The sequence below is a fragment of the Rosa chinensis genome, chromosome 7 (assembly GCF_002994745.2).
Source record: "Rosa chinensis cultivar Old Blush chromosome 7, RchiOBHm-V2, whole genome shotgun sequence".
NCBI classification, from domain to species: domain Eukaryota; kingdom Viridiplantae; phylum Streptophyta; class Magnoliopsida; order Rosales; family Rosaceae; genus Rosa; species Rosa chinensis.
The window spans coordinates 5,115,251-5,235,845 of record NC_037094.1 but is presented as its reverse complement, the minus strand read 5'-3'; the positions used below and the strand labels follow the sequence as shown (position 1 = coordinate 5,235,845).

Below are 120,595 nucleotides of genomic sequence, written 5' to 3'. Positions count from 1 at the left end.
TGGAAGCAAGTAAATAGGGAAAGGGTAAACCCCATTATGATAGTAATTGCGTCGACCAATCCATGAGGGCTCCCAGTAAGACAATAACAGGTGGGAACTGGGAAATGAACCCTATATTTACAACGACCCTACTTGGAAAGAAAACCATATCTATACTGTAATATACATAATGAGAAACTAAAATCAACATATTTTGTTGACGAAAAACCAACTTTTCTAACAAACAAAGCATATACAACATATAAGACACGGAGTCCGCTGGACTAAGAAACAAAAAGCGAGCAAGAGAATATCTCAAGAAACTAAAAGCACATATTAGGATGAAGATAGCGAGATATATATCACCTTCTTGGATCCTCTAGATGCTACTTTTTCAAGACTGTAGTCCTGAACATGGCATTATCAGCTTTTGTCCTTTCCAGTTCCACTGTTAGAGCTCCTATCTTTTCCTTCAACTGTCTAATTTCCTAGTACATACAATAACAGTCGGGAAAACTAATTAATTGAACTTTTAATCCAGCCATATGGAAAGGGCAGATTAAAAAAACAAAAGCAATATGAGTTTTTGAAAATAAAAGACTAACTTCTTCTGCCTCTCTCAAGCATGCCCTGAATCGATCTAGCTGATTGCAGATAACCTTAAGCATTGAGCTTTGGTCTTGGTCTGAGGAAACATGCTTTTGTTCTGCATTCTGATTCAGAAAGGCTATTATGAACAAACTATATAATCTGGAACCAAATGATTGCTTAACCAAAAAGAAGAAGAAGGCATGATAGCCTAAAACTGTCACTTAAAATAACTTAACACAAAATGTGTACGTACATGTGTAGAAAAGATTATTCTTATATTATCATTAATTGTTAAAGACTCAAAATCCCAAATGAGCAGCCAGAAATTGCATCATTGCAGCCACAAATTATAGACTGATATAACTGTTCGGCTCTTATGTCCAACAATGATTATTTAAAGAAACAGAAATTTGTGATGGCAAAAATGAAAGATAGATATACTGTGACAGGGAGAGATGGAGAGAGAGAGGGTGAGAGAGGAGGGGTACCTCTGATAGGTCTGTGCTCCTAGCCTCTGATAGATCCTGGTCATCAAATAAAATTTCCCTTTTTATCCTTGGAGCTACATCCCTGCAATAGAAGATGGAATTCAAATTTAAAGAAGAATGGGGGGTGAACCAAGAATTTTGGTTGTCTATGCCAGACGTCCTTGGGATGCTGATTTGTATGTTTATGAAATCCAAGGTAACTTCACTTATCAAAATTACAAGTGCTAAATATATAGTTTAACATTCACAATGCAGGCTAATTAAATCAATATGCTTCATAGTTAATATTGCGGAAGGCAAAAGTAATATACACTCATTTTTGAGTCACCATGAGTCCACTGATGCTCACCTTCAGTATATCATCCTCCAACTTCTGCATTACTTTTTTATTTTTCATTAACCTTTTCTGCAAGTTCTGTTATTTCTCCTTCAGTCTTTTCCAACAGAAATGATTTTTCCGAAAGTTGCACCTGAAAGCAGCAAAAGCAAATACACAACAGATCCATGACAGATCTCAATGAAATATTCAATAACCTAATCAAAACCTCACACAAAGAAGTTAAAAAGTTCAATTCCAAATCTGTATCTGAAGAGCCAGATTTGCTCATCTCTTCCCCACACAAAGAAGAGACTCCAGTTTGCTCATCTCTTCCCCACTTGTAGCAACTTCCCAATCTTCATCCTCAGTTGAATTATAACCCACTGCATGCAAATTCATCAAAAAGTTTAGATCGTAGATTTTGAAGATGGGCAGAAGGTGTTGACTAGTGATGGGAACAAAGGTGTAGTTGTGAGACAATGGTGTCCAGATGCTTGTACAGAAGCTTGTGTTGTGATGATAGTTCTCGACGAACTACCATTTAGTCAAGTAGAAAAGGCTGGGTTTCAGTACTTTTGTTCTGTTGCCATCCCTTGATGGGAAATTCCTAGCAGAAGGCTAATTGTACGGAGATTTTTGGAGATGTATGATGCTAAGAAAGAGGAGCTTAGGGGTGAGTTGGCCAAACACAGAGTGTGTTTGACTACCGACACTTGGACTTCGATGCAGAATGTCACTTACATGGTGGTGACAACGCATTTCATCGATATGGGCTGGAATTTGCACAAGAGGATATTGAACTTTTGTGTGATTCCCAATCATAACGGCACCACCATTGGGAAGATTTTAGAAACATGCTTGGTGCAATGGAAGATTGATAAAGTGATGACTGTTTCGGTTGATAATGTTGCTGCCAACAAGCATGCAGTGGAGTATCTTAGGAAGAAGATGATGAATTGGTCAGTTCCCCCAGTTTTGGATGGACATTATATGCATGTGAGGTGCTTGGCTCACATTTTAAACCTTATTGTTAGATCCGGCTTGCATATTTTGGACAAGTCGGTTGCAACTATTAGAAATGCAGTGAGGTATGTGAGGTCTTCTACTTCAAGGTTGGATGAGTTTAAGATGTGTGTTGAGAAGGAGAAGTTGGACGTTAACAAAATATGCATTCTTGATGTTCCAACTCGGTGGAACTCTACATTTCTAATGTTAGATACAGCGATGCAGTTGAGAAAGGGGTTTGATCGGTTAGCTGAAGAGGAAGACAGCAAATACTCGGGTTATTTCGGTGAAGGTGAGGATTTGATAGAGGAGGATTTAGAAGTGATAGAGATTCAAGAGGATGCTAAGTCAAAAACTCGTAGGAAGAGGGTCGGACCACCTACAGATGAAGATTGGGAAAAGGTTGCTGTTTTTATTAGGTTTCTACGAGTTTTTTTACGAGGTTACATTAAGGATCAGCGCAACAACGAAGTCTACTGCAGCTTCAGCTTTCCATGACATTGTGTCGATAGAGTGTGAGATTAACGCGCTGTTTTTGAAGCCGGAAATAAACTATAAAAGTGAAACAGAAGCTTTAATGGCTCGGATGGCGGTGAGGATGAGAAATAAGTTTAAGAAATATTTTGGCAACGTTGATGATGTCAATAAACTTCTTCTAGTTGCTTTAGTTCTTGATCCTAGGTATAAACTTCGCAATATCGGCCATGTTATAAGGGAGATGTTGAAGATGGATGAGTATTTGGTTAGACAAAAAGAAGCAAAAGTGAAAGATCTGCTTGTTTCTTTGACTGATATCTATGCACAATCATCTACGGTGAGTTCAACTAAAAAACAAAACTGTGACAAGAGTAAAAAGCCACATGCTACGAAAGGAAGAAGTGGAAAAATGGCCGAGATGATGGATAATTGGGCCAAGGCGCTTGAGGACTCGAACGAAATTGTTGTGGAGACTGAAGTTGATCGATACATTCTTGATCCATTTGAAAAGCCAAAAGAAGGGGATGACTTCGATATCTTAACTTGGTGGCAGCTCAATGGATTAAAATATCCTAACTTGCAAGCTGTGGCAAGGGATGTGATAGCTATTCAAGTTTCCACAATAGCTTCGGAGTCATGCTTTAGCACAAGCAAGCTAGTAATTGATCATCATAGATGTTCCTTAACTCCTAGAAGTGTTGAAGCCCTTATATGCTTGCAAAACTGGCTTAAGGGTGATGAAATAATGGGTCTAGAGTATGTTCCAACCATCGAGGAGATGAACATGTATGAAGATATTGAGAAATAATTATTTTGGGAATTCAAAGTGAAGCTAATTAAATGCTTTTAAGGCACGCACACACTCTGTGTAGATAGGAATCGAGGCACTGTCACACTTGAAGGAGTTTGACGGTCCTTTTAAGCGGATTTGCTTTAGTTCGTGGAAGCGGGGTCGGCCTAAAAAAACAGCTGGTTACATCCGGATCAATTTGCTTGCTTTCTCCAGGAGGTTTGATGAAGATATCCATTATGCTAATATGGACTTACCCTTAGACGTAAAGAAAGCTGCTCTCAAAGTGGCTCCCTCTGTTGTCAGTCTGGTATCCTATCAAGGTAAGTAATTCCTCTTCAATCAGGTGGTATTTCTTTATTTTTGCTTCAGAAGAATTATGATATGCGTGTATGCCCGTATGCCATATATATATGTATGATGATACACACTCTTAATCTTTTTCTTTAGGCGATAAACCCTTTTTCTGTGGTTCTGGGACTATATTTGACTCCAAAGTATCAATGCTGGCTATGGTGGCTATCGTAGCACAATCTTAACTTCCGCAAGTCTCCTGAGGTCAAAAGACGGAGCACCTGCATTGCAGGACAATATCACAAAGGTTATAAATCCTGAACCCTAAAACCCTTCTTCTGTTCACTCACCTCCAAAAAAAAATTAACTTAATTTTGCATTTATTGCAAGTATGAATCAATGTCTTTTCTTTTTCTATTCACGTTTTAACAAAAATTAACTTTTGCATTTATTGCAGATCAAGGTACATCTCTCAGACAACTCTTTGTTTGAGGGGAAAGCATCTTTCTATGATTGGCACTACAATGTCGCTGCTATTGAGATTATATCCTCTTCTGCCCTTCCCATATGCAATATTAGCTTGCTGGATGATTCAATCTCAATTAAATCAACTCAAGTTAACAAGGAGAAGGAGAAGGTTCTCACTAACTAACTAACTAGTGTTAGTTGATATACCTCCAAAACTCCGCTAACTGGGAATCCGTCGCACTGAAATATGATGTCATCCTCCACTACTACACAAATAACCTTTATTTTAATGAAGTTTTTAGGTTGAAATGTCATGAATAATTTGATAGTAAAAGATTTGTGACACTTTTGAAACGCCATAAAAAAATTTTAAAAACATGACGTTCCATAAACGACATAAGAAAAATAATACACAGTTGTTAGACCCTTTTATCACCTAGTTGATATAATCAAGAGAACTCATAAAATAAAATAAAAAATGTAACATCTTATATTAGTATGAAGTGACCAATTAGTAGAAATTATCTCTTCAACAAGAACGTCACTGACCATAGTAGGAAACTTTTTTTTCATTGTTTCCAACCTGTCGAAAGATGCAACATATAGATTAGTAAATAACATTCCAAGCTCAAAAGTTGGCAACATTTTCTATGCCACAATAAAGATCATTACAACCTCCACAGAGAAGAAATGAGTATAAGAAAAAGTACAAAACATGTGTGTACAATTAACAGTTTTAGAGTATACCTATATTCATTGAAATAAGCCAAGCATATGATAACAACGTTGATGGGGTAAAATGGGGTATACAATTCATATAGAAATTCATTCCTATAACTTCTCCATCACGGATGATCAATGGTCAGCCAATACCACACTGAGGATAAAAAAATATTGTTGAAAATAAACATTTGTTGATAGACAAAATCCTAAAGGAGACAAAAAAGAAATGAAAAAGTCGTACTATGGTGATCTTGCAATCTGCCATGAAGAGCTCTTTGCAAACCAAATGGCATGCATCAAGGCTGCACAAAGAAACATAAACACATGTAATTATTAATCATCATGCTATGTATGATTAAAGAGAATCAATAACTTAACTATTTTGTGTACTTGAATTTCCCAGGAGCCGCCATGATTGTATGATCATACAATTATCTGCCTAAATTAAGCAACAATCATTTCTCTAGGAGAGAGATGAAATAAGTCGTCAGTTGGATGTGCTTTCCCAAATTCAGTTGGACTAATCGAAACATAGTCATCGATAGACCTTATCTTGCATTTAGAAAGTAGTGTTGGAGAATAAATCTTCACAAGAGCTATATTGTAAGGATAATCACAAAAAATCACTTTACCCTCTATACAGCACCATCATTTAGATGTACATCAATGTCTAGAAACTGAGCAAAAATCACATGCTGAGCTACCCAGTCTTATAAATTACAATGTCCAGAACTTAGCAAAAGTTACATGTTGTTAAGAAAATACACACCTTTAAAAAAAAAATACACAAAGTAAACCAGTGGTGACTACTAACTGACTAACTAACTAGTGTTAGTTGATATACCTCCAAAACTCCGCTAACTGAGAATCCGTCGCACTGAAATATGATGTCATCCTCAAGTATTCCAACTTGCTGAGCTTTAGATCCTTTTATGACTTGGATGATATAATCATGAGAACTCATAAAATTAAAAAACGAAATGCAACATCTTATGTTATTATGAAGTGAACAACTTGTAGAAATTACCTCTTCGACAAGAACACCACTGACAATAGAGGAAACTTTTGGATCATTGTTTCCAACTTGTCAAGAGATGCAACATATAGATTAGTAAATAACATTCCAAGCCTAGGTTGACAACATGTTATGTGCCACAATAAAGATCATTACAACCTACACATAGAAGAAATGAGTATAAGAAAAAATATAAGACATGTGTGTACAATTAACAGTTTTAGAATATACCTATATTCATTGAAATAAGCCAAACATATGATAACAACGTTGATGGGTAAGAATGGGGTATTTAATTCATCATAAAAATTCATTCTTATAACTTCTCCATCACGGATGATCAATGTTCCGTCAATACCACACTGAAGAGAAAAAAAAATGTTGAAAATAAACATTTATCCAGACAAAATCCTAAAGGAGACAAAAAGGAAAAAAAAAAAGTCATACTTGGTTGGTGACCTTGCAATCTGCCCTGAAGAACTCTTTGCAGTCCAAATGACATTCATCAACGTTGTACAAAGAAACAAAAAGACATGTAATTATTATTCATCTCACAAAAAAGTTTTTTGATTAATCTTATATCAATAAGCAAGCTTACAAAATATCTTAAATGTTTCTTCACCTTTTTTTTTTTTGACATGTGTTTTTTGCAGGACTTGGTTACGAAAAAATAATCTACTTGGGTAGAGAGCATAACGATCTCTATTATCTCACTCCAAATATAGCCACTAAACCTTCACACGTTCATCTGCCAATCATTCAGTCATTTCTTCCACCTTGTGGCATCGACGTCTTGGTCATCCTTCTCCAAATCGCTTGTGATTGTTAGCCAAAACAATATATTCCCTGTATTTCTTGTAGCATAGATAAAACATGCGATGTCTGTCCGTTAGCCAAGCAAACACGTCTTTCATTCAATTTGAGTATTATATCCACAACAAAACCATTTGCTCTCATGCATTTTGATATTTGGGGTCCTCACAAAATTGCATCTCATTCCAGTGCAAGGTATTTCTTGACAATTGTGGATGACTTTAATTAGTAGATGTACTTGGTTGTATCTTATGCATGCCAAATCTGAAACTCAAAATCTTTTGAAATATTTTCTTGCCTTTACTGAGACACAATTCAATCAAAAGGTATAAAAAATTCGTTTAGATAATAGAAGTGAGTTTTTATCTACGCACTCTTGTGTTTTCACATCCCAACGAAATGGAGTTGTGGAATGAAAACATCACCATATAATCATGATTGCCCATTCTTTTCTTTTCAAGCTAATCTTCCATTAGAGTTTTGAGCAGAATGTGTCATCACTGCAATTTATCTTATCAACCGTTTGCCTACACCACTTTTGTCGAGTAAATCTTTATTTGAAAAAAAAATTCGACGTGTTCCCCAATATTCTCATATTCGTGTTTTTGGTTGTCTTGCATACGCCATTAATGTTCATCCCAAACACAAATTTGATCCTCGTGCTCATAAATATATATTTGTTGGATATCATTTTGGTCAAAAGGCATATAAACTCTATGATGTAACGACCAGAAAGTACTTCACTAGCAGGGATGTTGTTTTTCATGAGGATATCTTTCTTTATAAGCAAGATTCTGCTCATCTTTCTATGTAGCCTCATGATGTTGTGTTTCCCAATATGATTCCTGATAATGATATCTCTTAAGAACCCTTATCTACATTTATGATTTCTCTCATTGAACACGTACACCTCTCCTCAAGCTGACAATTCTTTATCTCCAGATATTTTGTCTAACCATAAGACTCATCCCAATGATCAGACACCTCCATCAACATTTCACCTTATTCATCCCTCCACTTGGCAATTCTTCACTTTCATCACCATCTTCACATCCTTCTTCTCCTCCAGTACCAAATGAGGATATTGTCCATGTTCTTTGCCGCTCATAATGCGTTATAAAACCAAATATCAAACTAAAAGATTATGTTTGTTCTCATGTTGTGTTGCCTACCCAGGAGGATTCACGGTCTTTGTGGCCATTCCCTAATAAAGGTACGCGTAATCCTCTTTCTAATTACATTTCCTATCACCAATTTTCTTCATCTTACCGTTCTTTTATTGCCAATATTACTCGAAATGTGGAACCTAACACTTTTGCAAAAGCAAGAAGCAATGACATCTGAAATTCAAGCTTTAGAGGCTAACAACACCTGGAGCCTTACTCCTCTCCCTCCCAGCAAGGAACCCATTGGCGGCAAATAGGTGTACAACATCAAGTATAATTCAGATAGCACCATTGAACGTTACAAGACCCGCCTCTTTGCCAAGGGTTACACCCAAGTTGAAAGGGTGGATTATTGTGAGACTTTCTCATCTACTACCAAGCTCACCACATTTAGGTGTCTCCTCGCTATTGCTGTCTCCCATAATTGGAGTCTTCATCAAATGGATATACAAAATACCTTTCTTCATGGTGACCTTCATTCCTCCACTTGGATTCAGTCGACAAGGGAAGAATCTGGTATGTCAACTAAATAAGTCATTGTATGATCTCAAACAAGCTTCCTGAAATTGGTTCTCTAAATTTTTTAATGTTATTCAAAAGATTTGTTATAGGCAATCCAAGGCTGTTTATTCATTATTTACACATGTGGTTGGTAATTCTTTCACTGCTGTTCTCATTTATATTGACTATATTGTGCTCACTGAGTCACTGGAAATTATCCCAAAGTCATTGAATCATTAGATGCATTTCTTCGTAAGGAATTTCGCATAAAGGATCTTGGCAATCTTAGACATTTCTTAGGCATTGAAGTCTCACAATCCAAGGAAGGAATTTTCGGTTCTTAACAAAAATATGCATTAGATATTCTACTTGATGTAGGTCTTAAAGGAGCACATCCATGTCATTTTCATATGAAACAAAATCTAAATCTTACACCTATAAATGGGGAAATTCTTAAAGATCCCACACGTTATTGGAGATTGATTGAGAAATTCATTTATCTCACTGTGACAAGACAAGATATTGTGTATTCTGTTTGGATTCTTAGTCAATTCATGAATCAGCCAAGGAAACCTAATATAGAAGTTGGCATGGGAGTATTGTATTTTATTAAAGAAAATTCGAGTAGAGGCATTTTATTTCCATCATAAAATTATTTGGCTTTAAAAGCTTATTGTGAATCAGATTGGACAAGTTGTCCAGCTACAAGAAAGTCAAGAATTGGATATTGTGTTTTCTTAGGTAATTCATTGATTTCTATTTCCAAGAAGCAAGGTAATGTGATGTGTTCATCAACATAAGCCGAGTACCGTGCTATGGTTATGACTTGTAGAGAATTAACTTGGTTGAGGTACATTTTACAAGATTTTCAAGTTATTCATGATAAGCCTGCTTCTTTGTATTGTGACAACCAAGCTGCATTACATACTGTAGTCAACCCGGTTTTTCATTAAAGAACAAAACATATAGAGACTGATTGCCATGTGGTTCGAGAAAAGCTACAAGCCGATTGATTTCTACTAGATATGTTCCTTATTCTCTACAAATTGCAGACATGCATGTTCACAAAGTCCTTGGAAAGAGATAATTTTGAATATTTAGTTTTCAAGTTGGAACTTCATGACATTGACTCTCAAACTTAAGGGGGACTGTTGAGAATCACTCATGATATGAAAAGATTTAGGTGTAAATACTTATTGTTTCATTCCATATTTTGTCAATCGTTGTAATTTATTTTGTTGTATTAATACTTAGGATTTAGATTATTCCATATCATAGATGGTAGACTGGTTTCTTATATATCTTGTAATATTCTTAATTGTAATCATCATCAATACATCAATTATCATTTTTACATATTATCTACTTGTGTGGTGGCCTCTCCGTCGAAGTGGTCGGGCTGCGATGAAAAGGTGTGTAATGTGATCTCTTGTAATTGAAGACTCAATTTGCTCTAGTTGGCCTCGCCCTTGCCTTGTAATCTCGTGTAATCCGATGAAAAGTATTGTTTTTCTCAACATCCATCCTCCGTTACAACATAGATCCAGTAGTTAAGAGTTGATGAAGGAAATGTATGCAACAAGCATAATAATCACTTAATCCGACAGAATCCTCACCGTAACTTGGAGCAACTTTAGGGATAAATTGCAAGATCTGAAAAGATAAATATTAAATTGCGTTTACCTGGAAATAAAGGGGTAAAAACGTAATTTAACTCAAATCCTTCTATTTTTCTCAGTTTCAAGTCGCGAGCAGAGGTTTGATGAATTAAACATGAAGAAAGCTCAGCGCACACACCATAAATCTCCCAAATCAAAAGTTCAGATCCGTTTCTCATTCTCTGGTGCTCAATCTCAGTGAACGCCACCACCTACCGGTGGCTCCGATCGCAGAAACGACTTGCCGTCTTAGACTGAGAGAGAGAGAGATCCGATTTCGTGAACATGGAAGGTGGATCCGATAGAGACAAATCGAACTCCTCGTCGTCTCCCATTCCCGTCGTCTCCAATTTCTGGAAAGGTATGCCTGAAAAGCTCGATTTGTTTGCGGTTTTGCTCGAGAAAAACGAGTGTGATAGCTAAATTTGTATAAGGAATCGATAGCTTCTTACTTGTTCGTTGCATTTTGCCGTTGTTACTTTCACATTTTGATGCTGATTATTGGATTTGTATGTCGCTGGAAATTTTAGCTTGCGTAGTTTGATCATGTATAGACGTAGAAATATACGTATGCGCGCTTAATTTGTTGATGAAACTGCGAAACTGGTGTTGTGTAGATTGTTGAGTATTGAAGTAGAAGTTATTAGATGTAAACTAGTAGTGAGAGTGGAATTAATGGAATATCGGAGACGAAGCTGGAAAAGTATCCAGGATTTGTCTTGGTTTGTTGAACTGGAATTATGCCGAATTGTGTGAACAAGCAAATCAGGAAGATTATTGTGAATGTTTGTTTTATTAATGGCTTCTTTTGTTTTTTTGCTTACAGAGTTTGATTTGGAGAAGGAAAAAAGTGTACTGGATGAGCAAGGGCTTAGGATAGCTGAGAATCAGGAAAACAGCCAGAAAAATAGGCGGAAGCTTGCAGAGAGCACAAGAGGTATGCCATTTTATATTCTAACGATGAGGTTCTCCTTTTGTCAGCCAGATTTTCTACTTGAAAAGTGGAGATATTTGGTAGCTTTCGTGGAAGGCTTTTTAATTGTAACTTTAATTCCACATTGCATCATGAAGAACATGTTTCTTAATTTGGAATTTGGGTTGCTACCAGATTTCAAGAAAGCTTCACCGGAGGAAAAGCTAAATCTCTTCAATTCTTTACTTAAGGGTTACCAAGAAGAAGTTGATAATCTTACCAAGAGAGCAAAATTCGGAGAGAATGCTTTTCTTAACATCTATCAAAAGCTTTACGAGGCTCCAGATCCGTATCTTGCACTTGCTTCAATTGCTGTAAGTACCAGCATGCTTCGTTTAGTGTTCCGTGACATCAAATTTTAAATGTTTTTAGTAGATAGTAATTTGGCGTAATACATTAGGGGTCTAAGTATGTAATGATGAACTGAAAACAGAAAGCATCAAAGCATTGAAACATTATTTGTGAATTTGCATGTTGTATAGTTTGTGCTTGGCTTCTGTGCACTCGGCTTGTAGGTTGTATGCTGTGTCTATGTTTCAGTAATATAACTTTTCTTCATCTCCCACAGGAGCAAGATCTTAAATTGTCTGAGCTAGAATCTGAGAATAGGAAGATGAAAGTTGAGCTTGAGGAGTTCAGGACAGAAGCAACTCATCTAAAGAATCAGCAGGCAACAATAAGAAGACTTGAAGAGCGCAACCGTCAGTTAGAGCAACAGGTGAGCAGTGTGTAGTGTCTCTTTTAAATTAAGAAAAGAAACACTATACATTCTCATGTGGTTCGAAGTTTTTCAGTCTCAATATGGCACTGATTTATGTCTTCTTCCTAATGGGTGGACCTTTTCAATGTGGTTAGATGGAGGATAAAGTTAAAGAAATTGTGGAGATAAAGCAACGGAGTTTTGCAGAAGAGAACCAGAAAGTACTTGAGGTCCTGACAGAGAGGTATGTATTGCTCACATATTAAGTATGGAAATTTGTTTGGATGAAGCGTCGTTAGTTTTCTTAATGGATTTGTTTTGTGTCTGTTGAGAACATATTGAATGTATTTTATTTTCTTGTATAACGTGATTGATGATCTCTCCATTCTATACAGAGAGCAAATGTTGCAGGATCAATTACGACAAGCTAAAGACAGTGTTTTCAATATGCAGAAATTACATGAGCTTGCTCAAAGCCAATTGTTTGAGGTTCGTGCACAATCAGGTGGGTTCATGTCCCCAGTTTAGTTCTCTTAGAGCATCTTTAGTGTGTGTGTGTGTGTGTGTGACAAGGCCCTATGGTTTGAACATTATGCTTGTTTTTCTCTGCCACTTTTCGTGAGGCATCTCATATTTTCCTAATGATTTCAGAGGAAGAGAAGGCAACGAAGCAATCTGAGGTCAATCTTCTGATGGATGAAGTTGAACGGGCTCAGACACGGCTTCTTAGTCTTGAGATGGAGAAGGTGCGTTCAAACCTTTTAATACAAGATTTTTAGCTGTTCATAACTCCACCTTTTACGAAGGGGTATATTTCATTGAGTGGCACTAGTCTTTTGTGCAATTGGATCATACTTTCTAATTTTTCATTGTTTGTAAAGGTTCATGGTACTGCTATTATGGTTCTTCTGTGTTTCATTATTCATTCTTGTATTAGTTGGTTCTTCATTGTTTAGGCCCTTTTTTCATTGAATGTTTTTGCAGGGACATTTGCGGTCCAAGTTACAGTCAGCTAATGAAGAAACTGACAATAAGAAAAGGTGAGGGACTTCACTGTCTTACTTCATAGTGCATGTCCCTAGAAATTGTGGTTTCAATCTATTTTCCTTTTCTTTGAATTGGTAACTGCTTTATACTGTGAACCATCTATTAGGGGAAAACCTTGCTTGGGAAATTAGAGTCTTTAATATAAAGAACTAAGCAATTCACCCGAGTATTTTGCTCTCAGCTATGGCGTTTTGGAGTCGTAACTATATTCCATATATTGAATTCAAAACTCATCTAGAATTGGACAAGAACATCGTGAAAGTAACTGAGTGAATGAGTGTTCTGCTAGTCTTATTTGGAGTTTACCCGGGCTCTGTACCTGGGATTATATTCTTGTAATATACTTCATAATGTTCTTTTCCTCTATTGGAGCTCTATATAAATTAGTTTTGTGTTATCATAGGGATATAATTTTATTTTAAATTGTTTGCTCCGCACAGTGATAATTTAGATTCAAATAGCATCCTTGAGAATTCTTTAAGTGCCAAAGAGAAGATCATAGCTGAACTCAACATGGAACTTCACAATATTGAAACCACCTTATCAAATGAAAGAGAGGAGCACATGAATGAGATCAAGAAGTTGAATGCACAGCTCATTGAAAAGGTACATTTAGCTTCTTGCTCCAGGATACTTTCTTCTTATGCTGAAAGTACTGTTAGGGGTTGGGGGAATTGCATTGCTTAGTGTCTTTTTCCCTTAATAGGTAGGGTTTGTTTTTAGCAATGTGATGCCATAAACAAATAGAAAAAATAAAGAAAAACAGGAGTGATGGAATAGACATACTTGTCTCTTACGTTCAGTATCTTATATACCAAAGATTTTAACTTCTGTAGTTTCTTATCTTCTCTAACTATATTTCTGTCTTGTAAATTCAGGAAGCTTCTCTTGAGGAGATGAAGAAAGAGCTTCAAGCAAGGCCAACAACAAAACTGGTTGATGATTTGCGTAAAAAGGTGAAGATTTTGCAGGTAATACGACATTTTCTCTACATAATTAGCTCAGAAGTTGCATGCTATGATTTTTGTTCATTTTAGCTGCATGTTGATGATTTTCATTGAAAGTCCTGGAAATCTTTAGTTACTGTTTAGTTGATTTTGGACTTTGCCATTGATGCTGTTTAGAGATATTCATAACACATAATTACGTTCAGTGTGGACAATGTCCATGAATGAATTCACCACATATTTTTTATATTTGTTTTATTTTTTATTTTTATAGGAAGTGACTAATATTAACTTCAGCAGTGTGGTTTTGAGTATTCATCTATCATTTTACAACAAAGAACAATTAATGTGACTGGTCTCTAAACAGATGTCAGAAGGATTATGTCATGTTTGTTAATTTGAAATTGTAATTGCCATTATCAAAATGATATATATCGGATTGGAATTCAATCTTCTTTCGTTGATTAATCCAAATACCAACAATAGTGGCTCTATTATTTATTTGATTATTGCATGGTTCTACTTTTGACTTCCCATCCATATTGGTTGTATTATTTGTATCTTTCTGTTTATCTCTCGTCTTTTCTGCTGTTTTCTTGCATCTTGTTTGCTTTCATTGAACTAGGTTGTAAACATTGTCCTCCTTTTCTTGGTCCCAGACAATGTTCTGTCAATCTAACTTTTTGATGAATTTGTAGGCAGTGGGTTATAATTCAATTGAGGCTGAAGATTGGGAAGTTGCTACAAGTGGGGAAGAGATGAGCAAAATGGAGTCTCTTCTTCTTGACAAGAATCGGAAAATGGAACACCAACTCACACAATTGAAGGTATGAAGCTTGTTCACTTCCATGCACACACTTTTGACCAAATCAGTCTGGCTCTTCAGATACAGATTTGGAATTGAACTTTTTATAGAGATGATAATATCTTTTTGCGGGGTCTTTGATTAGGTTATTGAATATTTCATTGAGATCTGTCATGTATCTGTGTATTTTTGCTTTGTGCTGCTTTCAGGTGCAACTTTCAGAAAAATCATCTCTGTTGGAAAAGGCTGATGGAGAAATAACAGAACTTGCAGAAAAGGTTAATGAACACAAAAAATTAATACAGAAGTTGGAGGATGATATACTGAAGGTGAGCATCAATGGACTCATGCTGACCAAAATGAATGTGTTACTTTTGCCTTCTATGATATGAACTACGAACTTACGAAGCATATTGGATTTAACTAGCCTGCATTGTGAATATCGAACTATATATTTAGCATTTATAATTTTTACAAGTGGAGTTACCTTAGATTTCATAAACATACAAATCAGCATCCTAAGGACATCTAGGTTCATTCCCCTCCCCCCCCCCCCCCCCCCCAAAAATATATATATATATATATATATATATTTCTTCTTTAAATTTGAATTTCATCTCCCATTGCAGGGATATAGCTCCAAGGAGAAAAAAGGAAATTTATTTGATGACTGGGATCTATCAGAGGCTAGGAGCACAGAGCTATCAGAGGTACCCTTCCTCTCTTTCCTTCTCTCCCTGTCTCATTATATCCATCTTTCATTTTTGCCATCACATATTTCCGTTTCTTTAAATAATCATTGTTGGACATAAGAGCTGAACAGTTATATCAGTCAATAATTTGTGGCTGCAATGATACAATTTCTGGCTCTGCTCATTTGGGATATAAATGTGCAACACCTTTTGTCCAAGAAAGTATGAAGTCACATGTTAATGTTTGTCGTTCGTTTTTTCCTCAAGAAACTGGAAGTATATCATGCATTTCTGGAAACTACATGAAGTTTTGTCGTTACAGATTTAATAATATTGTGAATTCTTTGGGCTGTGGATCACTTCAACAACCTGACAGCACCATTGTTGATAGCCGGATTCTGTTCACACTAATTATACCACTGGCCTCTGTTGGTTTTGAGACTTTAACAATTAATCCTAACAAGATCTTTTTTGCAATTATGTACATACACATTTTGTGTTTAAGTTATTTTAAGTGATAGTTCTAGGCATACATTGTGCATGCCTTCTTGCTCTTTTTGGTTATGCAATCAATTGGTTCCAGATTATATGGTTTGTTCATAATAGCCTTTCTGAATCAGAATGCAGAACAAAAGCATGTTTCCTCGGACCAAGACCAAAGCTCAATGCTTAAGGTTATCTGCAATCAGCGAGATCGATTCAGGGCACGCTTGAGAGAGACAGAAGAAGTTCGTCCTTTATTTTCAAACACTCATAATTGCTTTGGTTGTTTAATCTGCCCTTTCCATATGGCTGGATTACAAGTCTAATCGAGTAATTTTGTCGACTGCTATTGTATATACTAGGAAATTAGACAGTTGAAGGAAAAGATAGGAGCTCTAACAGTGGAACTGGAAAGGACAAAAGCTGATAATGTCAAGCTGTATGGAAAGATTCGCTATGTTCAGGACTACAGTCTTGAAAAAGTAGTGTCTAGAGGATCAAAGAAGGTGATATATATGTCGCTATCTTCATCCTAATATTTGCTTTTAGTTTGTTAAGATATTCTCTTGCTAGCATTTTGTTTTTTAGTCTAGCGGACTCCTTGTCCTGTGTTGTATATGCTTTTTGTTAGAAAAGTTGGTTTCTCATTAACAAAATATGTGGGTTTTAGTTTTTCTAATACTTGTTTCTTTTTATTTGGTATATTTTAGCAAGCAGAGGATCTTGAAAGTGGTTTCTCCTCAGATGTTGAATCTAAGTACAAGAAGATCTATGAGGATGATATAAATCCTTTTGCAGCATTCTCGAAAAAGGTTTGGCAATGTTTACATTCTGGTGAAATTTTGAAGTTCCTTAGCTGAGATGCATTTCTGTAATATATTCCTTCTGCTTTCTTCTGTTTGTTAGCAATCATATAATAAACTTTTTTTGTACACAGGAAAGGGATCAAAGGTACAAGGAATTGGGTTTCAGGGACAGAATTACTCTTAGCAGTGGACGTTTTCTTCTTGGCAACAAGTAAGAATACATAATCTTAGCTTCAAGTACTCAGATTCGGCTCCTTTCTTCTGTAGTATGGTGTTCTGTTTTTATTTATTAATTTCATGGTGTGAATTCCTGTCCTGGATTCTTAAATCTTGGCTTGACAATGATTTTAGCTGTCAGGTTTTTATGTGCCTGTGTAATATATATATATATATATATATATATATATATAATACATTATATAAGGTGTAAAGGCTGAAAGTGTTTTTTTTGTCTAGTATCTACTCATTCCTTTCGGCATACTTTATAACTCTAATTCATGTTCAGACATAACATACCCTTCTTCAATTAATTTAAGAGTTATGGTTGCAGGTATGCTCGGACTTTTGCATTTTTCTACACCATTGGGTTGCATATACTGGTATTCACCTGTCTCTACCGAATGTCAGCTCTGAGTTATCTCAGGTATGTTATGTTCTGATGTATTTGCAGCGGTTTTACTGGTTAGTCTTTTTGATTATATTATTTTCTTTTTCTATTTGTGCAGCAATGGTCAGGAGGATATCCTTGTCGGGGACACAACTCAGAATCTCCCACATGGTCTCTAGGCTCTGCGACATTCTGAAGCTTTGCAGAATGTATATACAACATAAATGACTGTTATACTGCCTGTGTTTTGGCTTTTCTTTTCTTTTTCCCTTCACTAATTAGCTGTAAAGCATGTATGTAAAATTATAGATATAGGGACAAATCAAGTCGATCCCATTCGGATGGCCATATTTTCTGTTAGAATGGTTCGATGAGTTCAACGGTTCTGTTCAACCATATTTTGGGCTGTTATTTTCAGTCTTTGGAGCAATTTCCTGCTTCTGGCTTGCAGAACAGTTGCTCATTGCGAAAGTCACCCAAGAAAAAATGTTGGCAAAGTGAAGAAACAAATATGAAGGGAAGCAATAATGAATGAGACGAACAATTAAACCAACATGCATTTACCCAGTTGAACGCTCACTCCCATGTTTGGGGATTATCAATAAAACGTAGCTTTGTTTTTCCTTTTCCTTTCGGGGATTAAAAAGGAAATCTTTTGTACTGCTTTAAAGCTCCATTTTTTTTCAAGGTTATGTTCGGTTTTGCTTTCATTTAGGGTCACCCCTGATTTAAATCAAGCTTGAGTTGGGTTTAGCTCGACTCAATTGTGGAATAAGCTCGAGCTCAAATTATCTTCTTAAAAATTTGCTCCGTTCAAAATGTGTTTGGAAATTATAGTGACCGCACATTAGCATTATAGTTTTAGCAAAAGCATACCATTTAACAATCTCATCTTAACTTGTGAAAAATCGTAACGAACAGTTTCCGATAGAAGGAATGCACCTTTTTTTTTTTAGAAGAGAAGGAATGCACCTTTGTCGACCAAAGTTGTTGGCAAAAGCATCCCATAGAATTTCAGTACTCCACATGTATGTATGGTTTTGTTGTTTACCCCTTTTTGTGTCTCCATTGTTTCATTTGGATCAGCTAAGAGGGGATGTTTCTCGTGGTTTTGTATTTTCATTGTAATGTTTTTTCAATCAAAAAAATAAAAAAAAACATCCCATAGAAAATCTCACCGCAATGGCTCAACCAATGAAAATTCATCGGTAAGAATTTGAACTATCAAAATTTCGTCGACAAAAGCATCCCATAAAAAAACCTCAACTCAACCGATGAAAATTCATCGATAAGAAGTAGAACTAAAGAAATGTTGTCGACAAAAGCATGCCATCAAAAATCTAAACCTCAACCGACGAAAAGTCGTCGAGTAAAGGAAAGTTACACACTGTGTGGCAAACACCGGTCAATAGAGGGGTTTATGATAATGATAGACCCCATCTGAGAGGCTCTCCGTCTATCTTCCTCTATAGCCCACCTCTCTCCTAGGGTTTTATGTCCATACTTCTCCAACACTCAAACAATTATTTGCTTCATACAAATCACATCCAATCAAAAATGAGCGTCGCTGCTTCTATATCCTCCATCGCCACCGTTCGTTTCCCCAATTGCCGCCGTCACTGCTTTCGCGCCTCACCATCTCTCTCGCTTCGGATAATGGCCCAATTCTCATCCTCTGCCGCGTCTACTCCGCCTTCCCGCTCCGAAGCGGCCGCCGTGGAACCCAAGAAACCGCCCAAGCTGCCGTGGCTCATTGTCGGACTCGGAAACCCCGGCAAGAAGTACAGCAGCACCCGCCACAATGTCCGTACGACCACTCTTTCCCCCCCCCCCTCAAATTTCGAGATTTTGATTTGAAATCGGTATAATATTTATGGTGGCGTTTTGTTTTTTCAGGTGGGTTTCGAGATGGTGGATGCTATAGCCGAAGCTGAAGGGATAGCTTTGAGCAGTGTTTCTTTCAAAGCCCTTGTTGGGAAAGGTACACTTGCTTCAAATTTTATCATCACATTCGATTCAATGCTTCAATATTCTAGTTTCGAATATAATGTGATGATCAACAGGCTGTGAAATTGCCAGTTGCCTTTGTTCTCTTTCTAATTTGAGTCTACATTCTCTGGTTTAAGATGTTGTGTGATTGGTTTTAGATGTAGTTACTCCGAAAACAGCAACTGAATCACAGTTGATTCGATAGAGGATTATAATAGGCTTTGCATAGCATGCATAAGAGTTGGCAGCATTCTCATGTCTTTAGAATAAGAACTTTAGACAACTTATCATTCGAATACAAGCTATTATATTCAGTCTGGAGAATACATTGCACATATCTCTTTACACATGTGTCTGAAATATTAGACCATATGAAATACAGGCCCTTTACTACGTTTTTCCAAGATTCCCAACTGTGGAGAAAATACTGTATTAATTCATTATCCTGCTTGTTTCATATTGTAGGATTTATTGGGGATGCCCCGGTTATATTTGCCAAACCGCAAACTTACATGAATAAAAGCGGTGAGTCTGTAAGTAAGCCATCTCACGAGTTGTCTTGATTTGTGAACATGTTTCTGTGATGGTTTTTTGATGCTTGGATCCTTTTCTGAAGGTTGGAGCCATCGTCTCATATTACAAAATTCCATTGCAGCAAGTACTTGTGGTATAGCTTCTCTCCCTTGTTGACTTGATCTCTACATTACAGTATCTTCTCTCATTGTGCCTCATTTTCCTTCTTCTGAGCCAGAGTGCCCCCTCCTGTTTCTCTATAATGTTCAAAATTTTCATTTCTTTTTGTCAGATCTTTGACGATCTGGATCTGCCATTCACAAAATTGCGGCTGTTGCCAAAGGGTGGACATGGAGGACAAAATGGGTAAGTTTAACATATTCCTGATATAGTAATGTCTATTAAATTTGACTGGAGTATCTCAGGTAAAATCTAATTGAATTCGAGCAAATCCACCACTGTACCACTCAACTTAATGAATGATTACTTTGATCTACATGCAATTCTTATACGTCTCTTGGACACAATGGAGAATTTCCTAGACTGTGGTCATCCTTCTGCCAGGAATAAATGTGGTAGTGAATGTAAAAAACATGAAATTTATTGCTCCATTGTGACTTTTCCAACTAGGAAGAACCGGTAGTGTGGTTGTTGGATGTTCTTTCCCCATGTCATAATAACATTGCTGAGTTGCATGTATTTGTCTCTTTAGTTTGTGTCCATCAAGTTGATTGTCGAATTTTCTGGGTGCCTGAGGCTTGGAGATCCTCAGCAAATAATATTGTTTTTGTTATTTTCTGTATATCCACATTCAAAGAGTCAGAAGAAGCCCTTAAACAGTTTTAATTGATTTCCCTTATTTGCTTTATGTTGCAGGATGAGAAGTATAATTGATCATTTTAAAGGAAGCCGTGACTTTCCACGTTTGAGAATCGGTAATTTACCTAGAGCACCGGAAAGTCTTTCCAAAATACGTATATGCAAATTTTTATTGAAATTGAATTGGTGAAATTTCGTTATGAATGGTGAAATTTGTTTAGGCATTGGGCGGCCTCCTGGGAAAATGGACCCTGCCAACTTTGTTCTTCGTCCCTTTACTAAACAAGAACGTGAAGAGGTTTGTAAACTTTGTGATGCAATAATTTGGGAGAATTACATATGGCTTGACATTGGACTCTTAACAGTTCCCTGTGTATGATTTTCAGTTAGATTTTACACTTCAACATGGCATAGATGCGGTGCGGATTCTCTTGCTTGAAGGGTTCAATAAAGCGGCAACGTTTGTTAACACAGCCAAGCCCTTGGAGCAATGTAGTTAATTGCTCTTCAGGTTGCAAGCTTTGGTTACCCTGAGAAGCAGAATATTACATTTAGACTTCTCATTTGGGTAAATCATCATCCATTTCATCGTTCCCTCAAGGTTTTTTTATCTCACAGTGCTACACTGAAGACTTATACAGAAACCGTTCGGGAATTTGCAAGCATTTACATTCTTTGACAGAGAAGCTGCGGCTATACTTCATAATAACATTCTAGAACAACAGTAATCCAATGATGTGGTTCTCATTTTTCCCTTACATTTCTGGCTCCAGCAATTTATATCATCTGTATGAACGTTTTACTTTGTCATAATCTTTGTACAAATAAAGAGGTTCAAATCATGTTGTTAGCAATTTATATCATCTGTATTGCCAAATTGTTTATTGTTAAGTATATCATACGAAGTGATTGCTGAAAAAAAAAAAAAAGTAAAGAATATTACAACAAAGTGATTGCATTTTTTTTTGGCAGAAATATCACTTTGGTCATTAAACTATGGCTTGCTCGACACTTTGGTCATCCAACTTTTAAAAACTTCATTTTGGTCATCGAACTATATCATCACATATCACTTTGGTCATTCTGTTTGTTTTCTCTGTTAACTCCAAGGGTATTTTGGAGATTTAAAGGTTTACTCGCCATTTTTATAACTTAATCCAACTTTTCCAGCCTAAACATAAAACTTCATCCAATTTTACTAACTTTTCCCTCCTTTTATAATTCCTTAATTTATTAAATCAATATTTTTCTTCCTTTTATATTCCCTCACTTTGAATCATTCTCTGACTCGATTATTTTTCTTTGTTGCATGCTTTGATTATTGATGATGAATGCATGAATAAAAGGAGGAAAAAGTTGGCAAAATTGGATGAAGTTTTATGTTTAGGCGGGGAAAATTGGATTAAGTTATAAAAATGGCGGGTAAAACATTTCATCTCCAAAATACCTCTGGAGTTAACAGAGAAAACAAAGAAAATGACGGAATGACCAAAGTGATATACGGTGATATAGTTCGATGACCAAAATGAAGTTTTTAAAAGTTGGATGACCAAAGTGTCGAGCGAGCCATAGTTCGATGACCAAAGTGATATTTCTCCCTTTTTTTTTTTGGGCAAACGAAGTGATTGCATTGTACTATTGAACTATAGTAATCTTTTTTGTCTGAATCTGAACTAAATTGATTAATATGAGAGTGACATATTAGTCGGCTCATAATCGTTTGGTTCGTGTCTCATGCTTTGATTGATTGATTAGAAACAACAGCCCAAAAGTCCAATAATTCAAAAATGCACTTGGTGTACTGATGTTCCGTGTTAAATTCTACAACGTACTGTTCTGATGTTCTCTGTTCTCTCGAAATCTGACAAAACATGTTGGATTATATGAAAATTTGGTCGTCTTGTTGTTTCATCCCTCCTGTGCATTCTCTGTTATTCTTGACTCGCAAGTCGCAAGTTTACAGCACAGATACCAGATCATCGGCCTTGAAATGTGAAGTGGTCCAAGTAAGATCACTGGCCTTGAAATGTCAAGTGGTCAAAATACTCTTTAGAACCCTCGCCTGCCACTTGACCTTTATGAGATCTTATAGGTTGACCTATATATTTTCAGTGATTTAAACTAAAACAATACTACCGAGTAATTTCAATCAAAACTATGTCAAAAAAATCTTTTGAATCGTAAATGGTCTACAGTTTAGGTTTGGGGTTGGAGGATTTTATGTATATCAATTATTATACACTTAAAATGAAGGAACATAGACAGATGAATATTTCTGCATCGACTTTGGGACGCTATCATAACTACATATGGTAGTTCAAGTTTATGATTGGACCTAAATTTTATGGCATTCAACTGCATATGGTAGTTCAAGTTTATGATTGGACCTAAATTTTGTGGCATTCAAATGTTTCACGCACTAGTCCCTATCTTGTGTAGATGTGCTTACAATTGCGGTGATAGAGCGTTCACCCTCCCACCGCCACCAAAATCAAGACATTGACACTAGAGAAACCGGAGTTATATAAAAGGCTAATAATTATTTAGTACGAGGAGCTAATTTACAAACATTTCTATCATGTTCAATAAAATTGTGATGTGAGATCTACTAGTTAATTAAATCTAAAACTCGAAATATTTATATCTTTATCACATGCTCAGAAACATAATATAACTTTTTGGATCGCGAAATTTTTAAGTTGTTATCAAAAATACAAGATACCGAATCACAGATCAGCGAAAAATTTTATGAATAGAGGTTTAAAAAATGGGTCATCATAGATATATCAATACCCAAATATTATGATATATTGACAGATATATCAAAGAGATATCACTAATATAGTGCACTTGTTAGGAAAAAATGATATATCTACTATCGACATATACACTCACGTTCACTCTGACCAAATAAATTATGCTCAACCACCGTTGAATGTAAATCTAATAGTGAAAAAAATTATTTTTAAATTGAGTTATTTTATTTTCAACCGTTAGATATAAACCCAAGTGTGATTGATCATAATTTATTTCATCGATTACTGACCGGTTTTACCACCACTGTCGACATATACGTGGGTGTGAGTGAAGATATTTAGAACCCTGATATGAACATCAAAGCTGGGCTGGGAAGCAGACACCGTGTGGATCCGCATGCTAAAGCGAAAGGGCCCAATAAGGGCTAGTAGAAATCTGCCGACAATCACGGGACTCGGGCCCACAAGTCCAACTTTAGAAACCAAGGTCTTACCAACAAAGTGCGTGCTCATACTACTAATAAAACCCTTACGTTGTCGTCCACTCCCCAAAAGTGGGCCCTACGCTCCCCATGTGACCTCGTCCCCCACCAGATCGCACCGGACGAAAATGAGAGATAGCTGCTAATTCGTAATTTAGTGCCCAAAAGTTTGAAAATTTTCACATGCAAACATGTAACACCAATACCATGACACGAGCCACACATGCAACGTTGCAACCCCTTTTGTAACGTATCACTTATATTCGATGGCGTGACCCCCGCCTTCAAATTTGGACCGGAGTAATGCTATACGTGATCACAATAAGAGACTAGTGCTACATGACCAACCAGAAAATGGATAACATTTTAAGTTGAGCGGTCGTATCACCACGTAACACGTCCTTTTTTTTTTATGATCTAATTCATGTTCCTATGATTTATGAAGTTGCATATAGGGTGAGATTTATTAAAATGATTAGATAAATTTACTAAATTTAACTGCTTATAAATTATAAGCTCATGACCTAAAGGCTAAAACACTTGCTCAAGTCATGTTCTCATACAGAGAGCGAGATTTTATGGAACATCAGACAAATCTAGTTATCTGACTGCTTTATTTATAAGTTCATGACCCCTTCCTATAAAATTGTACTGAAAATTTATATAGCAGATGAGATGGGCCACACTGTCGTACAACTCCCACCTACATAATACACTAACATCAATATTGACATTTATACCTATAGTAATTGGTAAGCCTAGATACACAAATAATGCATTTAAAAAAGGGAAAATATCACAAATGGTGTATGAACTTTAAGTCATTCTACATTTTGGTGTACCAACTTTCAAAACTATCAGAATGGTGTATCAAGTTTGCTCCAATCTTTCATTTTGGTGTACGCCGTTAAATTTTCCGTTATCTTTACAAAAAAAAAAAACTGATAAAGCTAAAGGAAATATAACGGAATTTTTTCTTTTTTTTTGTAAAGATAACGGAAAATTTAACGGGTACACCAAAATGAAAGATTGGAGCAAACTTAATACACCATTCTGATAGTTTTGAAAGTTGGTACACCAAAATGTAGAATGGCCTAAAGTTCATATACCATTTGTGAAGATATCGCTTTAAAAAAATTGAAACCTTAGAATGCACCTTCTTCATTTAGATTTATGAGGAATGAATAGGTACAGTACACATATTTCGAACCAAACTTCCAAACCCTATTCAGATTTGACCTAAACCAAACTCCAATCCTACCACTTTCATTTATGTTTTTTTACTTTAACTACAGAGGTCATTTAACACTTGTTTGGAGAGAATCCGACGCGATTGTTCGCCAAGTCGTAACTGACACGTGTCCCTTGCTGCTGGACGTTTCCTATGATGGACAGAGCCGACGACGTCGGAGCGAAGGCGAAGCAGAAAGTGCCCGAGTTGTCCACCGGAATCAAGTAGTTCTTGGCGGGGAGAGGAAAGCTTTTCCCACCCGAAAATAGAAACGACACCGTTGGGACCCGCACGCTAGTTTTTCCCGAGAGATCATAACACGTGTCGAACAGCGCGAAGGTGCCCGCGGGAGTAAGGTCAGGCGCGAGTCGCTTGAACGCGTCGCGGAGCGCGTTGTAGGCCGCCGTCTGCAGCCGAGTGATGGCGGTTCCCGAGTCGACGATGATCCCGCCGTTGCCGGCATCGTCCATCTGAAAAAGCGATGGAGGAATCGACACCGGACGGCCGCCGACGCTGAACCCGGTGAGTCCGACATAGTAGAAGGTTCCGAGTTTGCGGTTCTTGAGCAGCGGCGCGATGACGGAGTCGCGGGGCGCGGCAGAGTTGAACTCGAGTGTGGACGACGCGCTGGAGTCGCGGTTGACGAGGCAGTACGACAGCGACGAAGCTTTAACTTGCGAAGGAAGTGAGAGAGAACCGCCGCCGAGTCCGAGCAGTCCGGCGGCAGCGACGAACAAACCCTCGTTGTCGTGGCCGCATCCCAACGCGATGGTGTTGATCGCGCCGGAGTTCCCGAACGACACCGTTTCGGTCACGTAGTCGCCGACGGTGTACGAGCCGTCGCCGTAGGAGACCTGGTAGAGGCACTTGCCGTTGCGGCAGGCGGAGACCTGGAGAGCCGAGCATTGCGGCGCATCGCAGGAGAGCTGGCGGAAGGTGGAGGATCCGGTGGGGTTGAAAACCGGGTCGGCTTGCTGGTAACAGTCGGAGCAAGGCTGGCATTGGAGCCAATTGACGTCACTGCCGGTATCCAACACCATGTAAAACTGCTTCGCCGGGTTGCCGACGCCGACGCGTGTGAAGTACTCGCCGCTTCCCAAGCTGGTCCCGGAAGTAACCGGAGTGGACAGGTCCTCGGGTCGGATCCCCGTCTGCATGGGCTCCAGATCCGCCCGGTTCACCCCCTGCAGCGCAAACCGGAGCTTGGTGTTGAGCGAGTCGACTCGGGCCGAGTCGCGGGCGAGGCGGGTGCGGACCAACGACCTGTAGTCCTTGTGCTGGGAGGTGTAGAGAGACTCACGGGGGTGGAGCTGGAGAGTGAGCGACGAGACCGAGGAGGAGTTGAGCTGGGCTTGGGCTTGTGGTTGTAGCTCAGCTGCTTCTTGGTGGTCCAAAGGCTTGAGGGTTTGTGGGTCGAAGGAGATGACGTCATGGGCCTGGCTGAGAGAACCGGCGACGTCGAGAACAGTGGTGTCTGATACTACGGTGCGGGAGAGTGTGGGAGGAAAAAGGGTAGTGAAGATGAGAGCTGAGAAGGTTAAGACGAAGAAGCGAAATGGGTTCTGCGCCATTGTAGCAGAGAGGTAGATCTGACTTCTGAGAGATGAGTGGGAACTGAGGGGAGTGAGGGGCTAGGCTTTAAGGAGATGAGAGGAGGAAGAAGATGAGACTAGAGAGAGCATTGAAGTGGGAAGTGGGGTTGAGGGGCCCACAGGTGGGGGGGTTACAATTTATGGAAAAGCTATCCGGGTTGGTGTGGAGTGTGGACGTATATACGTTACTGAATTCGTCATTGTTTTACTTGATTTGGGTGCAGAGAGGACTAGGATTATAGATCAGGGAGGATTCAGGATTGGTTTTTCACTTTCTCGGATAAGGAGGATGTATAATAGAAGAGTGTATGGATACTTGCAGTATGAATAGATGTAATTTTTTTGATATTAAAATATATAAAGGAGTGAATTAGATGAGTGGCTGTAATTTTTTTAGAGATTAAAATAACCTACAGTGCACTTGCACTGTGGGTACATACAATCCTCTCCAGTATAATAGAGTAAAAGTTAATGGGTGAAAGAGTTGGATGAATTTTTGTGTGTATACTCATCTCTTAGATAGGAGAGTTTAAATAGGTACATTGGATCTATACGAGGCTGACTATTGTAAAATAACGATTGAAAACAGTAATTAAGGAGGTAGACGAGTGAGAAATCGGAAGATGAGTAATGGTCAATGTTTCAAATTTCGGTTTCGGTTTCGATTTCGATACTTCAAATTTAAGGAAATTTCAGAGAAAGTTTCGATTTTGGTGGAAATTTCAGTTAAAAATAAAGAAATCAAATTAATTGCATTTATAAAATGATATTTTTGAATGAAACTTTTACATAGACTAAACTAACTTATAATAAACCTATTTACAATGTAACATCTCTAAAATTATAAATTTATAATAGAATTATGATATTTTATATGGACGAGTAATTAACTAGTACTGTAGTAGGTTGCTAAACTACTGTTTTTATCTATGTGTATTGATAATGTGTTGTATATTGATAATGTAAAAGTATAAAAGTATGAAGTAAAAATTTCATATTTTCTCTATAAAAGTATGAAGTAAAAATTCATTGTAGGTGACATAAAAATTTAACAGAAATTTTAGAGAAATTTCGGACAAAATTTCGGTGTGAATTTTTAAATATATATTGTGTGTGTAGATATTTCGGAAATTAAGAATTTCGTGGAAATGTAAGGAAAATTTCGGGAAACTTCTGACGGAAATGATATAGCATATGAATTTCGTTTCGATACTTCAAAATTACAGAAATTTTGACAGTTTCAGAGAAATTTAAAACCTTGGTAATGGTTGTAATTCTCAATCGTTAATATAATAATTATGAGGTAATGCTTTCCTAATTTGCTGAGTGTGTGGCTTTTGTCTGGCAGCGATTGTGGGAGGTTTCTGCACGTCTTTTTTATGATCAGGGTTCTATGTCTTTTCCTCTTGTTGAGGGTAAACAAAGGTTTTTGATCCTGTAAAAGTGTAAAGGTAAAGCTGTAACGTAGTTCAATGGTTTCTAGATCAGAGAGAGGTTTAATATTTTGGGTAAAGGAGGAAGATACGTATAAAATCATGAGGTAACGCTTTTCTAATTTTCTGCCACCGATTGTAGGAGCTTTCTGTCTTTTTCTGAGTTAGGGTTCTTTCACTTCTTTGCCGTTTCCTACTGTTGGGGGTAAAGGTAAATAAAGATTTTTTTGACCCTGTAAAGTAAAGGTAACAATTCCAGTTGTGAGATTAAAAAGGTCCTTGAGCAGTCACTTTCTTTTTCTTTCTTTAATATCCGTACCAAGTGGTACACTGGTACGAGCATTGGGTAAATCGTAAATATGTAGTTTAGAACTTTAGGCGCTTTTGGGAAGTTGCTTCTGTATAAAGGTATGTTTTTAATCGAGAGGCATGTGGATAGAATTTCAACTGGATTAGTAGCTGGATTGGTTGGAAGTGCTTAACACATCTGGAAGACGAATTAGCGATCATGAATCATGATGATAAAGCTTGTGTATTGAAGGGGCTGGGTCTCGTTTAAAATTTTGTCATCGATGAGAAAACATTTGATACGTTTTTTATTTTTTATGTATCGTTGCAATTTTCTGCATTAACGAATAACTCCATCCCCATTTATCAATGCCAATTCTTATCTCCATGCTGTAACCATAATAGTTTGGCAAACCTAATTCCTCCGGTTGACTACGGTATCTAATGTAATTAATATTTGGTAGCCTGAATTTTAGGTGTCTTAGACAAATTTTTTTTTTTCCCCTTTCATTTTTCTTATATAAAAATGTCAGTTCTTGATAAATAAATAAATAAAATAAATCAGCAATTCAGACTGTATCTATAAAATAAAAATCTAATTGTCGTACTCGCTGATTAAATGTGCAGGCCTTTTTAGATGCAGCAAGCGGTTGGTGGTAGATATCATAATAATAATCATATAGAATAAGCTAGACTGATTATGAAGTGGAAGACAGCCACGTAGGTTGATTGGTCAGTATTTGATCAAGACCATCTCTTTTCCACTTTGATTCGTAGCACAGGAATAAGATCAATATAATATGGTGTTTTCCTTTTCCTATTTTAACCATATTATGAACCGAAAACGAAAAGGAAGTGAAGGAGTCCAACCTTGAAAACTTTTTTTTTTTTTTAATCAAATTAGTGTTTCAATCCATTAAAAATAGTGAGAAGCAAACATTACACAATAATCTGTTTCTATAGAGGGCCGGTCAGAAGTGAGCTATTGCTAAGAGCCATATATCTAGAACCCTACTTAAAGCTGTCTTTGATAGCAACTAAATCTAAGTAAGTAAGAGAACATGACACTGTTAGGAAAAGAACCGGACCAGGCCAAATGTAGTTGCAAAACTTCAAAAATCTCAAACTAGTTGGTTAATTATGTTTGACAGAAAGCTTAACTATATATTCAAAAATGTTCAATAAAACTAAATAAGAGAAATTAATATTGTTTGGTATCTCGTCACCTTCATATATTATTAAGGGTGGATGAATCGTTTTGTGAGGTGCATTTTTTTCTCACGAACTCAGCTTACAGAGTTAATCATATCTCTTTAATATTAGTTTAGTGTTGTATGTTGCGCAAATTTTCTAATTATTATAATGAAAGATCTTGTTCAATAGTTGCAGTTCAATGTTAATTCAGAACTCCCATTTATAATTTTTTATTATTCTTTTAAGGAAAAAAAAAAACTTTGGTTAGTTTTTTTTTACTATGAGTGAGAAATTTTGTTAGATGATAATATTCATACTCTGATGGGTACATAAACCATTACCTCGAGTACACTTGCATAAATCTTCAAATAGAACATCCTCAATAATAGGGGATGAATCCTCTAACTAAATATCATCAGCATAAGAATGAATAACAAGGTAAGTCAAGCGATGAGGTTCACCATTTGCTTCACGACATGTGCGTCAAATAACAATGGAATTAATATCTAAAAGCTTTACTTAGTTTATGCATAGTAGTTTTTTTTATTTTTTATTTTTATCAGATAAACAACTCAAATGCTATAACTAGTATTTTGTAATTCAAACTCACAACATCTCATTTACGAATGGGAGACTATGCCACTAGACCAAATGATACTAGTTTTTGTTTGGAAATTGTTCTAAATATCAATTTTCTTCCCCTCCAAATTAGGGTTTAAGGCTTTAGTTAATAGTTAGTTTATACCGTTTATTTTGGCGGGCTGAAAGCTTATGATTATATAAGCTCTAACCAATAAGATCACCAGCTGACACAAAGAACACAAAAAATGAAGGCTTCAAAATCCATCTCTCCCTTCAGGCTTTCCTCTCTTCTACGCATCCAAAAGGACCCAGCTCTCGCCCTCCAACTCTTCCAAAACCCTAACCCTGATTCAAACCCCCAACCCCAAAAGCCCTTTCGCTACTCTCTTCTTTCCTACGACCTCATAATCTCCAAGCTCGGCCGCGCCAAAATGTTCGACCAATTGGAGCAAATCCTCCACCAAATGAAGCAAGAAACCCGTTTTGCTCCGCCCGAAATCATCTTCTGCAATGTCATGTCATACTACGGCCGGGCTCGTCTCGCTGACCGTGCACTCCAAGTGTTCGATGAAATGCCTTCTTTCCGTTGCCAGCGGACTATCAAATCATTCAATTCATTGCTAAATGCGCTTTTCAAATGTGGGAAATTTGAGAAGATGAAGAAGGTCTTGGAGGGGATTGAGGATTATGGGACCCCCGATGCGTGTACTTATAACATATTGATCAAGGCTTTTTGTGGGAGTGAGGATTTGGATAATGCACGGAAGGTGTTTGATGAAATGCGCAGCAACGGTCTTCAACCGAGTGATGTGACATTGGGGACTTTAGTTCACAAGCTTTGTTCGGATTCTAGGGTGAAAGAAGCTTTGGAGTTGAAAGAGGATTGGGAGCGCGTTCGTGGAGTTTTGCCTAATGGATTCGTGTATGCGTCGTTGATGAAAGGACTTTGTGGGATTGGTGAAATGGCATTGGCTTTTGGCCTTAAGGATGAGATGGTAAGGAAGAACATTCGGTTGGATGCAGCGGTTTATTCTACTTTGATCAGTGCGCTTCTAAAGGCCGGTAGGAGAGGAGAGGTTCCGGGGCTTTTGAAGGAAATGAGTGAGTATGGGTGCGAGCCAAACACTGTGACTTACAATGCAATGATTCATGGGTATTGTAAGGAGAAGGATTTCGAGGCAGCGTACAGAGTTTTGGATGAGATGGTGGAGAAAGGGTGTCGACCAGATGCTATTAGTTACAATGTGATTATTGATGCATTGTGCAAAGGAGGGAAATGGAGCGAGGCCAATCTGTTCTTTCAAGATTTACCAAGGCGCGGGTGCCATCCGGATGTTCTTTCATATCGAATGCTATTTAGTGGACTTTGTGATTGCGGACAGTTTAAGGAAGCAGCATTTGTCTTGGATGAGATGATCTTTAAGGGTTGTGCGCCCCATTATGCACGGACGCATAAACTTGTTGAGGGTTTGTGTCAGGAAGGTAATATGGAGTTGGTAGGGACAGTTTTAAGTAGCCTGGAAAAGGCAAATGTTCTTCATGGAGATACCTGGAGGATGGTCATTTCTACGCTATGTAAGGAGAAGCCGTCAGATGTGTCTGAGCTCATCGATACTTTGGCAATGCAGTAAACTGGGGATGTACTCGTGCCAATAATATAAAAATGGGTTTGTAAAGCAACGGAAATGCTATCTGATTCTTTGTATCTCTGAAATGGACGACTTGCAACTTTATGAAAACATAGTGGTTACTGGTTATCTTTCGAAAAGAGTATCAGTCTTCACTATGCTTGCGCTAATTTATAGTAAGGACTATTGTACTCTTTCTTTGAGGTTTCAGGTTCTTCTTTTTCAAAGGGTCGGCAATCGGGTACCTGTTTCCCAGAAATATATGCACAAAAACTTAAATACGCAGAAAAAAAATATAATATATAATGTAAAGTGTAGACAGAGAACATCAAGGGGACGTAGCTCATATGGTAGAGCGCTCGCTTCGCATGCGAGAGGCACGGGGTTCGATTCCCCGCGTCTCCATTCTGTAATTGTTTTTATTTTTTTAACTAATGAGAGATACTTCCAGTTCTTTCTTTTCTTTATTTTTATTTTTTTGAAGAAACTTCCAGTTCTTTCTTGTTCCCTTAGAAACTATTTTTTTTCCCTTTTTCTTCTAGAAAATAATTTCATTACACTTCCAGTCAACTAATGTGGGAAGATAGAATCATAAAAATAACATGAGGAATCTGAGAAATGAAGAACGAGTAGATGTAGAATGCCTAGAATCAAATCTTCAAGGGTGTTTTATTTTTAATTTTGAAACCGTTGTATATATGTTCTTGTTTACATCTCACATTTCCTTTCTCCTTCTGGTCTTCATCTGCTCTCTCTTTCTCTAATTAATTATAAGAACAGAATGCCGAAACATTACCCAACATGCCCGGGAAGCAGTTCGTGTTAATAGGGGCAAGCTTATGTACATACTAGTGTACTACATACATACACATTCGCACTACTCAAACCGATATAGAACCAACGATATGACCTAGCTAAGACATTGCAATTCCTTTTATAATTTACTTTTATTTAATTTTGTTTTTGATAATGATGGTACTAATCAACAATGATCAACATCCATCACTTGCAGGCTCAACCGAACTCAGAAGACCATTGCCTCTGAGCTGCATGCAGTGGTCTTCTGCATCCACCTGAGCGCACACAATCACCACTGCCAGGCCGTTGTGATGTGCCTCCTGCATCACGTTGACTGCAATGTCAACTGTCATTCCGGGGATAACCTTCATCAGAACTTGGACAACATACTCCCGCTTGTTAAAGTTATCATTATGCAGCATCACACGATAAGGCGGGGACATTTTCTTTGATTTCCTGCGAGCAAGGTTTATCAGTTGAAAGTTTCTACTATAATGATAATAACTAAAAGTAATCTTATACTGTTAACAGGCATGAGTCACAAATACTTTCTAACAGTAAGGCTTACTGAAAGCTCTTCCTAAAAACCTGCAGGAATTGCTTACAAGATAAGGTCACTACCATCTACAGAGGAAATTACAATAACCAACTTTCACGTCTTCAGAGCACTAGTTTAACCAATTTTACATATTCAGAAATATAACCACTTGAGCCGTATTCAAGTAGTGCTTGAACCCCTCGAGTAACATTTAGTCTCTTGAGAAATGTTCCAACTCCCCTTGAGTTATTTATTTCTAAGAATGTAAAGTTAGCTAAATGTCCCTGAAGAGTCCAAATTTGGGCTATTCCCAATCTACAGGTTCCACTACTCAGGTAAAAAATGCCATTCAACAAAAAATGAGTTGGGAAGGGGCAGCCATCTGGGAAATTTGGTACACTAGCCAAACTTTGGACTCAGACTTTCAGCCATACGTATAAAATTGAAAAGTATAAACCACTAAAGCGTTCATATAGCATAGCCTCCTGAGTAGTGTTAAAGCCCTCTCTAGTGATTGAAAAAATCTCGATGAGTCCAAAATCCAATCAACTATGAACATGAATAGGCTCTTCTGCTATTACACTGGCTGCTGAATTACTTTGTTACATTCACTTAGGACTGAGTACTAACTACAGCATTCCTAATTCTTTCACCTTTACCATGTCTAATTTAAGTTTCGGCTCTTACAAAGCTCTATTCGAGAGACGGATTAGCATATAGAAAATCCCCTCAATTATCTATCTGAAACAATCAAGTCTGTTGTGCATACCGTGAAAATTACAGAAAACTCATGCAACAGAAGCACAATCGTATAATTATACAGACAATTGTATTGCACATACCTCAAGTCAAACTCAGAATCACGACCAGGTGTGGTCTTCTCTATGGTTGGCTTCTCCAACAACCCACCTCCTTTTCCAAGCACAGTGGTTGTTGCAGTCATCACGGCGCTCCGATTTGGGCATTGTTTATGAAAATAGGGTTTATCGCCTCCTACATAAATCACAATCATGTTACATTGAACAAATCTAGCATGCCCTAAATCGCTGAACTTGCCCCAAATCTATGAACCCTGCTTGTGATTAACCACCCGAAATGAAAATTGCGATCATCAGAATTTCATAATAATCATCATTTTATGTAATACAATTTTGCAGATAACAGAGTTCGGTTGATGGATTTAAATACCCTGATAGGTAAAGATGAAAACTTCAATGGAAATTGAAGAACCCAGAAAGGAAAAGTACCTGATTTAGTGAGATTGAAAACTTGGGTGGGTGAAAGAGGGACTCGACCGCATAGGGCAGCCATGGGCGTCTCACTCTCTCTGTGTCTCTGAGACTCTGAGCTCGTGAGCCAGAATAGCTGGGAAGGGAATGTGTGGCATGTACTGGTTTTGTGGTTCGGGGGCCAGCGCCTTTCATTTTGCCAATGGTGTTGATCAACGACACGTCGTAGGAAAATCTTGTTTGTGGGAAATATCCAATTCCGGCCTTGTGGCCCTGAGACACTTGAGATTCGAAACAGATTGATGCTACGTTTGTGTTTGGTTGAAATGTAGGTAAGAAATAGAAATATGACACAAGGTCTTTAAATTTCGGAGGCGTAAGTGCAAATATTAGAAGAAAGTCTTTTCAGTTTTGTATGAACCTTCAGAAAAATAATGATGAAATGTAATAAAAATGAGTCGAGATGTGACTCATTAAAATTTTATTCGATTAAAATTTATTGTCGAAATTCAAACCAACACTAACATAGTTAGTCACTCATAGTTAGAAATATCGGCAACATCACTATTTATCTGGTCTTTGTATATGTAATATTCTCCATTTGTTTTGACTTTTGACCTTAGCTAGGTGGCAATTACTCTGTTCACTAAATCAACCTTAATTTGTTGCTCATGGACATACTGTTTTAAATATATCACCTTAATTGCATTTCATTGTTATTTCCTTCTTGCATGACTTTCGCACATTTGTTTTCGTAGCCTCTACAACACTCAATAATTTTGGTAAATCATGCTACGTTGATGTGTGTGAGATGTTGGAGCTAATTAAAAGTATTAGTGTATTGTATCAAAGATTATGTATTATTGTAATAGTTTAGTCTGATGAATTGAATCTAGCTTGATTTGTTGCTCATGTTTTGCATCTAGAGCGAGAGAATGGTTATGACAAAACAAGTAAAACTATTTCAGTAAGTAATTTGGTTCGTTCATGTTTTCTATTATAAGAACAACTGATATAGGTTGAATCATAAAAAACATGTAGTAAGATATTGTTACATATACTGTTATGTAATTGGTGGAAATTGTTATAGCTTACCCTAGAGCAAAATCACATGATTTGCATTTTTATAGCTTACCATCCAAATTAACCATTAGCATTGTAGTTTAGTACATTTGCCTCAACTGCTCATGTACACCTTGCTCTCTTTATGTCACGTACATTTGTTTCATTCCTCACCGTTCTTGCACTCCTCATGTACATCTTGATCTCTTTACAGAACTCATCTAATTATTACCCGCTATCTAGAGCACCTAATAACATTGGTAAAACTGAATGATAGCTATGTCGAAAGTGAAACTGAATTGGATGCACACAAAAAAAAATTAGTGGCACTTGTACTAAACATTGTTGCATAAGTTTTTAATTAAATCAAATTGTTCAATTTGCAACCTCTCTTTCAAAGTTCCTAAACCAGCCACACCAATTTCCTTCTTATTTCTCACATCTTATCCAGTTCGGGATATTATTCTCCTTTTTTTTTTTCCAAAATTTAATTACAAAATGGGTTTTGAAAATCGGTAATGAAGAATTAAGGAATGTCCAGGAGTGAATAAACTTTCCTTAACTATTACTGGATCAAATATTTTCTTGGTTGTTTTTTTTTTATTATTGAAAATGAACTTTAGAGCATTTTTAGCAATGCTAGCCATTTTTGAGTCAAATTTTAGCTAAAGTAGCTAAAAATTCATTTGAGCTAGCCATTTTAGAATTAAGTCTACATCAATGCTCTCTATTTTAGCTAGTTTTGAATTTATATTAATTTTTAAATAAATATTAAACAATTTAAATGTATTTATAAATTACATAAAATAACTTAAAATGAATGTTTTAACTTATAGAGAGCTTCATCCCTCTCTCTATATTTAGGAGCAGATAGCTAAAAGTTATAATAGAGAGTCACTTAGGAGCCTGGTGCAGCTGCTAAAATAGATAAAAAGCTAAACATACTCTCCAAAATAGCTAAAGAGCCACAATATAGAGTCTGCTAAAGATGCTCTTATTAAATCAAAAGAGTAAATATTTCTCAAAATTTAAATACAAAATGGGTTTTGAAAATCGATAATGAAGAATTAAGGAATGTCCAGGAGTGAATAAACTTTCCTTAACTATTACTAGATCAAATATTTTCTTGGTTGTTGTTTTTTTTATTATTGAAAATGAACTTTATTAAATCAAAAGAGTATATATCAAAATGGAGAGAAATTGTTCTCTTTTGAGAACCCTCACCTCTTTACTAACATCAGTTGCTTACACACTACAAGAAAAATGGCCTTTTGCAAGGAATTTTTTCCTTGTAAAAAGCTGGAAATTCCTTGCATTAACTCAAATGCAAGGAATATTTGAGTCCTTGCAAAGAGGCCCTTGCAAAAGAGCAAATACAACGACATGAAAATTCCTTGCATTTGTGAACACAAATGCAAGGAATTGTTCATCTCAAATGCAAGGAATTGAACACCTGAGGTTAACTATGGCTAAATGATATACAAGGAGCATTCCTTGCATATCATTCCTTGCATTTAGTTAAAAAAAAAAAAAATTGAATAAAAGAAAATACCCCAATTGCATGTCATTCCAAATTTTATTTTTTTTATTCCTTAAATTAAAAACAATTAGTTCATTTGTACATCAAAAATTGCGATAATTTAACAGTATTTCACTTAACCAAAAATACTTCTAGTTCCAGATCCAAAGAAATGACGCTCAGAGGCGTTTGAAAAGAGATAATCACAAAACATTTCCTAGAACACTTCTTTTCTATGTCGAAGACTTGAGATAATCACAAAGCTTTTCCTTTAGAACCACATAACACTTCTAGCTGGGGCAGCCTCATTCTTATTGAGAACCTGAAAAGATGAGAACTTTGATCACTTGGCTAGAATAAACTATTGGATCATGGAAAATTTATTGTCAACTGCAATCACTAAAAGAATGATGAATTATATATTTTGCAGTTTTGAAAGAGTTTTTGTACTTGTATATCTAAAATTCTGTTATTTTCATAACCATTGATCCTTAACTTCAATTTATAGTAAAACTCAATCCTGATAGCTGAGTTGAGAAAGAAAAACCTATGCTCAAATGTATAGCAGTAATATGTTTATCAGTTTCCTAAATTTCAATCAAGCCTCATGTATACTTACAAAAATTAAGCTTTGATTGCTCACCTAACTGCATGAGATGATCTTGGCATTAAATACTGCATAGAGATATACAAGATGAGAGAAGAAGCTGCTTCAGTTTTCTAAGTAGTCAAGATCAAACATAAAAGTAACATCTAGCAAGATAATTGAAAGAGAATTTGCTAAAAGTACGTGTGCTGAATTCATTCCAAACACTTCCATTTTATTGTCAGTCCTTTAGTTCTCATGAGTTAGTTAATCCAACACATTACAAGTAACACTTTATAAATTCAAACAACATTAACACCAGACCTAAACACTATAACAAAGAAACCAGACATCACTTCATCTTTTGCAAAGTATGATAACACCAAACTTAACTCATTTCTAGAAGAGGCAATAGCCCTGCATGTTCTTGCAATTAATCATATATACAACAAATTAATACATAATGTACTTATAAGGATTTCCTGAGTGGGTAAGCCAAATGAAACACCATTTGAATTAGTTTGGGGTCTCCAGATTATTTATTCAGCAAAAATATTTATGTTCATAATCATGATAAGTCAAATCACACGACTTGTTATACAAAATAGCATATACAGTTTCATAGATAGATGTTAGTCGATGCATAGCTAATAGATTCATCGATCATCATTCATAAAATTTATAAAGTAACACTACAAAAAATAATTACAACGGCTACCCCGTTTTGCGTCGGCACCCTTTTGCCGTCGCAAAAAATTGACTTTTTGCTTCGGCAAAATTACGCCGTCGTAAAACTTGCGACTGAGTTGCTACGCCGTAGCAATGGGGTAGCCAAACTTTAATATTTATCTTCGGCGAACGTTTGCAGTCGCAGACTTCTAATAATTGGCGACTGCGTCTAAAATGCCGTCGCAACTAGAGAACAACTACGAGCCCATTCTCTTATTAAATCTATTTTCTCATAAAAAAAACCCTAGCCTATTTCTCTACCGCATCCCTCTTTCTCTTTCTCTTTCTCTCTGTTGTCGATCTCTCTGAAGCAGATCGGATCGGAACTTCCCGTCGCTGGTCCTCCGTGCTCAGTCTCTCCGCTCAGTCCTCTCTCTCTCGCTCAGCGGCTCAGTTGTTGTCGCGCTCTCTCTCTCTTATATATCACTTTGTCTCAGCGGCTCAGAACCAGATCGGAACCGGCGGCTTCAGCTTCTTCATCGCTCAGTAGCTCTTGCTCTCTCTTTCTCTCTGCGCGCGCGGCTGCTCTGAAGACTGAAACCATATCTTTCCGAACCAAAAGAAAACCCCCAAAGCCTTCTCTCTCAGCCTCTCTCACATCTAGCCCTAAATCGCTCTTCGTTGGTATGAAATTTCAACCCTTTCAAACTTTAATTGATACGTTTGATTTGCAATTCGCAGTTTTCAACGGAGGAAGATGAACAAAATCTCGACAATTAATTCTTCCTGCTCTAATTTTCTCTCCTGGGCCATTTGATTATATGGCTTTGAAAGTGGGTATCTTGGTTTTGCATCATGGATTGAGATAAGCATACAAAATCAGGTATCTGATGATGTGTTAGAAAATTAATTTCTGCTTTCCAGTCGGTTTTGGATTTGGTTCATATATACAGTGCTCCATAGACATCTCTGTGACGCTAGTTTGTATGCCTTTCTACAGCCAAGTGAACGTACTACTTATGCAGATAGTGAAGCTGCATATAAGTGTCTCAAAGAGAGATATGAGACCAAGCAGGAGGACATAATCCTCTATGGTCAATCTGTCGGAAGTGGCCGTACTGTTGATTTTGCTGCCCGTTTGCCTCGACTAAGAGCAATTGTGCTGCATAGTCTGATATTAGAAGATAATCGAGCTGGTGAGCGAGTCACTGTTGATTCAAGGAAGAAAAATCCTGCTGATTTTGCTTTATGGAAGGTAATGTCTTGAACTCAAGTAACTGATGGTAGCTATTGGTTATGCTCTCTTATTTTTGTTTATTAGTTCAACTGCAGAAGTTATGTTACAGTCGATCTGCAAAGGAAGGTGAACCCTTCTGGGACAGTCCATGGGCACTGGAAGACCTGGTTGGCATATCGAGTGCAGTGCCATGAGTACTGCTTATCTGGGTTACTCTTTTGACATACATGGTGGAGGGATGGACCTTCTGTTTCCCCCACATGAGAATGAAATTGCTCAGAGTTGTGCTGCTTGTAAACAAAGTTATATAAGCTACTGGATACACAATGGTTTTGTCACTATAGACTTTGAAAAAATGTTCAAATCACTATGGAACTTTTTTACAATTCGACAGGTACAAGTGGTCACAATTTTTTCTTCTAAATTGTTGGGAACCATCATTCTAATGGTTGAGTATCTAGCTTTAGAGTCAAATCCTTGTCTGATTTAATGCTTACGTTATAAATATTTGATATTTCAGGTAAAGTGACTCGGTCACCAGCTCGATTATCCTCTATGTATTCTGTGTAGTGCAGTTGTTGGTTTGATATCCACATGGTGATGTCCTTTAGCTGATGAGTATTATCAAATTACTTTATCTAGATAATATTGAAGCCTGTGTATGTGTCCCTAACCTGATTTTTATTTAATGTGCAGAACATTGATAAATTCCCTCTGGTGAAATATCCTGTGCTGGTAATATATGTAAGTACTTGGATATGTTATTCTGCATTTTCTTCTATTGTTGACTGCTCAATATAGGGAACTTGTGATTGTTTCTGAACATGTTATTCTTCTAATACAGAGAAATTGTTTTTGCAGGGTTATGTGAACAATTTGATGCAAGGGAGAAGTAACAGCAGTCAATGGGAGAGTTTGTGTAAATTGTTCAGCAGCATTGGGAGTCATACCGCCAATTAATGAGTGCTGAAATTAATGAGTGCTGAAGCTTTGCAAGTTGCTAAGGCATACCGCCACCTTCTCAAAGCTTTCAAGAACCATGTTGCCAAAGAAGACACTAAGCGGCATTTCAGAGATTATGTAACTGAAGAATTTAGATTCACATGAAAAACCCAGTCCAGACTATCTGCTGCAACAATAGATTCTCTGAAGTTGTTTTGGATATGACTATCTGACTATCATGAGGCTGGGTCAGATCTGGCACTTACAAGTGAGGTATCTGATATTATGTACAAGTGAGGTATCTGATATTATGTTCTTGCTTATGTGAACCTGGGAAGAAGTTCTCAGATACCATGGAGTTTCCTACCTAATTGATTTTTTCCTGTGGTTTTCTTTGAAATTTGCAGGTATTTGAGCAATTATGGTTCCAGGTATAACCCCTCTGTTATTCTTCATTTAACTAATTTGGTTTCCCAAATTGCACAGTTTTTTTCTTTTTCATGTCGATGGGCTAATGTCTGTATAATCTCTTTTTTTAATACGTTGTCCATGGGCTATTGTAACTCCTTAATTGTAATACTTTGGTTCAGGTTTAGTGGTTGATTATATTATAATTGTACTTTTTCTGTTTTCTGTGTGGTGATTAAGCATTTCTTCTTTCCTCTTTTTTTTTTTTTTTGGGGGTTCCTGAACAGGGTAGTGGTAAACAATTCTGGTGTGGAAGAAAACAAGGAAAAGACAATGGTTATCTAAAGCTTGACTTGTACGAGAATTCTGTTATCTAAAGTTGGGTTACTGCATATTTACCTTGCTAGCAATCTAATTTCATGGTATAATTTCTTCATTTTGTTTCTGTTTTTAGTTTTTACCAGCCTTTCTGTTTATACTTTTGAAGTATGTCATTAGTTATAATATCAGTTGTTACGGATTCTGCTTAGTGCTTATTTACTTGGGGTAGATGCCATGGATAATTGATTTAGTGCTGGATGTGTTGGATGAGGAATTTATATATGTTTGAGGTCTTGAATATATAAATTACTGATTATATAAAGTACTGAAATCAGTAATATCAACTAAATAGAAAACTATGCTCAGGATACTGCCGCGAATGCTGGTCTACCCGTTCGGAGATTCAAGTTTATATAAGCAGTATGTGAAATCTCCCTTTTGCCATAAGTCAATCATTGCAACCTGCGATGTTCATTATTGAAATTGGGTTATGGTGTGACATTGAAAAAGGGTGATATGCAAAGCCATACATGATATATCAATTTTCTTTTTTTGATGTCTTAGGTTCCGGATGCAACTAGTGACCATGAAATTCGGAGGGAATCTGTAGGAGAAGAAGGGAATCCAGATTCAAGCTGTGATAGAGCAATGGACTGAGTTTCAATATGTTCATATTCTGATAGTGCAATATTGGGATTTTTGTTAAGTGTTACTCTTGGTTGTCTTCATTACGTGCTTGGTTTTGGGCATAACTTTGTATTTCTTCTAATTACGTAGTTGGATGAATGCAGCAACTTAATTACATTGCTATGAAATAGATGAGTTAATCAACAATATGTGTTGTGTATTGATATTTTAATCTCATTTTTGGATGTTGCAAAAATACAGGTTTTGTTAAAAAAAAAAAAATTGTTGGTTGGCTACTAGCATCGGTGAATTGCCGTAGCCAAGAATATATTTTTATATAACACGAAGCTACGGCAACGAGACCGTAGCAAAATTTGCTATTGAAAAATTAGCGGGAAGCAAATTTGGCAGGAAAAATTTTAGGCGGGAAACAAATTTGGCAGGAAAATTTTTTGGCGGCAAGTAATATATTTATCACAATATTAATTATGCTGCAACGGGAATTTGCCGTAGTAAATTTTGTAATGGCAACGGCATTAGGGGTAGCATGAAACCGTAGCAGAGTAAGTGTCGCAAATCACTTTGCCGTCGCAAAAATGGTTTGCGACGGCATTTTGCCGTGGCTAAAGGTTTTGGCGACGCCACCAACGGCGTCAGAAGCTTTACCGTCGCAGAGCCGTCGCAAATGCTTTTTTGCCACGGCAAAACAGCTTTTAGCTACGGCAGAGCGCCGTGGCTATTGCAATTTTTTTTTGTAGTGTAAGAAAGATGCAAAATTGAAAATGATAAGCTTTACAACTTAGTGAACTTACAATCCTATAGAAAGTTTGAGGCAGAGACAGCAGCAGAGGCACAGAGCAGTAGTAGAACACTGTTATTAGAAAGAAGAACAAAGTAATCATAAAATTAAAAAAATATCAGATTCATATATCATAGAGATTAGGTTTATCAAGCTTCATAACTTGCCTACGGAATATATTCATAGCTTTTAGACCCCTGTTTTTGCAGCAAACAATATAAGAGAACAAAGAATCAGATCAATATGGGGGATGGCTTGAACTAATTTATGTTGAAGTCTTCCACATGCATGTGTGCACGTACAATAATGCAGGTTATGCTAGGAGATTACTGATGTGAGACTATAATAAGTTTGAAGCTTGGCTCAAGACCCAGTTTGATTAGATCATTTGATTAAATTTTGATATATAGTTTGGACTGCTTCCCCCTAAAATTGCATCATGGCATATAGCTTAATTTACCTCCTAGGATTTGTGGAAAGCCAGTGATGCAACCACAAACTACATTAAACTACGTACGTACATGTTTTTATTTCTGTTGTACATGTTTTTAAATGTGTACAATCAAGACTTCAATGCCAGCTAATTGTGTATCAAATACTTAGTTCACCTTGTCAAGCATATTTATTTAACTTGCCTTGGAGCCTGTTAAAAGACTTCTAGAGGATAGCTCTATGGTATGCTCCCCCCTGCATTTGAACTATTAAAGATAAAGGATGCCAAATGGGTAAGAGTCATCCATTACCATTCAAGAAGGCTTGTGTAACAAAGATAATTTTCATCCTTTTGTTCTCATTAGAAGGCAACTCAATTTTTCAATAATAAGCTATTACAGTAGAAGACTAGAAAATGAATCAACTTATGTCCATCTTGATTCCATGACTCTATCTAACACTAACAAACTAACAAACCATTGAACTTTTTCACATACTCCCAACAGTACTATGTCAAATTCATACGCAACACCAAAATCTAGCAAGGACTATATATATCATATCATCTCAGCATTACTCAGACAATGAAATAATCTGCAAAAAACTTACCCAGATAAAGTTGCAAGAGACTTGGAGACCCACTAGACAGACTATGGTGCAAAAGATTAAAGCTTTTATAATGAAACTTGAGAGGTTGAGAAAGATAGGGTAGTGTGGTATTGCAGTAAAAAAAAAAAATCAAAATCTTTCATGGAATCTGACAAACCCTAAGCAAATTGTATTCACATCAAAACAAAATTAAACCAAATAATGATACCCAGAATCCACTGAAGTCAAACCTAAACCATTAATTAAAAGCCATAAAAAATAAACCCATGAGAGATAGAGGGACAGAGAGATACTGAGAGTGGTGGCAGGGCATCGATTTGAGGCTAGAGCTACTGCCCATAACTACAAATCTGCACTGAGAACTTGAGAAGATAAACGGCATAGCTAGATCTGGTTGTTCAATATTTTAGGGCTTGGTTCTTCATCTCGAGGGGAACTGAGGTATTTTGGGGTTCCTGCAATCACTAAAACAAAAATCCCAGCTCTCTAGCTACAATCAACATTACCAAACATTCAAAACATAACAACACAACAAACTAAAACCAAGCCATTATCAGAAGCAAACAAACTAACCACTAAAGAACTGAGGGAACTTGACCGGAAAATTAAGCCCGGCTCAGAGCTTGGCCTGCTCAGGATCATCCCCATCGCCGCCTTTGCCATCCTTAGGGTTGGTCTTCAGACTAGTAGCCACCGCCGCATCACCGTTGAAGGCCGAGCTGGGCCCGCTGTCATCCAAAACGATACAAATCTCCACAGCGCTGTACAAGTACTCGGTGAATATATGGGAAATAGCTTTCTTGAAATTGCTATACATCTCTGGGCATTGCCGGAGCTGTAATCACATATATGGAATTGGGAATCACTACAATTGAATTTAAAATTGAAATTGGAAAGGGGAAGAGGAGGGTTCTAGGGTTTCAATAAGAGGAAATCGGAGATCGGAGGGTGATTTTGAAGTGGAGAAACCTTAGATACTGGTTTGGTTGGGTATGAGAGGAATTGAGACTAAAATGGGAGAAAAGAGAGAGAACGGAGAGATGGTGAAACCGTGAAAGACATGAATAGAGACAGAGAGAGTGAAAAAAAAAAGATTTAAGATTAAGAGAAAACCTAAGAGCGGCAAAGACCCCGCTCAGCCAATGCAAGGAATGAATAGCAAATACAAGGACTTTTACGTTTTTTAATATTAATGCAAGGACTTTATGTGTTCCTAGCATTATCTCCAAACTAAATGCAAGGACTTTTATAATTCTTGGTAGTATCCAACCAAATGCAAGGAATTTTGACTCCTTGCATATAAACCCGTTGCATATACCCAAATTTCTTGTAGTGACAATAAATTCCTATGTTTTTTAGTTTAGCCTAAATTACAATAAATTTCTTGTATTTAAGAAGCTAAGCACCGTTGTGCACTCTAGGTACCTTTAGCGCCTCTGGAGTAGTACCAAAGGAAGATTTCTGCTATCTCTACGTGTTTAATTATATAATGAGTAGGTCTATTTCTATGTACCACTGTGGGTACTACCACTATCTTCTTGTCTGTCTATATTCTTAAATGGCAGCGGAATGATATGTAACGGTCTATCTTAGCTTGTGATGAATATAACAATCATTGATCGTATCATTGATCGATTGATTTAAAAAAAAAAATCATTTGCTTACATCAATAATTTCATAAAGTCAACGAGGCCCGACTTCCTGAGAAAGTAACATTATTTACATCTTAAAAGCTATGGAAATTGATTTTAATTTATAGTCGGTAAATACTACCAAATTTGCGATAAGTTGATACGTAGGATATATTAGTATTACATGTTGCCTGCGGTCCATGTTATTCTACGTAACAAGAACACAGAACATGCATCATTAGTAGACGACAAACAAATAAAGATAAGATAACGAGCATTCCGCTAAACTCCAGATCAGCAATCAAGAGGAAAATATTGCATTATATACTCGAAAATTCAGTTTAAATCTTAAATATCATTTAAACTAAAATTGTGATGCTATATTCATGCTCACGTAGTCATACCACTGTTTTTAACCCTAGTTCTATATATAAATATATCCCATAATTTACTGTTAAGTCCAGTCAACCATGGATCTATTATTCTCCCTGCAATCTTTCCTCTTTCTAGTTTTCCTCTCCGTCTATGTCTACCTTCATTTTTACACTAGTCCACCGAAGAAATCCATCCACACCGGCTTCAAGATCTACCCGATTCTCGGATCTCTGCCGGGATTCCTGATGAACCGGCACCGTTTCCTCGACTGGACCACCGAAATCCTCCGCAACTGTCCCACCAACACCGCCATCTTCTTCCGCCCGGGAAAAATCCACGGCATCATCACGGCCAACCCTTCAAACGTGGAGCACATGCTGAAAACCAACTTCGAGAACTACCCGAAAGGCGAGCGGTTCATCGATCTCCTCCGAGACTTTCTCGGCGGCGGAATCTTCAACGCCGACGGCGAGCTCTGGAAGGTCCAGAGAAAGACGGCCAGCTATGCCTTCAACACCAAATCACTCAGGAACTTCGTCATGGATAACGTCAGCTTCGAGATTCAGACCAGGTTGGTTCCACTTTTGGCGCGAGCAGCCGAAACGGGATGTCGTTTGGACCTCCAAGACGTCTTGGAGCGGTTTGCGTTCGACAATATTTGCAAGATGGCTTTCAACGTCGACCCAGGTTGTCTCGGCGGCGATGGGAAATCCGCCGCCGAGTTTATGCGGGCGTTTGATGACGCCACCACACTTTGCTCTGGAAGGTTCCTCTATGCCTTTCGATTCATCCTTATCTTAAAAAAATTCTTCAATATTGGATCCGAGAGGAGGTTGAAGGATTCAATTGCAACCGTTCATAACTTCGCTGATGACATAATAAGGTCTCGAATGGAGAACAATAGCTACGAACAGCAGGATGATTTGTTATCCCGGTTCATCGGAAATGACAACAATAACTCGCCGGAGTTTCTCCGTGACATCATCATAAGCATGATCCTCGCCGGCAGGGACACGACGTCTTCTGCTCTATCTTGGTTCTTCTGGATCATATCTTCTAGACCAAACGTCCAGCTCAACATTCTGAATGAGCTCGAAGCCATTCGATCCCGAAACGGCCAAAGTAACGGCGACACTTACGGTTTTGACGAGCTCAGAGACATGCACTATTTGCAGGCAGCGATTATGGAAGCCATGAGACTCTACCCTCCTGTACCGGTGGACACGAAGGCGTGCCTCAACGATGACGTCATGCCGGACGGGACGGTGTTGAGGAAAGGGTGGTTTGTGACGTACCATGCGTATGCCATGGGGAGGATGGAGACGATATGGGGGAAGGACTGCCAGGAGTATGTGCCGGAGAGGTGGCTCGGCGAGGACGGCACGTGTCAGCCGGACAGTGCGTTTCGGTATCCGGTGTTTCACGCCGGGCCGAGAATGTGTCTCGGAAAAGACTTGGCGTTTATTCAGATGAAGTCCATTGCAGCCTCTGTGATACAGAGGTTTGAGTTCGACGTAGAAGATAAGGGCACGTGTCCGGTGCATTTGTTGTCCATGACACTGCGAATTAAAGGTGGACTACCCGTGAGTGTGAGAAAGAGATGCATATGATAATCGTGTCGTTCGTTTTCGGTTGTATTAATTAGAAGAGATGCAAATGATCCGTCAGTGTAAAGTTGAAGTTTAATTATTTTCTTTGTTGTATCTCTGGAAAGGCTTACTGTTTGTGTCTATATCGTTGGAGTTTTGCAATCTACTGTTTTGAACACAATGCAGTATTGTTCCACTTGTCGATTATACCATTACAGAGATATCGCTATGATTAATATATGGTGCTTAACTGCATGCTTGCTTAGAAGTAGTATAATTGTGGAACATAACGGAACCAGGATACATAAAGTATCGATCATATAATTAAATTACTATAAGATAAGTAGGAACAAAAAAAACAACAATATGACAATAATTCAAAAATCTTACTGAATAAAAAAAAAAAATCTTATTCAATAGAATTTATAAGCAATAAGCCAATAATTTTTAAAATAATAATTCTATCGACTCAAAACATAACTCCACGTTATGAATACATAATACAAAAGCATGGATTGCAAAATATATAGAGATAAAAACATAAAACTGTCAAAATTTCTTGAACAGCTTCAAATCCTAATGACCCAGGAAATAGGAATAGTTATTTATTATTACTTTGACGGGAAAACATCACCAATGGTCACTGAGTTATGACTTATTCGACACTTAACTCACTGTATTTTCAACAATATCACTTAACTCACTCAGTTTTACATCCGTCTTTCACTTAACTCACTGTCGTTAATTCTGCCGTTAAAAGCTATTAAAATTGAGGGTATATTTGTCTAAACACTAAAAAAATGCATTTCTAACTTTAAAAAAAAGACAATTTTTTTTTTTCAAATTATATTTAAGTTAAAAAAATCTTTTTTTATTAGAAATCTCATAAATTTAAAAAATCAAAAAAAATCTAATAAATATAAATTGAGGGTATATTTGTCTAAACACTAAAAAAATGCATTTCTAACTTTTTTAAAAAAAAAAGACAATTTTTTTTTTCAAATTATATTTAAGTTAAAAAAAATATTTTTTATTAGAAATTTCAGAAATTTAAAAAAATTAAAAAAAAGTCTAATAAATGAAGTTTTTTTAAGTTAAAAATGATTTTTAAGTGTTTTGACAAATATACCCTCAATTTTAACGGCTTCTAACGGTAGAATTAACGGCAGTGAGTTAAGTGAAAGACGGATGTAAAACTGAGTGAGTTAAGTGATATTGTTGAAAATACAGTGAGTTAAGTGTCGAATAAGTCATAACTTAGTGACCATTAGTGATATTTCCCCTTACTTTGACTCATATCTTTTATTTTATTGCTTCTTTATAGAATAAAATAATAATATTTTTATCTTTTTCAAGTAGAAATGGGTTTAGGCAGTGGGGGGGGGGGTTCACTGGCAAGTTTTTTTTTTTTTTGAAAATAAAAAAAACAGTTATTATAGAGAAGAGATAATGAAAGAGAAAAGTGGGTTGTGGGTTTTAATTTTTTTTTAATAAAAAAATATTTTGTAAATGTCATAATTGTCTTTGTGATTTAATTAATTCTCAAATTTTATTAATTTTTTAGGGTCATTTATGTCAAAATTTTAAATTTTAGCTAACAAACTCTCTTCTTTTAATAATAGTATAAATATAGGGTTAGGTTCAATGGCCACAAAATATAACATAAGTTTTTACACAAATTCCTAACCGTTAAATTTTATAACATTTGACGGTGTAGATTATAAATGATGACATATATGATATATCAAATAAACCTTTTATTTCTATATTTTGTAAGAAAAAAAAAAGTAATTTTTTAATTTTGCTATTATCATTTATCTTGATAAAATCATTTAGTTCTCTCACTCTCTAATGGATTTTTTTTTTAATTTTTTTTTAGCAAATCCACCCAAACATTGATGAATATGATAAAAAAAAGACATATCTTGTCTTCCTGATCGATTCTGTGTTTCTCTAATTTTGACCAGATTCACAAACCAAAGATATCCCTCAGTGATTTCACAAAACACAGACAATGTGTGAATCAAGTGATCAATCATAATTCATAAACTCATATTGGCTGAGGTGAAACACAGAATATTGGTTGAGGTTGAAAAGCCAAAAGCTTAAAACACTTCTGAATCTAAACCCAATTTGATAAATTTATTTCAATGCAAATAATTGATTATCACCCAGTATTCCAATTTCACAAAGAGTCGAGGAATCCATTCCCAAGATGATACAAATGCCTATAATGACCTATGCCTTTCTCTCTGCAAATCACTATTACCGTTGATTTGAATGCAAAGAAAAAAAAGAAAAAAAGAGAGTAGAAGGCGACCATGAATGCAGTAGGAGAGAAGGAGACGTAAATAAATATATATTTTTTCTTCTTCTGTGAGTTAAGTAATTTAGGGGGGTGTATTCAATTCAGATTTTAAAAGATTTTGTTTGAGTTTTTAGAATCCATGGATTTACTTAATCTACGGATTGTTTAAATTCTATATGGACTCTGATTGATTTTAATGGATTGATTTACTAGTATTTGTTTAGATTTTACAAATCCTTATGATGTTTTTGGTAGGTTATTTTTTTTCTTCTTCTTTAATTAAGCAATGGATGTATGAATCCAACTATAATGCTATATCAATGACAAGAAAGTATGACAATCTCCCATTCTTTATGTTGTGTATAATGATATATGAACAAATGAACAATAAGAGAAAACTAACGAGTCAAAATGTTACACAAAAAATAAAGTAGTAAACTAATGACATAATTTTTTTCATATCTAATTTACAAAACAATCATGTGTGCATGTATCATCTTAATAATACCATTGAAAGTCATGAGCTTCATTAGCTAGAGCTATAGTGATAAAAATAAAATAAAAAATTATTAGATGAGATCGAGCAGAGGTAGAGGAAGATAGTGGGAAAATAGGTCTAAAAAACAAAATGGATGAGTGTCACCTATTGAGACCTGCTTTTTATTTATTTATTTATTTATTTTGGTGAAGAGGTTCTTCATTTTTTGAGTGAGAAAGAATCCATCAAAATCTTTTGGGAAGTGGTTGGATTGTTTTTGAGTTATGATATGTATAAAAAGCACTATAAAATCCTTCAAAATCCAGCATTTAATGAAATCCTTAAAAATCCATATACTTTTGAATATCAGCAGATTTGAATGGATAATTTTAAATCTTAATTGAATACATCAAGATTTTAAAGGACTATTTAAAATCTCAGTTGAATACCCATAGACTTCTAAAATACAAAAAAATCTTGTAGACTCTTAATTGAATACACATTAATAAAATCATGAAATAGAAAATAAATAATTACCATAAATATGCCATGTCATCCATAATCTACACCATTGACTGTCATAAAATCTAATGGTTAGGAATATGTGTAAAAACTTGTGTCATATATATGTCGGCCGAAAAGTTCGGAGGGGGTCCGGACCACGTCTGGCCAAACAGTAGTTCCGCCCATTGAACTCAAGGGATACGGAATTCGTGATATTTAGAGCACATTTACTTACTTGGAATGTGAATGAATGATTACGGAGTAAAACATTCATGTGTTTACTAACGCATAAAGGAATCGGAATGATTCCGGGTAAAAGAATCATTCTTATTCCTTTATGTGAGGCTACATTCATGCGAGGCTACGTTCCTACGTTTACTAGAATCGGAATGATTCCGGGGTAAAAGAATTTCTACATTCATGAGAATTTTTCAATCTTCTGCAAAATATTCCCTCGATTCTGGGCTCACCACTGTGCTCAGTGTGTGGCTATGTGAATCTGAGAGTGATGGATGCACAGTAAAACTCACCGCAGCAGTAACTCGGTAACTCTTCCGCTCATCATAAACAAACAACCCAATCCCTCGATTTTTCCAACTCCCAAGACCCACCTCACCTCCCACAATGCGCTGCGACGCTGCTTCCTCTTGGCTCTGCGGCCGCCACGTCACCGTCTCAACCGCCATGCCGAACGCCGGAACCTCCTCCTTCTTCCTCTGCAGACCCACCGTCTCCTGCTGCACCAACACTCCCAACCCACTCAAGCGGCGATACTCCAGTAGTAGTCATGCTCCGGAAGTTGTCCGCCGTTGGATTCAATCGGATCATCCGCTAGCTTCTCAGGGTCTGTTTCTCTTGTCGTACATCACCAAATTATTATTACATGCAATGTGTGGATGGTTCTGATTGGTTGTGTAGCAGATAGGTTCACGGTTGCTTCGTACAATATTTTGGGAGATAGAAATGCTTTTCGGCATAGAGACCTGTACGGGAATGTGCCTTTTATGTATCTGAAATGGGACCGCCGGAAAAGGGTCATCTGCGATGAACTTGCGGCGTGGAATTCTGATATAGTTTGCTTGCAAGTAAAGCCTTTTAACTTGTTCTTTCTGTTTGTGCTAGCTGGCGGTTGAATTTCAGCTGTAAATTTGTAATGTACTGAGAGCGGTTGTTTGTGTGGTTTTATTAGGAGGTAGACAAGTATTTGGAGCTCGCTGATATTTTGGCAAAACTGGGATATGCTGGTTCTTATAAGGTTAATATTTCCGTGTAATGCAGCAATATACAAACATCAATTGTTTTTGTATCTTATCAGTCTGGCACTTACATGATGAATTCTATACTTTTCAGATCATAACTACTAAAATGTGAATGAATTTATGAGTTCATACATTCATATACAGCATTTTGCATAAGTAGATAAATTTTTGTTCAACTTAAAAAAAAGAAGGGTCTTCTGAATCAGTTGTTTCCTATGGTAGAGACGCACAGGAGATACCGTTGATGGTTGCGCTACTTTCTGGAAATCTCATAAGTAAGACAGCTGTGATTTATTTCATTTTTACTAGTTGTTAGTGCTTGTGTTGTTCTCATGTAACAAGAAGTTAAATAACCTTGGCACTTTATTCCCTCAGTTTTCGGTTGTTAGAGGAAGAGAGCATTGAATTCAAGGGATACGGACTTCGTGACAATGTTGCTCAACTCTCGGTTTTTGAGGTAGAACTATTGGACATCAGCCAATACTTATTCGTTAGTATCCAATAGATGATGGTTTTGATTCTATCTTTGCATGTTTCTTTGCTGAATGGAATATGGATTCAGAGGTAATGGGTATCATCCAATCTAATGTTGCATCAACAACCATGTAAACTTTCATTGCGCAATAAGAACAGTGTCCCTAAGATTGTAAGATCAATAATGGATTGCTGCACAATAAGAATGTTCTACCCTACAGCTTTTTTCTTCGTATTTTGAGTTCCTAATTCTTTTTGTCAGAGGAACTTTTTCTGGTAACAAAATTGCTTCTGATTTGTTTTATACCAGTCACACTTCTGGGTTTATTCTGTAGGCATTTACTACTCACTTCTGAGATTTACTTCGCGTCAGATAGAGTTTACTTAAATCCAGTGTTTTGTTTAACTGGACCCTTTCCATATCTAATTTCATTCCATACAGGCAGATGCATAAAGACAAATCAAGAAAGTTAGTGATTGGTAACATCCATGTGCTTTACCGGCCAAGCCGAGGAGAAGTTAAATTGGGTCAGGTAAGTTCTCTTACGTTGATGTCCGTTTTATCTGCCTTTAGTTTCTTTTTTCCCCCACTGATATTTTTAGGCTAACATTCTTAAGATATGATCCATGTGCTGAACAAAATAGAAAATGTATGTCCCTTGACATCCATGAAGAAGGTCTACATCATTCAATACATCAGGGAAAACTAAATTGCATCTTGGGATGTTTTTGTTTTTGAGGAAAATGCTATATTTTAGGCAGTTATTTGAACTTTCTTTTTTCTTTTCAGATTCGTTTTCTCATATCAAGGGCGCAGACCCTCTCGGAGAAATGGGGTAATGCCCCTGTTGTCCTTTGTGGTGATTTCAATTGCACTCCTCAGGTCTGATATTCTAAAGAAAATGTGATAAAAATTTTCATCAGTATTTCCTTTAGCTTATTAGAGTAATATTTAACTAGCTTTGATGCTTATTGACAGAGTGCAATATACAAGTTCTTGTCAACATCTGAGGTAATCACATGTCTGTTGTTAACCACTTGATTAACATTTTGGATACATAGTCCGGTCTCTGCAACACTCATGGCAATCAATGTCATGTCAAGAATCCGAGTACCTATATAAAATCCAAGATTTCAGAATCTGATATGTGGCTCTTATTTACAGCTAAATATCATGTCATATGACAGAACAGAGTTATCTGGGCAGAGGAGCTGTCATCCTGCTCAAGTCTTAGGTGTCAAACAACGAATGAGCAGTCCATTGAGCTTGATAGATGGGTATGTCTCATATCTGTGACACTGACTTCCTTTCTCTTTCGTTTTTATTAGTTCCCATGATGATGTGCCTACATAGTTCACATATCAGTTAATTCTAAGATAGGTTAGCTTATTTAAACGGTGGAAATGTTAAAGCTCAACATGTTAATTGTTCTTCATCAGATTGTTGAAACATAACTGGACAGATGAAGAGGTTAGAGTTGCAAATGGTAATTCTGGCAGCCATTCAGTTGTGCATCCCTTGAAGCTTAACAGTGCTTATGCTACGGTTCAGGTATAAGTCTTTACTCCTTTACCAGTTGGTTGCTCAGTTCAGTTTCCTGTTATATGCATTGTGTTTATTTTCCGGGTTATATATCGTATTTTCAGGGTTCTACAGCAACACGGGGATCCAGTGGTGAGCCTTTAGCTACTTCCTACCACTCAAAGTTTCTTGGAACCGTTGACTACTTATGGTGAATTCCTTCTCTTAAATACTGCAACGATGATTCTAATGTTGGTGGGGGTGGTTGTCATGATACAACATGAAACTTATGAAATGCTTGTGTTCTATACAGGTACTCGGATGGTCTTGTGCCGACAGGAGTTATGGATACAGTTCCACTTGACACTCTCCAGAGGATTGGTAGCCTCCCTTGCAAGGTATGGTAACATTGGATTATGCTCCATGATGGATAAGTGTTTACCTCACATGCACAAGTCTTGCTTGCAATAAGGTCTTTATCAAGAGCCTGGCCTGAAAGTGTTTGGATTTTGCTGTTGAAATGAAGAGTTTATACCTTCTGAGGTCATTAAATGCTGTTGATGAGTTACAGATATTATCTTCCATTCTAATTCTCTTTCTCCTGTATTTGTAAATAGAAAGTGGGCAGCGATCACCTGGCTTTAGTTTCTGAGTTTGCCTTCACACCAGGCACGAAGGAAGGCAACAACACAACTGCATCCACAACTGAAAATTCTTTACCAGCATTGTCCTAGCATTTACAGAAGGCAACATTTTGTTGGCACACCATGTATGTTTCTCCCCATAAAATCCTTTAGAAGCAGATCCTCGTGGAGGAGTAGAATCATGCTGTATACATGAGCCATTTTCAGATTCTGAACAGCTTGAATAGTCAGAACTTTTATTCAATTTGATTAAAAGAGATTGATAGCTTGAATAGCAAGCAGAAAAATAATACAAAGCTGGTGATTGTTGCTCTCCTCATCATTTTTAAAATTTTCTCCTAGTGTTGTAAAGTTCTTGAACAACAATCATGCGAATGCTGTTACATTCTATGAGTTGTCGGATAGATTCTCAATGGTGCAAGGCTCTTATGTCTTGATCACCACTCTTTGAAATCTATTTGTTCCCAGTTGCCACATAGCAAATTTCCCCGCATATGTGATACAGTCAAAAGCTATTAACAAACGAGATGGAGATGGAGCTTCTTTCTTTTACTCTATATAGTGATGATGAAGCGCGTTTCATTTGAAAATGGTAATGTTTTGCAAAATTCATACCATTCTTACGCCTTATGAGTATCACATATTTCGGATTGTTCGATCATTAGATTTTCTTCTATCACCAAATTCAAGTATTCCATGATACGAAAATTTGATCCTTCGAAATATGGTAGAAGTTTTCACATATGCCAAATAAACCACAGGTAGCAATGGTTGGTTGTGCCGTAAAACTACAAAACGTTGTTAGTGCAGGTTAAATGAATGTTATCTATTATTTACTCCGTCTCAAACATGAAGAAAAACTTAGCCCAACAAAGTAAGGTAAAAGAAAAGTAAAACTTGAAGTTTCCACCCAAAAAAAAGAAAGAAAGAAAGAAAGAAAGAAAAACTTTAAGAAATGGCTTCAAACATTTCTGTGGCGGCATGGCTAGACGTCACGGTGGCGGTGGCAGCCTCCCTCCACTGAGACTGTGAGACAGAATAGTCCACCGTCCCACTTCCCACAATTGGGCCCCACCGCACCCCCTCACGGCTTCTATTTTGGACTTCAAATACCGACGCCTGAAATCTAGCGCCACGCCCCCCCACGCTTATTATATTTATATCTCTTTACCCTTACGTGTGCTCGTCATCCTCGAATCAGATTGACCACAAAGCGACACGCGTCCCCACCAAACCAATCACGACCCATCGCGTGGATTCCCATCTCTCTACGGCGACAACGAATCGCCGAATTTTTAAACCGCGATCAATCCTCATTTGCCTATTTCCAGCGTCCTCAAATATCGGACTCCCCCCAATCTCGGTTTTTCCCTCCCTTTTCTCTCTCTCGCCGCCGATCCTAATTAATCCTCCGATTCCCCCGTTAGATTTTCCGATTTCAGTTTCCGATTTTTTCCGTTACTGCCAGGATTTTTGCTGGATATGAAATGATGCAGCGACTCGTCGACAACGCCATCGCTGTCACCAAAGAGTGAGTCTCTCCCCCCTTCACTTCTTCAATGCATGCATAGGCATAGCAAGATTGATTCTTTTCTTTCAATTCTTCACAAAAATGTTTGAATTTGATGAAATCAGAACCCAATTTTTTTGGGTTTAATTTGTTGATTTTGGGCTTTCTTGTGTGTGGTGGTTGTGCAGGTCAGTGAAGACGTTTACGTATGAATCGCTGAACAATATTGTGAGATTCATCAATGGAGTTTCGGCTCTGCTGTTGGCGTTATTGCCAGGTAAGGCTAATATCCTTGAAGGCATACATGGCTGGGAGCTCAGGCCTACCTTTCGTGGACCTCGGTTTCCTCGCTGGATGGAAAAGTAAGTTGAGGGTTTTGTGCTGGATTTAGGGTTCCTCTTCAATTTTTCTGTGCTTGTTCATCAATTTTGGTTGATTCATGTTTGCACGTATAGTCTTTATATTCTACTTTTGTGAAATTTGATATCTGTTTGGGTTGCAAAATGAGTTTCTGGAATGAAATGTGTGTGTTTTGGTGGTTGTTTGTAGTGGGGTGTCCTCTTTCAATCAATTCATACATGAGCTTCCTGTGGATTCTGATTCCGAGGGTTCGAGCGTGAGCATAGACTATGGGGAAGAATATAGTGATGAAGACATATGCCCTGCATCCCCATCTTCTCAAAGTTCAAGAGTCTCCAGGTCTTATAGTATGCCTAGGCAATGGACAGGATGGATGTGTATCAGATACATATTTTATTGGATTCTGTTTCCTGCAAGGTTCCTGCTTGGCCTTCCGGGGCTTCTTTGCCGTTCTTCTTATAATAGGGCCACGACACCCTCTTCTGCACCAGGAAGCAGTCAGCTTTCGCACAGGACTAGTTCTTTGAATAGAGTGCAGTTCCTCAAGGATCACATTATTCAGCGCACTACTGATAGGAGACGTGGAGTCATTGAGGTTTGGCAGGCTTCTTTTTTAATGTCTGTTTCAGAAATTACATCTAGGATGAAATTCTCATGTTTAACTAATGCTGAACAGGATCTTCATCTGGCGATTGAGATATTCATAGAAGCTGTATTCGATGTTGTTCATAAAGCAGCTCATTTTGTTCTTTCCCCATTTGATGCTCTTCGAACACTATTTGGGTGGTTTTCATCAAACAACAACAGAGTTCAAGATACTCATGGTAGTGCTTCAGATGCTTCTGTTCCCACAGCTACGCTTGGAGATGATGATCCAGTTCCTACAGAAAGGAACACTTCATTTCAGGCGCTAAATACTGATGCTCGAACATGCCAGGATGTCATTACAGAGCTTGGGTGAGGCTGGGTTACTGTTTTCTTGATTGCAGAACCTCTATTTCCCCCATGTTGCACAAATTTCTTACTTTTCTTCCTGTTTTAGGTATCCATACGAAGCTATTCATGTGATCACTAGTGATGGATATGTTCTTCTCTTGGAAAGAATCCCAAGGTATGATAGATTTTTTCCTTCATAAAGTGATAACTTTGATATGAATATATGGTGTCTAATATTTGTTAGTGTGATGCTGCAGACGTGATTCACGAAAAGCTGTTTATCTACAACATGGAATTCTGGATTCATCTATGGGGTAAGTTACTTCTCTCTAAGTTTCCTTCCTCATTAGTGGCCCTGGGTAGGTAAGAATAATGAAAGGGTAGCCTTTTAGAAAACTGTAAAGATCAGGTGGCATGACCACCTGCCATTCATCAAGAGTAGTTATTTTTAGAAGCAATACGGCCTGCCATGGTCCTATTGAGCTGGTGTTGTTCCTACAAACGTGGGAAGAGAGTCTGTGATGTTTCACAGAAATTTAAGCTCATCTCTAACCTTCTTATGTTATTCCACTATACTCGGATTAGCATCTAGATTTACATATTTGTGTGCAAATTCTACATCATCTCAAGTAATGGCTTATAAAATATGCTTGCTTTCCTATGAGGAGCCAATCCATAATCTCTACTTATTATGTTATGTTCTCTTGTCTTGCAAACACACTGACAGTAGTGTTTAAATACTACCTTCATATTTTTCACTCTAGCGATTTGTTTCCTTGTCCAGTTGGGTGTCCAATGGGGTTGTCGGTTCACCTGCATTTGCCGCCTATGATCAAGGTTTGGCATGTTTAATTTGAAAGCAGATGCATCTTGGGGTACAGAGTGGTTTACAAATTTGCTAATACTTTTTACTGTTTCAGGATATGATGTCTTCCTCGGGAACTTTCGTGGCTTGGTTTCTAGGGAGCACGTTGACAAAAGCATTTCCTCACGACAGTAAGTTGGGCATATGATATCTGCTTGTTATTTTGTTTGTGAGAGATTTATCCCTCTGTATTTTCTTTCCTTTATTATTTTGATACTCTACAGATCATCAGTGGGGAGAGAATGAGATTGCATATGTATGGCTCTCAAAGCCTAAAATACCAGTTTCCTTCAAGTATCTACTAAATGTATCAACCAATGCAGGTACTGGCAGTACTCAATCAATGAGCATGGGACTCAGGATATTCCTGCAATGATAGAGAAGATCCACCAAGTTAAAACTGCAGAATTGAAGCTTAGTCAACCTGATATTGAGGAAGAAACCAATGGTGATCAACCTTATAAGCTTTGTGCAATTTGCCATAGCTTGGGAGGAGCAGCTATATTAATGTATGTTGTAACACAGAGGATAGAAGAGAAACCCCACAGACTCTCGAGATTGATTTTATTATCACCTGCTGGCTTCCATGAAGATTCTACCTTTATGTTTTCGGTCGTGGAATACTCCTTTCTTCTATTGGCTCCCCTTCTGCAACCCCTTGTTCCTGGCATCTATATACCAACCAAATTCTTTCGCATGCTTCTAAACAAGTTGGCACGGGACTTCCATAATTACCCTGCTGTTGGAGGATTGGTTCAGACACTGATGAGTTATTTTGTAGGTGGAGATAGCTCAAATTGGGTTGGTGTGTTGGGCCTACCACATTATAACATGAATGACATGCCGGGGGTATCGTTCCAAGTGGCTCTCCATCTTGCACAAATGAAGCGTGCAAAAAGGTTTAGGATGTTTGATTATGGGAGAGCTTCTGCTAATATGGAGGTTTATGGATCTCCAGAGCCATTAGACTTGGGAGAGTACTATGGGCTCATTGATATTCCGGTTGATCTGGTTGCTGGACGTAAGGACAAGGTAATTAGGCCATCAATGGTAAGGAAGCATTATAAGGTGATGAAGAATTCAGGTGTAAATGCATCATACAATGAGTTTGAGTATGCACATTTGGACTTCACATTTTCCCACCGTGAAGAACTCTTGGCATATGTCATGTCACGCCTCTTGCTTGTGGAGCCACCTCCAAAGCAGTCCAGCCCGAAGGGTCTAAAGCTAAAGAAGAAAGGACAGCAGGTTAATAGTTAATTCGAGAAAAATCATGCGGTTCATTTTTTTTGTTTACAATGTAGCATGTGCTGTATCTTTAGGTGCAGATTACTGGTATAGATGATTGAATATGTCAATATGTCTTACTCCAGTGCAATCAGTAATAACAGTTGCTGCCACTTTTTGCTTTCCCGCCACTTTTTCTGTGGGAAGCAAACTGTGTGGATTGCCTGGGTGGAGCTTTGTACAAAAACCCCTTTGTGTATAGTTTGTAATGAAACATGTTGTCTCTGTTCTGTAATTTAACCGTTCATGTGCTGTCATTATCATATCGTTATGATCTGTATATATGATGAGAATCCAGTCTATTGTTGGGGTATGATTTCTTCACTTTATTTCAATTGTGATAGATACTGCTTGAATTGATTACTACTTAAGGTCAGGTCAACTTGGCATAATCCCAATAGTGTGCGTCAGGCCTTCAAGGGGAGGACTGTGAATCCGAAGTTTAAGATGGATGAGGAATAAGGGTGCATTTAAAAGGTCAGAAATCCATCACAAAAATGACAGCGTCTATGTATGTCTTTTCTTCCAAGCAGAAATAAGCTATCTAGGATCTGTTGGTCGTCCCTATACTTGAAAGCTCACTGCGCAGTTTTGTACCAGTTGTGGCATATTGCTGTTGCTGATGCTTTCTTTGATTGTATTGTTCAACCATATGTTGCTCCAGTGGAGGTCCTTCCCCTACAAATCAAAGATCAGTTCAGCTGGAGCTTCTATATATATAGAACATGTATGTGCGCGTGTGTATTGTACTGGATGGATCAAAGTTATGCATTAACTTACCTGCACACACTCTCCCAGTGAAGTGGTTGTGTACAGCAGGGGTAATTATTAACGACTTGAGTAGGCAGGCCGAATTTTATACCTGAAACCCATGCATTGAGCCAGTCATTCAGTACAATGACTTGCTCACTGCGCAGTCTTGTACCAGTTGTGGCATATTGGTGCTACTGATGCCTTTGTTGATTGTATTGTGCAACCAGATGTTGCTCCACTAGAGGTCCTCCCCCTACAGATTAAAGGTCATTTCAGTTGGAGTTAATATATAATAGACACATACGAATGTGCGTGTGTGCGCGTTTTGTACCGGATGGATCAAAGTTATGCATAACTCACCTGCATACACTCTCCCAGTGAAGTGGTTGTGTTCAGCAGGGGTGATTATCAATGACTGAGTAGGCAGGCTGAATCTAATACACTGAAACCCATGCATTGAGCTAGTCATTCTAATAGTGGATTATCTTTAATAAGCCAGAGCTTTTAGGTGTTATATCATGCATGTATATGTGGTTAATCTACTTTTGACCAAGATGGATCATTAACAAGTTATTAGCATAAACTTCAATTTAGCCAAAAGGAGCAGATCTTAAAAGATGAAGCATATATCCTGAGAGAGCTTAGTTAAGAATAGTTGCCTCACCAGCTCGTTCTCATTTAGTAGGTCATATATTTTCTCGTCACCCGTAATCTCAAAGATCAAATCATGGGCTTGTCCTTCATATGACCTGTACAAGTGGACAGATATAATATGAGGGCATAATTAACATAGAATATAGAAATGAATGAACATGCAGTTTCTCTTGTTACAATTACAACCTGCCAACAGTGGCTTCTGGTATAACATTACCCATCTTCAGCAGTCGTGGCCAACCAGTAGTAAGGCTGTAACATATAAGAAGCTCATGAAGCAGCATATATATAGTGCATTGGTATTTATATCTCAGAGTCAAGTAGAGGATTAGGAGAACACCAAGCTGTTCTTAAACTTACCTCTCTGGTGCAGACTTCATCTTGTGCGCCTGTTACAAGAGAAAAGTCTCATATTTACTGTTTGGCAAATTTCAGGAAACCTATAGTATAAGAGCATACATATACCTTTGCCTTACTGACTAGAACAAGCCTTTCTTGATGCTTGGAGAAGATCGTACCCTGAAAGCTCAAAAAGAATGCAAGGACAGAAATCTTTTTTAGGCAAGATCAATATCAATATCAATGACTTTTGTGTACTTGAAGTAATGAGGCTTTGTATAAGCAAAACAATTGGATAAAATACCTCCCATGCTAGCTCGTATATGTCTTCTTTCCATTGCATACTAGCAGGAAGAGGCTTCAATCCTTTTGGTGCAGGTCTTCTTTTCACAGATACTGATGTGTGTGGACCAGATGGTTCCCCAAACCGACCAAAAGCACCTTCATGTCCTCCTTGTTCCACAGTAGCTCTTGATGCAATTCTTGGACTTCTTCTTGGTTTGAAATTAGGATCCATACTTATTTGAGATCTATGAGTACGTGAAGATGCTCGTGGGCCCCTTGAGTTGCCAGAAGTTGTTGCTAAAGTGTCTAAAGAAGTTGTGGTTTGTGGACTATTTGGATCCCTGCAAGATCCTTGCGATCTGTGTACTCCACTTACGGTACGAGTTGCAAGTATTTGTTGCGCATGCTGTGGAGAGTGGAGTTCTGCTTGTGTAGTACTAGCAGTACTACTTTCTCCGGCTTCAGATCCCCTGGCCTGTACTTCGGGGTACTGAATAAGGCTACTGGACAATGTCTCACGAATGAAACAGCTGGGTGAAGGTGCTTGTGAAAAACTGTCTTGTGTTGCTGCAAGAAGCTGTAGAAGTCCACAGATGACGGTTTTAATTGATTTCCATATACAGATTAAAGTAAGATGCATTACTTGAAGAGGGCATAGAAAGATAATTACCATTTCTTCGGTTTCATTGAGAATGTTCTCTGCACGGTGGTCTTGCTTATCTGTCTCGGGTGGATCCAACATATCTCCTATATAATCAAACTCACTGTTGTCTCCGAAATGTACTGGTAAATCAGAAACTTCTGTTAGTAGTGTAGTTATCGATCAGTACGGAAGGAAACAATCAAGCATGATGAAATCAATTGTGGTGCTTAATTAATGTAAAGACAAACCTAAAGCAATATATTCAAGCTCAGAGTCTGTTATCTGACTTATCTCCCGAACTGACAGTATGTTCACTTCAACATACTGAATAAGGGCAGCATGAGCCTCTAAGAAGTCCTTCGACAAAAGAAGAAGTACGTCAGGATTGTTCGCATCGCTGAAGGAAGGTGTTCCTTCAGGATCATCAATATATCCCTGTTTCAGAGTCAATTAACAGTTAATTAGAAGCTTTCCCAGAAATCTGTGTGCAGTTAACTAGAAGAACTAGTGGCAAAGCAAACTGGACCTAGGCTGAACCATTCCAACATTAGCTTTGTTTCAAACTTCCATTTAACTTTGTGTCTTTCTGAATAACTTCTACTTTCAAACACAACATTTGAGTTGCTTAACTAACTTTATTATTTGGGACATAATATAAACACAAGACAAAGATGAAATCATATAAACATGAACACTAGATGAGCATGGAATTATATATACGTCCGACTGAGATAGATTAATATATATCTTAATTTCATAAAAGAGATGAAAAGATAAATTAGGCTCGACATCTGAATTGATTAACTATCAATCCAACACAACATCATTTTGAACATAAGCACGTACAAAATCGATACAAAGTTTTATTTCCTATTAAATTAAATTATTATTGTTAGTTTATTAAAAAACCGACGCGTTTCAACATAAACATAAGATTAATATGGAGTTTTATTCCTACAAAAGGCTAGTTGACTACTCTAGTACTCTATTACATATACAATTTCTTTTCAAGTTATAGTAAAACCTTTACCAATTCATCCAAAAGTTGTTATTAATGAAATTAGGGTAATCATAGAGTTTTAGATGGATACCACACTAGTGTTACTGTCATAGCGTCTTTAGTTTCTCTATATGGCCAATTTGGGCATCAAAAGTTCCCATGACCCCAGTCCCCAATATTTTTCACTCTACTTTTGACCCAAAAAAGAATGACTCTAGAAACTCTTAATGTTTATATATGTTTATTGACATTATGCTGAAATCTTTAAGAAAATAATTGATTACCAATGTTGGCATACCATGAAAATGACAAATTAATCTATACCATCCATTTTTTTTTCTCTATATATATAAGTGATACTGATTAGAATATCAGATTCCGTTCACCAACTCATCTAAAAACAGCACCAATTAAGAGAGGATTCAGTATATCCTCAATTACTCATATATATAGAATGTCAGCAGTAATGTTTAAACTTTTATTAATAAAAGGATGAATCAGTGACAAGTAACAATTTGAAAAGTATAGATCAGTTTTGGAAAGTGCTAATCAACAATCATGAGCAGTATCTGATCTGAAGGACAAAGATGAATTTTAAAGAGTAGCGGTAGTAGCTACTAGCTACTACTAAATATAATGGTTGGTTATTTTAATCTCTCTGGAAGATTCTGGAAGATGCAAGTCATGATGAGCTAAGAAAGACATTGTATTCAGTTTTGATCACAGGATGAGAGTGATCGAGGGCAGCACGAGCCTCTGAGAACTTGTTTGATATTAGTACAGGAAAATGTGGGTACTTAACATTTTTGAAGGAAGATACTGTTCCTTCAGATTCAGGATAATTTCTTCCCTACATTTCAGAGCCATGTAATATTTGAAATTTAGAAAACAATTTTGATATTCCCTTCACTTTTCCAAAGAAAAAAAAATACAAAAAAAAAGAGGATACTACCTCTTATAATGTCTAAGAAGTAATTTTACGCTATGTAAACGAGCATATCAATACATTAAATAGATCATTTCGATATATAGTGAGTGGTAGATCAAAGTTTAGGCAGTGGAGATCAAAATATATACTACTAGCTTTTTTTCACCGGTCTACTGCTAATGAGAGTTGGTCATATCAATATATTGAGTATTGACTGTGTACGAAACTAATACCAGAAACCTTAAAGTACGTTCATCATGAAAGAAAGGCTAACAGTTTAGAACAACAATAGTTCTAGCCAATATTTAATTCAATTCAAGAAAAAGAACAAATAAGGTGTTGGTTATTTGTACCGCATTGTATATCTCTCTGAGTTTTGGAAACTGTTTTGGTGAGATCACAGAAAGAGATACAGAGCACTGCAAATGAAAAAAAAAAAAAAAATTATTAGCTAGGGCTTTTGGTGACATCATGGATCAGGGACTAGCTAGGAACTGAAAATGAAAGGATGTGTGTGTGTATTATTTGCATATCTTCTTTGATATCTACCTCAGCATATAATTTGGCAACATCTTGAGCATCAGCAAGAGTCCATCGAGTTTGTGTACCAGAAGAAAATTGGCCATTACTTATTATCGGTATCTGAACGGCGGTTCGAAACAACACAGGGTTGCTTGCAGCCACAAGAATACAATGCCTTTCTCTGGCATTATGGTCTTGAACTTGATCAGTTTCAGTTTCAGTTCCAGTTCCAGTGGGAGTAGGCTTCGGAAACATCTGTTCATTACAGCGCAATTGTGAGTTAATGCTATCGCAATAGTGATATAAGTTAACCAAACAAGATCAATCTACGTAGAATCGATCTAACTAGCTAGTTATTTTCATAATTAGAAGCTAATGGGAAGTTTTCATACATTCAGAGACTGAGAGAAACATACCACAAGTGCTTCTGCCAGTCCCCCAGCAATGGCGGCTTCATTAGGACCACCACCACCAGAAAAATGTAAAGCCGAGAGCCCTTCAAGAAACCCATCCACATTTCTAGTCCAAGGACTTGGTCGCGTTAAGGAACCTGCATGCATAAAAGTTTACCAAATCAATATTTTTTTCCTTTAATTTAATTAGGTTGAAATTAGTTTACGAAAATCAAAGTATATATGTTCATACCAGTGTTATCAAGTCCGTGAGAATTATACTGAACCAGGCCCAGGTATACTGCTGCACCAGCTGAAGCATCCTATAAAATTAAGTAAAAGTTAATTAACACATTATAAGATAATGAGATCGATCGATCATAATCATAAATCGAACAGTAGGAAGTTGATTATAAGTTTATAACCTAGCCAACTATAGAGACGACTAGCTATAAACTTTTATCCAAGGAATGTGCATGATCAGTTCAAATAAGGATACCTGGTTAGCTGACGGTTGGCCACTTATGTTCCTGAATTACAAAAAAAAAAAAAAAAAAGTAATTAGCCCAAAATATGTAAGAAAATGAGAAAAAGGGAATTACCTCATGCAACTAAAATTCAAAATTATATTTTATGCACTTCATTAGATCACTAAATGCAACTAAAAAAAAAATAGATTTTAAACATTTTAACTCAAAACATTGCTAATACATTACGAGGGAGGATTCAGTGCACGACATAAATGGATGGTTAGATTATATTAAATACACACTTAGGTTATTAATAAAAATATTAATTATAAATATCAAGAGTTGATATTATCTTATAAATGTTGGGTCATTTGCATTGTCGGTGCATAGAATAATTTCCAATACAGACTCGATTTAATTAAGTCCGGTATATATCAACTTGATGGAATTAATTGAAAACCTTATAACCTTGGTATATTATGATCTGATTAGCAAATCTATGTCATAGTCTTCATTCACTAATTAAAGATGCAAATAAACTAATAGCCATGAGTTTTGTATCCAGGAAAAAAAAACCACAAATTTTGTGTTAAACCAAAAAAGATTTTTCACTTAAATTTTGCCAAATGAAATTAATTAACACAATTTCGTTTAGAATCCACTATTTAAAACACTAACAAATTCACAACTATTGTTAGAGAAATTGCAAATCAAAGAAATCAGAAACATTTCCTTGCTCAAAAGTTCAAAACATGTATACCAAAAGAGATACCAGTACATCTAGCTAGGGAAAACCTTGAAGCCCCAAAACCTAGAATTCTCATATGTCCCTGCCAGATAATTCAGACAAACTCGGCCACATGCGTAATAAAAACACATTAGAAAACCACACATGCATTAGAAAATCAAACAGACGTCAAAAACGACTCAAAAAATATACCTGATGATCTTTTCGAGGTAATCTGAGAGAATGGATTTCCAGTAAGGCCCCATAGCTGTTGTTCCGTCGACGACCACCATAAGCCGCTTTTCTGCCGCCATTGATTGTTTCTCGACCGCTAAACCAAAACCTGCCTCTGCTTGAAGAATTGATGTGAACTATAAGAGCTAGAGATTGAAAAAGCTGGGTGAGGCAAAAGAGAAGAGGGTAGCGGTTTTGGTTTTAATTTGTTTCAAAAGCTCCTCTATCCAGACTCACATTACAGAACCATACTCTCGTCGTTTTTGCATAGCACGAGTCTCTAGGTGGTGCCAGGTGGACGTGAAACTTATTTTCCTTTCCTTTTACAAAAGATTTTTCGTAGAAAATTTGACGAGGATGCCCTCAAATTTGGAAACATAAAAATATAGTAATTTTTTTGGTCATCTAAAAAATAGTTAACATATATAATCAAATCTAATTTACTCAATTTACTGTATATTTTTTCCATGAAATTAACATAACATCTAAAAGATCGAATTTTCTCGGAATGTATATGAAATTACTGTAAGTACTACTCAACTCTTTCGATTAATTATGTGATATTGTGATATATCATATATGTATATACATATACGTGGGTTCAATTATCTGTTTACCTAATACTTGGATAGAAATGTAATTTGGTTTAGGAGGAATTTAAAGGAAAGCAATTTTCGAATTGCAGAGAAAAGAGAAATGAAAAGTGATAAATATGCCGGTGGGAATTGAAGAGGATAAATGGAAGTATTTGACTATTTGAGTGAGGAGAAAGCTATTTTACTACAAAACATACGAGTGTTTTGCGGGAGGAAGGTGAGAATAGCAGAAGAACTTCGCCAAGTGGCTGGACACATATTTCCTCAGGAAGGAACAAATCTACAAACTTTATCCTCATAAAAGAAAAGAGAAATTCTACAAAACAAAAGTAAACATGACTTACAAAACATATAGTATAGGCATGAGATATTACCTTCTTCCTCCATTGAGTGTGTGCACTAGTTGCTCTTATAATCCAAATGATCCAGATTAAAATGACTATAATTTGAAGCACTATATATATATATATATATATGCAATTAAAGTGAAAAGACAGGTAAAGATTAAATTTGCAAAAATAATGCTAGTTTTTTTTGTTCATTACCAAGTGTGATTGATGTTTTATAGAAATATGTTGACGCTTTGACCATTTATCTCTTTTTGGGTGTGGATCGAGGAATCGATGAAATTAGTCAAATTGGGGGTTGATACATCACACCGGTTCATTCATTTGAAAAGAGGAGAGGACATCGGGAAGTAGGAGGGGAGCCACATAGGAGCCTAGTGGGTCTCGTAGAGTTTTTAACTACAAATATACATTAGGTTCTCTACAATGCAATAAAGCTAGTTTAGTGGCTGTCTGATTGAATCAATAACAATATGGTCATGGATTCAATCCTTCCTGTTGTAACCTTTGTGGGTCTTCTTTTTTGGTCTGAACATGTGTGTTTATATATATAATTATATATGTGTGCTTATATATATATATATATATATATATATAATTATATAATTATATATTACGTATGTGACAGTACCACTATTTTTGTTCTACTTTTGAATTATAAAAGTTAATATAGTTATTGCTTAATTTTGCTTTAGACAATTTATAAGATGTATATCACTTTCGTTGTTTTTTAATTTATTTTTAATTAAATTTTGATATTTCGTGAGTGCCTCACCTTAAATCGACACCTGGCTCTGTTGCTGTCGGAGAAGACTAGAATCAAAGCCTCGATTGTTCACAAATTAAAAAAAGACTATATTGAGGATCTATATAAACCGTCAAAAACCCATTTGGTAATTTTTTTTAAATTCCAAAAGAAATCCTTATCCAATTTGAAGGACATCGAATAAATTTTTTATTTAGTAGTTTATTTTTTGATCAATACTCTATGCACACGCCTTCTTCTCCAATTCTCCAACAACTACGAAGAGTCGACCTCGTTCTCATGTTACTTTCTCAACCCAATTAAAATCCCAAAGTCACAATACAGTATAAACAAAGCCCAATGCAAAACCTTACCACAAAGCCCACCATCGTCTCAGTTCCACTAAAGCTGAAACTGCAACCCGGATCACTGACCCGACTGGCATAACCCACCCACATTTGATGGTATACAAGTTAGAAGCAGGGTGTAAAGTAAAGTCCACCTCCCGGCGCCGCTTGAGAAAATCAGAGAGGAAAACAATGGTGGTTGGGCGTTCTACGACATGGGCCTACGTCCGAATCATCTCCGGCACCATTCTCGGTGGCGTTCTCGGCTTCTACGTCATGGACCGCCTCGAGAAAAGTTACAAGGTCATTTCTCACTTCCCTTCTAATCTCTTTAAGCTCTCTGTTTTCGAATCCTGGAAAATTAAATGATCGCAGAATTGATCGAGTTTTTGCTTTCTAAATTTGGTGGTTGAATCTGATTTTCTTCATGGATTGTTGGGATTTTCGTGGAATACAGGAGAAGATGAACGAGAGACTGAGGAAGTATGAAAGTGATTTGAAGAAGAAAGAGGAGAAGCTTAATGAATTTGCGGAAGAGTAGAGGTAGTTCTGTACTACTTTTTTTTCTTCTGAATTTTGTTTTGTGCTGAGAAAGATGTAATGGAGCTGAAAAGAACCTGAAATTTTGATTCCTTGTGTTGTTATATTTAGCGAATCCGAGGCGCCTTTGTTGTTTCATTTGCATTTGAGATCATAAATCTGGGGATGGATTAGTAGACTCAAATTGAGGAAATGAATCAGTGACTCAAGTAGACGAAAGAACCAATACCCAAGCTTTCAAAAGATACAACAGTAACAATCGGCAAAGAAAATGGTCACTCTCTACTATAGAACTCTTGTTTTCTACTGAAAAGTTGAAAAAAAAAATTATATAGAGCAACATTACAGGGCTGGTAAAACTAATCCTAGCAGGAAAACTGAAATTTGGAATCAACAATCTGAACCGGAGCTTCATTCCCATGAAGAGGTGTTGACCTTCTTCCGTGCTTGAAACCAATCACTGTAAGAAAGAAGTGACACGAGTCCGGACACTCTCATCAAGCATCAAGAATCGGGAAGCACTGTAAGGAAGTGTCGACGACGTCCACACACGACACACCAACTTATCAAGCATCAAGAATCGGAAAACGGTGGTCAGGCCACTTGGGATATGCGCGCTTGTACAAGCTCATGCATATGGTGTCGTTCTGCTGGAGGGTGCCGTTAAGGATGCATTTCATTGCCCCTGATAAGGAAGTGTATTAGAGATCTTGTACTATTCAGGCGATTCCACACTGGGAGGAAAATTAATAGAGATGAAATTTGTTGTCTATCTTGGAAAAGTAATCTTACCATGTGTACCAACAGGCTCCTTGATGCGACCCCGACGCCCACATTTGGTCCACACTTCCACAGGCTGCCATCACCACCACATCAAGAAACGTACTCATACGATTAAAAGGTATTTCTTCGATAGGATGCACCACTAATTGTAAGATCAAAAGAAATGTTGAAATGATATGATAAGAGATTCCCTCACCTTGAACCATCTCACATCCTCTGGATTATGGAACATATACCTCACAGCAGCTTTCTTTTTCGAAACTCGTTGAGGATAACTGCATCAATGTGTGTCAAGGTTCAATAAATCAAAACTTTCAAGGGTAAAACATATGTATCTTAGCGGTCATCTCCAAAGAACTAACAATACAATTACGCAAGCCATGATACAAGCTCTGAGTACAAGTCTAGAGTTCTAGACATATAATTCACCAGAAGCTTCACAATACAGAGTGATTAGTATCCAAGACAGGAGGAAGAACACATGGATGGAGGGATGTATAATCGCCATTATATTTAAATCAAGACTCGTAAATAAGTCGTACCCTGTTAAAATGATCTTCTTTAGAATAATCCTGTCAGGATCAATGCTTCTCAGAGAACCAACAGCAGCAACTGTAGGTGCAGTGGCCTCCCCTTTAGAACTCTTGAAAGCTATTAAAGGAAGAGCTGGAAAAGTAATAGGAGCATAAATTGACGCCATGGAAAAACGTCCTGGATGAAGGAACCTCTCCATTTTGTGCTTGTCAGAACTCATGTTATCGGTAGAGAATATTGGCCTGCAGAGTGATAAGCAGCAACATTAAGAACTACACAGGAATTCAATAAGAAGTTTTGTTGACGGTATCAGAAAAACTACCTAGCAACAAATTGGCGAAAGCCAACATGAAAAATTAATTCGTCTTTGGTTTTGATAGGATCACTGTAAGTGTCATGCTTTTTTAAGCTGCAAACAAAGATGATTAAAAACCATGAGACAACGTCTACTTGTGAATTAACAAGGCAAACAGTATTAGTACAATCAAGAAAGAGAACACATGCCATAATAGGCATAGTAGGCAAAAGTCCAAATATCGATACCTGAAATGGAGTACAGACATCTTGGACTCATGCTGCAAAAGGCCACATGCTATGATAGGCATAGTATTTGCACGCATACATAATTTAGAAGCAACAGTATTTGGCACTTCTTTGATATACAGCCTTGCATATGTGCTAGCTGTTGCACAGTCATCCTCGTTTTCTTGCTCCATAGCTAAAGCTTTAGCAAGGATGCTTTTCTGTGTCCTGTTGAAATTGTCGAAGGCAAAGATTCTAGCATATTCTGGAGGTAGAGACTCCTGGAGTTCATTAGACATGTATATCAGTTGGGGACTTGATGTTCAGAAATAATAAGAATTGCTATTACAAAATACAAGAATATTACTTTGGGATCCCATGAAGAGGTCCTAAAGGACTTGAGCCCTCTATACTTCGCAAAACGTTTTCTAGCTGGAAAGTCTAATGGTGTATCCACTTCATCTGGAAATTCTGAAACATAACAAATAACCATTAACAGCCAACATAATGCAGCAGTAACATGCACTGATTACAATAAGCTAGTATCAAATAATTTCATTAATTTACAATATGGTAATAGCTTAATTTGTGAACTGTAGATAGGGCGGGGAAAGGGTATAAATCAATAACAAGTTAACAACAAAACAACCATAACATCACAGGTTCTACATTATTGCAATAAGCCAGTGTCAAATAATTTCATTAAATTACATTACGCTAATAGCTTAATTTGTGAATTATAGATAGGGCAGGGAAAGGGTATAAATCAATAACAAGTTGTTAACCATAACATCAGAGGTTCTACATTATTCAAGCCATATCTATCCCATGTCAGATGAAAAAACATTTGGCCTTCAATCACTACTGACTGAACAAAACAAAAACCAAAAACAAAAAGAAAAACACTTGAAAGTTTTCTAAATGATACCCTCATCATCAGCATGGGCTTCCTTTATTTTTTTGATCTCATCCTCCAACTGTTCCTTGGTCAAATTTTCACCGTCCTACAAAACAAAAGAAGGTAAGTATTCGATCAATTGGAGAAAACTTGCAATTATAAAAGTACGGTGTAAATTCAATCCTTGCAGACAAATGCAATCCTTAAAATGCAGTGTTAAAACAAATAAGTGTGTTGGTGTGCATTATCCAAGTGTAACCTAGTTGGGACCTGTTTATAATGGCAATCTTGAGATTCTGAGGACTTTTCACTCATACAAAAGCCGATACAGAAAGAACTGATGAACAGACCAAATCGCAGGTAAACCTATGCTATTCACATTCTAACTAAATCTTTTTATGAAAGCCGTTGCCTAAACAGTATGTTAACCACATCCGTGGAGTTTTGTAATTTCATGGTTAGAATAATAACATTTACAAATGAAAGTAACATAATAACATAGGTCATGTTTATTAGTGATTTAGACTGAGACCAGAGAAACGACTAATGCTGGTAACACAATAAAATTCACTTACTACTTGTACATACATGTTAAAACTCACCATCATCACTGAATCAGCATCAGTTTCTTTGTCAGAGTCCCTCAAGTCTAAAGAAGCTTGATCGTCACTGAGATCTGAATGATTGCCCTCTTCACCAGGATGACCACTCTCTGTTTCATCCATTACCATATCATCAACTTCTTCATCAGTACCGGACTCCTCTTCATCTGTATCATTGATAATCCAAGCAGCCTGCAAGATAGAAATCATATCTTCTGTCAATAACATATTTGTTGAACATTACCCATCAACATGAAGAAACAATTGAAACTATCAAATGCAGACCTGGTATTCTGAAGTGCCTCGAGGAAGAATCCTTTTTCTCCTCTTTTTTTGTTTTTGGTTTTTTTCAGCATCTGCCATTTCTTCTTCTGTTGGCCATGTCTGACAAAAAAAGAACTATGTTTTTAAGTAAAAGTCCTGTAATTCACCATGCCTCATAGTAAAAATAGTATCAAATATTAGAAACATATCAGCTTCTTATTAGGAGCATTTGCAAGGTTTACCACCACTATAACATTCTTCTTTTATAGTTCTGTACATAAACTCCCCTCATATACCACCTTTTTTTTTCCTTTGATTATTCTTGGATAAGTGATATACAATCATATTCTTGTATAGTTATTCAAGGTTATGATGATAAGTAAGATAAATAATTAATAAAGAAATGATGTGATAATATTACCTGTTCATTATCAAGGGAATCAGGAACATTCTCAACAAGTAAAGCCTCCTGCTTCAGCGGATCGGGAACCAAAGAACGAACCTTGAAATAGATAAAGAATACAGAGTAAGAACTCCAATTGATTAATTTGGACCATATAATATAGGCATCTACTGCTTATAACAATATGGAACAATCCATACCACAACATCATCCACTTCATCTGCATCCATGACATCCTGCTCTTTTCTTGCATTCAAAGGACGTGGATCCTTGAGAATTTCCATTTTGCACAACTGGAAATCCCCGGCACCAGAAACATGAACCTGAAATTAAGGAAACTAAGATAACTACCAAATCATGTGACCAAAGTCAAGTCATTGGCTGAACTAGTTACCAGTTGATTAACAGAAAGACTGCGAGCTCGCACATATCCAGTGAGGAGAAGGGTACTTGTTCCCGGATTCATATCATCTTCTACCATTTCAACCTATATACAATAAGGGAAACCTTCAGTTTCTACCTCTATCTAACATACAACTTTAAAAATCAAAGAGATCCAAAGCTAGCACCTTTTGAGCCATCAAGTAAGGTCGCTGACTTCGCCAGTGAGGAACTGAGAGCCTTTGCTCCTTAAAAAGCCACATGAACTGCAATAAAAAGACAAAGACCTATTAGACACTTTTAATTATCTAAACATGTCATGAAATAATCATCATCTGAATCCTAATAAACCCTGAACTTTAACATTAAAAGCATTAGTCTAAGATAAATCTACAGTCTCTAGACATTACCTTGTGCAACTCGTCCTTTGTATCAGCTGGATAAAATTTACAATCTTCGGGAAATTCAGAAGCAAGACTGGAACTACATGTTTTCTTTGACTCATGTCTTCTTTTCGCCTCAGTAGGTAGATCCTACATGAATGAAAAAAGGAATATATGTTATGTCAAGGACTGCAAACCTACTTTTTTTAGTTGGATAAGTATTTTCTGAATAGGCAAAGCACATCAACAATAACATACACGTATTAGCACGACGGTGCTTGGTAGACCAAGAGACCTAAACACAGAAAGACATTGACTACCAAATGAGTCAATGTAGTCAGACTCTCCTTCACACGAAGAGGTTGCTGAAGCCACAAAAGCAATGAGATCAGCAACCTACAGGCCAAAGAGCAAACGTGTCAGAAAAGCATAGGAAGACTGGAGAGCAATACCCAAAGTGAGAGACTTTCCTACCTTAGCCATTTCCAAACATGATTGCAAATCCCCATGAGGTGCTTGCAGTACCTAAACAATAAATTGTATCAGACACTTAGAAATTTTCGCATCGGTAAGACAACACATTTGATGATCCAACTAAAACATAGATAAATCAGTAAGAGGCAACATACCGTTGCTCTCAGCCTGTACTCCGGAGAAGCGACAGTAGGCAAAGCACCTCCATAGCCCTGTGGAGACAGCAAAGAAAGAATATCCTCAGAAAGCGAACTGAGCTTTACATCCGCGGAAAGCCCGAATAGAACCTGCCATTAACAGAAGCCAAAATGGAAATCAATAACAGCTACAAGTGCTTATCTTGAGCACATTTTCTCTATCAATTCAATTCCAGCTGACCAAAAGAGAAAGAAAAAAGAAAAGAAAAAAACTCACAATCACACGGGGAGGACTTGCTGATCCACTCGAAGCTCTCTTCTCTTTCAAAAGAGCAGCCCGCTTCTGCTCCCGTACCTACAAAATTGATCATTCAGATCATCAACTACGAAGTAGAAGTAGAGCAGGAAACAATAAGCATCTTTCGAAAATCAAATTACCATCTTATTTCTCTGAATTCGAGCCGCCCGAGCTCCCTTTGCAACATTGTGCTCCGATTTACCGATCCTACTCTTATCTGAACCACCACAAAACTCAAATTACAATCCCAATCGCATCAAACAAAGGAAGTTCGGAGAAAGCTGAATACAGAACCTGAAGTTTTGTGCAGGTTCCGCGACGACTTGGACGAAAACCGCGTCTTGTGAGCCTTGTTCACTTGGTTCCGCGAACCTCCCATGGCCGAAACTTGCACAGAAACACTGCAAAAGTCCGGCGCGGGCAATATCGTCAATATAGAGATAGATAGAGAGAGATGAGCAGCACAGCACAGAGCTGAGTAGAGAGAGAGAGAGGTTTACCTATTTCATATGCCACAGCCGCTCTCATTCACTATTGGTATTATGCCGCCAAACAGAGGAAGAAGAAGAAGAAGAGACTCGGAGGGTTTAAGTCGTTTTGGGCCTGTGTAGTAGGGTTGGGATTTAACTAAAACGCTGCGTTTTACTCGGCTGGGATTATTACCCTGTACTCCTGTAGATAATTAAAAGGGGAAATTACTGGTCACTCCCTGTACTTTTAGGGCGTCGACAGTTCAGTCCCTGCTATCCTAATTTCGATAACTAAAACGCTGCGTTTTACTCGGCTGGGATTATTACCCTGTACTCCTGTAGATAATTAAAAGGGGAAATTACTGGTCACTCCCTGTACTTTTAGGGCGTCGACAGTTCAGTCCCTGCTATCCTAATTTCGACAAGTTACTCCTCAGACTTTCCAATCTCACACAATTTAGTCCAAAATGACTATTTTGCCCCTCCCTTCCTCTTTTTGTTTTTTATTTTTCTCTCCTCTCCCCTCCTTTCTTCTAAAATTCATAATTAATTCATACGAACTCCGATATTTGCGTTCCATATATGTACGAGATCATATCGATGAGCTCCACAACTTTTATGAAGAAAGTTTTTCCAAATTTTGTATTTATAAAAAGTCAATTTTCACGACCGCTCCAAATAACATTCGTTTCGAAAATCCACTTTCTTCTAAAATTCATAATTAATTCATACAAACTCTGATTTTTGCGTTCCATATATGCACAAGATTGTATCAATGAGCTCTACAACTTTCATGAAGAAAGTTGTTCCAAATTTTGTACGTATAAAAAGTCATTTTCACTACCCCCCCTAAATAACGTTCGTTTCGAAAATCTCTTTTCTTCTAAAATTCATAATTAATTCATACGAACTCCTATATTTGCGTTCCATATATGTACGAGATCGTATCGAGGATCTCTACAATTTTTATGCAGAAAGTTTTTCCAAATTTTGTATGTATAAAAAGTCAATTTTCACGACCCCCCTAAATAACGTTCATTTCAAAAATCTCCTTTCTTCTAAAATTCATAATTAATTCATACAAACTCCGATATTTACGTTCCATATATGTACGAGATCGTATCGATGAGCTCCACAACTTTTATGAAGAAAGTTTTTCCAAATTTTGTATGTATAAAAAGTCAATTTTCACGACCGCTCCAAATAACATTCGTTTCGAAAATCCACTTTCTTCTAAAATTCATAATTAATTCATACAAACTCTGATTTTTGCGTTCCATATATGCACAAGATTGTATCAACGAGCTCTACAACTTTCATGAAGAAAGTTGTTCCAAATTTTGTACGTATAAAAAGTCATTTTCACTACCCCCTAAATAACGTTCGTTTCGAAAATCTCCTTTCTTCTAAAATTCATAATTAATTCATACGAACTCCGATATTTGCGTTCCATATATGTACGAGATCGTATCGAGGATCTCTACAATTTTTATGAAGAAAGTTTTTCCAAATTTTGTATGTATAAAAAGTCAATTTTCACGACCCCCCTAAATAACGTTCATTTCAAAAATCTCCTTTCTTCTAAAATTCATAATTAATTCATACGAACTCTGATATTTGCGTTCCATATATGTACGAGATCATATCGATGATCTCTACAATTTTAATGAAGAAAGTTTTTCCAAATTTTGTATGTATAAAAAGTCAATTTTCACGACCCCTATGTCCGCGAAACTTCAGACAACAGGGACTGAACTGTCGACTCCCTAAAAGTACAGGGAGTAACCAGTAATTTCCCCTAAAAAGCGCGAAACTTCAAAACAGGAACCGTTAGAGGTTCACAGAGAGATTGGGAAATGGAGGATTCGGGAGCGATCCTGTGCCAAATCTCATCCTTGAAGGACATGCTTGACCAGGTACAGAGATTTTTTCCGATCCAAATCTCAGTGAAGCTCAATTTTCAACTTAATCGAATTGGTTTTTGAAATTCAGGTGAACGAAGAAATTGAAGCGAATATTCAGATAACGCGGGAGATCGAGTCGGAGATCGTGAAATGCTCGGAATTCGAGAGCGCTCTGGCTGCGAAAGAATCCGACCTCACCAAGACGCTCTACGTTTCTCAGTTTGAGCTCATCGGACTGGTCACCGTCACCAGTAAGATACTTTGACCGCATTTTGGTTATCATATACTTGAAATTTTGCATAATTCAGAAAATTTTGGCTATAAACAGATGATTTAAGAAGCTCTGTAGAAAATTTGGGGAAGGAATTAGATGGAATGAGATTGAAGCGGGACGAGACTCTTGGGAGAATCCACGGAAATCGGTATGTAGAGATTTCATAGATGCAAATTGTATTGGTTTCGGTTCGATACGAATGCCTGTAGGTGCTGAAGGTAGCTGGTTGTTTTGTTATAGGGAAAGGTTTATGGCATTGTGCATGGAATTCCAGAAGGACATTGATAAGGGTAGTGAGAATGTACTAAGGGCTCTGCTGTCAGAGAAAGAGTACCTTCAAAATGAAATGCTTATGTTGGATGAGAAGAACAATGCTTTGAAGAACTCAATGATGGCGTTTGTTGAGGGGATTCTTGAAGATCTCAACAGTGGAAACTCTGGTAAATTTATCGTTTGCTTATGTTTGTACATTCAAAGATGGATTTTCTTGTACTAGAGTTCAACACTGCATGTTTATTGTGTGAACAAGTCTTCTGTCAATGATTTGGATTGAATGCGTAGATTACTCTCTAGCGATTCCAGGTTTGAGTTCATTTCTTGCAGAACTAAAATGGTCTTAGGTTTCTCTATTGAGGTGAAGTCTATACCCAATTCTCTAATGAAGGCATTGCTGCATATATTTCACTCATAGCTTTTAAGATTCTCTTTGGCTTCTTTCTGTTTTGGACCTTTTGGTTGGATGCGCTACTTGCATATGATCATTATGTCTGCTGCTTTGCCTTCCTTTAAGATATCAAAAGTCAGGAAAATATGGCTGCAAGTGGAGAGAGTTAGAAAATAGAAATTTTATTCTTCTTTGAATAAAGGGATAGCTACAAAACTGGAGTTTTGGATATAATATCATCTTAAGTATGTTGATAAAATATAGTCAAGAATTCAAGATTGAAAATTTTCATGAAAGAATACTTATAACAAGTAAGCAATTATGTGAAGCTATGCCAAGTAATGCCGGTATGCAAAGCAGCACAATTCAGCATAGAAGAGATTCTGTGTAACCATTTATAGCTGAATCATAGTCGACTATTCTTGTCATTCTTCACTAATCTTTAATTTGTGACAAATTGTTGGTAGTGCAGCTTTACAGGTTGAAATACAGAAGGCTAATCAGGAGAACAAGAAATTGCTGGAGGATATTGATAACATGAAAACTTCATTGCTGTCAAATTTTGCATTTGATGATATCAGTGGTTAGCTTTTGTTCTGATCTAAATGATTGAGATGATTAACTATATCTCTTTAGATTTTGAAAACTTATCTGTTCTTTTTCAGTAAAGAAATCGAAATTCTCTTTTATTCTATTTTTATCATGAAATGACAAAATGCAAGTGCTACAGTCACTAAAGTCTACCAGCTATCAAGTACTAGTGAAGCCATTGTTATCAAGTCTCTTGAAATTATCAATTTTCCCCTCCCAAATAAAAGAAAGTATACTAGTTTTCTTCCAACCTAATTTTGTGTGATCTAGGAAGTTGAAGTTTGCGAGATAAGTAGATATGAAGATTAAGTCTGGAAACAGACATACGTGTCTGTTTCTTTACTTCATAAAGCTGAAGATTAAGATTAGATTTGCTGCATTATGCTCTCGCTTCTGTTTATATGTACAGTATGAACTATGAACGGAAACAGACATACGTGTCTGCCTCTTTACTTCATAAAGCTGAAGATTAAGATTAGATTTGCTGCATTATGCTCTCGCTTCTGTTTATATGTACAGTATGAACTATGAACGAATGGATAAGCATTTTCTGTGTTGCTAAACCTTACATGCATTATACATCCCACTCACCATTTTTGTGGCTTACAAGAGCTTGATATATGTAATCTTGTACCCCACACGTCAATGCATATTTATCCTGATCTGCAGAGATTCTGAGCAATATGATTTGTAACAGGAGCAGGATCGTGGACTTTACAGTAAGTTGAAGGCTGTGAGTTGTCCCTCCGGCCGTTTCTTCCAAAAATGAGAAGGCACCAACAAATTGGTAGGCCTAGCTTTTACTGTTTAAAGCTTTCCTTCATAAATGTTTTCTGGCATCAGGCTTTTTCAGTCATGCATGCAGCATTTGGTATTTAAGTACGGTTGGCCGGCCGGCTTGGATTATTGGCACTTGAAAGAAAGCTGGTCAAATTTTTGACTACCTGCAGCATTGAATTTGGGTGTGGACTGTGCACGTCAAAATTTTCTCTTTCATGAAACAGATTTTGAGTGGCATTAAGCAATAGATTTTCTTCATCAAAAGTTAGAAGCTTGTTTCTTAGGGGTTGTATCAAGGTTCTGATTTCTGGTCCTGGGTAGGGGTCCAACTCCGGCCCTTCTGTACCAGGCAAGTAAAAACCTGTCCTTGTTTTGTCATTTTCAAAAGTAGATAAAGTAGGGGGTCCAGCTTCAGCGGTTTTCGGAAAACCTTACCTACGTGCTCATGCACATTTTGAACAGTCAAAACTCGTAATGAGCGTGGTTAGTCATTGTTTACGGTGTGTTCTCACACAATGAGCTAATCTAACGACTCCTAACTCCTACTCCAACTCCGGAATTTGAAGACTCCGAAGCACTAGAGAACATTGCCATAATGCGATCTGAGTTTCTCTGTTCTTTCTGATTTTCCATTTCTGATTATTAAGCTAACTAGCACAGACAGGCAGGTACAGAGACCATTGTAGAGGCGGAGAGGACTAATAGTATCATACACTAAAATGGAAATTACTAAGTAGTTACAGAGACCATTGTAGAGACGTAGAGGACTAAAATGGAAATTACTAAGAAGCTCCCATATGGAAAAGAGGACACATATTGAAGTCGAGCTGTAGAGGGCGATATTTCAACCCCAAAACAAAAATGTGGTTAAAAATCTTCTGATGAAACTAGTTTGTCTTCCTTGTCAAGGACAATGACCATGTCCCTTAGGTGAAATATCACGTGCGCCCCTGGCCCAGAATGTACCATGCCATTTGATAATTGTTATTATCTTTGGTCCAAGTCTTTTCAAATCATGCACACCGTATAAACTCCATCCAAGCTTCCATGCTTGAACGCCAAGTGCCCGACATCGTCGATTAAGAACTCGTATTGTTGTTATGGTTTTGGTAGTTAAACAAAGTTTTCGAGAGCTTATCTTCTTCTACCTTTTATGGTCAATAAACTTTATTGCCATCGACAGTTTTGACACCCTACCTAAAGGTGATTGTAGTTCCAGCTTAGCCTACAGAACTACTCCCTTTCCTTTGTTGGCCCCAGTTCATTAGTTGAACTGAACTGAACCATAATTCATTTCGTCCCCGCTTCATTTTCTTCGTTTTGTTTTTTATTGGGGAAGGGGAATTTTGGATGTGAAAGAGTAGGGGCCAAAGTGTATATGACGATTGAGCAGTGACTAGTGAGGTTATAGGGGCATTAACTACGTGTTCATTATTCCCTTGATGACGATGCTTCATGTATAGTTTATTTGGGGCCCAATTGAGGCTGGCTGGATCGCACCCTATCTTTCCTATAAGAACATAGTTTCTTCCTGCTCTTTTTCACTCATGCTATTTAATGAAAGCGAACCTAACACCCCATAGGCAAAAATGGTGCTTACAGAAGGGTGATTACACCCAGAAGAAAGAGAGAGAGAGCCAGATTATCCAAGTAGCTAGGAGATGAAGATGGAAACCAATACAGGTGGTGAAGCCTCGAAGAAAAGGTCGTGTAAAGGACTCTGCGGTTTTCTTAAAGAAGGAAAAGGAAGGCTGTATATCTTGAGAAGATGTATTGTTATGCTTCTATGTTGGCATGATTAAGATTTTGCTGTTGCTTGTGTACTAAATTGAGCTAGTGCTATTCACCTCCAGAAACTGTTTCCTTTCTCTTTCACGTTTCAATGCTTTACATCAGTGTAGTACTATCAACTAATTAAGTATAGTAATCAATTGTCTGTAATGACTCTCTTTGTTCTTTCTCCTTTTAATGATATATTTTTGGCGCAGTAGTTTGCTTGAAAATTTGGACCTCTCTTTGCTATAAAGGCCTTTGTCATGAGTTTTTGTGTGTTATCAGCCAGTACTTTCTTGCTGAACAGAATGTTAAATATAGTTTTTATGTATGGATGAGCAGCAAGTTACCCTTCAAATTCCTGTGATTCCGATAAACTTAGCCTGATCTTTATTAAAACTGTTCTGTTTTGCATTATGAAGTTAACAAATTTGATATAGTCAGTTTCATTTCAGAACCAAAAGCACTATTTAACCCTTGAAATCTGCAAAGCCTTTTGTCTTTCTTCTTCTTCTTCCATTTTTGGGAGGTTTCCATGCCCCATAGGGCTCACCATGTATGGTCCAATCAATCATCATGGTGGGTGGGACTGTTGCTCATCACTGGTTTCCTAAAACAGATGATGATTCATGAACATGAGCCTTGTCTGGTTATGGAGATTATATATGTGCTTGTTGGTGTATCATGTATGTTATCTTGGTTTTGGTCCAAAAAAGGCCAATAAAGAATGCGACAGTACAGATGAGAATCAGGGAAGATGTTCGCATATTGATCTTTTTTTCTGTGGGTCTGATCACATCTGGCAGGCCCCTCAAACCAGACCCGGTAATATTGCCAGTATGGACTTAGCGTTCTCAGGTGAGGGAAGCATGGTCATCTTTATTTTTGTCCCTGCATCAAATAAGATAAACAAAACCAGAACCTGTAGTTTTGTTGATTTGCAGGCTTAATATGAAGGATGATAGAGGCTAATATCAGATGTGTTTAATCTCCGGGTTAAGATCGGCTATTAGTTTTGTATGTGGTACGTTGTGCCACCCTTTATCAAACTAAAGCAAGTGATTAGTTTAATCAGATGCAGTTTAATATCAGATCTTAACATGGAATTGGATTTATAATTAAGCACTCTTAGATCTTCCCTCTTCTCGCTGCTCAGAGAAAATTTATGCTGAAGTGTATAATCTATGCCAAAGAAGGCAGGGCTTGCTCTTGTAGAACTATTAAGATTGCAATAACTTTTCCTTCATTCACTTTATTGTTACGAAGAAAAATGTCTAAATGAGAGACAGGAGAATCAAGGTCCCTATAAAAACTCTATGAAATATTCACCAAAGTCATGTAATAAATCCCACTTTGTCAAACCTAGTCAAACAATGTCATCTCTACATGTAAATAGCGGAAATGTGGTGATATTGGTACTTGTTAGGAAAAGATGCCCGGATGGTACCATCGACTTTACTCCATGTCTGCATATAACAACGAAAGGTTTTTTCTGGACACCTGTCATTATTTCATTTTCTTCCTCTCTCTCTATTTTAACTTTTTCACGGATAAAAAAAATAAAATACTGATGGTATCGAGAAGAAACATTTTGTTTTATTTTTGTCGTTAGAATTATCGCCCGACTCCTTTTACATGGAATGATAGTATCTCAGTGGTAATTATTGTCCGACTCTCATATGATCATCGGACCTGTGATTTGCAATAGGAAATATTATCCCATTTTACATGGAAGATTGATGATGTCTCAGTGGTAATTATTGTCCGACTCTCGTACGATCATCAGGCTCTAGGTTTGCAACATGTCAACTTTTTGGAAAGTGCATGGCTGCATGCTTAAGACGTGAAACACACATTCAAATAAGACCCTCTGAAATGGGAGAGAATTTAAAGCCTCGAACCCCTTTGGTGTGAATTCACTTTCCATCAGATGTTAAATTATTTCCAATTTACAAACTACTATATCCACTTTTATCCCACAGTCTGACATAACTTATTCGCCTATTAAAAACTTCTATTATCTTTTTATGACAACTCTCACATTATCTCACACACACCATACGTTTTAAGTAACGTGCATCGTATCTCACGTGCTGCAACCCCATACTACATTTTACCCAAAATTTCAGCTAAAACATCCTATACATTACTTTATTAATCTTGCATGGTATCCTTTTCCTCTTTCATTTGGGTAACCAAATTTCCCCCACCGTATGCCCTAAACCCTAAACCCTAAACAATTAACACGTCTCATAAGCAAAAACTTGGAAAATAAAAGGGCCACACCGCAAAACAAAAGGTACAAACTTCAAAGCACTCAGGGGCAAATCTCGAAACAGAATCTGAACAAGGGTATCACTGCAACACAAGAGAGTCAAAAACGATAGTTGATAGGTCGCACAGCTCTTCTGCTTTCCCCAGAAATTTTTGGCTCTGCTTTCGCATCTACAGCAGATCATACCCACCCTTTGTCCTCTACCAGGTATCACTACCACTCCCTTCTTCTTCAACCTCTTCACGATTTTCAGAGATATAAATACACGCCGTCCTGTATCTATACATTCCGTACAATCTAGGGTTTTCTTTCACTCTCTCTGGTTCTGGTTTTTTACAGAGATTCAAGAATTGCGTTCTTGTGTAAAAAGTTAAAATTATACACCTAGTAACTGTGTTTAGGCTCACTGTATTGTAAATTGAAAGGTGCAAAAAATTTGACAAGCTTCTTCTGCACGGTTTCTGCTGCGTACATTTGGTTTATCCGTGGTAAATTTCAGGGCTTTTGTTGAGGTTTCGTGTATAGGGGAATTGATTGGTTTTGGGAGTTTTTTTTGGCGGGAATGTAAAGATTGAATCTTTTTTTTGTTTTTTTTTGATTTCGTGGGTAAGAAGGTTTGATTGAACTGTGAAATGATGAAAGGTTGTTGAGATGAAAGTACATTGGTGAAAGAATCGAACTTTTCTTGAAAACAATATTGGGTTTTTTTGTTTTTGTTGTTGTTTTGTGTTTTGTGTATGATTGTGAAAATGTGATGGCGTCTTTGAGCATTGTTGCTGATGGTTGGAATTTATTGAAGGAATGATTGTGGCTGAAAATCTCCATGCAAGCACTGAACAGAACTTGATACTGGAAACACTTCAAATGACTCGTTTAGCTAATGGGGAGGCGGAGATAAGTCATCACAAATCAAACAATGAAGTCTTCGGCAAAGATGCATCGACAGATGATGTGAATGGAAACACGCTGCCTGATGTTTCAAGTGTAAGTTTTCTGATATAAGAGAGTGTAAGAGGCATGCTGATGTATGACATTCAAGAATTATAGTTGATTAGGACAAGTTCATGCTTTGTATAGGCTGTATCTATTGCCTTTACCTATTCAACTTTATTGATCTGCAGAAAAAGGCAGGACAGCAAAAAGAAATGACTTTCCAAGATGTGTACAACCAAGACCTCGATGACGAGGATGATGACAGTGATTGGGAGCCCCTGCAAAAGAATGTTGAACTTGTGAAGTGGTTCTGCACCAACTGCACAATGGTCAACCTTGGGGATGTCAATTGTGATGTAAGTTACTTTCCCCAGGGATGCTGGGTTACAATTCTGCCTTTGATATGTTCTATTTGTATGTTGTCAGGCAGACATGGTTGTGCAAGGATAATTTGGTGCTATTGGTCCCATGCAGATATGTGGGGAACATAGAGAATCTGGAATTCTTAGGCATGGGTTTTTGGCATCTCCCCTGTTACCGGATTCAGGCCTAACTGAAATTGATTCTGACATTAGAGAAAGACACAAAGGTGGGTACTTGATTGGCTATTGATTCATTTATTTTTAGATGGTGTGTCAATGTGCTACGATTTCTCTTAAGAAATCATGTTTATGCAACTATTACGTGTCTTGCTGCCAACCTTATGTGGTGGCCAGTATTGCCTTTTGGCACCTGTTTATTTTGTTTACTAAATTTGAAGATGCTTAAAATTACACTGTAACTCTGGTATCAGAAATTTTGGTGTTTCTTTCGTTGTGCTTAATATGAGGTTGTGGTGATATGTTCAAGGTCCTTCACATAGTTCAGTATCCTTCTTGTATGTGTGAACTGTGAAGTCACTCAGAGGTTTGCAGATCATATAAAAGAACTAAGACTAAGATCAAGCGAGTCAGTATTGTTTTTACCATCCCTTCTAAGAGTCTATTGTATGCCTATCTTGAAATCTTGGTGTGTTTAATTTGTTATTGAGTTTTGGTAGACTGACTGCCAAAATTGGTCCTAGTGATGTTGATGACTTTCTTATATAATTCTTTTTTTGTTTGGTAGACACAGGGTCACAAGATTCAGCGTCTAACAGTTCTACTGCTGTGGGTTTTGATGAGAGAATGTTGCTACATTCAGAAGTATGGTGTTTCTGCAATACATGTCTTCCTTCCAAGTCAAGATATATGAAGTTTTACTAGATTACGTATCAATACTTATCTGAACATCCAAACTGCAATAACTTTTGATGCGCCATAAAGCTTTTTTTTTTACACTAATGTGGCAAGTTAGAAACTCTTCATTTCTGTTTATGCAATACTAACACTATTTTTGTTCGTCCTCTTTTCTGGTGATTGCCGTGCTAGAGTAGATTCAATTGACGTCGCATCCACACCCAGAAAGACCTGACCGTATTCGAGCTATTGCTGCTAGCCTTGCTACAGCTGGTATTTATCTCATTGAAGTTTTTTAAAAGTTGTGCACTTCAATTGTTACTGATTAAGTTTGATTGGACTGTGGACTGGTGTTCATTTGTCAAGTGTTGGATGTTACTGTTATCTTATTTTAGACTAATAGCAAATGTGGAATTTTAACTTTTGCAGGTATCTTTCCAGGACGATGTTATCCAATTCCCGCTAGAGAAATCACGCGTGAAGAACTTCAGATGGTAAGCAACCCACCCTTCAGATGGCTCCTCAGTGGAGTGCCAGTTAGCTGACTTCTGACTTTGGGAGGTTTAGGGTTTGTAGTTCACTTAATCAATAAGTTGTTGGGGGTAGTTTGTCCTTTAAAAGGAAGTAAATTACAATAATAATGGAGGTTTTCTTCCTTTTGCTTGTAATTTGTAATTGTGGGGTTACTTTTTCAAATTAAAGGTCCATTCTTTGGAGCATGTTGAAGCTGTTGATCTTACAGGCCATATGTTTTCTAGGTAAGTTCTCTCTCTCTCTCTCTCTCTCTATATATATATATATATATATATATATATATATATATACAGCGCTTCTCCGGTGCGGACATCCGCACTTTTTGCTTAGGTGCGGATTTCCGGTTTTGACCCACTTTCCGATCACATTTTCACATCTTAGCCGTTCAGTTTTTAGGTCATAATGTATAGATCACCTCTACAAAATTTCAGCCAATTTGGTGATCGTTCAGGCATCCAAAACTGCAATTTACCATTATAAATACGAACGGTTCCGGTTCGACAGATTCTGTCCGTTCGTGTAAATTGCAATTTTGGATGCCTTAACGATCATCAAATTGGCTGAAATTTTGCAGAGATGATCTATACATTAGGATCTAAAAACTGAACGGCTAAGATGTAAAAATGTGATCGGAAAGTGGGTCAAAACTGGAAATCCGCACCTTTTTCTTCCACCTGAGCAAACTTATATATATATATATATATATATATATATCTGAAGCATATAATTCATAGAAGAAACATCATGATTCTGAGCATAAATGGAAGAAAGGGTACCCCTAGATCTGATATATTTTGTTTAGACCTATGTACAAAATATTTTTAAGTTTGTTATGGTTAGTGAGCAACATCAGCTTGCATTAATCGTTTGGTATTGCCACCTGATTATTAAGTTATGGATGGTTGGCAGTTATTTCACCCCTGACACATATGCCAATGAACATTCAGCACGCGCTGCTAGGCTTGCAGCAGGTTTATGTGCTGATCTTGCTTCAGCAATTGTTTCTGGACGTACAAAAAATGGTTTTGCTCTGGTATGAAAAATCTTAAAGCTAATTGCAGTACTACCCTGTACTGTAGCCTCTGGGACAATCTACTCCCTGTGCTTTCAATTTTGGCAATTCACTACCCCGAACTTTACATATTTCTCATTGTTGAAAGGACAGGGAATAAATTGTAGTAGATCATTGCACAGGCTACAGCATAGTATACTACATTGCAAGTTACCCAAAGATCAGTTACTCATGTAGCCATATTTGGGTTGTTTTAGAGTTACAGAGCTGATAGTTACTCTTTCAAATGTCTCAGGTTCGTCCTCCTGGTCATCATGCTGGTATAAAGCAGGCTATGGGGTTTTGCCTCCACAATAATGCAGCAGTTGCTGCAATAGCAGCTCAAGTTTCTGGGGCTAAGAAAGTGCTAATTGTTGATTGGGTAAGTTGATCCTCTAATGTAATTATCTCATTATTATGTTCCTCTGGAAGCAATTTTGGTTTAATATTCAACCCTGAATGTTCAATAATAATTGCAGGATGTTCATCATGGGAATGGCACCCAGGAAATATTTGAACAGAACAAATCAGTGAGCATCATAATGATTGAATTTTCTGGTTTCATCTCTGGTTTGCTTGGTTTTTAGTGCTGATAAGCTGGGCCTCTTATTTAGGTCCTGTATATATCCTTACATAGACATGAGGGGGGAAAGTTCTATCCTGGTACTGGAGCCGCTGATGAGGTAACAAAATTTCCCACAGTTTTTCTGTCATTGTTAGTTGCATTTTATTCTGTACTGTGTTCTTGCAGTGTCATTTATCATACTGTTATGTGTTGGAATATAACTAAGGGACTTGAGTGATGGCTACCTCAGGTTGGTACCATGGGAGCTGAAGGATACTGTGTGAATGTTCCATGGAGTCGTGGTGGAGTGGGTGATAATGACTATGTTTTCGCATTTCAGCATGTTGTGCTTCCTATAGGTTATTATCTTCTTTTCCAGGGACTGTTATAATATTTACATTCATCTTCACTACATGCATGAACTCATAAGGTTTATCTATCATATCCTCATGTTTCACACAAAAGTTGAAAAATTAGTTTTCTACATATTTGATAGTCATATCTCTTTTTTTCTTTCTTTCTTTCTGGGTGGGGGGTGGGGTGGGGACTCACGGTTGTTTTGGTTTGATTTTCTGATGTTCAAGTACTGGTTTCTGAAACCATTATTGTTTTGCAGCTTCTGCATTTGCTCCCGATGTCACCATCATATCAGCAGGATTTGATGCAGCGAGGGGTGATCCTCTAGGATGCTGTGATGTAAGGATTTCTGATATTTTCTGATAATTTTTAATCATATGGCTGCTGATATCTGATTGTTTACCGTGTCATTTTATTAAAAAAGCTTGTTGCACAGCATCTTTGCCTTTAGTACGTCTTATATTCTAGTGATTTTGTTACCATACGTCTTATATTCTAGTGATTTTGTTACCGTAGGTTACTCCTGCCGGCTATGCAAAGATGACTGACATGTTGACCGACTTGTGTGGAGGGAAGTTGTTAGTAATTCTTGAGGGCGGGTTAGTGGCTCATCTTTAAGTTTTGTTGGTCTCTTATATTCTATTTCCATCTTTGGTAGAACTTGATTTGGATGATGTTTTTTCTTTTGGCAGGTACAATCTACGGTCAATATCATCTTCTGCTACTTCAGTAATTAAGGTAATCATTTCTTTCATTTATGAAACGATTTTGTTATGTGTGTCTCCATTGGCCACAGCACATGGTCTTAAATCTCAAGAGATGCCGGTGCTTCCCATTTTACTTGTTTAGCATCAATTGCATTTTACTTTCTTTGGAGGTTAGATAGGTTATGCGAGATGTTTCTGATTTCTGTTTCTATGAGATAGGTTTTACTAGGTGAAAGTCCAGGATGTGAATTGGACAACACTTCACCTTCCAGATCTGGACTGCAGACTGTTCTAGAGGTCCTTAAAATTCAAAGCAACTACTGGCCTGTTTTGGCATCCAACTTTACGAAATTGCAGTCACAAGCGAGAATGCACTCTATTGAAAACAAAAGTGAGGACTCTTGTCTCTTTTCTATAGTCTATACAGTATACACTCTTTGGCCGACAGGTCTAGATCTTTACTTTAACCTACATCTTTGCTTGCAGGAAAACAAATAGAAAAGAAACGGAGGGCTGTGACTCCAATGTGGTGGAAATGGGGACGGAAGGGTCTATTGTATCATTTTTTAAAGGGGCAAAATCGGCATGCCCATGTGAAGCGAAAGGGTGTTTGATTGACTCGTTGCATTAGATAATCAACATGCTATGTAGATTATCTTTAGTTCCTGGAATAGGATGAAATCTACTATGGCTTGTCCATAATGTTTTTAAAGTGAGAATTGATATCATGCAATTGGAGTACATCTTTGTCCTCTGTTTTTGGAACAATCAACCATCTTTAGCTCATGTCTTTTGAAGTCGAAAAAGCTAACGTCTGTGTTCTCTACATGCAAACCTTTCATTGGATGCAGTCGATGGTTCATATTAAAAAAATATTTTTAAAAAAATTTGGAGAGCTTACAGTAATGAGCCATTCATGGTTTCCAGTTGCCTACAAAAACATGGATTGCATTGTCAACATCATGTCTGCTTTCATATTTACAAAACGAATTTAACGGAAATGTTCTATGAAAAACATGATTTGAATAGAAATCAATGCTACAGGAAAGTGAATCCAGTTCTCTTGACTCTGCTCTGCTATGTATTATTCCCTTTCAAAATCACTAAAAATCTGAAATCCTAGTAGAAGTGTTGTTATTGGTGCATTGTCGGATGTGCCATTGGGTAAGCAACTGGGACAACATACGGGGGAGGATGGGCGTGGTGGGGATGGTGCCCTGGAGGAAGCATAACAGGAGTGCCAACCGCGGATGCCATATGCCCCGGAGGAGCAGAAACTGGGTGCCCCATCGGCGCTCCATACATTCCTAAACCCGCCATATGCGGCTGATGAGGCCTATGCTTCACCGATGGTGGTCCTATCGCGGCTGCACTTGGGGCATAAGCATTGCTCTGTTGCCCTGTAATTGGTGCCTGATGAGATGGGACATCCCCACCATTGTTGACACTGGTAATGTCATGGATACTCGATCTCCTCCTGTCCCGATTCATCGAGTTCAAGCGAATGAAGTACTTCTGCGCATGGCTAGCCACTTGTGTAGGGGTCCTGGAAATGACAAAGTTCCTTGAAATGCTCCTCCAATCTCCCTTGCCAAACTTGTCAAGACCAAGTAGAAATAACCTGAAAAACAAGAAAACTAGTCAGCAAGTGCTCTATAATAATTAAAAGAGATTCGCCTTCCTTCTTTAATCAACTAGATTGCCATATATCAATAGGAAACTAACAATTCAATAACGTCAAATTGCCTACACACCCACATTGAATGAATCAATTCTTGTCTGTCCCAAATATAGAAAACCAATTCATGGACAAGATAGTGTTTTGCCATACCAAAAAAACAAGAAGATGGGTTTGTGTTTATGAATCTACTTTGACCTAAAAAGCTCTGTACTTTGCTAGAAATAAGCTTCAAGTTTCATTCTTTCAGTGCAAGACTCATATAAAAGTGAACAAATTCATATCTATATATATATAAATATATACCTGTGCTCTTCTTCTGTCCATGGAATCCCTTTCTTTCTTTCTTGGTCTGACCTGGACCCTCCTTTACTTCCATGACCAGACGAGTCATGACCCAAAGGCGAAAACCCACCTCCATTTCCATGGCCACTACTCAATCTCTTATCTGAAACCCCAGAAGAAGAAGCCCGAGCACTACTGCTCTCCTTGCTCACCGATGTGGTAGCTTCTTCCCCTCCATAATTAGGAACCGGAATGTTCCCTGACACAATTGCACTCACATCTTCCACTAGCATTTGGTAGTGTCGTTTCAACTCCTCCATGCTCTTGCTCGGAACCAAAGACGCTATCTTGTCCCACGATGATTCCTCATCGTCCTCGATCCAATGCAAAGCGATTGCGTTCTCGAAGGCCTTGTCTTCTTCTCGGGTCCAGCTCGACATAACTCAAATGCTGCTGTTTCAGTCTGGAAGATGGTGAAGTGGGTTCGGGATTCAGGGTTTGGTCTTGTTGGGTTGTTTAGGGGGAGGGGAGAGGAAGGAGGGGGGGGGTGCGCAGGATTAGAGGGTGAGGGAGGAGAGCGTGTGTAGGATAAAGGTGAGAGGAGGAGGAGGAGGTTGTCAAATTATGAAGAAGAGGACCACTTTGGAAGTGAAGGGATGGGTGATTTGTCATCTAGGCAAGTTGGAGCTGAAAAAAAATCTCTTTCTTTATGTCTTGCTTTCTCTCTCTCTGCATCAGTTTACTGCTACTGAAGTGAGACAATGGCAATCATAGAGGTGGTGAATTTTAGGAACTGCAAGATAGGCCCAGAGAATTTTTCATCCAACTACCAATCTCACATGCAAAAGTGCTGTAATCTCATTAGTGTTGCAGAAAATTCTACTATGCTTTTTGCTTTATATCTTCTCAAATGCAATGAGAGTCGTTGAATTAACAGTCGATTGATTCAAGACTGATTCAATTAAAAACTCAATTGTCTAATCTCTAATCACGCAATGTAATACAATAAAAATTCTATATTATATGGTTTAAAAGTTCATTCGTAACGTAATGAGAGTCGTCAGAATAGTGACTCGTAAAATATGATAAAACAACTCAATGGAATACATTTACCTAAAATTGTGTGCATATAAAGCTGTGTTCAAGTCCACCCATCAAACCTTCGTTAGCTTTTTTGACTATGAGGCCATGAGGGTGAACTCTTTTGACCCTGCTGCATATATTGGTTTAAACTAACTGACTATAACAAGTAACAACAAAGCTTTCCCATTTTTGAATAGTACCTTAAAACCAATAGGCCATTCTTTATCAGTTTATCCGAAATATGAACTGGAAATTTAATTTTTGAAAAGGGTGCACACTTTTTTCCTTCTCTGGTGAATTAGTAAAATTTGATAAAGTCAGAAAGATTCTCTGTCTATTACTAAGACGTGGCCAATTCTCCATTTCAACTTTTCAAGTTCTGGGCTAAAATGCGCCCACATATAAGTCCAAAACCCTCAGGAAATTTAGGCCTGCATTATTTGCAAATTTACATGTATAGAGCAAATGCATCATCTTCTTTATAGATACAAATACATATCTGTAAGGAGTATTCTAGTAGGTTGGTTTCCAATGATCAAGAAATTTATAATTACGAATAATTGAATTCAACTTTAATATTGATAAATGTATGGTCTCTTAATTGTTTGATCACTAGATGATCTTGACTAAGACTCATTTTAGAATAGCTTGGTTTAAATTGTAAGTAGCTGTAACTTTTAGCTTATTACCGACTAAAAGCAACAGCTTAAAGCTTAATAGTGTAACTTTTTGAAATACGTTGTTTTATTAAGTTTTATCAAATATATTATGCTACTTAAGCAGCTTTTTGCACAACATAAACCATGCCAAACTGGTATCAAGACTGTGAGAAGAAGATTTTTTTTTTTTTTTGAAACGGAATTTGGAACCCAGCCTAACTGAAAGACCCAACCCCATGTCCAGGTGAGAAGAAGATTTTGATGTTAGAAGTTTGTTGTGGTTATGATTAAGTTTAAGTTGAAGTGGGAACATGGATGAGAAAAGAATGCTGTCCTAACCATCGTATCAATCAGCTTAACCATTCTTAAATGATGAAGGGTTTGTGGATCTGAGCAGAGATGCATAAACCATTAATGATGGATAGAGAGTATAGAGATATAAATTCCTTTAAACTGAAGCATCAATTTGATTCAAGACCTGAGCGTTAATGTGGGTCAACAAAACATCATGTAGTGGAGATTATAACAAAATCAAAAGATATCCTTAGATTTGAAGGGCAGACAAGTATGAAGGGTGTCACATTCAACAATGAAATGAGACATATAATCAACGGGTTAAAATTGATTTGTGGTCCACTTTTTTACAGGAATAATTCTCCTTTCCTTTTCACAAAGAATCTGCAACCAAAAAATCCAGTGATGATTGGTCAGTTGGTCTTGCTCAAATTCACTTTTATTGTAAAGAAAATTTCTTACCGTGGAAATATCTATACAAAAAATGGGTTTAGGCAAAAAAATTACTGTTGGACAAAACTAGAGGGTCCTTGTTTGTGTAGAGCTTCAATGGAAAAGCTTCAAATTAAAACAGGACCAATTCATAAGTGAAACCTTTTTTGTTTTCTTTTTTAACCCAAAACAAAACAATAAATTGATCTTTCACTTTCTGAGAGGGAGAGGTCTGACAATATTGAATTGATGTGTGCGCTACAAGTTGGAGGTTATTTCCCTCCGCAATTCTACAAATTACTAGACTACACAGTTCCAACAACATGAATCTTCAACTTCCATCAGAAAGGCAAGTTCTGACTTCCCATGAATTATAGAACACCCGAAGCTCCGTCTAGGTTGAAAAGAAGAGAAATCCTCTGAAGTGGGCACTGGGAAAGGGACGACTTGTATCACAGTTTGATTTCTTGCCCGTCTGTTATAGTAAAAGGAGTAAGCTCAGAAGAAAAGAATGCAAAGCATCATTAGTAGGGAAATAAGAATCAAGTATCACTAACCTGGTCAAAATGGTGCTTGAAGTCAGGGAATATGCTCTCAGCTCAGTAAGCTACAAATTAATCACAAGCGCTGTCCTTTAACAGCAGGTCGTCGATATCAGAGGAAACAGATTCCCAGACATTTTTGCACACTACCTTGGTGACGTTGGCGATCCAATTTGTATAGGCGGGGTCCCCGGAAGGTTTTTATTTTCAGAGCTTCCTTTCAGAAGAGCTGCCCTTTCTGGGTTAAGAAGTAGAAGTTGTTGCACGTCCTTGGGAAGCACATTGAAAACTGCCTGCAGATCTCGCTTTAGCTTTTGGCAAGTCGCAGCAGAGTCTGTGCTATCTGTGCCATCGCTTCCAGATTGCTGCAGCTGATGAGTGAAAATGATTGGAAAAATGAATATACTTTAATCTACATAATCATCCATTAACATAAGGAATAGAAACATGAAGCAAATGGTTTGAGCAAAGAATCTGTAAGCTGAAAGAGTAATGAAGCATTAACATATGGCCATATGGGGAGAATATCTGCACAATCATATGTTTAGATGACGGATAAGCTTATGCATAGTTCTCAGACCATTAGACATTTCTTTTCTTTTGAACACACATTTTGGGTCTGTGTGTGGGTCCAACAGTTGAATCAGCAACCAAGATCTTATAAATCCGTTAAAACACAATTGAAAGTATAAACAAAGCCTAGCAGTCCTGTAAACCATGCATCCACGACACACTTCTTGACTTCTTGACGAATTCCACCTTTTGACATCTCACATAAGGATTTCGGATGATCTTAACAAATTTAACATTAATACAAAAACCAATCTTAGAATTGGTCACCTCACAAAGATATCAGAAGATATATAGCTTCTGAATCTTTTTTTTTTTTTTTGTTGGAGTGGGAAAGGTATTAATACAAGATAGCATACTTAGTGGGGCCTGCTTACCTGTGTTTCTCCAAGAATATGTCTCTCAATAGCATTGAAGGAATCAACAACTTCCAATTCTGACATCTTCGATATTAACTGATGTATGTCGGTGTTAATTCTCGCCTGCTTCCAGAGTCTATCTTGCTCTTGTTCAGCAACAGTACGCCTTCTTTGAAACCATGGTGTAAAGTTGGGCCCTTGCAGAAACCGCCTATACAGACAGATAACACATAATAAATGCTTACCATTACTAAAAAGAACCGAGTATAGGAATGAGATGGGAAAGATTAGTGAGTTGTGGCAGTTAACAATACATCTGGAATTTAGCAATTATTACCTGTACAAGTCCAGCCAGTTCGATCTCATCCTTTTTGATAAAAACTTCCCAGGTCCTCTTGCTGATAAACTTGCCAGAAATTCATTGTCATTATACGGAACGAGAGGAGGAGGATCGACAAACGGAGAAGATCCTTCTGAAGGTGTTCTAGTCTTAAAATATGGACCAAAAGGCGCCAAAAAGTTGGTGGTGAGCTCCAAGAAATGACGCCGTAGTATCTCATTGTTAACAACTGACATTGACTCCTCAACCCGTGGTGACATCCCAGCATCTATAAGCCTATTGAGGATAGAAGTGTCAGGCTTAGTTGTTGCAGCATAAGTGCTCCAAATGGCTTCCTTATGCTCTGTCATGAGACAAAGAGGACCATCTCTCCTTAACTTGACAGCATTCAACAAGTTTGAAGGAGAAAATCTTTTAAGGGAAAGCTGTTGAAGACCAAACCCTTCTGGTCTACCTGAAAGTCTTCCAGTAGAGGACCTACTAGAAAAAGGAAGTCGGTTGGTATTAGGAGCAGGGCTTCCGACAGAAACAACGTGGGGCATATTACGGAGAGATTTAAGGAAAAAGAGGTTAGTAACACCCAAAATCATAGGAGGAAAAGTGTCTCCTTCATGAAGCGAGTTGAGCTGGGCAAATTCCGGGTCATGGATGGTGAAATAAGGTCTAAAATCAACACTACAAAGTAGAGGTGCTACCAAACTCACAAGACCAGCAACAGCCTCAGAACATTGTGGAGGTGTAGGAGCTATGATAAGAATGGGCTCACCAATAAGTAACAACTCCCACAGAACCCAAAGCTGCAACAATAGACCCCTAAAGATGCCGAATAGATCTGAGTCATGAAAAAGACCCTGTGGGACTGACTGATTATTAGGAAGAAAAGGAGCCATAGAGGATGCAGATTCTTCAAACAACATCCCACTTTCTGAGGGCAAGCTGTGGGCGGGTGGTAAGTTCACTTTCAGAGCAGCATTCCCAATAGGAAGCTCCATTAGCTTACCAGGTACAGGGCACGGCCACATTGAAACATAAGCAGCAATATGCTCAAGAGCCTTCCTTCCAATGTCAAAATATAGAGGACCCATGATTTGTAACAAAGGTCTAAACACACTAGAGAAAGGACTGTGCGACAAAATTACCACAGACTTCTGCTCCCCACCTCGTTTTAGCCTCTCATCATGTCTCTGTCGATTAAAGACATAACCATACATGTATCTTGAAGTATCAGAAATGTTGTTACTTTTTGAACTTCTAGGGGGTTTTACATCTGGGGAATTTGTAGGTAACTTCTTATTACTCTCAGTGATCTCTGTGGAAGCCACATTGTCCATTTGAAGACGTTCCCGCCTTCGAAACCGGAAAAAGAATATACAGTCATGAATGCTTGAGCGATTCTGATGCTGGGAAACGGAATCTGGGAATGAACTGAAAGCGATTTCAAGCTCCTCATCTTGCGTAAGACAACCAGGTGGGTAACACTCTTCAATAAGCTGACCCTGTTCAAGATCAAATCTGATGATACAAAAAGCCACAACCCATTGCTGCAAAGATTCTGGATCAAGCTTTGGACTAAATTCCGACTTCACTGAAAATGAAGGGGAACGACTCATTTCCAATAAAATCAAAGCCCGTTTCTAATCCTACAAATGCCTTTGCCTATCATCTCCAGCAACCATTCCCCCCTACAAAGATTCTTCAGCACTTTTCATTCTTCAAACCACTAATGCCAGACTTTTCCAGTTAAACTTGTGGGGTTTTCTTCCCTCAAACAGTAAACCATAGCCTAAACCAATAAATCCAACAAGAGTTCGTTAATTTCCAAGTAAGATACTAACCAAAATAAGGAAAAAATTTGTTGGGTGTTCTACAGCTTTCCTTGAAAACACTTCAGCACATCAGAAACGAAAGCAAGTTACTTTTTTTTTTTCAACTAATTGAGATTTCCTCAGCCAAGCTGAATCTAAAGTTAGTTTCTTTCTTACTTCAGGTGAAATTACAGCACCTTATCGATCCCAGAATCCATCTTATCTTTCATTTCTCAGCATTCAAACACAAAGCAAACCACATTGAAATGCTAGACACAAATCAAAAACTCAAATTCAGAAGGAAAAAAAAAAAAGATCTGGAAAAATGGGCACTTTACCTGAATTAGAAAACCCAGAACTCAATTTGCGCAGAACCAATCCAGATCAGCGAGATATAGACACCCAATTGGCCGAAAGCAAATGGGTCTCTGTCAAAATGAAAGAACCAGAAGGGAATAGTGAGCTTTTCGAAGGGTTTGGGTTGGCCTTAAGCATAAAGGTCTCTACTTTATATACGTGGGTGGGTGGGTGTGCTGCTCCGGAGAAACTGAAAGTAGGGAACCCAAAATTGTGTTACCTTTTTGGGTGAGGCGGCGTACCCCAAATACCAATGTTTGATTACTCTACTGCAAAATTTCCAGAAACTCAGATTTTAAGGTCTCTTTCAAAACCAGAATACATGCATGCCCTAATTGGGAAATGTTTAATCAATGATATTGCCGTTACCTCATCCACATCTACATCTCCTTTTAGTGCCTAGATTTTTATTTTTAACTTAGGTTAAAAAAAAAATTGATTAAGTTGTTTATGTTTGCACCGTAATTTTTTAGGAAAAGTCAAATCAATGATGCTCACCTTATTCTATTATAAATGTGCTTCGTTTGGTTTGCGGAAAGGAAAATAGTTCATTTGTCTTTCCCATGGGAAGGGAAATGAACTTTTCGAAGAACTTTCCATTCAGGCCATGTTTGGTTGACTGGAAAGGAAATGAATCACTTTCCTTTCCTTTGGGAAAGTGTTTCCCTTCCTTGGCTGTCCCCAAACGCAGGAAAGGAAAGTATTTCCTTTCCCAATGCCCACTTTCCGGGAAACAAACATGGCCTCAGATGTTTGGTAATGTAAGGAAAGTTATACGGAAGAGAGATTATTCGGAAAGTTGTTAAAAAGTATGTAATTAATGGAATAAAATAATATGTTGTGAGTAATAAATGCAAAGAAAGAAGGGGAAAAATGATTCATTTGGAGTATGGAATGAACCATTTTCCCCCTATTTTCCTTTGCTTCAGGAAAGTATTTCCTTTCCTTTTGCATCCCAAACACAGGAAAGGAACAACTTTCCTTTCCTGATGCTTACTTTCTGCGAACCAAACAGGGAAGTTCACTTCCTTTTCCCACAGGATTTTAACCTAAAAGTCTGGAAATAAAATCATCCTCTTACTTTTCTAAAAATCTTGAAAGTAATTTGTTACCGACTCAAATTAACTTTGGATCCACTACCAGTCTTTTTGTACAGAAGTACAAAGATTTGAAGAGATTATGTGTTGTGTTTTAATTTTTTAATACCATGTGTAGGGATGGCAAAAATCCTCATCGAGTAATATACCCATTAGATATTCGACCCTAATGGGGAGAAATTCGGGGAAAATCGGATAACGGGGATGGGGATCCCTAGTATTCGAATTATGAAATTGGGTACGGGGCGGGGATGGTATTTTGATCCCCATACCCATACCCACCCAATAAAAATTATATGAAATATATATATATATATATATATATATTATTTATCATATGTATATTTTTGATATTATTATGTTAATAAATATGTTCTATTAATAAATGATATTTATCAACATGTCAATTTTCCTTAATTGAAATAAGAAATTTATTTTATTTTGATATTTGATTTTAACTTCATATTTTCCAATCCATAATTATTTGTATAAATTTTTATATAATAAATTAATAATATTGTTAACGGGGATTAGGGCGGGTACGGAAACGTAATTCCCAATGGAGTCGGGGACGGGGAATCCCTAGTATCATATTACGGAGATTGGGGCGGGTAAAGGAATAAAGAATGAAGTCGGGTATGGAGATGATAATTTAATCCCCTTACCCTACCCTCCCCATTGCCATCCCTAACCATGTGTTGACCTCTATTTTTCTTTTCTATCAATTTCTTGGAATACTAACATAATCGAAATGCTATCATACAGTAGTATCGAATGAGGCTAATGAAGCTCATGTTTATTAAAGTTAACGGTGAAGCTCATGTTTATTAAAGTTAACGGTGTCCCTGTCTACGCACATCCCAATGAGGCTAATAATGTCTTATCAAATGAGGCCAAGCATACTGAAAGATATAGTATATACTTTTCCAACCGTCTAAGAACCAACCCCGAAACTTTCTTAAGAAGAAAAAGGAAAAAAAAATAAAAAATTGCCCAGTCCATGATTTTCAACCAAAATTGTCCACATGAACGAAAAATGATGGTCTCAGATATTTGTATTTTTGTTTTGGAATAAAGTTCTGTGATCAGTTCCCATAAGACTGGAAAACATATGAGATCTTTCGATCTGCTCAACCTCGCTATTAGGCTCTTTTGCACGACATGAGCACCGCTAGGCTCTTTTGCACGGACATGGACACCGTTGACCTCACTTGTAGTAGACCACCAGGGTCATTAGCTTTTGCTTGCATAGCCGCAGACATGACTACATGGAAGTGTTAGCCTCGCCTGGCATGTCAACCCATCGGAAACCCTGTCTTTCAATACCATGTCACATATTTTTCTATTCAACTCATCTGATAACTTCCAACTTGTTATAATAGTACTCTCTTCCTGTACATTTACAATTTCAAAGCTGAAAATGGAAGCTACCAAATTATATTCAAAGGAACTGCATTTCCGTTATCTCCTAATCCTTGCATTGCTTAATTAGAGACAGCTGCAATGACCAGTCACCGTCATTGAGTATAATCAGTGTTAAAATTTGTTCTCAAGTGAGGTTACCGTCCAGCCCTATGTACCCTAATTTCATGCCATACAAAAACTGAAGTGGGGTAAAACTGAAACCAAGCTAGACATCATACACAGGTAAGCGCTCCTCAATAGAAACACGGCATATTGGGCATTTTTTACACTTGTCACAGCAGGTACTGCACAAAATTGCAAAACAATCAGCATTTTATTCCATCCGAAAGACATTGACATAATTACAAGCACCATGATATGTCATGTTACCTGCAAAGAACACGATGCCTACATGGTAGCAGGACCACACTGATATCTCCCTCAAAGCAAACACGGCATAACACTTTTTCCTGACAGTAGCATCATAGAAAATTTCAATAACAAACACATACATATGCATGCACCTAGTTCTGATGGTTAACCAATAAAAAAAAATGTTGATGAATTTAAAAAAAGACACTCATGCATGTTAACCTAAAAGAAAATTTGATATAATAAGTCGAGTTCATTGAATTTTAGTGGCAATACTTAGTGTCAAACATATTACTATATTACCATGTATACCAAGCAACAGAGCAGAAAACAACAAAATGACAAGAACAAGGAACAGTAAAAGACAGCCTTTAAAAATATCAAGCAGTTAAATCCAGAAGTTTACACCACAGGCTCACAATACTGTAATACAATTGATAAGGATGAGATACATTACATTTTGAAGTCTTTCATACTCCTGCTGACTGTATTTTGTGATTTCTGTCTGTTCACCAAGAGCTGCTTGAAGTCTCCATACCTGATATTTGGATGATGAAAATAAAAGACAAGTTAAGATTACATAGTTTTGGCAATGGCAAAAGAAGAATTATAGTGTAGAATAACAATCATAATATCAAATCAGGGAGCCAGGGGAAAATAGGCACATGTACAAATCATAACTCTAACAAACAAATAAGAAATGAGGATATTGATCACCTCTTCAGTGAGATCCTTTTTAGGCATTTTCTTCACTATCTCAGGTGGATAACCACAGAAAGTGTTGTATCTGCACATTACGAACAAAATATACATAGATCAGATATTTCTGTACTGTTGTACAGCTGAAACGCTTTATGAAATTGTTAAAAGCCCCTAAGTAAGATATGATGCAGCACTAAATCCCCAAATGACAGGGTCAGGAGGAAATTCTCTTCGTCTGTGTTTTCAAAACGCTTCAAGTTACGTAAATCTAAAATAGCAAATTTCTGATCAAACAAACCCAGGTGCAGCGGATCCATAGTTATATAAATAACTACTGCCATATCAACAGTCAAGTCAACATAACTAACAATGTTACCATGTGCAAAATGTGCCTTAAAGGTGAAATAAGAATGAAAATCAATAAGCCTACCACAGCAAGCAGTGATTTTCTTTTATTTCTTGAAGTAAAATAATCAAACCTCCTAGAGTCTTTAAGTTCAATAATCACAATTGAGATAAAAAACAATACTAAGTTACTAACCCTGAAGCCCCCTCATGAAACAGTCGGGCATGTTCCTCACAACTTCCTTCATCTATTGACCACCAGCCAAGTAGCCTGCACAAAAGCACTATCAAATAAGAATTATTCCACAGTATTCACCCCATGTACTACTAGTGTTTAATAGGTTGACAATCTGGATTACCCAAGATCTTTATTAGCAAAAACAAACTTGTTACCTGGAACCATGGTGCAAAAACCCCAAGCAATCGTGTGCTCTGGAAGAAAATCTAAAATATAATCCTGTGCCAGCTCCACTACGCAGTAGAAGTACAATTTTCTCCACCAACCTAGATGCAGCAAATATTACACCAACACCTTGTAGTAGAAAAAGAGGAGAGAATAGAACCGGAAGTGGGATATGTCTAGCACGATCAGGGGTTCCCTGAAATTTTAAATTAGGTAGGTCAGTTGATAAGAATAGTAGTCACAAGACTCATGCCACAGCACAAAAGCATCACATACCTCAAGGCGCATACAAAGGAGAACTTGAAAACCAATCACCGGAATTTTCATAACATGCCCGCCAATGTCTTGCAGACCACACATTCTATCTTGATGCTGATCCTCTTCTGCAGAAACTACTAGACCGCTGTTCCAGTCAAGATATCTAATAGTTGTAGAAGATGAAGTAGCTACTCTTATTTGGGAATTTCGATGAATTACTGGATTAGACCACTTTGTACAGACAAGAAACGCAAAGCACTCTGCAATACTGTTAAATATATGCACGTTTTAGTCCCCAAAACATGAATAAAAATCTCGTCACAAAATTTAAGGCAACATGAGAAAAAGCTGCTGTTAGATAGAAATAGTACCTAAAGTTTATAAATAAATCCCACCAGCCAAGGGCATTTACATGACCTGCAACATTTAATGTAAGGAAAAACATAAGTAGCAATTGTTTAAAGAACGTTACTTATGTTTTAGTTATTAAAGTTTATCTTTCCTATGCATATAAGAATGTAGAAATGAATTCTATGGACTGCATTAAACCACGCAGAGAAAAAGTTTTACAGATGAGTCATAAGGGAAGATGCCTTTCACTGTTAACATTTACAACTGGGAGCAAGAGAAATTACCAGATAACTTGAGCATGGTGAAGACTGTAGCAGCAACAAAGAAAACCATGGAGATTGCAACCCAGAAATGCTACAAGAAACAGAATGACAAACCAATTACAGTACTTCCACAAAATACTTTCTAGATTTATGTAAAAGAAACTTAAATTTGAAAAGAAGGCGAGCCTTGAGGGATGACAACCAGTTCATTTCAAAGGCTACTTGCATATTGACATAAAACATTTTAATTAAAAAACCAAACAGAAATGCTGAATTATTTGACAACTACAGCTGAAAGTTAAAGACAATATAAACACACATGGTATCTTGTCACAACTGATGCTGCAATTTGCTAACAAAGATGATGTCGCATGCAGACTAGAAACTTTAGAACTTTCACTTAAAGTTAATCACTCCTGTCCATTGTAGAAGACTAATCTTCTTCATACATTAATGGTGGCACAGAATAGGTTAAACATTCAGAATAAAATATTGTGAATACAGCAAAAATTATATCGAATCCACCTTTACATATGAAAACAAGGTCTTCAAAAAATTGGACAGTTCGTCAACTGATGAAATGAAACTTACAGGAAGTGTCTCCCATATTGCCTCATCATTCATGTTTTCATCATCCCCTGGCATTAGAGCCTTACACATTCTGTTAAAGAAATGGGTATCAAACAAATGCTTCAAAAAGTCCCATACACGGGTGTAGGGTCAACAGAATACATATTCTTAATTATATCTAACAGGCGTGAATTTTTATTGTCTAGAACAAAAACTGGATGTTTCCTCCCATGAACTAAAGTGAAATAACAATTTCTTTTCCAGTTCATAATCTTGCTTAATTTTTTCCATGTCTTTGATCTTATTAGCTCAGAGTGGAAACAATATTTTCTGCCAGAACAAGACCATTTAAAACTACAACTTAAGGATGGGGAGAGACATAGGAAGGAAGCCAATGATACTCGCACACCTTTTTTTTTTTTTTTTCCAAAACCAAATGACATAACTTTATAGGAAAAACAATAAATATTGATGTGGAAAATTGTCACATTGAGTTACAGCTGGACACAGTAATGTTCAGATTCTATTTGGTCAGCCAAATGGGTGCTAAAGTTGAATCAGATGCAAGCCAAACAATCTTTCCAAATTTGTTATGTCTTAGAACCAATGTGCTAAGCATGATCTCTACAAAACTGACAAATAAGCAGAAGTCTATTACTGAAAGATAACACCTAAGAGTAACAAATGTTAAAGGAGATACCTGAAATTGTCAATGAGAATAATTACTTCGAATGCCAGTAAGGGAAGAAAGACAACCTTTAAGTTGACAGCTGCAAAACTGTGAACTGTAAGGTAATAAACTATCAGACCTTACAATAGGTTCTTGAAGCCATACTGGCTTGGTAGAAATTTTATTGCGGTGTATGAAAAGAAAGAAAAAAAAAGAAAAAAAAAACACTTGACTTTATTCAGCTCTACCTCTTCTACATGCATTTCCCCACACATGAAATGCCGGTATCAGTCCCCAAATATTTTGTTATTTTCTTTTTGAAAAACAAACTAAAGTTAAAAGAGGAGATGGATGGATACCATAACGACTTTCAAGATATATACAGAGGAGCAACTCAAATGCAATAAGCAATGGTGTGGCCACAACAGCATGACATGGCGCCCACTGTCCAACAGAGAAAATCTTAATATCATTAGAGTATCAGATTTTATGAAATACAAGACCAAAATTATAAAGAAACATGATGACTTACATGACGACTGTGTGGAACTGATGGAGCGGGTAGTGAGAATCTTCCTCGGGCAACAACTGCATGAAATATCCAAAGTGGAAAAAAAATTATCCTGCATACAAAATAAAACATTCAGAAATGAATCTAATTATATAACTTTACATTTTAAGGAGCCTGTATGTCTGTTTTTGCATGTCAGACCATGCAATTATATCAACATCTTGGCAGCAACATCAGTTTTTCAAAACATCCAAATCAGATTCCACGAGTTGATGAATATATATTCAAACAATGTATGCAAAAGAAATCAAAGAAAAGCGGTGTTTTAGCCTGTATTTGCCAGCACAAGTTGACCACAATCATGATTCAATTAGTTAGAGAAGCATGTAAAGTGTGTCCAATCAATACCTCTCCCCTTTCCATCCAAGAGAACACAAGTCTATACTTGGAGCCACAATATCTACCGGCAACAGTCAATCGATAGCTCTTTGAATTGAAGATATTATGACTAAGAAGCACTATCTGATCATAAAGGAAAGACCTTACCCATTGAGATATTGTCCTAATCCTACAAGTGTTGGTGGGAATAGGTTGAGGGAGAAAAAGAAAAATGAAGAATAGTAAGATTGCATTGTTCATCACATCGATTAATCAGACGGAATCACCACTCACCATAAAGATCACAATTTAGAAGAAAAGATTCAAACTTTCATGGTCCTTTTTTAAACAACTACTGCCCTCACCAACATGAGAGTTTCATCCAATCAAAAGTACTGACATACTAAATTCAACAAGAAGTCCCCCAAGGTTGTGGGTCTAACAAATATGAGAATACGAATGAAAGTAACCTATTCTCTATAAAACGTTCGACTGTTAGTTAAAAGTTCACTTCCTAATGCATGTAGCACACAAATATGTTCTCATGCTCTACTCAGTTCTTACCAAAACAGTCGTTAATGCAGAACAGAATTGCGTAAGTATAACTAATCCCATGTAAACTTTGAATCAAGTTGGTAGTTAACAATTTACCTTCTTGTTCCTAATTGTACCGCCTATGGCACCAGTAAACTCATTTCCCAATCAATAAGCAAAGCAACGCTTTTCAAACCATCACAATTCTGATCCATTCCTTTCGCCACTAGTTGAAAAATCCAGTCTTTATAACTAATAACTAGTGATAACCACAAACTACTCATTCCATCAAACCAAACAAAACCCATGAACCAAATTTAATAAATTTCCAAACTTTCCCAACTCATATATCCAAAAACCCCATAACCAAAACCCAATTGCATTCAAATCAAAACCAAAACGGATACAATTCCAGACTATACATGCACATAGAATCAAAAACCAGAGAGAGAGAGAGAGAGAGAAGAAACGGACCACCAAGAGTAGGAGACGATGTGGTCGAGCTTGAGAACGAGCAAGAGCGTGAAGGTGAATAGCAGGCTGTGGGCTGCTAAGGCCTGGACGGACTTCAACACTCTCCGCCAGTTCATCATCGAACGACGTCGTTCAACTCTTCTTCTTCTTCCTCTTCCTCTCAATCTCACTATATACAAGACCAGGAAATATTGAAAGGTGTTGGCTTTCTTTTCTGGGTGGGATGAGACTGTTGGGAATTTTGTGGGAATTGAGAAAAAGAGGGTGTTTTAAGAAATTGTGGGTGTTTCTCTTTCGCTCTTTCCTGCTTTCGTTTCTTTCATGAATAAAAAACAAAACGCATTTACTCTCTCTCTCTCTCTCTCAGCTTTTCCCTCCCTCCTTCCTTTCTCTCTCTTCTCTTGTTTGGCCTCTTTGCTTTCACTCCACGGCAAAGTAACGCTCTTACAGTGTCTCAGCCTGATTCGGGCACCCGCCTCTGCGCTAGTTGACGATTGATTTTGTGGGGAGATGACCGATTTGTCCTCCATCCCATATCCTTGGGGAGAAATTAGTTTAGCTTTGCTGAGAGATGCCATAAGCGTGTTACTAGCTCACTAACATAACTGAAATGACTTACTACCTTACTCTCAATCAAATAAAAATAAGAAAGATGATTGTCGATTTGAATTGTTGTATATTATAAATTTTCAACACATCTACTCTTTCATAATATACAATGGTTTCCTTTCACAATGTACAACGGTTGAAAAATCTAGAGCGAGTATAAGAACATGATAAGGTGCTCCAATCAAAATTTGGATGACAAACTAGATATAACTGTTAAATGAGCAAGCAGACAAGGAAATCCCATGATATCAACAATCAAGAAACAGAAAGACTTAAAAGGACAAAACTGCCCTCTTGTGACAGTGACCACTTTCTGGGTTGTTTTTCAGGTTCTTCTCCTTTGGGTAAGTCCGTAAATATCTAGCGCGGAACGAACAGAATCTAAATCATGACACAAAAAAGCAAACTGGATTATTGGAGCAACATGGATGTGTATGCATGTTTAATTTGACAGCACCGAGAAAGAAAGAAAAAAAGCACCAATGCTTTGAGTTGCCCAATTGTAATTGGGTAAAAAGCACCGATGCGTTGGGTTGCCCGATTGTAATTGGGTAACGCGTTTACTGTTTAGGATTAAAGTTGCCAAGTTACTTGGGAGCGTGTACTTCCTATACATACGGCCTGTCGTATGATCCAGTTAACGAATGGATAAGGAAAGGAATGAGTCAGACAACATAGATGTTTGTCTGGTGGTCTAGTGGTCCTACTGGCGAGGAGATCAAAGAGCTTGACAGCTGCACTATTTTGTCAGTTCATCTCCCTTGAAACTTGAAAGTGAAGGTAAATTCGGTTGGCTCAAACCAACTCAAAAGCGCGGTTGGGTCGGTTGGATTGAGCATTTGACCCGCAAAATGCCCGCTTTTAATTGCGAGTTCGGACTTTGCCTTCAAAAAAATACGCATAGGTAAATGAATCAGTACTACTAAGAACTAACAGTTCTGAGAAACATTCTTTCATTAAGAAGTCGGAGGTAAAAAAATGGTCATTAAAAAGAGAGATACTGCCCCAACATCAGATCACACGTCTGGTGCACTTGCACTTGAGACATTGATAGAGGCACAAAATTGTTGGGGCAATGAGAAACAACCCATTTACAGAGACGAGCTTTATATAAATCCCAAAATACAAGTCACCTCCATCTTGAGGATGACCAACTAGAAAAACTGTTGTAGCCATTGGCTGTTTACTGCCTCCGTTTGCAAGTCATCCTTCATCTTGTTAACTATTTGCAAAGCCTGCTGTACATCCATTGTATCTAATGGCATTTCAGAGAACTCCTTCAAAAACTTGCGTGCACGAGCTGCTCCTCTAGACATGTCATCAGAATCATACTCTCTCTTGCGCTTGGATCCAACCTGTAGATCATAGTTTTTGAATCAGATGAATTCCAGCCTAGCTGTGTGCTTCATGATATATTATCAATTATACATTCATTTGACAGAAATGGTTCTCTATTAGAAAAAATATAGGATATCATAGGTTTTCAGAAATGCCGACCAAAAAGTACTGAAACTGGCTATTTGCCTACCAACCATAATTGTTTTCTGGGCTACCATGTATAGATTATTGATTGAAATAAAAAAATTGAACAAACAAAATGTGAATTCAGATAGCGGGATGATGTTTGAAGTACCTCTTCTCTAGCATCATTTGGAATGACGGCAGTAGGAGTGAAATCCTCCAATTCAGCAGCCTTTTCTCTAGCAAGGGCAACAACACTTTCAGGAAAGTTTGCAAATTCTGCAACCTGGATACCGAAACTTTGATCACATGCCCCTGGCTCAACCTGGAAAGAATGATCACACCAAGAAAATGAGTGGGTTCAGTAAATTGTTTAACCAAGATACATGTGCCTAGCATAAAATTGAAGGAGAAGATGGGAGAAAGATTATAGAACTTAATCCCAAACAAAGTTACATCTGCTTTAAAAATGTATTAATCGTGATTCATCATTATTAACTTCAAAAACGACTAGAGAATTCATCTACCTTGTACAGCATAGTCAACTTGCGGCTTGATGAGTCAATATGTGCACTAACATGATAGTTCGCAACACCAACAATTTGCTTCATATTAGGCTCATGAACAGCATTTTCTTGAGCTAATGCGGTCAATTCATGAAAGTGAGTTGCAAACAAAGTGGGTGCATTAATCACTTCAACAAGGTGCTCGCAAATGGCCCAAGCCAAACCTGACCACCAAAATAATATTGATAAGACGTATGTGCAAACCTTTATTAAGTGTAACTAAACTAAATGAGACATAGATAACGCCAGAAAAGCACAACTAGATCATCATATTCTTCAACAAATGCTTACTCTAAAACAGGAAGACAATTTCCAAGAAAAAATTCATCACATTCAAAACAAAATAAACATCAATTATGTCATAAATCTTCTCTGAACAATGCTCATTGGTCCATTCTCGCTATTCTGCCTTTAGTTCTTGATTCATGTACGAGCCTTATGATATACGTAATGCATTACCAAATTGAAATAAGTCAATAACATAAACTATTTCGCAATTTTGACAAAATTGTCAACAATTATGTGACATTTAGTTCTAGCTTACAAACATGTCTTGAATACAACCTACATTGACACAACCCAAACGGAAATATGGCAGTTTTGTTAATGTTAAAACTAGTGATAAGCGATCAAAGGAAGCAAAAAGGAGAATACAGGCTATCTTATCTGAATATTCAACTCCACTACCATTGAGTTGTATGAAAGCAATAATCAATACATCTGACCCACTTTTCTTAATGAGGTATTAAAGGGAAACATGACAACATCAATACACCAGAGAGTTCAAGTTTTAAACCAACCGAATCCATCATAAGTTGATGTCCCTCGGCCTAACTCGTCGATGATTATCAGTGACTTATCTGTAGATCCTTTCAGTATAGATGCAGTCTCAAGCATTTCTTGCATAAAGGTAGAAACACCACGTAGCTAGAAGAACAAAGAATACACAGAATTAATTTCCATATCGAGAAAAAAAAAAACTCCTGCTATCTTTACAAGGCAACCACGGATCGTTTCCAAAGCAGTTGTACAACATAATGTATGAGACTGAGTAAACAAACACATGCGAGACAACAATTCAACACAGGTTTAACTTTTGGTTAACATAAGTTTAACTGAGGTAACCAGTAATGTATTGATTACCATGCCATAACCTGGACATGTTGATCAGATTTAAGGACTCGATAGAACCTACACGTACTTAAAAAGATTTTTCTTAAAGGTCTGGTGACTTTTCCGTGTATATTTCTCATTGATCTGAACAGTTTATATATACAAGAGAAAGCTAAATGCTCTGGTACCATAAAAGTTCGGTGAATTTTCAGTGTGATACATTTCTCATGATAGTTGTAAACACAGGTTACATCATAGGACAAGGATAGACAAAATTGGCAGAACTGTCCTGCTTACTAGTTTTCATCCAAGTTGTTCAAGAAATCTAAATTTTGGTTCCAAGTATTTTAGAACCAGACATGTAGATAAATAACTTGCGATGATAGACAGGGGCAATTACATTTCTTCTGATGTCGACCCACCATTATTGTGAATTAGAAGTTAAAATAGGTAGCTTAAACATTGAAACAAACTAAGCAATCAGTCCCTTACTTTTAGTAATGCACTGTTGCTTCTACCTCTTAGTCCCTTTTCTATTAAAATGTCAGTTAAATAGCATAACATTCAACTCATGTGGAATCAGTTTATAAAACTAGCTTCTATTTAAAGAAGTTCAAACTTCAACAGACTACGACATGGAACACTCACTTGGCAATCACCAGCACCCACTCGAGCAAAAATGCAATCACGAATAGAAATGGTAGCCTTCTCACAAGGAACAAAAGAACCAACTTGTGCCATTAGAATAATCACACCAACCTGCCAGTGCAAACAAAATCCAGCAAAATTGTTAATAGTGATTAAACTAAATAGGATTTCATGAAACAAATAATAACTTTCTTTGGTATTGCGCATGGATGTGACATGAGAGGCATATTTGCATGGTAAGAGTAGTTATAAATCGTACTCAACAAAAGAGTAGTATTTCAAAAAAGAATGTCATATTTACATGGAAAGTTGTTTAAGCTGATGGAAGGAATAAAAGGAGCATTGACCAAGCCAATAAAATCATACCTGCCGGATAAACGTGGATTTTCCACCCATATTAGGCCCTGTAATGATTTGGAACCAACTCTTTCCTCTTACCTGATTAGCAGAAATTATATACATATGATGAGCCACTCCAACAACAAGAAATACCAATAATTATTATTATTCAATTCCTGGGTATCATGAACACTCACAAGTTTACAATCATTGGGTATAAAATTAACCCAGTCCTGAGCCTCCACACAAGGATGTCTACTCCCTTCTAGTATAATATCCCCACATCCTATTATAGCCAATAAGTCAATAATCATTTTATGAATAAATACAAACTGATACGGGAAAAAGATACAAATAAGAGACTGAAAAACTAATTGATTACCGATGGAGTGATGAGTGGCCTAGTATAAGGAGTAGGACAACTAGAAGCCAAATCAGCAAAACTAAGTAACACATCCAATTCAGAAAGCAAGCCAGCTACATTACAAAACACCTGGAAATAAAGAATTCATCAATCAAACACAACAAGAGACAGAATTATGCATGACAATATTGAAGTATATCTACCTCTGAGAAAGAGGATGCAGTGTGAACAACTCGGTTCACCAGTTCTTTCTGACAATTTTTATACTCTTCAAGTATTCTCTGATATTGATCCCCTAACTTTTTAAGCTTAGTATTAGTGAATTTCACTCCATCTTTTCGGGTTTCCAGGACAATGAATTGTGTTGTGAGCTTTTTCCTTATTTTTGGCTCTTCCTTCTTTGTGATTCTAAAAACATGTCCAAATTGTGTGCCTTTATCTAACTTCAAGGCCTTATCTATAGAGAGATCAAGATCCTTAGCAGTTTGTTTATGCAAATTGTGTATCTGCTGAGCAAGCGACTCTTGCTCATTCTTTAGTGCAGAAAGAGCAGGATCATAACTAGACGCTATCATGTACTCTCCATTCTCCAGTTGATCAAGGTCAACAGCAGCTTCCACTAGAGCAAGAAACTTATTTAAGTGGCCATCATCAGTCCATAATGCAAGGGGATCCGAATATTTTTCCTTGATCAGCGAGGAAAACTCTCCATCATACCGCTCTAGGGCGCTTTTGATGTATGGAAGCCTTATACATGACTGCATTCAGAAAATATGAGTCAAATAAAGACACACGCTTTCAACTATAAGATAAATAAGTATAAATTTTGCACCGATACATGGCTTCTAAACAAACAAACAAAAAACAAAAATTCCTTGACCAGTGAAACTATATTTTTGATTATCAATCATTACTTTGCCACTGAAACAGGCAAGATCCCATCATGCATAAAAAGGAAACAAGAAACCAAAACTAAGGAGTAATATTAGTTAGCTGGATGGTCTCTTTTGGCTGCTTAGTCAAGCAAAAGAAGTCACTTATCAGGTTAAACCAACAACACCAATGCAGAGAATCTGACAAAATAATAAATCTGTAAAAAGTTCTACCTGATAAAGTTTTACAACATGCTGCAAACCAGCTCTTTTCTTCTCAAGACTGTGCACCAGTCGTTCAATGTCTGAGATTCGTTTCAGATGCTGCCTCAGATCTTGGCGAAGCGCAGGATCCTCCACAAATGTTTGTACCAAATCTAACCTGGAATTGATTTCCTGTACATCTAATAAAGGCTGTTTTAGCCACATGTGCAGTAATCGTTTACCCATTCCAGCAGTACAGGTTCTATTCAGAAGACCAAACAAACTGAAATTTTTGTTTGCATCAGTTTTGCTTTCCAGGATATTAAGTGCCCTCATAGCAGCAGAATCCAACCTCATATAGTTATCAAGATTATATCTTTGGATGTTATAGTTTCCATAATTGCTCTCATCAGCAAGTAGTTCTGCATAAGAGAGCAATGCCCCCAATGCACCAGGTGCAAACTCAAATCCAGAAACTAAATCTCGAACTGGTTCAATAGTTCCTTTGACAAGCCGACTGAGATCCTGAACCAAATCCCTCATCTTAAATTCACTCTTTTTTCTCTCAGTTAACATCACACCACATCGAGTCAATGCATCATGCAATGCTCTGATTTCACCGGTTTTCCCACTCTCTACAGGCAGAAGGCATTCCTTGCAACCAAGTGCAACTAAAGCTGATTCCAAATTTGTGAAGTGGCTATCATCAAGAAATTCAGCTAACCCAAGTGCTCGTTTAGTTAGATCAACATATCCTAACCCCACTGTACAACCATTTTCACGGAAGTTAGGTAATAGTGCAACAACCACGGGGGTATCCTGCATCTCATTGTTCGCAAATAATACATCTTCAAAACTTCCAAGATTTCCAGGCGTTCCACTTTTCACAAGTCTCCAACTTGAGCCACTACCCTCATAAATCTCAAGAGTATGGTCTGTTCTTTCCAGTAGAAGATCACGGGCAATTGTTTCAAACATGTTCTTACTAACACTCACACTGGATAGGCCATCAGATCCACTACCCAGTTGTCGCAGAGCGGTGGTGGTACGATAATAGGTCTTTGCAATGAAAGTAGCATTTTCACCATGCGCAGTATAGTAGTCCTGAAATAGTACATATTTCAGGAAGAATGTCAAATGATGTATTCACAGAATAACAGAAAGAAAAGAAAGAAGAAGAAAAAGATAACAGAGACCTACAATGGCAAGAAAAATCATCACAAATGCTCAAATACTAGCAAAGACTAATAGACAGAATGTATCACAAGTACAGATTGTTTGGTAGGTGGCAGAGGATATTAGACTTCTATGGCTAAAGTTTAGACATAATTGACCAGATAAAAGATAGGATGCCAATTTGTCAATCATAAGATACAGCCAGATATATGCAAGTTTGAACTCTACATATGCAATGTATGTGTTTCCTTTCCAACCACGCATGTGGAATAGGGTTGGGGAAATAAGATGCAAGTTGGTAAAACAAGGGAAGGATAGAAGATAGCAGAAGGAGAAATATGATAGTCATGTTGAACAATTACAGCCATAAACCTATTTGAAATCCTTAGAAGTGAACAAATAAACAATCAACCAAACTGAAGCAATAGAAAAGTAAGGATTACAGCGCCCCACAGAAGAATACAGAGATGTTAATGAAACCAAGAAGTGAAACTGACCCGACGATCAAACAATCGAATAGCTCTTGTGTCCTGCAACAGATAACAAAACCCAATAATAAGAACAAACATCTTCCAACACATTCTATATAATCACTTTACATTCACATTATCTACACCATTATTGGGTTATCATCCGATACCAAAAAAAATTCAATTTACACTAGTCTTTCCATCACTTTCAATTTACAAGTGAAAATCAAAACTAACTACCCAAAATTATCCAAAGAAATATATAAACAAGCAATGAATAAGAAACCCCAAAACACACAGCTAGGGTTTCAGAAATGGAAAACTTACATGGGGGAGGGTTTTGAAGAATGACAAAAACCCTTGAGATTGCTTGGCATCTACACAATAGAGACGAGAGAATTCAAAATTGTATGTAATTAAATCAAAAGAGGAAAACAGAAAAGCTAGGGTTTTTGATTTTCCTGGCTTTACCTAATTTAAGCTCCGGAAGCTTGCTCTGGTCCTCGAAATTGGGATCCATGGCTGATTTGCAGTTAGGGTTTGGGGATTTCTTCAAGTGGGTTTATAGAGTGAAGTGGAATTTGTGGCGCCGAATTGGGTTAGAGATTGGCGGGAAAGAGAGCATTAGGGATTTTTGGGGCGCGTGCATTGCCACATTGATTCGTGGCGCGGGCGCGTGGAGTTGTGGATGTTGGATGGGCCGGTCCAAGAAGACGGAGGTAACTGGATCCAAATTGGGCTTGTCCAATATGCTACTGGTACATACATAATACATAATTTATGCGAGGTAAGTGATGGTCCTCGTTTAGAGAATTTATTTTATGAAATCGATGCACAATTTGTGATAATCAAACCGTTATCAATACTGTATGTTTGGTATAAGTCAATACTATATGTTTGGTATAAGTCAAACCGTTATCAATACTTTGTAGCTGATCATCTAGCTTCTTTAGCCTATGGTTGTCATAATCAGAATGTTTGGTTCTACTGCTTACCTATTTCTGTGTGCCCAGCGTTTCATTTGGATCAGCTGGGAGGAGATGTTTCACGTGGTTTTGTTTTTTCCTTGTAATCATTTTATTTTCAGTCATCAAAAAAAAAATGACTCAATGATTTTCGATTGAATTTAATTTTTGCATATATCGGAACATTACTAAATGAGTGTAATAAGATATGGAAGAGGAAAACATTATAAATAGAGTGAGCATATGTCTCATTAATTGGGAATATTATGCCATATGCTTGTTCCTTGTCAAGTCTTAGTTTCTAAATATAAGCGGAAAGATCCGATGTATTTAGCTAATTAGATTAATAACATGATACTTCTTAGGTTCACTTAGGGTGAACGAAAATGCACCTTTGATTAACAAATTCCTATTATAAACACACTTTTGTAATCAAAACAATTGATCTATAGAGTCATCCAATTATCAACTCTACGAAAGTGATCTGATTAGAGATCATTCACATTCATTTGATTACGCATATCCAAATCGGTTATTCATGTTAATCTACGCTATATATAGTTGCTACATAAATGAATTACTAAATGATTTTTGAATTGATCTATATATAAAGACGCAGATGTATAAAATGATCAAGAAAAAGATATCAGCTTGCCAATTAATGTATACTGAGATTCCTCACGAGGTCTGTCATCAACAGTGAAAACTGAAAAATAATGTTGGATTATTTCTTTCTAATTACTTCTGAAATTAGACAATTTCGTTTCTGTGAAGCAGAAAATCTCACATGGAGGGATACAAACGACGAATATTTGTCACTGAATAGTTCTTAGAGCAATTGTCATATTCCCCAGGAATCAGATGATACCACAAAAACCCAAAGGAAAAGACAACGTTAATAGAAACATATAAACAGAAAATTAAATGTACTTTTGTTTCTGTTATCTTACTTTTCTGAGAGGCAACCAACAATAACAAATATCAAACAGTATCGAGGAGACATGTACCTTTTCATAATTTAAGTTTCTTATCCAGAGAAATAGTACTTTTACTGTATGTTTTTTGGATCTGAAATGTTGTCCAGTTAATTAGCTCGATCGAGTAGTACGTAATTCGGTAATTATGAGCAGCTGTTAGAATAAGCTAAAGCATCGGTCGACGAATCTGAGCTAGAGCACATGCCTACATACACAGTGAGCTAAAGTAGGTAGTACTTGAGCTCAGAGCCAAGTCCTTGTTTAATTGCTATTTTGTTACCATATATAGGTACGTATCCTTCTATATCTATATATATATATATATATATATAATTTAAAAAAAAAATCGTCTATACAGTATCTAACTTTTTTCTCATTCTAAACTTTAGTACCTCACATTCAGAAAATATTAGAACGGTACCTGAGATCTAGACCCCGACCGAAGAACAGTACCTGGTGCCATTAACTTTGTTACAAAAACTGACAGCTGGCATATTTTGACCATTAAATGACCAATTTACCTTTTTTTTTAATAATCCTTTTTTTTTCTCATATAATAAAAAAAATGGTCCTTGACCCATAGCCCCAAAATAGACTAAAATTAGCCCACTTACACCACCAAAAAAATTTTGTTCCCACTAACCCCACTTGATAGCTAAATGACGATTTTAGGCTCCAAAAAATTAAAAATCACAGGTTGCCACCCTTATCTCTCTCGCCGACTCTCTCTCTTCATCAATCTCTCTCTGCAAGGACGACGTCGACTCTCTCTCTGCAAGCACGCCGTTGACAATCGATCTCTCTCTCTCTCTGCAAGGAAGACGTCGACGACCCTCTGTCTCATCACCGATCTCTTTCTCTGCAAGGACGTTGACGAAGACCCGAGGATCCATCTCTCTCTCTGCAAGGAGGCGTCGACGCCGACGACGAGGATCCATCTCTCTATGCAAGGACGTCGTCGACGAAGAGGAGGAGGAGGATCTTAATTACAAAAGCTCCGAGTCCGATCTGAACTTTCTTCCCCGCACTAATCCCTCCGTCGGCCTTCTTCCCCGTTGTTTTCCAGCAACGACTTCGTCTTCGGCATCACCGGCGTCGTCGTCTCTAAGGCTGTGATTGATTGAATGATCTACTTTGGACCAACTCGACCAGATGCAACTACTTTGGAGTCGGAGCTCCAAACACCGACAAGAAACGTAATGAGGTCTCTTCTGGGCTCACCCAAAACCCATTTCAAGGTACTCTCTCTAGTAGTTCTTCATTTGATTTTCTTATTTGGCTAAATATAATTCCTTGTCTGGCAAATGGGTTAAGATTTAGGAGATGTAATGAGGAATAATGATGTAAATTCTTGATTTTTTTTTTCAGCTGTTTGAATTGTTCATACAAAAATGGGTGTTGCTGCTCTAACCCAGAGACTATGCAACTTTGAAATCCGGAGACTGGTGTTGATAATCGGTGTGGCGATTGTTATTATAGTTGTGAATCAGTGTTTTGAGCTTCCATTTGGTAAAAATGTTTACTTTTCACCTGCTGATACTGGTTCAGCTTTAGTGGTCACATTGTTAGGTAATGTTACTAGTTCAAATGATTCGGAGTATGGGAAGTTTGATGTTGTTGGTGTAGTGGGGATAGTGGTTAATGATACTGGTGGTTTAGAGTTAGAGGAGTTTGAGTTAGAGAAAGATGCAAGTAATGTAACGGGACATAAGGAAAGAAAATAAATTTTGAATGTCTATTGGGGGCAATAGACGTCTATTGGGGGACAATATATGTTTTGAATTGATGTAATTACCTCATTTTTTTTCTTTAATCAAAGTTTTATTTGTCTAATTTTAGAAAAATTAGTTCTTATTCCGGCTACCAAAAGTTCTATTAGGGGGCAATAGACGTCTATTGGAGGGCAATATATGTTTTGAATTGATGTAATTACCTCATTTTTTTTCTTTAATCAAAGTTTTATTTGTCTAATCTTAGAAAAATTAGTTTTCATTCCTGCTACCAAAAATTCTATTAGGGGGCAATAGACGTCTATTGGGGGGCAATACATGGTTGACCGAAACGTCTATTGGGGGGGCAATATATGTCTATTGGGGGGCAATAGACGTTTTGAATTAATGTAATCTCCTCATTTTTTTTCTTTAATCAAAGTTTTATTTGTATAATTTTAAAAAGATTGGTTCCCATTTCGGTAATCGAGACGTCTATTGAGAGGCAATATATGTCTATTGGGGGGCAATAGACGTCTACTGGGGGGCAAAACACGGCTGATAGTCGTCTATTGGGGGGCAATACATGGCTGATAGTCATCTATTGGCGGCCAATAGACGTCTATTGGGGGCAATAGACGTCCATTGGGGGCAATAGACGTCTATTGGAGGGCAATACATGGTTGATAGTCGTCTATTGGGGGGCAATAGACGTCTATTGGGGGCAAAAAAACTTTCCGGTGGGTGGTAGCCGGTGATCGGAATATGGCGGCCGGTGACCGGATTCCGGCGACCGCTCACCAGAATCCGGCGAAGTTGGCCGGAATCCGGCGGCCGGTGACCGGACTCCAGCGAAGTCCCCTATGGTTTCTCTCTCTTCCATTCTCTCTCTCTCTCTCTCTCTAAGTAACAAAGGTGAGGGTAAAATGGTATTAAAAAAAATAATAAAAACAAAAAAAAAATCTTAATGGGGTATTAGGGAAGACCTCTTTAGAGTGTTGTGGGTAAGAGGGAATTAAAAAAACTTAGTGGGGTAAGTGGGAAAAAAATCTCTAAAAATGGTGTAAATGGACAAAAACCCTAAAAAAAAAAAACAATTTTTAGGCCAAAGTGAAAGTGTCAAGAGGGTCATAGGTGGGAAGGGCTCAGGCAGCGGCGGCGGGAAGGCTCAAGTCGTGGTCGAGCACCAGCAATTTCAAGGCGGCGCAGCTGCACAATAGCACTCCAGCAGAGTCGGTGAGCAATCATCCATCAGCCATCATCCATTAGCCACCATCACCGTAACATCACTCCAGCAGAGTCTCTCAAGAGGCTGGCTTCGATAGGAGGCGGCGGAGCAATTGACAAGCCATCATCCATCGGCCACCACCACCACCACCACAACCACACGGCCCCGTCCCCAAACTTTGTGATTCAAACCACACCCGTAGCAAATTTCAACCCAAAACACCACCAAAGTGGTTAAAGGAAAAACAATCTGAGAAGATTTCCGTGTCGATCACTTCGATTTCCCGAAACCCAGACAAAGCCAAGTCCTTGAGCAAGTCATTGAGTTTACTCCTTGGTCAGGTTTAAAGTTGGGTTCAACTTTGATTCAACGCAGAGCAAGAAGAAAGAAGAGCTATTAGAGAAGATGGTGGAGGAGAATGAAAGGATGGTGGGTCTAGTGACGGAGCTAGTTCACAGGAAAAACAAACTCGGCTGTTGGGGTCGTTGTCGCAGAGGCTGGAGCAACTGGAGAGGGCTCTCATCAATGAGAGATTGAGGAGGAAGAAGAGGAGACATGATGTAGATTGCAAGGACGGGTTCTTCTAGATTTTGAAATATTGTTTATGGGTTTACATGAGGCAGGTAGAAGATAAGTTCCATATGTAGGAGATATACAAGCAGTATCCTAGAAATCCAATAAGACCTATCTCCATTTTATATAAAACCCATATGAGAATAGAACTTTATGAGTTTGTAAAGTTCAAATATTTGTTCTATTTTTCTTCAAACAAAAGATGCTATAAGGAAAGCACCCCGGTTCAATTGGGTCTTGGAGCAAAAGTACCATTGTTGCAGAGAATAGGTGCCTGCAAAGCCCATAAACAATGTAAAGAGAATGAAGGAAAAGTTTTTTAAAGGAGTATATTTTGACTAGAGAGCATTTGCTGGGTTTGAATGGGGACGAGTGAGAGAGAGAGAGTAAAGAAAAATGAATTAGATACAAAAATAATGGATTAAAATATGAAAAGACGAAAATATCTTTCAGCTGTCAGTTTTTGTAACCGAGCTAACGGCACCAGGTACAAATCTTCGGTCCGGGTCAGAACCTCAGTTACTGTTCTGATATTTTCAAAACGTGAGGTACTGAAGTTTAGAATGGGGAAAATGTCAAATACTGTACGGACGATTTTCCCCAAAAAAAATGCAAACCATATCTGATTCGTTTCATTAGTAACTTTAGTATCTCAATTTCAAAAAATGTCACATTGGTACATGATGTTCACACCTCGATGCAACATAAGTACCTGGAGCCATTAACAACGTTACAGCTGAGTCAACTGACATATAATAAAGGGTAAATGGGTAATTTGAGTCTATATTGTTATTTGTTTTTTTTTTCTCCACTCTTTGGTCCAAATCTAATCTGAGCACCTAGAAATTTGCTCTAGGCATCCATCTCCTCATTCTTCGCCAAAACACTTTCTTCTCCGGCTACTTCCTCACTGTCTTCTGAGCTTCGAAACCAAGATAAGAGTATGATGATGAGTCCCAACAAGGACTTCTTCTTCTTCATCATCTTCCATGATGAATTCCTCTCTACCCTTTTTCATAAACGGTAAGTCCGATCATGTGCTTGGGGAGTTTCAGCTTCAAGAGCAACTCTCTTTTCCCAATGATGGAGTTCCCAAATCCCCGGATTTATTTTACCCAATCGGAATTCTCTTCAAGCCCCACAAATGGTTTTGATCAGACCCTTTTGGGGTGAATGATCTCTTGATACTTGCTCTCACAAAATCTCAAAAACTCACAATTCTGGTTCCTACTCAACAACTCCATCGAATTGCTCGATACATGCTCAAGCAACTGCTTTGCAAGTCCAATTCCGAACCATGCCCGTTACACAAAACCTCATCCTCAACTAAACCAAAATCTTTCAAATCAAAGCCTTTGAATATCCCAAACAAACATCTGACAAAAATGCATATCAATTATGAGCATTTTCCACATAATTAACCAACATCAGGATGAACCAAATTAGCAGCCAAATCCAAATCCCACCTAGCTTTTCCGATCAAACTTATCAAATCTTACTAAATCTGTGTGTTAATCTACAAGCATAATGTAGAACCAAATCAAATACTCCAAAACTGACAACAAAACCTTACAAGAAGAAGAATTCAAAGTTCTAGATAATCTCTGAGATACTCTAAAGTTAGATTTCTAAATCTCACCCAGTTTTTTCCTCTTGGCCACAACTTTATTGTCTTTGTGATCGATCTCTGTCTGCAACCTATTTGACATGGTCCCTAAAGTCCTGAGACGGCTTTAATTCTTTTGCACCTGGGCCTCCAAGCAAGACTAGACTCCAAAACCTGACCCGAAATCTGAACTTCCATAAAAATTCCTAAAAAACTGCTTGTTTGCAACCGACGATATATCTACTGTACTTGTAGATATATGGGAATTGGCCGCCATCGGAAATCTCCTCCCACTCCCTCTCCATCATCTT

General features: G+C 37.4%; 18 protein-coding genes, 3 long non-coding RNA genes and 1 other non-coding gene across 31 annotated transcripts; 12 read left to right on the top strand and 10 right to left on the bottom strand.

The window, feature by feature from the left end:
• The first annotated feature begins 10,374 nt into the window (after window positions 1-10,374).
• On the top strand, window positions 10,375-17,971 carry LOC112179878 (protein CASP). The gene is made up of 19 exons (XM_024318370.2): window positions 10,375-10,648; window positions 11,114-11,224; window positions 11,396-11,574; window positions 11,829-11,978; window positions 12,116-12,204; window positions 12,356-12,465; window positions 12,612-12,706; window positions 12,945-13,000; window positions 13,448-13,613; window positions 13,886-13,978; window positions 14,653-14,781; window positions 14,969-15,088; window positions 15,389-15,469; window positions 16,072-16,179; window positions 16,297-16,440; window positions 16,645-16,746; window positions 16,872-16,951; window positions 17,291-17,383; window positions 17,466-17,971. Exons 1-19 carry the CDS (start codon window positions 10,573-10,575, stop codon window positions 17,524-17,526), a joined length of 2,043 nt encoding a protein of 680 aa, XP_024174138.1. The 5' UTR covers window positions 10,375-10,572; the 3' UTR covers window positions 17,527-17,971.
• A 788-nt stretch (window positions 17,972-18,759) lies between these two features.
• Window positions 18,760-21,531, top strand: LOC112175184 (peptidyl-tRNA hydrolase, mitochondrial). The gene is made up of 8 exons (XM_024312847.2): window positions 18,760-19,150; window positions 19,244-19,328; window positions 19,802-19,869; window positions 19,953-20,003; window positions 20,142-20,215; window positions 20,726-20,784; window positions 20,890-20,966; window positions 21,055-21,531. Exons 1-8 carry the CDS (start codon window positions 18,842-18,844, stop codon window positions 21,166-21,168), a joined length of 837 nt encoding a protein of 278 aa, XP_024168615.1. The 5' UTR covers window positions 18,760-18,841; the 3' UTR covers window positions 21,169-21,531.
• A 3,502-nt stretch (window positions 21,532-25,033) lies between these two features.
• Window positions 25,034-26,786, bottom strand: LOC112176993 (protein ASPARTIC PROTEASE IN GUARD CELL 1). Its single transcript, XM_024315139.2, has one exon. The coding sequence runs from the start codon at window positions 26,706-26,708 to the stop codon at window positions 25,209-25,211; it is 1,500 nt and encodes a 499-aa protein (XP_024170907.1). The 5' UTR covers window positions 26,709-26,786; the 3' UTR covers window positions 25,034-25,208.
• Window positions 26,787-30,400: 3,614 nt separating this feature from the next.
• LOC112179604 (putative pentatricopeptide repeat-containing protein At1g53330) lies at window positions 30,401-32,024 on the top strand. Its single transcript, XM_024318067.2, has one exon. It carries the CDS (start codon window positions 30,472-30,474, stop codon window positions 31,855-31,857), a length of 1,386 nt encoding a protein of 461 aa, XP_024173835.1. The 5' UTR covers window positions 30,401-30,471; the 3' UTR covers window positions 31,858-32,024.
• Window positions 32,025-32,186: 162 nt separating this feature from the next.
• Window positions 32,187-32,259, top strand: TRNAA-CGC. Its single transcript has one exon. It is a non-coding gene; the product is annotated as a tRNA-Ala (tRNA).
• A 248-nt stretch (window positions 32,260-32,507) lies between these two features.
• On the bottom strand, window positions 32,508-34,598 carry LOC112175161 (ATP-dependent Clp protease adapter protein CLPS1, chloroplastic). The gene is made up of 3 exons (XM_024312824.2): window positions 34,438-34,598; window positions 34,033-34,183; window positions 32,508-33,108 (listed from the first exon to the last, which is right to left on the bottom strand). Exons 1-3 carry the CDS (start codon window positions 34,499-34,501, stop codon window positions 32,847-32,849), a joined length of 477 nt encoding a protein of 158 aa, XP_024168592.1. The 5' UTR covers window positions 34,502-34,598; the 3' UTR covers window positions 32,508-32,846.
• Window positions 34,599-39,876: 5,278 nt separating this feature from the next.
• Window positions 39,877-40,440, top strand: LOC112179744. The gene is made up of 3 exons (XR_002927879.2): window positions 39,877-40,089; window positions 40,189-40,236; window positions 40,354-40,440. It is a non-coding gene; the product is annotated as an uncharacterized LOC112179744 (long non-coding RNA).
• A 768-nt stretch (window positions 40,441-41,208) lies between these two features.
• On the top strand, window positions 41,209-41,866 carry LOC112179743. Its single transcript, XR_002927878.2, has 3 exons — window positions 41,209-41,264; window positions 41,530-41,583; window positions 41,728-41,866. It is a non-coding gene; the product is annotated as an uncharacterized LOC112179743 (long non-coding RNA).
• Window positions 41,867-45,626: 3,760 nt separating this feature from the next.
• LOC112179242 (cytochrome P450 94B3) lies at window positions 45,627-47,406 on the top strand. The gene has a single exon (XM_024317595.2). It carries the CDS (start codon window positions 45,732-45,734, stop codon window positions 47,244-47,246), a length of 1,515 nt encoding a protein of 504 aa, XP_024173363.1. The 5' UTR covers window positions 45,627-45,731; the 3' UTR covers window positions 47,247-47,406.
• A 3,578-nt stretch (window positions 47,407-50,984) lies between these two features.
• Window positions 50,985-54,827, top strand: LOC112176285 (carbon catabolite repressor protein 4 homolog 3). The gene is made up of 13 exons (XM_024314128.2): window positions 50,985-51,359; window positions 51,437-51,600; window positions 51,705-51,770; window positions 51,997-52,049; window positions 52,150-52,231; window positions 52,695-52,781; window positions 53,039-53,131; window positions 53,228-53,260; window positions 53,414-53,526; window positions 53,689-53,800; window positions 53,896-53,981; window positions 54,084-54,168; window positions 54,388-54,827. Exons 1-13 carry the CDS (start codon window positions 51,140-51,142, stop codon window positions 54,502-54,504), a joined length of 1,311 nt encoding a protein of 436 aa, XP_024169896.1. The 5' UTR covers window positions 50,985-51,139; the 3' UTR covers window positions 54,505-54,827.
• Window positions 54,828-55,646: 819 nt separating this feature from the next.
• LOC112176283 lies at window positions 55,647-59,665 on the top strand. Its single transcript, XM_024314125.2, has 9 exons — window positions 55,647-55,945; window positions 56,113-56,286; window positions 56,474-56,879; window positions 56,961-57,241; window positions 57,327-57,395; window positions 57,478-57,534; window positions 58,005-58,057; window positions 58,141-58,216; window positions 58,409-59,665. The coding sequence occupies exons 1-9, from the start codon at window positions 55,902-55,904 to the stop codon at window positions 59,343-59,345; spliced, it is 2,097 nt and encodes a 698-aa protein (XP_024169893.1). The 5' UTR covers window positions 55,647-55,901; the 3' UTR covers window positions 59,346-59,665.
• Window positions 59,666-59,928: 263 nt separating this feature from the next.
• LOC112176284 (mediator of RNA polymerase II transcription subunit 25) lies at window positions 59,929-61,635 on the bottom strand. Its single transcript, XM_040511258.1, has 8 exons — window positions 61,423-61,635; window positions 61,245-61,298; window positions 61,140-61,168; window positions 60,966-61,031; window positions 60,790-60,874; window positions 60,486-60,567; window positions 60,153-60,378; window positions 59,929-60,050 (listed from the first exon to the last, which is right to left on the bottom strand). The coding sequence occupies exons 1-7, from the start codon at window positions 61,633-61,635 to the stop codon at window positions 60,317-60,319; spliced, it is 591 nt and encodes a 196-aa protein (XP_040367192.1). The 3' UTR covers window positions 59,929-60,050; window positions 60,153-60,316.
• A 223-nt stretch (window positions 61,636-61,858) lies between these two features.
• LOC121050522 lies at window positions 61,859-62,378 on the bottom strand. The gene is made up of 3 exons (XR_005803234.1): window positions 62,295-62,378; window positions 62,074-62,186; window positions 61,859-61,980 (listed from the first exon to the last, which is right to left on the bottom strand). It is a non-coding gene; the product is annotated as an uncharacterized LOC121050522 (long non-coding RNA).
• Window positions 62,379-63,728: 1,350 nt separating this feature from the next.
• Window positions 63,729-66,490, bottom strand: LOC121050584 (mediator of RNA polymerase II transcription subunit 25-like). The gene is made up of 7 exons (XM_040511257.1): window positions 66,299-66,490; window positions 65,388-65,418; window positions 65,142-65,211; window positions 64,913-65,046; window positions 64,524-64,751; window positions 64,328-64,393; window positions 63,729-63,896 (listed from the first exon to the last, which is right to left on the bottom strand). Exons 1-7 carry the CDS (start codon window positions 66,397-66,399, stop codon window positions 63,729-63,731), a joined length of 798 nt encoding a protein of 265 aa, XP_040367191.1. The 5' UTR covers window positions 66,400-66,490.
• A 1,990-nt stretch (window positions 66,491-68,480) lies between these two features.
• On the top strand, window positions 68,481-69,213 carry LOC112179420. Of its 2 annotated transcripts, XM_024317829.2 has the most exons (3): window positions 68,481-68,657; window positions 68,812-68,897; window positions 69,006-69,213. In XM_024317829.2, the coding sequence occupies exons 1-2, from the start codon at window positions 68,547-68,549 to the stop codon at window positions 68,893-68,895; spliced, it is 195 nt and encodes a 64-aa protein (XP_024173597.1). In that variant the 5' UTR covers window positions 68,481-68,546; the 3' UTR covers window positions 68,896-68,897; window positions 69,006-69,213. The 2 variants fall into 2 exon arrangements, with proteins under 2 accessions (XP_024173597.1, XP_024173595.1); XM_024317827.2 differs by lacking the exon at window positions 69,006-69,213 and having other exon boundaries at window positions 68,482-68,657; window positions 68,812-68,998.
• Window positions 69,114-75,179, bottom strand: LOC112179419 (pre-rRNA-processing protein TSR1 homolog). The gene is made up of 22 exons (XM_024317826.2): window positions 75,074-75,179; window positions 74,868-74,974; window positions 74,714-74,790; window positions 74,553-74,630; window positions 74,294-74,425; window positions 74,139-74,189; window positions 73,923-74,060; window positions 73,692-73,814; window positions 73,470-73,547; window positions 73,295-73,387; window positions 73,101-73,223; window positions 72,919-72,999; window positions 72,519-72,617; window positions 72,234-72,425; window positions 71,662-71,737; window positions 71,101-71,204; window positions 70,755-71,014; window positions 70,534-70,620; window positions 70,220-70,453; window positions 69,874-69,952; window positions 69,687-69,750; window positions 69,114-69,579 (listed from the first exon to the last, which is right to left on the bottom strand). The coding sequence occupies exons 2-22, from the start codon at window positions 74,950-74,952 to the stop codon at window positions 69,461-69,463; spliced, it is 2,373 nt and encodes a 790-aa protein (XP_024173594.1). The 5' UTR covers window positions 74,953-74,974; window positions 75,074-75,179; the 3' UTR covers window positions 69,114-69,460.
• A 1,669-nt stretch (window positions 75,180-76,848) lies between these two features.
• Window positions 76,849-79,715, top strand: LOC112175579. 3 transcript variants are annotated; one of them, XR_005803637.1, is made up of 7 exons: window positions 76,849-76,959; window positions 77,036-77,198; window positions 77,276-77,369; window positions 77,462-77,661; window positions 78,358-78,468; window positions 79,174-79,263; window positions 79,342-79,715. XR_005803637.1 is itself a non-coding variant. In XM_024313267.2 (6 exons), the coding sequence occupies exons 1-6, from the start codon at window positions 76,900-76,902 to the stop codon at window positions 79,197-79,199; spliced, it is 654 nt and encodes a 217-aa protein (XP_024169035.1). In that variant the 5' UTR covers window positions 76,849-76,899; the 3' UTR covers window positions 79,200-79,715. The 3 variants fall into 3 exon arrangements, 2 of the variants coding, with proteins under 2 accessions (XP_024169035.1, XP_040367571.1); XM_024313267.2 differs by having other exon boundaries at window positions 79,174-79,715; XM_040511637.1 differs by having other exon boundaries at window positions 78,353-78,468; window positions 79,174-79,715.
• A 3,642-nt stretch (window positions 79,716-83,357) lies between these two features.
• On the top strand, window positions 83,358-89,479 carry LOC112177042 (histone deacetylase 15). 4 transcript variants are annotated; one of them, XM_024315209.2, is made up of 18 exons: window positions 83,358-83,511; window positions 84,104-84,288; window positions 84,426-84,593; window positions 84,712-84,826; window positions 85,351-85,421; window positions 85,652-85,727; window positions 85,884-85,948; window positions 86,157-86,212; window positions 86,898-87,021; window positions 87,296-87,421; window positions 87,519-87,569; window positions 87,654-87,722; window positions 87,855-87,963; window positions 88,221-88,300; window positions 88,478-88,560; window positions 88,654-88,699; window positions 88,888-89,059; window positions 89,155-89,479. In XM_024315209.2, exons 2-18 carry the CDS (start codon window positions 84,106-84,108, stop codon window positions 89,280-89,282), a joined length of 1,722 nt encoding a protein of 573 aa, XP_024170977.1. In that variant the 5' UTR covers window positions 83,358-83,511; window positions 84,104-84,105; the 3' UTR covers window positions 89,283-89,479. The 4 variants fall into 4 exon arrangements, with proteins under 4 accessions (XP_024170977.1, XP_024170976.1, XP_024170980.1 ...); XM_024315208.2 differs by having other exon boundaries at window positions 85,345-85,421; XM_024315212.2 differs by lacking the exons at window positions 83,358-83,511; window positions 84,104-84,288 and having other exon boundaries at window positions 84,452-84,593; window positions 84,664-84,826; window positions 85,345-85,421.
• Window positions 89,480-89,614: 135 nt separating this feature from the next.
• Window positions 89,615-91,285, bottom strand: LOC112177045 (transcription factor MYBS1). Its single transcript, XM_024315221.2, has 2 exons — window positions 90,653-91,285; window positions 89,615-90,289 (listed from the first exon to the last, which is right to left on the bottom strand). The coding sequence occupies exons 1-2, from the start codon at window positions 91,069-91,071 to the stop codon at window positions 89,803-89,805; spliced, it is 906 nt and encodes a 301-aa protein (XP_024170989.1). The 5' UTR covers window positions 91,072-91,285; the 3' UTR covers window positions 89,615-89,802.
• Window positions 91,286-93,269: 1,984 nt separating this feature from the next.
• Window positions 93,270-97,410, bottom strand: LOC112177041 (protein DENND6A). 3 transcript variants are annotated; one of them, XM_024315207.2, is made up of 6 exons: window positions 97,293-97,410; window positions 97,054-97,143; window positions 94,908-96,693; window positions 94,589-94,781; window positions 93,657-94,012; window positions 93,270-93,574 (listed from the first exon to the last, which is right to left on the bottom strand). In XM_024315207.2, exons 3-5 carry the CDS (start codon window positions 96,518-96,520, stop codon window positions 93,788-93,790), a joined length of 2,031 nt encoding a protein of 676 aa, XP_024170975.1. In that variant the 5' UTR covers window positions 96,521-96,693; window positions 97,054-97,143; window positions 97,293-97,410; the 3' UTR covers window positions 93,270-93,574; window positions 93,657-93,787. The 3 variants fall into 3 exon arrangements, with proteins under 3 accessions (XP_024170975.1, XP_024170974.1, XP_040367068.1); XM_024315206.2 differs by lacking the exon at window positions 97,293-97,410 and having other exon boundaries at window positions 97,054-97,284; XM_040511134.1 differs by lacking the exon at window positions 97,293-97,410 and having other exon boundaries at window positions 93,657-94,006; window positions 97,054-97,284.
• A 2,076-nt stretch (window positions 97,411-99,486) lies between these two features.
• On the bottom strand, window positions 99,487-105,816 carry LOC112177043. 2 transcript variants are annotated; one of them, XM_024315216.2, is made up of 14 exons: window positions 105,405-105,816; window positions 104,040-104,130; window positions 103,867-103,951; window positions 103,538-103,622; window positions 102,859-102,928; window positions 102,289-102,358; window positions 102,025-102,070; window positions 101,672-101,921; window positions 101,386-101,591; window positions 101,189-101,263; window positions 100,663-100,732; window positions 100,403-100,483; window positions 99,964-100,043; window positions 99,487-99,878 (listed from the first exon to the last, which is right to left on the bottom strand). In XM_024315216.2, exons 1-14 carry the CDS (start codon window positions 105,521-105,523, stop codon window positions 99,800-99,802), a joined length of 1,407 nt encoding a protein of 468 aa, XP_024170984.1. In that variant the 5' UTR covers window positions 105,524-105,816; the 3' UTR covers window positions 99,487-99,799. The 2 variants fall into 2 exon arrangements, with proteins under 2 accessions (XP_024170984.1, XP_024170988.1); XM_024315220.2 differs by having other exon boundaries at window positions 103,538-103,607; window positions 105,405-105,815.
• Window positions 105,817-106,949: 1,133 nt separating this feature from the next.
• On the bottom strand, window positions 106,950-113,929 carry LOC112180984 (DNA mismatch repair protein MSH2). Its single transcript, XM_024319573.2, is given in 13 exon segments — window positions 106,950-107,368; window positions 107,647-107,799; window positions 108,002-108,204; window positions 108,841-108,967; window positions 109,802-109,912; window positions 110,168-110,239; window positions 110,338-110,426; window positions 110,504-110,633; window positions 110,708-111,262; window positions 111,611-112,684; window positions 113,254-113,286; window positions 113,554-113,603; window positions 113,698-113,929. Coding segments are annotated over 13 exon segments (2,847 nt in total). The 5' UTR covers window positions 113,747-113,929; the 3' UTR covers window positions 106,950-107,167.
• Window positions 113,930-120,595: the final 6,666 nt, after the last annotated feature.

Excerpts from the sequence above, each read along its gene's own strand:
- LOC112179878 (XM_024318370.2), top strand. The coding sequence starts at position 10,573 with ATGGAAGGTGGATCCGATAGAGACAAATCGAACTCCTCGTCGTCTCCC. Across the intron at positions 11,979-12,115 it reads ACCGTCAGTTAGAGCAACAG|ATGGAGGATAAAGTTAAAGA; the intron begins GTGAGCAGTGTG and ends CAATGTGGTTAG. Across the intron at positions 12,466-12,611 it reads TGAGGTTCGTGCACAATCAG|AGGAAGAGAAGGCAACGAAG; the intron begins GTGGGTTCATGT and ends TAATGATTTCAG.
- LOC112175184 (XM_024312847.2), top strand. The coding sequence starts at position 18,842 with ATGTCCATACTTCTCCAACACTCAAACAATTATTTGCTTCATACAAAT. Across the intron at positions 20,785-20,889 it reads CTTTCCACGTTTGAGAATCG|GCATTGGGCGGCCTCCTGGG; the intron begins GTAATTTACCTA and ends AAATTTGTTTAG. Across the intron at positions 20,967-21,054 it reads CTAAACAAGAACGTGAAGAG|TTAGATTTTACACTTCAACA; the intron begins GTTTGTAAACTT and ends TATGATTTTCAG.
- LOC112176993 (XM_024315139.2), bottom strand. The coding sequence starts at position 26,708 with ATGGCGCAGAACCCATTTCGCTTCTTCGTCTTAACCTTCTCAGCTCTC.
- LOC112179604 (XM_024318067.2), top strand. The coding sequence starts at position 30,472 with ATGAAGGCTTCAAAATCCATCTCTCCCTTCAGGCTTTCCTCTCTTCTA.
- LOC112175161 (XM_024312824.2), bottom strand. The coding sequence starts at position 34,501 with ATGGCTGCCCTATGCGGTCGAGTCCCTCTTTCACCCACCCAAGTTTTC. Across the intron at positions 34,184-34,437 it reads TTTCAATCTCACTAAATCAG|GAGGCGATAAACCCTATTTT; the intron begins GTACTTTTCCTT and ends TGATTTATGTAG. Across the intron at positions 33,109-34,032 it reads GATTCTGAGTTTGACTTGAG|GAAATCAAAGAAAATGTCCC; the intron begins GTATGTGCAATA and ends CCTTGCTCGCAG.
- LOC112179242 (XM_024317595.2), top strand. The coding sequence starts at position 45,732 with ATGGATCTATTATTCTCCCTGCAATCTTTCCTCTTTCTAGTTTTCCTC.
- LOC112176285 (XM_024314128.2), top strand. The coding sequence starts at position 51,140 with ATGCGCTGCGACGCTGCTTCCTCTTGGCTCTGCGGCCGCCACGTCACC. Across the intron at positions 51,771-51,996 it reads GATATGCTGGTTCTTATAAG|AGACGCACAGGAGATACCGT; the intron begins GTTAATATTTCC and ends TTCCTATGGTAG. Across the intron at positions 53,261-53,413 it reads AGTTCTTGTCAACATCTGAG|CTAAATATCATGTCATATGA; the intron begins GTAATCACATGT and ends TCTTATTTACAG.
- LOC112176283 (XM_024314125.2), top strand. The coding sequence starts at position 55,902 with ATGATGCAGCGACTCGTCGACAACGCCATCGCTGTCACCAAAGA. Across the intron at positions 57,396-57,477 it reads CTCTTGGAAAGAATCCCAAG|ACGTGATTCACGAAAAGCTG; the intron begins GTATGATAGATT and ends GTGATGCTGCAG. Across the intron at positions 58,217-58,408 it reads AAAAGCATTTCCTCACGACA|GTACTGGCAGTACTCAATCA; the intron begins GTAAGTTGGGCA and ends CAACCAATGCAG.
- LOC112176284 (XM_040511258.1), bottom strand. The coding sequence starts at position 61,635 with ATGGATCCTAATTTCAAACCAAGAAGAAGTCCAAGAATTGCATCAAGA. Across the intron at positions 61,032-61,139 it reads ATGAAGTCTGCACCAGAGAG|CCTTACTACTGGTTGGCCAC; the intron begins GTAAGTTTAAGA and ends TATATGTTACAG. Across the intron at positions 60,568-60,789 it reads TACTAAATGAGAACGAGCTG|TGTATTAGATTCAGCCTGCC; the intron begins GTGAGGCAACTA and ends CATGGGTTTCAG.
- LOC121050584 (XM_040511257.1), bottom strand. The coding sequence starts at position 66,399 with ATGGCGGCAGAAAAGCGGCTTATGGTGGTCGTCGACGGAACAACAGCT. Across the intron at positions 65,419-66,298 it reads TACCTCGAAAAGATCATCAG|GAACATAAGTGGCCAACCGT; the intron begins GTATATTTTTTG and ends TTTGTAATTCAG. Across the intron at positions 65,047-65,141 it reads TCACGGACTTGATAACACTG|GTTCCTTAACGCGACCAAGT; the intron begins GTATGAACATAT and ends TTATGCATGCAG.
- LOC112179420 (XM_024317829.2), top strand. The coding sequence starts at position 68,547 with ATGGTGGTTGGGCGTTCTACGACATGGGCCTACGTCCGAATCATCTCC. Across the intron at positions 68,658-68,811 it reads GCCTCGAGAAAAGTTACAAG|GAGAAGATGAACGAGAGACT; the intron begins GTCATTTCTCAC and ends CGTGGAATACAG.
- LOC112179419 (XM_024317826.2), bottom strand. The coding sequence starts at position 74,952 with ATGGGAGGTTCGCGGAACCAAGTGAACAAGGCTCACAAGACGCGGTTT. Across the intron at positions 70,621-70,754 it reads ATGTCTGTACTCCATTTCAG|CTTAAAAAAGCATGACACTT; the intron begins GTATCGATATTT and ends CTTTGTTTGCAG. Across the intron at positions 69,953-70,219 it reads AAGAAGATCATTTTAACAGG|TTATCCTCAACGAGTTTCGA; the intron begins GTACGACTTATT and ends ACATTGATGCAG.
- LOC112175579 (XM_024313267.2), top strand. The coding sequence starts at position 76,900 with ATGGAGGATTCGGGAGCGATCCTGTGCCAAATCTCATCCTTGAAGGAC. Across the intron at positions 77,662-78,357 it reads TCTCAACAGTGGAAACTCTG|CTTTACAGGTTGAAATACAG; the intron begins GTAAATTTATCG and ends TTGGTAGTGCAG. Across the intron at positions 78,469-79,173 it reads TGCATTTGATGATATCAGTG|GAGCAGGATCGTGGACTTTA; the intron begins GTTAGCTTTTGT and ends GATTTGTAACAG.
- LOC112177042 (XM_024315208.2), top strand. The coding sequence starts at position 84,106 with ATGATTGTGGCTGAAAATCTCCATGCAAGCACTGAACAGAACTTGATA. Across the intron at positions 85,422-85,651 it reads GAATGTTGCTACATTCAGAA|ATTCAATTGACGTCGCATCC; the intron begins GTATGGTGTTTC and ends GTGCTAGAGTAG. Across the intron at positions 86,213-86,897 it reads ACAGGCCATATGTTTTCTAG|TTATTTCACCCCTGACACAT; the intron begins GTAAGTTCTCTC and ends GATGGTTGGCAG.
- LOC112177045 (XM_024315221.2), bottom strand. The coding sequence starts at position 91,071 with ATGTCGAGCTGGACCCGAGAAGAAGACAAGGCCTTCGAGAACGCAATC. Across the intron at positions 90,290-90,652 it reads TGGACAGAAGAAGAGCACAG|GTTATTTCTACTTGGTCTTG; the intron begins GTATATATTTAT and ends CTTGTTTTTCAG.
- LOC112177041 (XM_024315207.2), bottom strand. The coding sequence starts at position 96,520 with ATGAGTCGTTCCCCTTCATTTTCAGTGAAGTCGGAATTTAGTCCAAAG. Across the intron at positions 94,782-94,907 it reads AACTGGCTGGACTTGTACAG|GCGGTTTCTGCAAGGGCCCA; the intron begins GTAATAATTGCT and ends CTGTCTGTATAG. Across the intron at positions 94,013-94,588 it reads ATATTCTTGGAGAAACACAG|CTGCAGCAATCTGGAAGCGA; the intron begins GTAAGCAGGCCC and ends TTCACTCATCAG.
- LOC112177043 (XM_024315216.2), bottom strand. The coding sequence starts at position 105,523 with ATGATGAACTGGCGGAGAGTGTTGAAGTCCGTCCAGGCCTTAGCAGCC. Across the intron at positions 101,592-101,671 it reads TCCTTTGTATGCGCCTTGAG|GGAACCCCTGATCGTGCTAG; the intron begins GTATGTGATGCT and ends TTAAAATTTCAG. Across the intron at positions 100,733-101,188 it reads TTTCATGAGGGGGCTTCAGG|ATACAACACTTTCTGTGGTT; the intron begins GTTAGTAACTTA and ends CGTAATGTGCAG.